The sequence below is a fragment of the Camellia sinensis genome, chromosome 10 (assembly GCF_055761805.1).
Source record: "Camellia sinensis isolate YWXY chromosome 10, ASM5576180v1, whole genome shotgun sequence".
Classification (NCBI taxonomy): domain Eukaryota; kingdom Viridiplantae; phylum Streptophyta; class Magnoliopsida; order Ericales; family Theaceae; genus Camellia; species Camellia sinensis.
In genome coordinates, this window is record NC_138970.1 from 42,263,408 (window position 1) to 42,407,586 (window position 144,179).

General features: G+C 39.3%; 1 protein-coding gene across 1 annotated transcript; it reads right to left on the minus strand.

The window, feature by feature from the left end:
* Positions 1-9,454: 9,454 nt before the first annotated feature.
* On the minus strand, positions 9,455-80,699 carry LOC145800320 (uncharacterized). Its single transcript, XM_082889976.1, has 5 exons — positions 79,951-80,699; positions 78,848-79,605; positions 10,366-10,476; positions 10,006-10,167; positions 9,455-9,919 (listed from the first exon to the last, which is right to left on the minus strand). Exons 1-5 carry the CDS (start codon positions 80,369-80,371, stop codon positions 9,455-9,457), a joined length of 1,917 nt encoding a protein of 638 aa, XP_082746102.1. The 5' UTR covers positions 80,372-80,699.
* Positions 80,700-144,179: the final 63,480 nt, after the last annotated feature.

Below are 144,179 nucleotides of genomic sequence, written 5' to 3' on the forward strand. Positions count from 1 at the left end.
TAAATCATACATGCAAACGTGTTTTTGTTGAGTTTCATGAGAATGAACACCATTTGCATCATCTAATTTGAGAATAAGAGTGATGCATCACATGCATGTACAAATTATAAGAATAGAAGCCTTGATTGCATGAATTTGCATGTTGGGAATGAGTTTGGTGTCAATTGGGACATGCATGTGTTTGATATATGAAATTGAGCTCCATATTGATGTAAATGGGTGTTTGTATCATGATAGCATAAATATATTTGAAGTTGGAGCCATAATATGCAAGAAATGTGGTTGAAATGTCGAAATTGAACTCAAGAAACCATTCTGGAAAACCCAAAATTTATGATGTTCGCTCGAGCGGGGGAATCGACGCTCGAGCGGGGAATTCATGCTCCTAGTATTTTTTTTTGCAGGCATGGGTCCGCTCGAGCGGGGAAGTCTACGCTCGAGCGGGGAGCCATGTAGACAGACCTTCCGCTCGAGTGCTCGAGTTCACGCTCGAGCGTGAATTTGATGCAACCAGTACTTTTGCAGACCTTTTGGGTCCGCTCGAGCGGGGACCCTGTTTTCTGAAATTTTGAAAATGCATTCTGTGTTCCTTTTTCGTTCTCTCTCACTTGTAAGCACTCTTAGGCATACGTTGAGCATTGTAATTGAGTTAAAGAGACGAGAATGAAACCTAAAGAGGAATATGTGAATTGATTGAGTCATTTGTGACCCATATGTGTTATGTGATGTATAGGGTCAAGCTCCAGGGCAAATCCACAAGCCGATCACTGTGAGTAATATCTTAACAGGATAATTGAAATATGTTGTTGTCCAATTGTTTACTCCTATGTAAGTTTTGTAAGTTCATTAATTTGAATGGTGGACAACGATTGACACGAATGATTGGGCCAAAAGGCCGTTTTGACACGAAAGTGTGAATGGGCCAAAGGCCAGTCCGACATGATATGAAAGTTTGAAAGGCCTAAAGGCCAGTCTGATATGAAAGTTTGAAAGGCCTAAAGGCCAGTCTGGTATGAAAGTTTGAAAAGGGCCAGAGGCCAGTTTGATATGCATGAAAAGGGCCAGAGGCTAGTTTGACATGCATGAATGGGCCAGAGGCTAGTTTGACATGAATGAGTGGGCCAGAGGCCAGTTTGACATGCATGAATGGGCCGGAGGCTAGTTTGACATGAATGAAAGTTGAATGGGCCAAAGGCCAGTTTGACAAATAGAAGATAAATGGGCCAAAGGCCAGTATGTTTGGAACCACAGTCACTTGACTTAAATTGTGTATATATATATGTTAAATAGAAATATGAATTGGGCCCAAGGCCGTTTGTCATGAATAATAGTTTGACACGAATAACAGGTTGACACAAATGACAGTTTGATACGAATAACAGTTTGATATGATACTAATGAATTGGGCCCGAGGCCGTATGATGTGTTTGGAACCGCAATTACTTAACTTACATATGTCTATGTATGTGTGTATTAGTTAGAAATATAAACTGGGCCCAAGGCCGTTTGGAGTATGTTGTTCCAATGTATATTCTTTATTTGATATTATTTACTAGGCTTTCGCTCACGCTTATTCATGTGTTTGTAGGTGAGCCAAGAGAGGTCCAGATCCAATCTCAGTGAAGTCTGTAGGGAACAACCCAAGTTTTGAAGAGTCAACCCTTGTGTCTCACGCACGAGACACGTCTTCGCCCGTTTGCCATTCTATGTATTTCGTTATGTTGGCGAGGACTTTGGTATACGTTTGTGTATAGTTTTGTTTGGCTAACTTAGATTTGAATGATCCTGTCTGTATAGAACCTTATGCTACTATACTTTCTGTTGTGAGTTATTAACATATGTAAATGTGGAATGTTATGATGAGCATATAAGCACGACTCTATGGACAAAGTTTTAAATTTGCTTCCATTTGGCCCCTTTCCTCTAATCAGTTTTGTCTTATTTGGTTTGAGGTCATAGGTAATCTCGTGATTACTGGCCGGTTATGTCCTTAACCCATAGGGGCAGGTTCGGGTCGTGACATGCGCATTGTTCAGAGGTGCAGAGTAGTGCAAACAGAGGCAGCATGAGTATGGCGATGGATTTCCGAGCGGAGCCGAGCATGCACGCATTCATCCCTCTTCCCGAGGCCTCTTTATTGCTTTCTTAGCGTAATTAATTAATTCATTTAATTAATTAAGTATTGTGTAATATTTAATTAGCTTGTTGGTTAATTAATTTGTATTATTCTTTCGGTCCCTCCCTCGAGAGGGCGAATTGTGTAATAAGCGTGCGTTTGTGTGATGCATGTCTTCCAACCCCCCACTTCTTTCTCCCTTTTACTTAACCACTTACGATGGTTAGTTCTAGGGCACGTTTCAATTAGCATCCTTATGCTATGCATGTTTGCATCATTTATCTGTATTGCATGCACCGGGCTCGGCGCATCATACTAACTGCATTGTATTTAAATTCCAAGTTGAATACATGTGTCAAATTGTCGTATCTCATATGCCGCTTTAGATTTGCCGAGCCTATTCTAGTTGCATTTTGCCTGCGATGCATTAGCCATCTTAACATGGACTTGGATCATACATTTGATTACTAACATGTTCCTTGTTTTGGCTCGGAGTACACTGTAAGTGTTTATGCTTTAGCATCTTGCATATGTGTAAGTGTTAACATGACAGCATGCTTACCATGAGGCTAATTGCTTATGTGATATAACTGCCTGAATGCCTGTGGGTGAAGGTTGGATTACTTGAATTGGGACAATTCATTGAAATCCGTGTTTTAGCCTACTTACGGGTAGCAAATTTCAAACCATTTCCAAACAAACGAATATGCGATGCTTTGTTCCGAATTAGGCGATCTAGTCTATACTTGTGTGTTGTGTGCATCACATAGTAATTCTAGCTAATAACCAGAATAAGAATGCATGTGTTTTCAAAAACTCGATATCATGCTTAGTACAGGCCAATCTTCGGATCGGGCGAGCGGGGGTGCTCATAGCTGACCTTCCCCAATCGTATCCAAGTTCCCGAGCCGAGGCAACTTTGGTGATGACGGACACGTGGCCTTAGGCAACGAGTCAGGGTTTCCTAAATTTGCCCAAAATAAAATATTTAGGTGGCGACTCTGTATTTGGCAAAGCAGTCCATGTTTGGCACTTTTTTACAAAAATCAGTCTTTCGAAAACAATTTGCCGGATTTGGACTCTTTGGTGATTTATCAATCTCACATCGCACATTGTGAAATCAGATTAAGAACCGAGACATTTGAGTCCGAACTGTGGTAGCATAAAGCCCGAGGGTGCGTCCACAGTTTCTGGCGACTCTGCTGGGGAGTTAGAGAACTTGACTCGAACTCATGATATCTTGTTTTGATTACACTATGTGTTTCTTTGCATTGCATGTGCATTGGTGCGCCTAGGACACCGTGTTTGCCGTGTGTTATTCCTGAACGGTTTGCCGGAGGCTCGCTTTGAGAAGTGTGCCATAAGGTTGACCGGTTGCGGGCTCTACCACGACGGGAACACAAACCCCGATTTTTACCGGGGCACCCTTTTCGACCATTTGACCTAGTGCATATTCGGAATCCATAGTGACCATTCCAAACTAGGGCAGGTTACTACCCGATTATAGGTTGTTTGAAACCGCTGTGTGCGTAGTGAAACCCTAGCTCCTGACAATAGGGCAGGGAAACCCTACCCCAACATAGGGGTGTTTTGGCTCTTACTTGCTTGTTATGTGCTTTTTGAGTTGACCTCTACAGGAATGCACATATCAGTTTGCAAGTCTGGGTATCAGGCCTGCGAGCATCAGTGTTTTGAGAATCAGTTATATCTGCGGGTATCAGATTCAGTTTTCGGATAAGTGATTTGGGAACTATGATCAGTGATCGAATACAGTTATTCAGTTATGCTTACGATTGTTTGGGTAAAACTGGGCTGAGATGCTGCCTGTTTTCTCTTTCAGGGGGGGAGATTCAAAGATTTGGTTCAGAATAGCCAGAGTTCTCCTTCGCCGAAGCAAGGCAGACATCTAATCTGTCAGTCACCGGTCACATCACCTCTGTTCAGTTCAGTGGATTTATGATGGCACAAAATTCAGAGGAAATTGTGGTTATGGTAGCCGCATTAAACCAAGGGATCATCTTATAGGGTGAGACCGATATTGAGATACCATACCCGCCCAGATCGCCTGCCGCCCGCCCGATCTGGGAACCCCAGTTGTTTCAAGCTCGTGAACCCACCACGTTTGAGTTAATGGGAATGATCGGCGACCTCCAGAGATCTGTGGCTGATCTAGCCTATGGAATGTCAGCCCCGCCACCAACTGCATCGTATACTGGGAACTTCATGCCGCAAGAGCACCCACGACTGGGGCGAATTGTAATTGAACTCAGCCAATCTGAAGCAGTCTTAAACTCCGGCAATGACACGTCGACGACAACGGGGCTTCGTACTGAAGTAGCAACCCAAATCACCCACCAAGCTGAGGCTAGTGGAAAGAGCAAGATGAAAGTGAATGCAAATCCCTATGAACAACTCCAGTAAGCTGTTGAGGCTCTGAAAGTCGGCGAGTTGAATAAGCAACAAGTACTTGTAGTTGTGGCTAAAACCGCGGATGACATTTTCCCCGTTCGGACCGAGAGCAGTTCAAGCCGAAGGGAAAATTGGGATAGGGACCGTCATATCCGAACAATTCCTTCCCATCCTAACCCTGCACCTGGGAAAGATCAGAGAGCCAAGGCAGCACCTGCTGATCCTTTTGCTAGTGCGTCCAGCAAAGATCCACAGACTTCGAAGTATCTACCCCGAGGGCGCAGGGTCTTTCATGCCCTCTACATGCCTTTGTCCAAGGCTCTTTGAATCCTCACTGAAAAAGGTCATCTCAAGCCTCTTGACCCTCGGCCTCTCCCGAGTAATCTCCCTTTCTCACATGATGCTACCCAGTACTGTGCGTACCATCAACAAGCTGGTCACACCACCGACAATTGCTTTCGTCTTCGCCACGAAGTGCAAGACTTGATCGATGATGAGGTCATCCTCCCACCTAGCTCAGCAAAGTCTGGCACTACTAAGTTTGTGGACTTCAAAGATAATACAAGTATGTGATCAGGGGTTGGCCTACCTGGGGGCGGCGCTCGGTTTATTTCAGATTTGGCGTTTGGCACGCACTATTTTGAGCATTTGCGAATGCTAATTTTTGTACTCTCTGACTTGGATATTGAGTCAGTTTTGTGGTTTTATTTCTAGTCTGTCTCATTGTTTTGAGTCAGTCTTTTGATTAAGGTCTGTCTTGTTGTATCGAGTCAGTCCTGTTTTGTTTGAGTCAGGTAATTTCGGGGGTGTTACCTCGGACATCACTTGCTCGTTTTGGCTTTTGTCTTTTACACTATTTTGAGTCTGTTTCTGCCGTGGAGCCAGTTACACCAAAAGATCGGAATGAAACAGCAGTGGTTTTCATGCTTTTGTGTTTGTTTCTGCCTTGAATTAGTTGTGCCAGAAGATTTGAATGAAACAGCAGTGCTTTTCACTTACTTCTCTGTGCCTTTTATATCATTGCATTGACCTAAGTTTTTCAAAACTTTTTGAACATTGTGTTGAAAACAAAGAGGAAGGAATTCCTCGGGATTTGCAAAAACTTGATCAATTGAGAGAAAGAAAGGCATGCTAAGCCCTTAATGAATGAGATCATGTTTGTTAACGTGAGTACTGAGAAGGATCCTGGCTTGATCCAGATTGGTTCTACACTATCTTCAACGCAAGCGATTAGTCGTTTTCTTAAAAGATTTTAAAAAATGTTTTGCGCGGTCCTGCAAAGACCTGTGTGGAATCGCTCTTGAGATTGTGCAGCTTAGGATCGCTCTCATCCTCGAGACTCGACCCCTTTGCTTTCAAACAATTGAACTTGCATTCAGATTCAACGGTCAACCACAATGTGGGGCTTGTATGGCCAGATCAGAAGCACCCCTCGAACAAGGGGCAATAGACGTCAGATAATGCACTCGAAGAGTCCAAGACGAAGATCGGCAAGAATGCCAAATCCCATAATGGAGGAAAGAAGAAAGTACTACCGGAGAACAACCAAGTTCCTATCCACAACACTTGTGGCAAATTCAGCCCCCATTGGATGGACTCCGACATCACCAGCAAACAACAACCACTCTCCTGGATTCAGATGGCTTCGAGATCTCAAAACCATTTGACATGGACAAAGCTACACTTTTACCCTTGAGAGGCTCGCTGGGCCGAAAACCCATAAGGGCGACCCAGGCAAAAGTTAGAGCAAGAAAAGAAGAAACGAATAGAAAAAAAAAAAGAAGAAATGAAAAGAAAAAAACAACAAAAAAAAGAAGAATTGAAAAGAAATGAAAAGAAAAGAAAAACAAAGCTCGCAAGGTTGAAAACCCAGGAGGGCGGCCTTGGCAAAAGTTAGAGCGCAAAAGGAGAGGTTAAATACCCGAGTGTACCTTAACCCAAACTACGTAAGGCTTGATTCCCATGTTTGGGATACGTAGGCAACTTCATCCTGAAGTCCAGCCATAAACACTTCTAAATCAACTATGTCCATGCAATGGTTTTGATCATCTTTGTCATTTCAGTATCCGAGAGTTCGGTTGTGATCATCGCTATGAGAACTGGTTATAGTGTGTTGCGGCGCTATTCAAACAAGGGGCAACTTCCCATTGCCATACAGTGTGCTGCGGCGCTATTCAAACAAGGGGCAACCTGCCGTTGCTGTGCAGTGTCCTTCAGACAAGGGGCAATTTTCCATTGCTTCTGATTCGAGGTTGCGCTTCTTGAGAGTAAGTTCCATGCTTGTTAAGCAGTGACCATTTGCAGAAATAGTTTTTGAGAATTTTTACCGAGGCTGACTAATTCTCTCGAAAATTATTCCTTTTTTCCAAAACTGGACCATTTTCTTGGACCCAAAAAGGAAAACTTTCAGTGCTCGCAATCTAACTTGCATGATTTTGAATCAGAAAAGTTGAACAAGCATGTTAATCAAACTTTTATATTGATCAAAATTGTTTTAGTAGAAAAGCCAAAACAAAAAATGGTCAAAATGATGAACTAGGGGCACAGTTAAGTCAGGTGTTCTGTCTTCTCCCCCATTGTCAACTTACTTGCCGGAAAGGGCACCATATTCGCCAGAAAAGGCATGACTCAGGTTAACAACAAAGGGCTGAAAGCTCTTATGCCCTCAAAGCTGTGAGGTATCAAGCCAAGTGTGAAGCACGAATTGGGATGGATCGAGACATTTCACTCCCTTATCCGTGACACCGACTAGACGTCACCGGAGGAAATAGCCGCGAGCTAATAATGTTGGGCATGAACCCATAACTTCTTGTTTATCCATCAACCACCCAGGAGAGGGATGAAAAATGAGAGATTGAAGAATAGAGAGATGTGTGATGGGAGAAAAAGTGAGAAACTGGCTTTTTCAGAAAAACAGAGCCTGATGGTCGAGTGATGTGAGAATCACAAATGAGAAAGGGTAGGAAACAATACCTGGAGAAATAGGCTCCCTATGCACGTCTGAGTGTCGTGTCTTTGTTCTATCTCGATTCTCGTTTTAAGTCGTTTCGAGTGTTACTCGATGTGTTTAGGTTGTTACCCTTTGTTTTTCGGTTTAGCCGTTTTCGCTGTGTTTAGTCATAGGCTCAATACCCGCTCAAAAACTCATTTCTTATTTCAAAATAAGTTGTTTTGTGCTCAGAGTGCTGTGCCATTCTTCACATTTGTGCAAAACAAAATTCTTTCTTTCATAAAACCGCAGGGTTTAACCCAGGTCATGTGAGAACAGTAGAACCAGGACCTATCTGAAGCTATGGGTTCCAGACTGTGATGCAAAAGAAAAGAGGAAGGATTCAGAGCATTTGAGTTTGTTTCGACTTCTGCAAATTCTGGCTTTGCATCCCGTGTGTTCAAAATGAATAGAATGTTGTGTTATGGGCTGTGAGTTCAGAATGAGTGATGCTCAGAATGGGCTGTGTGTTCAAAATTAGCAGTGTCCTGCATGAGCCGTATGTTCAAAATAAACAGAGTACTGTGTTACGAGCTGTGTGTTCAAAACGAGCAGTCTATGTGTTGAACAAGTTGGGAACTTGTGATTAGTTTCACTTCCAGTGCCTTTCGGTGTTGATTTTGCGAAGTCACACCTGTGTTACTTCAATTTTCTTATCGAGTTGTTGCTCATTTGCTTATCGAGTTATTACTCATTTGCATATCGAGTTGTTGCTCATTTGTCTATCGAGTTGTTGGTCATTTGATTACCCAGTTGTCGCAATTTTGTTTATCGAGTTGTTGCTCTTTGCTTATCGAGTTGTAAACTTGTCAAGGTCTTATTGTTGCTTATTGAGTTAATTTGTTACGTTAGTCTACCTGACCTGGTAATACATGCATGTTCAATTTCTATTCGATTACATTGCTATGTAATATGATGCGATGCGATGCGATGTACAAATGCAACACTTTTTCAACAAAAAGCTTGTTTCATTCCATCATCTTTTCAAATACATAGTTTTGAGAAAGTAAAACCTGCCTCAGGCAGTACAATGTGCCCAATCTACAAGCAAAAAAAAGAGAGGATAAAGCAAAAAAAAAGAAGAGAAAAGCAACGAAATGTCTGAACAGAGCAAAGAAGAAAGAGGCAGTAGAAAGTCTGGATCAAAATCAGTCGTCTCAAGTACGGGGGTCGGTCCTGGTCCTCTTCCTGGACAAAGGTCCAGGATCACCACCGCCACCTCCAAAATTAGAGTCTGAGCTATCTCCGGCCTCGCCCTGCGACGCCACCGCCTCCTCATCTGACTCATCGTCATCTGGAGTGGGCTCTCGGGAACTGCTCTCAGCATGAGTGCGCCTATGTCTACCTCGGCTATGGATAGTCATCCTCCACCTGACTGCCCCTCCTTCCCGAGCAGGAACAGACGGTCCAGCTGGCGCGCCTCCTGTGGCTGGAATCTAGAACGGGGCCTGAAAAGGACAAATGGCAAATGCATCAGTTGCAGATAAAACAGAATGCAGTGTTTGAATACAGTGTATGAATGTCGTGAGCAACGCTGTGAGTAGTATGTGAATTACAGTGTATCAGTGTCGTGAGTGCCGTGTATCAAGTGCCGTGTCAATAGTGTAATGAATCAAATTATGTATGAAACAGATTAGGCGGAGTTTGAAACTACAGTTGAAAGAACTTACCGGGATATTGTAGATGGTCAACAAGTCGAAGCACCGCTGCAGCATTCCTACCGCTAAGGCAGTCAACTCCAGGGACTGACAAGTGTACTCAATAGAAGCCTGCAAAAGTATTGAAGTCATTTGTATTCTGCGGGATATCAGAGGAATTGAAATGACTGTACAAAATGCAAAGTTTAGTAGTGCATACCGGGGTCGAGCCATAGACTCCGATGAGCTCAGAATCAGCGGAAGGAGGGGCGAAGGGAATCTGATATGTCTCTCACCCTGCCCTCAGCATGTGATCATCGTAGGCAGTGCTGGCCACTCAGCTCCCTGTCCCCTTCGGGAGCCACTCCTGCCACGGGCCCGAGCCGCCCTCAGTGTTCTTGCTCCAGCCGCTGGCGCCGCAGGCCTCTCCCTCTCAGCTCGACAAGCACTACTCAGAGGCGGCATCAGATAGGCCTGGATAAACTCGGTGTAGTCATCCTCATCTCTAAAGTGCTCCGCATCCCAACCTATAGTAAAATCAGCCATCTCCTGTGGGGTGTACATCTCTGTCTGCCTCATGGTCATAGGAGGAGGTGCTGGAACTACCTGCTCCGGTAAGCCGAGGGTCTGCCGCAAGAAGCGCTCACCCAAGTACCAAATGCGGCAGACTGGGCCCTCTAGCAGAACTCTGAACCGGGCAGTCTCTCCAGCATCGGCATACCGTTCCCGAACTACGTCAGGCAACGAGGCCCAAGGCTGCCAGGTGATCTGCAAATAAAACATAGCTTGTTATCTACTGATATTGAGAGTACAGTATAAAGCGAAGCTTAAATGAACTGAAATGTTTGACATACCTCGGCTGTGGTGATGGTATCAAAATAGCGGCAGAAGAACATGAAGGACTCCCATGGCCTCCGCTCGCACCTCACGTCTAAGCGGTGAGAGAATAGAACACCGAGAGGAATCTCCTGATCTGGCACTGGGGCAAGCCTAGGGAAGTAGGCATACACCCACAACTATATAATATGACAAAACAAATATGAGCATGCTTATCAAATAAAGCAGTATGCAGATAAAGCAGAAAGCGGTATGTGTAGTGTATTGTGCAGTGTGTGCAGTGTACAACCAGTGTAAAGCAGATTATATACGCACAGTGTGTGTGATGTATAGATAATGAAAAACAGAATTGAAAAGACAGAAAAGGGAACAAGTGCCTCCCAAGCTCGCCAATAGCCTCCAAACAACTGCCCGTTGAGGCGGGAAGATGAGTTCATGTACCCGTAAAGAGTGGCCAAGCCTGCGCCACCCCAGTCGTAGCGGCGGATCTGTGTCACATCCACAAGTGCGCTCAGCAGGTAGAGCGCAACGGTGTTCGCCCGGTCGGTGAAGAGCGTGGTCCCTAGCAAGAACATAATGAAGCCACGAGCGTACTGTTCCTCCTTCTCCTGGGTAGTAGGTGCCTAAATCCGGAAGTGATCCTCGAACCATGAGTACCGCACAAACCCTGCCCGAGCGAGAGGTGGCTGAGTGCCGAGCAAATATAGCTGAGCGGCGTCCCACTTGTGCATGTCTGTATCAAAGAGGATCGGATCACTCCCCACTCTGGTGCCTGTCAGCATGGAGAAGTTGAAGGGAGTCATTGTCATCTCCCTGGTGGCAAAAAGGTGAAAGGAGTCGGTGGTATCCCACAACCTCTCCACCAGAGCAGCAAGAAGGGGCCTGCTCGCAGTAAGGCATGAGAGTCCCATGCAGAAGGTCGCAAAGCTGGCTCGGTCGACAATATGACGAACCGCATCGGCAGCTCCATGTACCAACCTCGGGCGGCAGTGTTCCCATACCTCCAGAAGGCATGGGAATCTCCCTGTGGTCAAAACAAACAGTTGCGAAGCAGTGTTACAAATACAGTGTTGAATGCGCTCAAAATCAGTGAAAATACAGCGTGTGTACACGTGTTCAGATTCAAACAGATATCGGGTGCGGGTGTGCTCGCAGTGAACTACAGCATATGATGTATCAGTGTGTTTAAGTGGTTCAGTGGAAAATACAGCGTGTGTACACGTGTTCAGATTCAAACAGCTATCGGGTGCGAGTGTGCTCGCAGTGAACTACAGCATGTGATGTATCAGTGTGTTTGAGTGTATCAGTGTGTTTGAGTGGTTCAGTGGAAAATACAGCGTGCGTACACGTGTTCAGATTCAAACAGATATCGGGTATGGGTGTGCTCGCAGTGAACTACAATATGTGATGTATCAGTGTGTTTGAGTGGTTCAGTGGAAAATACAGCGTGTGTACACATGTTCAGATTCAACAGATATCGGGTGCTAGTGTGCTCACAGTGAACTACAGCGTGCAATGTACTAGTGTGTCTGAGTTAAGCAGTTAAGGAACAGAATCGACTATTGCAGTTATGTGTTCCACATTGCAGAAAATGAAACAGGGGAACAGTGTACCTCAGAAGCGTCGTAGGACAGATGAGACTCTGGCTCGCGCAACAAAAGCTCCAATGGCACGCCTCGTGCATAGCTCCGGAAGTGGAGGATGCCGTCGGGAGGCAACACATGTATCGTCGGCCTGTAAGCCGCCGGATCGAACGGCCGGATATGAAGAGGTAGGAGCTCGACCTCGGGATCCACGTCCATCTCCGGGGGAGCCCAACCCTATGGTATGTCGTCTGCCATCTCAGAAAGAGTGCAAAAATGGCCGAGAATGTGAAAAATAGGCGAAAATGCCAAAAGTCAACCCCAAGAGGATGAAAAATGGAAGGAAAGGTCGGGGTGCGGAAAAGGCACGAAGATCAAGGTATGACTCGGGGAAAACAAACCCCAAATGGAGGAAACCAAGAAAAATACACCGAAACCAAGATTTGTTCGGTTCAAAATGTGCAAAACGATGAAGATTTCGCGAATCGAACAACGAAAAAGTATCGAAAACACGAGAAAAACGAGGATCGAAGGTTGGAAAATCACCTAGAGAGAGAGGGGAGGGTTTTTCGAGCTTGGAGGAAGTGAAAATATAGGGTTTGAGGCCCTATATTTAAAGACCCGTGGCTAAATGTCGAAACTGCCCCGACTCTGTCATTTTTGGCCGGTCGGCCAAATTGTTAGCCGATCGGCTAAATAGTTGGCCGATGAACTCATTTTGTGGCCGATGGATGGCCGGTGGCCTCCCCTTGGGTCGGTGAGCCTCCCACACCCTTGGTTGGGTCAGTTATCTGGTTTGGAACCTTCATTACTCAAAATAGTGCAAGGAAGTGGACTTTTGAAGTTTAACCGGCTTCCGTGTTGACCTCAAACCAAGTCTTCTGTACGCGATGCTCGGTACGTGCAAGGTGTATCCTTTTTGTGTCCCTTAGTATCTTGTGAGATTCAATAACTGCTTTAAAAAAAAAATGCGTTGCATTACAATGTTTTGCCTTGTTTACGATAAACATACATAGGTTGCATCGTTATGCACGTCTACACGCGTTGTAATGCGCATTTGAGTTCATTTGCATTGTCATGCATTTCAAGAAACACACGTTGTAACGCGCATTTGAGTTCATTTGCATTGTCATGCATTTCAAGAAACACACGTTGTAACGCGCATTTGAGTTCATTTGCATTGTCATGCATTTCAAGAAACATCCGTTGTAACGTGTATTTGAGTTCATTTGCATTGTCATGCATTTCAAGAAACATGTGTTGTAACGCATATTTGAGTTCATTTGCATTGTCATGCATTTCAAGAAACGTGCGTTGTCACGCATTTTTCATTGTCATACATTTCAAAAGACGTACGTTGACGCGCATTTCAGTTCATTTGCATTGTCATGCATTTCAAGAGACGTGCGTTGTCGCGCATTTGAGTTCATTTGCATTGTCATGCATTTCAAAAGCAAAAACAAACATGTATTGTCATGCATTTCAATTACACGCATTGTCATGCATCTTTCATATGTATTTCAGTTCATGCATTGTCATGCGTGTCTCATTTGCATTGTCGTGCATCCCAATAGTTTGCATTGTCATGCATTTCAGTAAATCATGCATTGTCATGCATTTCAATTACACGCATTGTCATGCATCTTTCATCTACATTTCAGTTCATGCATTGTCATGCGTGTCTCATTTGCATTGTCGTGCATCCCAATAGTTTGCATTGTCATGCATTTCAATAAATCATGCATTGTCATGCATTTCAATTACACGCATTGTCATGCATCTTTCATCTACATTTCAGTTCATGCATTGTCATGCATTTCAGTTCATGCATTGTCATGCGTGTCTCATTTGCATTGTCATGCATTCCAATAGTTTGCATTGTCATGCATTTCAGTTCATGCATTATCATGTGTGTCTCATTTGCATTGTTATGCATTTCAATAATTCGCATTGTCATGCATTTCAATAACGTGCATTGTCATGCATCTCTTGTTTGCATTGTCATGCATTTCGAACAACTCGCATTGTCATGCATCTTCCATTTGCATTATCATGCATGTCAATCTCTCGCATTGTTGCATATTTCATGTGCATTGTCTTGCACCTATCTAACTTTTCTCCACTCGCGTGCCACGTGTGGACGTAACCCTCTAACTTTTCTCTACTCGCGTGCTGCGTGTGGACGTATCTAACTTTTCTCCACTCGCGTGCCGCGTGTGGACGTAACTCTAACTTTTCTCCACTCGCGTGCCGCGTGTGAACGTATCTAACTTTTCTCCACTCGCATGCCGCGTGTGGACGTATCTTTTTTTTCTCCACTCGCGTGCCGCGTGTGGACGTATCTAACTTTTCTCCACTTACGTGCCGCGTGTGGACGTATCTAACTTTTCTCCACTCACGTGCCGCATGTGGACGTATCTAACTTTTCTCCACTCACGTGCTACATGTGGACATATCTAATTTTTCTCCACTCGCGTGCCGCGTGTGGACGTATCTAACTTTTCTCCACTCGCGTGCCACGTGTGGACGTAACTAACCCTTACTAACCCCTTTCTCCCCTTTTCACATTGTTACACACATTGCATGCGTTTTCGCGTGTGCTTTACTTACATGTGTTTATGCACCCTTCTCGCATTGTTACATACATTGCATGCGTTTTCGCCTGTGCTTTACTTACATGTGTTTATGCACCCCTTTCTCCCCTTTTCGCATTGTTACACACATTGCATAGGTTTTCGCGTATGCTTTACTTACATGTGTTTATACACCTTTTTGCATTGTTACACACATTGCATACGTTTTCACGTTTGCTTTACTTACATGTGTTTATGCACCCTTCTCGCATTGTTACACACATTGCATACGTTTTCGCGCATGCTTTACTTACATGTGTTTATACACCATCCCACATTGTTACACACATTGTATGCGTTTTCGCGCATGCTTTACTTACATGTGTTTATACACTACTCGGTTTGCATTGTTATGCACCACTCGGCTCGCGTTGTCGCGCGTGCCCTCCTTGCATTGTTATGCTTGTTTCGAAACGCATTGTTATGCGTCACACTTAGGTTGCATTGTCTTGCACCCCCCTCACTTGCGTTGTCACGCACTTTTCACTTGCATTGGTATGCATGTTTCTAACAATGTTGTACCTGTTAAGTTTCTTTCTTTTGCAGGCACGATATTATATGTATGGTTCATTTGAGGCTGGCGCGACTAGACGAACCGGACAGGTATTGTATTCTCTGCGTGAGACATAGTGAGAATTACATAATTCTCTTACATCCTTTCGGCATTGTGATGTAGTTTGGTTTTTAGCTTGCTTAAAATTGTTGCATGTTATGCTTCGTTGCAGCTTTCTTTGCATGATCATAAGTTATGCTCGGCTTTGTGCATTGTTCTTGCATCTTGCCCCTGCCTTTGGGCACATATCTTGCTATCTTGCATGCTTGTCTAAGTCTTTGGCCTTGTCGAAAATGGGTCATCTCTGGGCTTTAACATTCACTCCCGTCATTCTTATGACTTTCGAGTTCTGTCAAAGAGGGGCAACTGTAGACACCCCATTTTTGACCGTCCTCAAGACTTGGACGTCATCGTTTGAACACTCGATGATCATCCATGCTCGTGTTCGTTTTGAGTTCTCGGAGGTCTCGGCTACGCACCTTGCCTCAAGATCTCTCAAATTATCTGTTTTGTGCTTGGTCATGGACCAAACACTTGTGTTTTTGCTTCTAAGGGAAGAGGGTGGCTTGTTTGCCATCCCTTCCACCCACCGGCCATGGCATGAGGCCATCGGCCCCTTTTTCTTGCCACCGGCCAAGAGTGTTGGCCGGTTGGCACTATATTTGGTCGACCGGCCATCATTATGTTGGTCGATCGGCCATTTTTGCTGGTCGAACCCTGTTCATCTGCTTTATGCAGATATTTTATTATTCACCCCCTTCATACACGTGTATGGATGGATTTGCTCCTTGCTTGGCTTCTCTTGGAAACCTTAGAATTTGAGCCTCTATAAAGAGGGAGCCCCTCCTCCCTCCTCCAAGGTTCAGAAAATTTGTTCTCGAGAGGATAGATATAGTGTTGTATCTATTTTTCTTGGTTTGGTCATGTTTGTGACCTAAAGTGAGTTTTGTCTTACTTTTGCACTTGAACACCTAGCATTACACCATCCTTGGGTTGTTGAGGCCTTAGAAGGTTGTTGTTAGGGTTCTTGGACTGGTTTTGACCAAAGAAAGGTGCTGGAGCTTGGTTCCTAAAGAAGGTCTACATGGGTGAGCATCCTTACTTTGGTTACCCCTTTCTTGCTTAGGCTTTTAGCCATTCTTGCTTATTGTTTTAAGCTTCGACTATAACTGATAAAAGTTCTGATTTTGTGTGCTTTAGAATTTTCTTTAAGATCACTTTGAGGTTTGGGGTTGTCTCCCCCTCCAAGGCCTTGTTAGGCCTTGTTTTAGGCCATACCTTTTGGCCATTGTTTTGGTCTTTGCATGAACTCTCTACCACTGAAATCCAAAGGATTTTCAGTAGTGGAGAGGTGGTTTTGAGGTCCTAAATAGGAGAGGAGAATGCTTGCATAAATGGCTTATGTTGTAGCATGTGTGTTTAGTTTATTTTAGCTCCATTTCAGTATGTATTAGGCTTTGTTTTGCCATGATACACCTCTGTTTTGAGTTGGTTTAGACATGCCATGTATGCTTCATACACATGTCTTGTAATCCCATGATTTTGCCTTAACATGCATCATGTTGTAACATGTGTTTTTAGCATGATTTTGGCTCAACTCCATGAAGCTTCTAGCTTTGTTTTAACATGCTAAAGCTATGTTTTTCATTGTTTTGGTTATGCTTGCATTGTTTTGTATAGCCACCATGCAATCTAGCTTGTAGGCTTTGAGTGTTAAATCCTCTAGCATGCTCTATTTGGATCATTTCAGTGGTTTGGCATCACTTGTAATGTTATTTCAGTCCATATTTCATGCTTATAAACTTACACTTATCACTCCTTTAATGTCTTAAAGAGTTTGTGTTTTATGCCTCATGAATGTGTCATTATGTATGCCACCATGCTTAGGTCATTGGGATGCCATCTAAGTGGGTTTTGGGGCTCATTTTGACGTGTCATAACTCTGTTTTGGGTTGCTTAAATCATGCCATGTTTGGTTGTATTAGGTGTAGTGTAACACCTCTTTGATGGCCTTACATGCCTCATGATTTCGCCCCTTTGTTTTAGCTTGTTTTGGCTTTGGTCATTGCATGTTTTAGGCTCACTTTATCATGATTTAGGACTATTTTGGGTCGTACTTGCCATATGCTCTTTGTTTTGTGTAGTTTTGGTTCAATTCCCTCGACTAGTCTTAGGCTTCAGTCTTGAGCATGCCATGCTTGACTTGTTTATGTGATTTGGCATCACTCCTAGCCTCATTTCAGGGCATGTAATGTTGTCACATTTGCATGCTTTCCATTCCTTTTAAATGTTCTTAAAGGTTTCCCTTTTATGCTTAAGTATTGGACCATTTAGCATGCATGTTTGTATGTGCATTTGCCCTCATGTCCTTAGCATTTTGGCCGCTGATTTGGGCTTATTTGAGAGCTACCCATTTTGGTTTAAGACCATTCCCGCATGTTGTTACATGCTTGCCTTGTATGTTGTTGCATACTTGGCCTATTAACATGTTGTTGCATGCTTGCCTTGTATGTTGTTGCATACTTGGCCTATTAACATGTTGTTGCATGTTTAAGTAGTATTGCATTTGGTATGCATCTCTCGTTAAGTTTCCTAACATGTTGTTACATGTTTGCCTCACATGTTGCTACATGCTTTCCTATCCTTACATGTTGTCACATGTTCGCCTTGCATGCTTGAACGTCCATGTTGCATCTTGCATGCTTGTCTAGGTTGCATTGCATTTGGCATGCTTGTTACCTTTAACATGAGCATGTTGCATTAGTTTTGCTTGCACATTTGCATCCCTTGCCTCTTGATCAATCATGATAGAGGTTAGGATCTATTGTGTGTTTGTGTGCATTTCATTTGATATCAAATTGCACACTCGACACCTTTGGCCATCATGCATTGAAATGCGTGATTGATGGCCCGAGAGTCGAAAGCCATACTCCCTTGAGCTCATGACATGATGGGGAGGGTGGTGGTGCAAACATTGCTTTGAAAATGCATTGCCATGCTCTGTCTGTCCTCTGCTGCAGCAAAACAACATTCTGCAGAAGAGATGGCCGGTCGGCCATCTTCAGTGCCGGCCGGCCACGAATTGTTGGCCGAGATTACCACAAATGGTCGATGACCAGTTTCCCATGGCCGGTGGCCTCACCTCTTGGTCGGTGACCTCCCACAACCCTCAGGGAGTAGTTCAGAAGTAACTTTAAGACTTATGCAGTGTTCAGAGGTGCAGAGCAGTGTAAACAGAGACAACATGAGTATGGCGATGGATTTTCGAGCGGTGCCGAGCGTGCACGCATTCATCCCTCTTCCCGAGGCCTCTTTACTGCTTTCTTAGCTTAATTACTTCATTTAATTAATTAAGTATTGTGTAATATTTAATTAGCTTGTTGGTTAATTAATTTGTATTATTCTTTCGGTCCCTCCCTCGAGAGGGCGAATTGTGTAATAAGCATGCGTGTGTGTGATGCATGTCTTCCAACCCCCACTTCTTTCTCCCTTTTACTTAACCGCTTACGATGGTTAGTTCTAGGGCACGTTTCAATTAGCATCCTTATGCTATGCATGTTTGCATCATTCATCTATATTGCATGCACCGGGCTAGGCGCATCATACTAACTGCATTGTATTTAAATTCCAAGTTGAATACATGTGTCGAATTGTCGCATCTCATATGCCACTTTAGATTAGCCGAGCCTATTCTAGTTGCATTTTGCCTGCGATGCATTAGCCATATTAACATGGACTTGGATCATACATTTGATTACTAACATGTTCCTTGTTTTGGCTCGGAGTACACTGTAAGTGTTTATGCTTTAGCATCTTACATGTGTGTAAGTTTTAACATGACAGCATGCTTACCATGAGGCTAATTGCTTATGTGATATAACTGCCTGAATGCCTGTGGGTGAAGGTTGGATTACTTGAATTGGGACAATTCATTGAAATCCGTGTTTTAGCCTACTTGCAGGTAGCAAATTTCAAACCATTTCCAAACAAACGGATATGCGATGGTTTGTTCCAAATTAGGCGATCTAGTCTATACTTGTGTGTTGTGCGCATCACATAGTAATTCTAGCTAATAACCGAAATAAGAATGCATGTGTTTTCAAAAACTCGATATCATGCTTAGTACAGGCCGATCTTCGGATCGGGCGAGCGGGGGTGCTCATAGCTGACCTTCCCCAATCATACCCAAGTTCCCGAGCCGAGGCAACCTTGGTGATGACGGACACGTGGCCTTAGGCAACGAGCCAGGGTTTCCTAAATTCCCCCAAAATAAAATATTTAGGTGGCGACTCTGTATCTGGCAAAGAAGTCCATGTTTGGCACTTTTTTACAAAAATCAGTTTTCCGAAAACGATTTGCAGAATTTGGACTCTTTGGTGATTTATCAATCTCACATCGCACATTACGAGATCAGATTAAGAACTGTGACATTTGAGTCCGAACTGTGGTAGCATAAAGCCCGAGGGCGTGTCCACACCTATCCTTACCCGTAGCCTTCCAGTACCCAGCCAGAGTCGCATTGCTCAATCGCTGCCCATTCTGACACTTGCAATCTTTAGGACAGAAAAAGAACCACTCTTCATCAGTCATCTTTATAATCAAGTATATATCAAGTATACTTAATAGATCAAAGCAAGTATCACCACTCTTAAAAATAGATCAAAGCAAACCCAAAATTAGGGCTTTTTAATCAAGTATATATCAATAATCAAAGCAAAAAACCCAAAATTTTAATTTTTTTTAATTTTTTATGTGGGTAGTTTTACCAGGGTTCACATTTGCAGACTTGCTTCTCATCGCCGTTGATCTTCAACTTCAGATAGTGATTGATGAGTTCTTCGTCAGTAGGGCGAAATCAGTACCCAACCGGAAGAGACTCCTCTGCCAAAATTTTAGAGAGAGACATCGCTAGAGAGAGAGGGAGAAAAGAAAGGGAAAGTGGGTATGGATCGAAATGAGGAATTAAAAACCTAGAGAGGTTGCATAGGGTATGGATAAACAAATCGAAAGAGAAGATGTATGAGATTCAAAGAAAATTCAGTGGGGTTTCAAAGACGTGGGGTTCGATATGGGAGGGAGAAAAGATGAAGAGTTGTTGTCGGTGGAGTTTGGAGGCGGCGCAACGGTGGAAGCGGAGCGGCAGTGGAAAGGAGGGAGAGGGAGAGGAAGAGAGAGAGATCTGAGAAGTTGGAGAGAGAGAGAGAGAGAAGTGCAAATAATGTTTGGGTTTGTCGTGGGTGGGACGCTGCAGAGAGAGCGAGAGAGGGATTGTTTTGGGCGGGAATGGGAAAATGTCACAAAGCATCTCAGCCTTTAAAGAATAAAAACAAATCATCTCAGCCGTCCAAATTAAATGTATCTCTGAGACATTTGTATACATTTGCAAAAATCATGTTCCCTTATTATATAGATATATAATATAATGTAACTGTCATAGGATTGGTGATAAGATTTGCTTTCATATTAATTATTTGATTTATTTATTTGGATATATCAAGCTTGTCAACTCGTGATATAAAGAGATTATTTCATTTATTTATCAATTTATTGGTTTATTTATTGCCAAAGTATAATATTTTCATTTATTCATTTAATGTGAGTTGTTTATTAATGTTTGGTTAGAGTACCCTATAGCCACATGAAAAAATTAAAATAAAATAAAATTTGTCGCGATCAAGGTCCTGTTGAGGGCAAATACCATATTTTAAGTATCCAAATTAGTTTATTGTTATTTTAGAAAATAAATAAATAATTTGTTTATAACTTTTACTAGAAGTTTTTGTTTTTAATGTAACTATAGCTTATGAACCCGTGCGATGCACCAATTAAATAAATAATTAAAAATAATTTTAAAATTAAATAATAACATAAAATTTATTTTAAAAGTACAGAAAAATAATTTAGAATGAATTAAATTTTAACCATTTTATTAGAATATATATATTGCAGTTATTATGTCATTAATTGTATATTTTAAATTCACGATAAGAAATAGATGTCATAAAATAAAAATAATTGGTAAAGATGAAAAAATAGAATAAATTACCAAAAAAAATTATATTAATGATAAAATAAAAATAAATTTCATTTTATAAATTTTTTAGTTTTAGTTTATTCTATATTAAAATTTGTCATAAAACTTAAACATACCTTTTAGAAATAAATAATATACACACACACATATATATATATATATATATATATATATATATATATTGATAAAATAGTTAAAATCGGTCAAAAGTCTAATCAACTTACACAAAAATTAATTTATTAAAACTTTTAAATTTTATTTTATTTTAACATTTAAATTATTTTCAACTGAAACATGCGTAACACAACAATACTAAATGGAAGCATATGTTTACTTTATATAACTGATGAAACAACTCACTTTTTCCTCTCTTTTTTTCCCAATGTGGGATCGTGTAAAATAAAATTTAGCAATTGTTCGGGCCAAAAATTTATTTCAAATCAAACAATATCAGTCATTTAATCTTTAATTCGAACAATCATTAGTTTATTTCGAATCAAACAAATCTAACAAATATAATTTAATAAAACTACTAAAACCGTGGTTAAACCAACGAATCAGTCAAATAAAAAATGATTTAGCATAGTCGGTTAGGTCAAAGGACCAACTAACTTACACAAATTAATTAATCAAAACTTTTAAATTTTAATTTAAAATTTAAACTATCTTAAATTGAAACATGCACAACACTACAATATTAAATGGGAATATGTGATGACCGAGTATGTAACCCATCTCATTTTTCTTTTATTTGTGATTAGCTCACTCGTGTTAGAAGTGTCGGAGATTAACTTGAGGTCTTGTTGACAGTTTGGGTTCACCGTTCTTGAAACCTTCTTCAGATTTTCGTCTTCATTTCATTCTGGAGTTGGGTTTCGTTTGTTTTGAAAGGTGTGAAATTGGATTAGAGGAGTCTCGAGTTCAACTAGTGAAATTCTTGGGTGGAAGGCAGGACTGCACGTGCTGTAACGCCCTCAAAATAATAACAATAAACCCATCAGATAAGACATGCATTTACATATAAACTAACCACATTCTTTCATTCATTAGAGTTCCATTACATAAGTATTACATGTTAACCTCATAACAAAATGCCCTACAGGCTTACAGCTTTCCAAGTTAACACTTGGTTACAACAAAGAGTTCTAACTCGTTTACACATTAAGCCCTTGGCTTGAAATTACATGTAATACATCAAAAGTAAAACGACAAAACTATGCCCGCCACTAGCCTCCCAGCTATGTCCTTGGAGGTGGCATGCTTCCTGTACCTGAAAATGATATTCCCATATAGGGTGAGCCACAGCCCAGTAGAAATACACTAAACCAACCATGGACAATGGCTAAAACATTAGCAATTGATAGTTGGTCAACACTGATACAATCACATAAATTACATATTTATGTCAACGACTTACAAGTCCCAATTACTTTTCATTTTCCTTTTTCAATAGATAAGCATGCTAGCTCTATTATCATTTCCACAGATATGTATAAAAACTATATCTCACATTCTCAACAGATATGTATATCAACAATATCCACAGATAAGCATACAAGCTGTATCCACATTCTACAACAGATATGTATATCAACAATATCCACAGATAAGCATACAAGCTGTATCCACATTCTACAACAGATATGTATATCAACAATATCCACAGATAAGCATACAAGCTGTATCCACACTTCACTTCACAAAGATAAGCATATGAGCTCTATCTTCACTTCTCTAGACAAGCATATGAGCTCTGTCTACGGAGTTCATCCCCTATCTCCTCCCAATACCTATCCGGTTTAGAGGTACATCCCCTACCTTCCCCTAAACCGCGGAGTACATCCCCTATCTCCTCCTCTACACATAACGTATATAAACACATTGGTTCTATATACAATCACACAATACATACAATTAATGTATTCTATCAACTGTCAAGTTCCATGACACATTCCATTGATTAGTTTCCGTTTACTTAATCATCATGCATTGTCTACAACAATCACGACTATCCTCCACCGATAGCCCAAAGCAGTTATTTCTAAAACAGAAAATAAATGCACAAATGGATGTTCAATCAACATTTCATTTCCTCATTTCTCACCAATTAATTATCCCAATTAATTAAACAATGTAATTAGGCCATTTTCCATAATTACCATTTTAACCCTTAGGTCCCATTTTCATCAATGATTCAACAATCATTCTATTTTTTTCATGCCTAACATGCATCTAGGTTTATTATGAATCAAACCCCAACTTTTGTATAATTGCACAAAAGCCCCAAACTTTCACAAAATTACCAAAACAAGCCCAACATCTCAAAATACCAAAATTTAAAGACAAAACCCATAGAGAGGAGTAGGATATCCCTACCTCGAAGTTTTAGCCCAAAAGGAGATGAAGACTCCAAGATCAACTTGCTCCAAATCCAAACTTTTTCAGATTAAGTCGAAGCTCTCAACACCCTCTATCTTTTTAACAAAGGCCCTAGGCTAGATTCACACCCTAGGGAGATCAAATCTTAGAGAGAGTGTAAGTTTAGGAAGAGTGAGTGTCGAATTTAGGTTTTGCTCAAGGAAAGGGACTGAAAAAGTGATGTTTAAGACGCTGCTGTCCGCTGATATAAAACACCCTCGCTCGAGCGAAGGATTGGTCGCTCGAGCGACCAGACACAGAAAACTCTCGCTCGAGCTAAGAAGTTCTCGATCGAGCGAAGAAAAACCCAGACCGCTCGAGCCACGAAAAGCTCGCTCGAGCCAGAAACTACAACTCTCAGGTCCAGAACCAGGTGCAACACTCGCTCGAGCGAAGCCACCCTGGCTCGACCCACCAGACACAACCTCACTCTCGCTCGAGCGACCAACTCCTCGCTCGAGCGAAGGTCCAAAAATCTGGGCAGCAACACTAGGCTCCCAAACACAACCAACCTGTAACAAACCTGCCCAACACATCCCATACTCAATATACAAAGTAAAAAGGATGCAAACAAGATAATAAACAACATCCAACATCCACGGACACATGTCCGGATCACTGTACAACAAGGGTAAACCCGGGATCGCTATAACCTCCCCCCCTTAAAGAATTTCGCCTCCGAAATTAAGCACAAGTTTTCAAAAACAGGTTTTCCTCCATTTTAAACAATGTTACAATTTAACATTCAACAATTCGACCCATTACCGGTCATCCCATCCCTTTAACAAGAGACATATCACAATATGTAAACAACATATGTACTTCCAACATGCATCAACATTATGCACTAACTTTCCAATGTCAACAATATAATCAACATATATAATGTTACATTCAACTTCCATATGAGGCAAGTTCCAAAACATACTTCCAATAACTAAAACATTTTCAATGTTTCACAACTTAAGACATATATAAAAGCTCTTAAGCTCAACAAAATGTAAAATGTAAATACAAAATTACATATCAATAAACAAGTCCGGATATTTCTCTCGGACTTCCAACTCACGTTCCCAAGTGGTTTCCTCCACTCCGTGATGTTTCCACAAGACTTTCACCAAAGGAATGGTCTTGCCACGCAGGACCTGATCCCGCCTATCCAAGACCCGAACCGGTCTCTCCTCATACGAGGCATCCTCATCTACCTCTAAATCAGTCCAATCCAGCACATGTGATGGATCTGGCTCATACTTCCGAAGCATACTCACATGAAACACGTCATGTACTCCGGACAACTGCGGCGGTAAGGCTAACCGATAAGCAACCTCACCTATCCTCTCAAGGATCTCAAAAGGACCAATAAACCGAGGGGATAACTTTCCACTCTTCCCAAACCTCATCAAGCCTCGCCTAGGTGATATCTTCAGAAAGACATGATCACCTACCTCAAACGCCAAAGGCCTCCTCCTACGGTCGGCATAACTCTTTTGTCGACTCTGGGCTGTAACAAGCCTCCTACGGATAAGCTCAACTTTCTCCGTCGTCTCCCTAACCAACTCCGGACCCAACAAAGGTGCATCACCCACCTCGGCCCAACAAACTGGAGACCTACACGGTCGGCCATACAAGGCCTCAAACGGTGCCATACCGATGCTAGACTGAAAACTGTTGTTGTAGGCAAACTCTACCAATGGCAAGTGCCTCTCCCACGTCCCACTGAAGTCCAGGACACAACCCCGAAGCATATCCTCAAGGATCTGAATAGTACGCTCGGACTGTCCGTCAGTCTGAGGATGATAAGCCGTACTAAAGGTCAACTTAGTGCCCAAGGCACTCTGCAAACTCTGCCACAACCTAGCAGTAAAACGAGGATCTCTATCTGAGACGATCGTCACTGGGACCCCGTGCAATCTCACTACGTCCCGAATATACAAGTCGGCAAGATGATCTACCGAATCTCTCACGCGCATAGGAATAAAGTGCGCCGACTTAGTCAACCGGTCTACAACCACCCAAATAGCATCACTACCCCGTTGAGTCCTCGGAAGACCTACAACGAAGTCCATAGTGACATGCTCCCATTTCCACTCGGCTATAGGCAAGGGTTGCAACAAACCCGCTGGCCTCTGATGCTCGGCCTTCACTTGCTGGCAAGTAAGGCATTTCGATACGAAAACAGCCACATCTCTCTTCATACCCCGCCACCAAAACTGGCGACCCAAATCCTGATACATCTTAGTACCTCCCGGATGCACCGCAAGGCGCGAATGGTGAAACTCTCGGAGTACTTCCTCTCGGCAAGCCTCTGGTACAAACAAACGGTCTCGGTATCTCACACTCGGGTCGGGATACACCGTCAAACCCTTCTCAACTTTCCCACTAGAGATCTTCTCTCGGAGGGATTCTACCTCAAGGTCACCTCTCTGTGCCTCTAACACTCTAGTCACAAGTGTAGGCTGCGCAACAACAGAAAACAAGGCCGCAGCCTCAACAGATTCGCCCAGTAGAAAATCAAACTCGCCAAGTGCTCCCAACATCTCCCATTCCCGGATGGCTATACAAGCTACATCACTAATGGTTTTCCTACTAAGGGCATCGGCCACAACATTGGCCTTTCCCGGATGATAATGTAACTCAAAATCATAATCCTCGATGAACTCCATCCATCTCCTCTGCCTCAAATTCAAGTCTCTCTGTGTAAACAGATACTTCAAACTCTTATGATCCGAGAATACCTCGAACCTCTCACCATAAAGGTAGTGCCTCCAGATTTTCAAGGCAAAGATCACAGCTGCTAACTCTAGGTCATGTGTGGGGTAATTCTTCTCGTGTATTTTCAACTGACGTGAGCCGTAAGCTACCACTTTCCCCTCTTGCATCAACACACAACCCAAACCCTCTCGTGAGGCATCACAATAAACCGCATAACCCAACCCTCTCTCCGGAATAATCAACACCGGAGCGGTGGTCAATCTAACTTTCAGTTCTTGAAACGACTTTTCACAAGTCTCACTCCACACAAACTTGACTCCTTTCCGAGTCAGTCTAGTCAACGGTGACGCTAACCTGGAGAAATCTTTCACAAACCGACGGTAATACCCAGCTAATCCCAGAAAACTGCGGATCTCAAACACACTCTTAGGCTGTGCCCAATCTTGCACTGCCTCAACCTTGGATGTATCAACAGACACCCCTTCCCCGGATACCACGTGGCCTAAGAATTTGACTTCCCCCAGCCAGAACTCACACTTCCCAAATTTGGCATACAGCCTATGGGCTCTAAGTAACTCAAGCACTACTCTCAAGTGTGCCTCGTGCTCCTCCTCAGAAGACGAATAGATAAGGATATCGTCCACGAAAACAACCACAAATCGGTCTAAGAACTCCCGGAAAATCCGGTTCATCAAGTCCATAAAGACTGCCGGTGCATTGGTAAGCCCAAATGGCATCACCAGAAACTCATAATGGCCATACCGCGTACGGAATGCCGTCTTAGGAATATCTTCCTCCCTGACCCTCAACTGATGGTAACCCGATCTCAAGTCCATCTTAGAGAAACAACGGGAACCCTTCAACTGGTCAAACAAATCATCTATACGGGGCATAGGATACTTATTCTTAACCGTAGCCCGATTCAACTTCCGGTAGTCTATACACAATCTCAAGGCACCATCTTTCTTTTTAACAAAGAGGGCCGGTGCTCCCCACGGTGAAACACTAGGGCGAACAAAACCCTTATCTAGCAATTCCTGGAGCTGAACTTTCAACTCAACCAACTCTGCTGGAGCAAAACGGTAAGGTGCCATAGAAATCGGCGCCGTACCAGGCACTAAATCAATAGAGAACTCTATCTCTCGGTGAGGTGGCAAACTAACAAGATCTTCGGGAAAGACATTCGAATACTCACAAACCACCCTCGGTAACACAACCTGGGTCTCACCACTCTCACCACTCTCAAAGCTGGCAAGTAGACTACTAAGCTCACTTCGCCCTCGCGAGTCATACCCCGGTGGCAAAACACTACCAACCCGGTCTCCCAAGAAATGGAACCACTCCCCGCTCAAGGTACATAATGTAACCCTCTGGCGGTAGCAACCAATAACAGCCCGGTATGACGATAACCAGTCCATACCCAAAATAACATCAAAACCCTTCATGGGCATGACAACAAACGGAAAAGGAAGCCTATAGTCGGCGACCTCTATATCACATCCTCTAACACCCTGTTTCAGAATCAACTCACCACCCAAAGGCGATACCACACAAATAGGAGATGCTAACTGTGCTAACTCCAATTCCAAAACAGATGCAAATGCAGCAGATACAAAAGAATGAGATGCACCCGTGTCTACCAACACATTAGCAACCGAGTTGCAAAACAGAAAAGTACCTCTCACTACTGATAGAGCTGGTACTAAATCCTGCGCGGTAACAGCATACACGCGCCCCGTAGGCCCCTGGTCTACCTGCTCACCTCTCGGAGCAAAAGACTGCTGCACAGACTGGGATGACGAAGCTCCCGGATTGGCCCTCGAGGCCTGCACAGACTGAGCTGGCTGAAAACCCTGCGTCTGCCTAGAACCAGACGCTCCCGAAGTGGCACCCAACTGTGGGCAAAACCTCTTCATGTGCCCAGGTTGTCCACACTGATAACAAGTCAAGAGCTGCCCCCTGCCCAAACTCTGACTCTACGGTCTAGCTGAAGAAGAAGCAGCTTTCTGACCCCCACCCTTCTGCGGGCAAACAGATACCTTGTGACCCAGCTGGCCACACTTGTAACAAGTGAATTCCCCCTGACTGCCTCTCCCCGAGCCTACACTCGGCACTGGAAAGGTCGATCTAGAGACAGCACCCTGAGACTGCTGAGGGTTATTACCCTTCTGCCTCCTGCCATCACCCTGACTATCTTGGCTCCTCTTGGAGCCTCTCTGCCCCTCATCCTCCTCCTGCATCATGAGCTCCATATGAGCTGCAGCATCTACCAGGTGTCTATACTCTCGGATATAAGACCCACCAACTCTCAACTTGAGGCCCCGCCTCAACTTCCGCTCAAACTCATAGCAACGGCGTTCCTCAGACGCCACCAGTTCAGGCGCAAACCTAGACAGACTGGTAAAAGTAGCCTCAAACTCGGCCACTGACAAGCCCTGCTGATTAAGCCGGCTAAACTGATCCCTCAGCTTCTCTCTAGCTACTGCAGACAAAAACCTCTCCTGAAAAGCATTCACAAACGCCTCCCAAGTGCCACCAACACGAGCCTTCTCGTATTTCCACCACTGACCCGCATCTCCCTTCAGCTGGAAGGATGCCAAGGTCACTTTCAGTGCTCCGTCCTCGATGCCAAGCATCTCGAACGTCTTACTCATTTGCTCTAGCCACTCATCAGCCTTCAGTGGCTCCTTCGGATCCCCGATAAACTCATCCGGATTACACCGAAAGAACTCCCTCTTCAAGAAGGAAGGCCCTGCCTCAGCTGCCTGATTCCCAGCTCTAAGAATACCTAAAGCTCCTGCTATCTCTCTGGCCAAGGCACCCATAGCCTGCTGACCCACTGGCTCGGCCACATTGGCCTGTCCAACTCCCTCCTGCATTGCCGGAATCTCACCCTGTAACGGTACTTCCTGCCTCGCAGGTCTACCACGCCTAGCACCTCTTCCTCGTCCTGACATCCTAATAAAGGTAACACAGAACGTTAGCACATTCATAGGTGTGCCGAAACTAAACACTCCGGTCCTAATGCATGGACAACTGTAATTCACTCCACATAAGCACATAAACACATAAGCACTTACGAATTTCATTTCCGGATAATGATAGTCCCAAGACGTTACTAGAGTTCCGGTTAGAAACAGCATTGATCAAGTGCTTTTCCAACAAGACTTCCAGAAACTCAAGGATCCAATCAACATCCAAGAAATTAAATCCCATACCCACATAGTCACATAAGCATGTTATCACTTAAGCACATAGCATATGATACCACATCTAAGTCTCTATCAAGCGAGACAAACCCATTGTGATCCTAATCACTTCCCACGTACCCAAAGTATTCGAACCCGGTACGCTCTGATACCAAGTTGTAACGCCCTCAAAATAATAACAATAAACCCATCAGATAAGACATGCATTTACATATAAACTAACCACATTCTTTCATTCATTAGAGTTCCATTACATAAGTATTACATGTTAACCTCATAACAAAATGCCCTACGGGCTTACAGCTTTCCAAGTTAACACTTGGTTACAACAAAGAGTTCTAACTCGTTTACACATTAAGCCCTTGGCTTGAAATTACATGTAATACATCAAAAGTAAAACGACAAAACTATGCCCGCCACTAGCCTCCCAGCTATGTCCTTGGAGGTGGCATGCTTCCTGTACCTGAAAATGATATTCCCATATAGGGTGAGCCACAGCCCAGTAGAAATACACTAAACCAACCATGGACAATGGCTAAAACATTAGCAATTGATAGTTGGTCAACACTGATACAATCACATAAATTACATATTTATGTCAACGACTTACAAGTCCCAATTACTTTTCATTTTCCTTTTTCAATAGATAAGCATGTTAGCTCTATTATCATTTCCACAGATATGTATAAAAACTATATCTCACATTCTCAACAGATATGTATATCAACAATATCCACAGATAAGCATACAAGCTGTATCCACATTCTACAACAGATATGTATATCAACAATATCCACAGATAAGCATACAAGCTGTATCCACATTCTACAACAGATATGTATATCAACAATATCCACAGATAAGCATACAAGCTGTATCCACACTTCACTTCACAAAGATAAGCATATGAGCTCTATCTTCACTTCTCTAGACAAGCATATGAGCTCTGTCTACGGAGTTCATCCCCTATCTCCTCCCAATACCTATCCAGTTTAGAGGTACATCCCCTATCTTCCCCTAAACCGCGGAGTACATCCCCTATCTCCTCCTCTACACATAACATATATAAACACATTGGTTCTATATACAATCACACAATACATACAATTAATGTATTCTATCAACTGTCAAGTTCCATGACACATTCCATTGATTAGTTTCCGTTTACTTAATCATCATGCATTGTCTACAACAATCACGACTATCCTCCACCGATAGCCCAAAGCAGTTATTTCTAAAACAGAAAATAAATGCACAAATAGATGTTCAATCAACATTTCATTTCCTCATTTCTCACCAATTAATTATCCCAATTAATTAAACAATGTAATTAGGCCATTTTCCATAATTACCATTTTAACCCTTAGGTCCCATTTTCATCAATGATTCAACAATCATTCTATTTTTTTCATGCCAAACATGCATCTAGGTTTATTATGAATCAAACCCCAACTTTTGTATAATTGCACAAAAGCCCCAAACTTTCACAAAATTACCAAAACAAGCCCAACATCTCAAAATACCAAAATTTAAAGACAAAACCCATAGAGAGGAGTAGGATATCCCTACCTCGAAGTTTTAGCCCAAAAGGAGATGAAGACTCCAAGATCAACTTGCTCCAAATCCAAACTTTTTCAGATTAAGTCGAAGCTCTCAACACCCTCTATCTTTTTAACAAAGGCCCTAGGCTAGATTCACACCCTAGGGAGATCAAATCTTAGAGAGAGTGTAAGTTTAGGAAGAGTGAGTGTCGAATTTAGGTTTTGCTCAAGGAAAGGGACTGAAAAAGTGATGTTTAAGACGCTGCTGTCCGCTGATATAAAACACCCTCGCTCGAGCGAAGGATTGGTCGCTCGAGCGACCAGACACAGAAAACTCTCGCTCGAGCTAAGAAGTTCTCGATCGAGCGAAGAAAAACCCAGACCGCTCGAGCCACGAAAAGCTCGCTCGAGCCAGAAACTACAACTCTCAGGTCCAGAACCAGGTGCAACACTCGCTCGAGCGAAGCCACCCTGGCTCGACCCACCAGACACAACCTCACTCTCGCTCGAGCGACCAACTCCTCGCTCGAGCGAAGGTCCAAAAATCTGGGCAGCAACACTAGGCTCCCAAACACAACCAACCTGTAACAAACCTGCCCAACACATCCCATACTCAATATACAAAGTAAAAAGGATGCAAACAAGATAATAAACAACATCCAACATCCACGGACACATGTCCGGATCACTGTACAACAAGGGTAAACCCGGGATCGCTATACGTGCAGGGACTTGGGCCGTACGTGCGGAAGTGGGGTCGCACGTGTAGTAAGGTTAGACCGTCAATGGTTCAGTATTGCTTTAATTGCATGAGTGAAAGATAGGTGCGGAGGAGTGACCGCACATGCGAGGAAGAATGCCGCACATGCGGAAGGACGTGCCACATGTGTGAAAATGGGTGCTGCATGTGCAGAAGCGCACTGAGTCTGAAAATTTCCTCTTTTTCTTTTCCTGGGCTGAACAGCCACCTCACTTTTCTCTCATCTCTATCTATCTCTAAAACATATTTCTCCCCATTCTCTCTACTTTTCCCTCACCAAACTACATTAAACCCTTGATTTCTCCAAATCCATTAAAGTTTTGACCCTAGTCCCTTCATCAAAGTTAGAGAATGTAACACCCCGAAAATTGGACAGGGTATATCTAATTATGCAACAAAACCCACCTGATAGACAAACACATATACATAGCTAACTATTCCATACATCCATTTCCATTAAATCCCAAATGCCAAATATATGCTATTCACATCTCAATGCCCCAGTTCCAATCCCAAGCATACATTTTATAACAAGTATGAAATGGAAGCCGAACAGATAATAAGTGCCCTACAAGCTTACAAATTTATCCAAGAACATTCTTGGTTACACAAAATGGAATTTCAACTCAACGCAAATACAGCCCTAGGCTTACATTCAACAAATAACAATAAAACAAAATGAAGCCTCAGCTCCGAGTCCTTCCAAGTCAATGCCTTGGCGGAGACATAGCACTTGTACTTGAAATGGTTTTCCTTATAGGGTGAGCCACAACCCAGTAGAGATATACTACACAATATATGAACCATGATAAGACTAAAGAGGAGTATGCTCATACCATGCTCATGATAAAACAATTTATCTCTCTTTTTATAAAGCATGCAATGCTGAGATGCAACAACATATATAAAACCATTTCCATTTTAAACCATATATGTTACATGAATACAGGCTCTGTGAATCTCTAGGTGAGTGTCTGCAAGTAGGCCCTAATGCACTACCACTGTCATTTTTACCAGTAAACTGAAAAGCTCGGCACCTAATCGCGCGGTTCCACACCTCTTACCCAAATTCACCAAGTATTCATCTTTTCGCAATTTCTAAAAAACAAATGCATTTCTAATGAAATGAATGCAATGCAATGTCCAATGCAACAAATGACAAATGTGGTTCGATTTACCTAAGTCTCATGCCTTTCTACAACAATCATGGCAATCCTCCACCAATAGCCCAAAAATATATTTCTAAACAGATATTTAAACAATTAAATTCTAAAAATTCTGATAAATACAATCTATTCCATAACTCATCACATATGAACAACTACACTAGTTTTCATATCACAATCATGTCCAGTAACCTCTCAAGGTCTAGTTCTAACAGTGTCGGTTTTATTCCAACAGATACATTAAGCAAAATAATACCGTTAATGCCCAAGAAAATATCATTTTCTTTCCAAACTCACTCTCCAAGCATTATTCAACTATGACATCCTATTTTGATCAAAAGCCCCAAAAGTTAAACATAATTCCTTTGTTTTCTTTAAAAATGATATTTTGGTCGCAAACCGGAAAAAATTTCAAAACCGATTGAATCGAAGTCTATTTTTGTTCAAATTTAAAACATAGCTCTTTCATAACCTTACAAACATATTCCAAGTTTACACTTTCGCAATTTGGGCGTCAACTCTTTATTTTTCTCAAAATTTCCCTTTTAAGCAAATAAATCACAAATTTTCCAAAAATTCTAATTAAATTATATACAACTCTAAGCTCCATATAATCAAGTAAAAGTGCATAAAGAAATATAGTAAAAATCCCTACCTCAAGCCAAGAAGCTTTCAAATTTTTTGGCAACAGAAATTAAATCTGATCGGAGCCAAACGACGCCTTTTCCGCCCTCTACGTTTTGACCCAAAGCAGTAGGGGTCAAAAATGACTTACACTAGATCAAACCCATGAAAAACCAACATTGGAAACCCTTTTTTTTTTTCTTTTCTTTCTCATGGCAAGAACCCAAAGGTTGAAAGAAAAATCCTATTTGGTCACTTATATATATTATAAACAAATATCTAACCATAAATATCTAACTATATATATACACTTATATATATATATATATATATAATTAAAAATACATTTCAACATCTTTATTGACAAAAGTAAATATAATATTTTCTCACCACAAAATATATTTCGTTTAATGGTACACATCATAAATATTCACAACTCTTTTATGGTAGTCAAATAATAATAATAATACCACAACACTATTACATGGTTACTAACGGGTCACAATTCAATCAATTGGGTCCAAAATGAATGAAGTTTAATAATTTAAAATAAATCCCCAACTGATTTATCTCAAATCATGGTCTGAACACCCAAAACTCAATTTCAAATTCTGCTATAAATTAAACTGAACACCAATCAGTCCGTGAATTTTCATAAACTAAATACTCATCATTAAATTCTGAAATTTTTGTCCAACGTGCTAGACTCATATGGGAACAACATATAAACATTTCATAATTTTCTGAGATCGGGAACTATTTTTAAAAAATACAAAACCGAATTGTTTTCGCACAGAATTTATACGGCAATCAAATTCAAAAATTTGCTCAATTAAATTATGCATTGGCTATTTAAAAAAAAAAAACAATTGGGTCATTACAACCTACCCTCCTTAAAGAAATTTCGTCATCGAAATTAAACTCAAGTACTGTAATACATTCCACAGTCATCCACAAACTCACTCAGGTACTTAATAATGCATCAACAAAATTTCTTTGACTACTACATGATCATTAACAAGTCACATCGGTAACAAACCAAATCATGACATTTGCACAACAATTGATTATAAAACCCTTACTAATATAAACTATTAAGTGATTCTTCTATCCACATCAATAACCCACAGCAACAAAATAGGATCTAATCCCTTAAGCATAACAAAATTTTGGCAAAACGACTCCCCAGAATACCAAGACACCATACCTTATTGGTGATAACCCAACTTCAACGAACTATCTCCATCACCTAATGCACAATGCATCCCAAGGCCAAAATAACTATCAATACTCTGAGACCTTAACAAAACGAAATAATAACTCTTCAAAAGCACTAACCACCAACTCTTATGAAACATAATGCAATCATGCCAAACACACTACTCGAAAATTCTCCGCCACAACTTCAATTGCCCAACCAAGCAATTTATGTATTATTTTTACCTATCCACTCTATTTCTTTCACTCGACGAATTGACTAACAGTTTACGTAAACTTGTCTACATCCACCCACACAATTTCACTCCAACATAGAATTCACCCAAACGCTCACACAATGCACTTCGAGTCCACATAGAATTCATCAAGACTAGATACACATTCTAACAATATTAAGGTACTCCCAACAAATACTCATAGTTGTAGTGACTTTGAAATCTCCTTTGAAGTCTCTAGTCAGCTCGCTTCTACCCAAATTCTAAAAGATATAACCACAAGCTATGATGCCACTCATTCACTCTAAAAAAATTTCAATGTCAACAATAGTCATTCCATAACAATTTCCAAGACTAACAAAATAACGAAAGTACTTCATACCAATTTATTCCCCGATGAAGGGTCTGCCAAATAACTTCTTCTAAAGTAATATCACCACAAAACATGATGAAACAAAATTAAAATAAGGAATCATCCCCTATTAGGCAAAACTAAATACATTTTAATTAAGAAAACACTTACCACTTAAGGTCAAATACACTCATCAAATTGAACTCAATGGTAATATTAGACCAACATACCAACAACACGAATTCTTACCACACTCATAGCAAAACGAAGGATCAATATAAGGGATTCACAACTCTTACTTCAAGGATACAAAACAATCTTGTAGCTAAAGGACAAAGGATACAAAATAATCTCCATTTCCATTACATGAACCACACCATCACGACACACACCAAATTTAACTCAAAAAACTCTCATATACCTTCCATCTTCACAATTTCTAACTCATATATAAAAGTAACTGTAAAAGTTAACATCAACCACTCTCGATGGGTCAAACATAAATTCCTATAGAAATACTCAAATTACCACCATACTAATTGTCCTAGAGCACCTACTTTAGAATTATAATATCCTCACAAAGTAATTTTAAAAATTTCCTCTAAAAACATTAGTTGCTAACACAACTCCACAACATCCATCACATCATATCCGTCAACACTCATTTATTGTACTCAAGAATATCAACAACTAACTCTAAGACAATGGACTCCACCAATCTCGAAGGCACTTAGAACTCGCCTACATGTTCTAAAATATCGACTCACGAGTCAATGTTGTTACTACTAATAATCCCATCAAATGGCGTAACCCAAATCAAATTTAATCTCATTCCAATCTATCTCAAAATTATTTATCTCATTTGCCCTCTTAGGATTTGCAGCAAAATTATGAATAAAACAAACTCTCTAAGAAACACATCTCTTACTTCACGATATAATTTCTATCATGCTAAGACTACGTTTATTTCCAAACACATACAAAATAATTGGCCTAGGGCGCATCACTAACCTCACAAGTAGTCCATCAAGCAAGTAAAACAATCCAACTATAACTAACTTCGTCTATCCCAAGAAAATTTAGAACTAGTTTTACGTGTTCTAATGGCAACAATCCAAAGCATATTATCTTAGATTACTTTAATCATTATTAAAGTCACAACCAAACCAAACTATTAGAATAAGGTTAATCTCTAACTCACTCTACTTCTAAGATTTTTTTTCATCTAGTCCACTTCTACAAACTTGATATAAAATTGAAAAATAATTAACTCCTCATAACAATAAACCAGTCGCTACACAACACAAACTCTACCATTTTAAGGTCACATTTACACCCACAATCATACAAATCGGTTAACCTACGCTTTAATACTAATTCCATAACATCTTGACCAATCATCCCGGCCATATTACTCTAGCTTACACCTTCTTCCTGGGGAAAAGGTATCCTCTTACATGAGAACATCTCGGGCACCCCAAGTGCCTCTACTACGGCCTCTCCCGCTTTATGAAATCTTATATAAGAGACAGAATTTAGCTCAGAAGTAAGTACTCTACACTAGTTCTAACACGCTGTATATGGCTTAAACGTAAACCTACACATGTAACTACATCACATAAGGCAAACCATATAAGCACATAGTCACATAGAGCACATACGAGTTACCCCTCCAAGATATTGACTCATTCCACAAACATTCAAAGACTTCCCAATAGAAATAGCATTGATCAGGTGCTTTTCAAAAAGGATCTCAAAGAATTTCATGGACGCAAATCATATCTCAGAAGTTTAACCCTATACCCACATAGTCACATAAACATGTTATCACATAGCACATAAGATATGCAACATTTCTCACTAACGAAATGAACCCACTGTGGTAAAAACCACTTCCCACGAGCCCCAAGTATTCAAACCCGGTAGCTCTGATAAAAAGTTGTCACTGATCATGGGTACACCATGTCACCCAACAACTGGACCTATCAGCATAGCAAGCCACCGACGCTAATGGTACACCGTCACTCTATGGGCGAAGAGTCTTGCTTCGGTGACACAGTCATAAGCAAGAGTTCCCAAGTGATACGCTTGCACTCAAGTGACAGGTCAACTAGCTTTGATACCATGTTGTCACACCCCGAAAATTGGGCAGGGTATATGTATTTATGCAACAAAACCCACCTGATATACAAACACATATATATAGCTAACTATTCCGTACATCCATTTCCACTAAATCCCAAATGCCAAATACATGCTATTCACATCTTAATGCCCCAGTTTCAGTCCCAAGCATACATTTTACAACAAGTATGAAATAGAAGCCAAACAGATAATAAGTGCCCTACAGGCTTACAAATTTATCCAAGAACATTCTTGGTTAAACAAAATGGAGTTTCAACTCAACGCAAATATAGCCCTGGGCTTACATTCAACAAATAACAATAAAACAAAAATGAAACCTCAGCTCCGAGTCCTCTCAAGTCAATGCCTTAGCGGAGACATAGCACCTGTACCTGAAATGGTTTTCCTTATAGGGTGAGCCACAGCCCAGTAGAGATACACTATACAATATATGAACCATGACAAGACTAAAGAGGAGTATGCTCATGATAAAACAATTTATTTCTCTTTTTATAAAGCATGCAATGCTGAGATGCAACAACAGATATAAAACCATTTCCATTTTAAACCATATATGTTACATGAATACAGGCTCTGTGAATCTCTAGGTGAGTGTCTGCAAGTAGGCCCTAATGCACTACCACTGTCATTTTTACCAGTAAACTAGAAGGCTCAACACCTAACCGCGCGGTTCCACACCCCCTACCCAGATTCACCAAGTATTCATCTTTTCGCAAATAGCTACATTTACAAACATTTCTCAAAAACAGATACATTGCCAATGAAATGCATGTAATGCAATGTCCAATGCAACAAATGAGAAATGTGGTTCGATAGTCTCATGCCTTTCTACAACAATCATGACTATCCTCCACTGATGGCCCAAACAGATATTTCTAAATAGATATTTAAACAATTAAATTCTAAAAATTCTGATAAATACAATCTATTCCATATCTCATCAAATATGAACAACTACACTAGTTTTCATATCACAATCACGTCCGGTAACCTCTCAAGGTCCATTTCTAATAATGTCGGTTTTATTCCAACAGATACATTAAGCAAAATAATACCATTAATGCCCAAGAAAATATTATTTTCTTTCCAAACTCATTCTCCAAGCATTATTCAACTATGACATCCTATTTTGATCAAAAGCCCCAAGCGTTAAGCATAATTCCTATATTTTCTTTAAAAATGCTCTTTTGGTCGCAAACTGGTAAAAATTTCAAAACTGATCGAATCGAAGTCCGTTTTTGTTCAAATTTAAAACATAGCTCTTTCGTAACCTTACAAACATATTCCAAGTTTACAGTTTCGCAATTTGGGCATCAACTCTTTATTTTTCTCAAAATTTCCCTTTTAAGCAAATAAATCACAAAAATTCCAAAAATTCTAATTAAATTATATACAACTCTAAGCTCCATATAATCAAGTAAAAGTGCATAAAGAAGTATAGGAAAAATCCCTACATCAAGCCAAGAAGCTTTCAAATTTTTCGGCAACATCAATTAAATCTGCTTGGAGCCAAACGACGCCTCTTCCGTCCTCTACGTTTTGATCCAAAGCACTAGGGGTCAAAAATGACTTACACTAGATCAAACCCATGAAAAACCAACATTGGAACTGTAATGCCCCGAAATAATTCAACATGAGCTACCCATAAATAATCAACATTTACCCAGCAACAACAATAATTTGCCCATCTTTACATCATTACTGATGAGTCTTTACAAAGATTTTACATGCGGGTATACATTCATCGATACAAACATATGAATCTATAGCATGTAAAGCATCAATTCTCAAAACAATACAATGCCCCTAAGGGCTTACATTTTCCAAGGCATAAGCCTGGTTACACAAAAAGATGGTTTTTGCAACCCATACACATTAACCCTTGGCTCAAAAAGAATTACACAAAATAAAAGAGCTATGTACTCTTCTCAAAACATCCACGCCCTCAGTTCGGTGGGTTCACCATATCTTTACCTGCAGCAAATCCCATAAGGGTGAGCACAAAGCCCAGTAGAGTATTCTCACAAAGTATATACAGTTATGATGTTTCCTCAACATAAAAAACAAATGTAATTGCAATGCCATGCCAAGATTATGGTATAAAGGAAAAATATTCATTTCAATGCACCATTTCAAAATCAACCTACTCTCAATACCATCAAGTGATCTCATCAATTTCAAACTTCCATTATTAATTCAATAGGGGCGATAAATACGACACTGGTAATCCCTAAGCCGATGTTTGCAAGTAGACTCTGCGAGTACTACCAAACTGTTATTTTTACAAGTATTAACCGGAAGGCTTGACACCTATCCGCGCGGTTTTTGGGTCTGTCACCCTGGACACTCAGGCCAACTTATCAAATTCATCTACACCTCCTATCCGGACTTACCAACGTATTTTCCCCTTACACATCTTTATAGTTCTTAACGCAACAACTATTTCTTCTCCTCATAATGGAAATCTCAATGATTTAGATTCACAATACACTATAATAAATGAAATAACATGCAATGCAAATGATTCATTTCCATAACTTAAGACATTTCTCCACTTTTGAGTATCTTTACTACAATGTCAACATTCACATTCTCATCTTCTCTTTTCAATGTTCATCCACATGATTAATATATTTCATCAACACATAGTCACAATTTTCATATCACAAGACATAACAAATTAGTTTCACCACAACCTTACTCATTTATGTATTGCCAACAATTTAACATTAACACCTTATTTTCATATAACAAGTAATTTTCCATTTTGTCAAACATTGATGCAACTCACTCTTTTCATCCTTTTAAAACAAGACAATAAGAATTTCATAGACATTTACCATATTACCAAAATCCCCAATTTCTAGGGCTTTTTCTCAAAACAATCACTTCCCATTTCATGGTGAAAACACTCATCCAAAACATTTCTTTTCTTAGGTCAACAAGATGAACCCTCAAGGATTGACCAAAAATTTAGAGTTAAAACAAAAACCCTCTTTTGAGGAAAAACCTTTACATTTTGAAATCACAAGGTTAATATCATCACAAACTAGAAGGAACTCTTAAATCATCATAAAAAGGGCAAAACTAGTATATATAACTCAAGAATATTCCTACCTCAAAGTAGAAGCCCAATGAGGAGGGTTAGACAAAGGTGAAGCTTCCAAAAATGGCAAAATCGACTTCTTCTTGGATGGAAATGAAGATCTTGAAGAGCTCAATCTTTTTGTTTAAGGGAGGGGGGTGAGAAGATCACTAGATCTAGGTCAAATATAGAGAGAGGGGGTATTTCTAGAGAGAGAGGCTCTCAACTTAGGGTTTGGATGAAAAAGAGATGAAAAAGTTATGTAAGAAATCGCTTTTACGATCTGATATACGCGAATCCCGCTCGAGCGTAGGGATTCACGCTCGAGCGTCAGACACAGCAACAACAACCCGCTCGAGCGCAAAGAGAACCGCTCGAGCGTGGATTTCACCCGCCCAGTATTTCACAGATTGCAGACAGCCGCTTGAGCACCAGAAGGGCGGCTCGAGCTCAGACACGCTCGAGCGTGAAAAACATTCTTGCAGCACTTTTGCAGAGACACTCGATACTGAAAGGTTGCAAACTCTGCTCAAGCGCAAGAAGTCCCACTCAAGCGGAAGGCTGAAAATTTGGGCAACAAGATTCTAGACCGAAAGGCAACCTACCTGTTCTAAACACGCTCAAGTCACTCCAAAACTCAAATTCAAGAGGTATAAGGAAGAAAGACATAACCAGCAGCATCAAACAATAAGATTTGGATCCAGAATACCATGACAGTCGGGTAGAGACCCAGGGTCGCTATAACTGGAACCCTTTTTTTTTTTTTTCTTTTCTTTCTCACGGCAAGAACCCAAAGGTTGAAAGAAAAATTATATTTGGTCACTTATATATATATATATTATAAACAAATATCTAACCGTAAATATCTAACTATTTATATACACCTATATATATATATATATATATATCAATCAAAAATACATTTCAACATCTTTAATGACAAGAGTAAATAAAATATTTTCTCACCACAAAATATATTTCGTTTAATGGTACACACCATAAATATTTACAACTCTTTTATGATAGTCAAATAATAATAAAAAAAACCACAATACTATTACATGGTTACTAACGGGTCACAATTCAATCAATTGGGTCCAAAATGAATGGAGTTTAGTAATTTAAAATAAATCCCCAACTGATTTATCTAAAATCATGGTCCGAACACCCAAAACTTAATTTTAAATTCTGCTATAAATTAAACTGAACGCCAATCAGTCCGTGAATTTTTATAAAATAAATACTCATCATTAAATTCTGAAATTTTTGTCCAACGTGCTAGACTCATATGGGAACAACATATACAAATTTCATAATTGTCTGAGATCGGGAACTATTTTTAAAAAATATAAAACCTAATTGTTTTCGCACAGAATTTACACGGCAATCAAATTCAAAAATTTGCTCAATTAAATTATGCGCTGGCTATTTTTAAAAAAACAAAATTGGGTCATTATAGAGAACTCTTTGAGGTTACATTTTGTGCGGTGGAGATCAGGTTTCAACACTGACAGATTTGGGGGTTTTCTTCTCTCTCATTCTCCAACGCTTGAGGTAGGGATTTCTTAGAATTATATATATATATATATATATATATGCAAGTCTATGCTTATTGGGAGCATTCCTTGTATTTGAACTTATGATTTTGGGTTTATGTACTCCAAATGATTTTTAAAGTGGGTTTTCTCTATATTCTCCAAATCTTTAAGAGTATGAGCAATGTTGTCTTGTGTGTGTTGCTTGGGCAAGGCCCTTTCAAAAAAAATGGAGAAAAAAAATCAAGTTTTGGTGAAACCCTAGAAATTGGAGATTTTGGAAAAATGTTGAGATATTATGAAATTCATAATTTATAAAGTATTATGGTGTATAAATTGTGGAGGACTGCCATGTTTGTATTTAAATGAGGAAATTCTTGGAAAGATAAGAAATGTTGAATTTGGAAGTTTGATATATAGTATATCATTGAATTGTTTTGAAGTTGTTAATTTGAAATGGTTGACTAACATGTGGAGGATGCATGTAAATGGTATTGTTATTTACCACTTGATGGATTTATTAGAAAATTATCGTGTGAAGCGGTATGGAAATTTTGATCACAATGGAAGATTGTGTGGTGGAAATTGAGATTGGAATTATTCAAGTACATTGTTGCATATCGCATTGCCATTCCATTTCATTTGTTACCATTGATGTCGAATTTCAATTGAAAACTATTTCTTTGAGAAAAGAATTGTTTTGTGAAACAAGATCATTTTGATTTGTTTTAGGTAAATAGTTGGTAAGTCCGGATAGGAGGTGTAGTTGGGTATTTGTTAAATTGGCTTGAGTGTCCATGGTGAAAGACCGAAAACACGCACAGAGGAGGTACACGTGCCTTTCAGTGAGAGACCAGTAAAGTGGAGATTGGTAGTGCTTGTTTTGCCTACTTGCGGACACCAACCTATAGATTACTTGAGTTGTATTTACCACCCCTTTGAAAATAATATTTAATTTTTTGGATCATTGTGTTATCAACTTGGTATCATGCACAAGATTTTCCAATAGACAAAAGTATGTATTTTGAGCATGACGTGGCGTTTGCATTCATATCATGAGATTATGTAAAAATGTATATACTTTGTTAAGGTGTTCCTACTGGGCTTGGTGCTCACCCTAATGGATTCTGTGCAGGAAAAGAAGTGGTGTTTCCTCCAAGTTGAAGGCGTGGAAATGTTTTGAGGGCATTTGTCTCTTTTCTTTTGTTGTTATTTTGACAAGCAAAGGGCTTAACATGTATGGGTTTCAATAACCATTTTTGTGTAACTGGGTATAAGCCTTGGAATTTGTAGCCCATAAGGGCATTACTTGTATTAAGTTATGGTGTCACATGCTATAGACTCATATTTTAAAAACGTTAAATGTATAATTACATGTGAAAATACTTTTGTAAACCCCCGGGATGAAACGAGCACGAGGCTTAGAGATTAAATGATGATGTTTGTAATGAGACTACATATATACGTCTAGAGCATATATTGTAATGGGAGTTATTACCTTTGGATTAAGATCTTGACGATAGATGATTTTGAACCCTTCTTATATAAATTATTTGGGGGCATTACAAGATTCACTTTATATAAGTGAAATAACTTACTTTTTCTTTCTTTTTCTAATGTGGGATTATAAAATAAATCATATCATAAGACTAATTAGAGTTTTTATTTTTAAATTTAAACCATATTGAACTGAACTGTACACAATACTATAATATTAAATTGAAGTATAAGATTTACTTTATATAAGTGAAACAACTCATTTTTTTTCTTTTTTTCCCGATGTGGGATTATAAAATAAATTATAAACTAATTGGATTTTTATTTTTATAAGATTAAATGAAAGTTAGCCAATGGAAAAAAAAAATTAATTGTTTAAAATTAAGAAAATCAGTATGAGAAATCGCAATTAAATCGGCTAATCAGTCAAACTAAAAATGATTCAGCCTAATCAATTAGGTCAAATGATCAACTACCTTATACAAAAATTAATTAATTAAAAATTTTAAATGATATTTTAATTTTAAAATTTAAACTGGCTTGAATTGAAACATGCACAACACTACAATATTAAGGTTCACTTTATATAAGTAAAAGCAACCCACTTTTTCCTTCTTTTTCGATGTGTGATTATAAAATAAAAGTTTACAGTTATTTGGATGGGAAATTTATTTCTAATCAAGCAATCTCAGTCGTTCAATCTTTAATCAGATCATTCTTTAGTTTATTTCAAATCAAACAAATTTAATCAATATATTTTAATAAAACTGCTACAATAAAATTGCTAAACTCGTGGTTAAACCAACTGAAAAATCTAGAAATTCGCTAGATATTGATTTGTGATTATGTATCAATTTTAAGCAATAAAATAATCCCAATCAAACAATCAAGACAGATCGACACAACGATTTTAACATGAAAAAATCACAATTGGAGCACCTCCAATTGTGATAAAAAAAAACCACGGCAACAGCCACAAAACAATCCACTAAGAAGATATAAAGGAATTACACAGGTATACTCTCAATTACCTAGCGAATCCACGCCCGAATTGAACCAACACCTATGTGCCTCTTCCAACCCTGTCTTCACCTCGGAATTGTCTTGACGATGAGCCACTCCAGAATCTACCACAGCTTCAGACTTGAATTCTTCATAATCCACCGAAGAAACAAACCTTTGATGTATAGAATGAACAAACAAACCTTTGATATATTCTTCTTAACCCATGAGTTGAATACTCAATTAAACATCAAAGAAAACTAGCAAAATATCCCCAGATATAAACCTTAACATCCAAAAAGAAGATCTGGAGGAGTAATCCTAAAATCTGACAGAAACACGTACTTACAGAAATCTGGGACTGCGAAGCTCGCTCGAGCGAAGACTCTCTCGCTTGAGCGAGGAACCAAAAACGCGTGTTTCCATAAGTGGCTTCCTTTGAGCCACATAACCTTTGCTCGAGCGTACATTCATCCTTCTTAGGTTTTTTTTACCAGACGCAGCCTTCGCTCGAGCGAGAACTTCTTCGCTCAAGCGAGCAAAGGCGGACATGCAATTTCGAATGCAATTTTGCATTTTGCTTCGGGGGCGCTGCCCCTCAACTCTGCCTAGGCGCTGCCCCGGACTAGCCAAGGGGCGCTGCCCCCTGGACCCCCGCGAGCTGACCGGGTAGCTCGATCCCCGTAATAATCAGCGAAGTGGCAATCTTGAAAGCATTAACATCACAAACTTCTCCTCAAAGCACAATTCGGGTTGGATTCGCATCTAAACACTCATAGCTCACTGAAATAAAAAGTGCGAAAATAAGTACAACTGAAAGGAGTTTTGTTCAAACGGGATTGCCAAGAATAAAAACCTAACACCAACGAATCAATCAAATCAAAAATGATTTAGCCCAATTGGTTAGGTTAAAAGACCAACTAACTTACACAAAAATTAATTAATTAAAACTTCTAAATTTTATTTTAAAATTTAAATTATATTAAATTGAAATATGCACAACATTATAATATTAAATGAGAGTATACAATTCACTTTATAAGAGTAAAACAAATTACTTTTTCCTTTTTCTCCCGATGTGGAATTATCAAATAAATCATAGGCTAATGAGCTAGCTTAATGGAGATTTTCTTAATTGTTTAAAATTAAGAAAATCAAGAAAATTTAGATATTGATACTCTCACAATACTCCTCATTGAAAACGGTTCAGTTCAATCGGTTAGATCAAATGACCAACCAACTTATATAAAGATTAATTAATTAAAACTTTTCAAATGATATTTAAATTTTAAAATATAAACTGGCTTGAATTAAAACATTCACAATATTACAATATTAAGGTTCACTTTATATATGTAAAACAACTCACTTTTTCCATCTTTTTTCGATGTGGGTTTATAAAATAAAAGTTTACAATTATTTGAACGAGAAGTTTACTTTTAATCAAGTAATCTTAGTCGTTCAATCTTTAATCAGATCAATATTTAGTTTATTTCGAATCAAACAAAACTAATCAATATATTTTGATAAAATTGCTAAAATTGTGGTTAAATCAACGAATCAGTCAAATAAAAAATGATTCAGCCTAATCGGCTAAGTCAAAAGACCAGCCAACTTACAGAAAAATTAATTAATTAAAACTTTAAAATTTTAATTATATTAAATTGAAACATGCACAACACTACAATATTAAATGGAAGTATAAGATTCACTTTATATGAGTAAAATAATTTACTTTTTCCTCTTTTATTTTAAAATTTAGATTATATTAAATTGAAACATGCACAACATTATAATATTAAATGGAAGTATAAGATTCACTTATAGGAGTAAAACAAATCATTTTTTTCATTCTTCTCCTGATGTGGGATTATCAAATAAATCATAGACTAATTATCTAGCTAATGGAGATTTTCTTAATTGTTTAAAATAAAAAAAAAATCAAGAAAATTAATATGAGATATTAGAGCTCTCACAATGCTCCTCACTAAAAACGGTTTAGCGTAATCGGTTAGGTCAAATGACCAACCAACTTATTCAAAATTAATTAATTTAAACTTTTAAATGTTATTTTAATTTCAAAATTTAAACTGGCTTGAATTGAAGGCACAATAGTGCAATATTAAGGTTCACTTTATTGAAGTAAAACAACTCCATTTTTTCTTCTTTTTCCGATATGGGATTATAAAATAAAATTAAGAATTATTTGGACGGAAAGTTTATTTTTAATTAAGCAATCTCAGTCATTCAATCTTTAATCAGATCAATCTTTAGTTTATTTCGAATCAAACAAATTTAATTAATATATTTTGATAAAACTGTTAAAGTCGCGGTTAAACCAACGAATCAGTCAAATCAAAAATGATTCAGCTTAATCAGCTAGGTGAAAAGACCAACCAACTTACACAAAAGTTAATTAATTAAACTTTTAAATTTTATTTTAAAATTTAAATTATATTAAATTGAAACATATACAACACTATAATATTAAATATGAGTATAAGATTAACTTTATATGAGTAAAATAATTTATTTTTTCTTTCTTCTCCCAATGTAGGATTATCAAAAAATCATGGACTAATTAGCTAGCTAATGGAGATTTTTTTAATTGTTTATAATCAAGAAAATCAAGAAAATTAGTATGATATATTGAAACTCTCACAATTCTCCTCACTAAAAATCTCATTTTCCTTATATAATATATAGATTTGATTTAGCATGTTTCTTTTTTTTCTTTCCAGTGTCTAATAAAATTTCTAATTCTTGTAAATTAGTGTCATAAGTCTTGTTAATTTTTTAGTGCTGGTTATAGAAAGTTGTTTCCAAATATTATTAGGGCTATTTTTATTATAAATAATGATGGTAAATTTTATAGCTCCTCAATTGGTGATTAATACTGGATTTCTTTAAGAATTTTCTCTTATTTTGCTCATATTTTTTGGACATTATTAGGAATCAACAAAATCATAAGAATCTTGTTGTTGCAGCAAGTTTCCGCATTCATCGACTAATTAATTACTTTCCTATGACAATTATATACAAAGTACTACTATTTAAGTTAAAAAATTATATTCACTTTTTAAATTTAATTATATGTCAATCTATTAGAATATATAAGGAAACTCGTCTTTTATATCTTCTCTAATAATTAGTCAGTTATATCTTTTACACATTATTAGATTAGAAAGTGGGCTTTTATATCATTTTTCTTACATACAACTTTCCTTGATTAGGGTATTTAATTTTGTAAGAAATGCAACTGTGGAAAATCAAACCTCTTTTTTTTTTTCATTTTTAAATGGATTTAAACCTCGTTTAATGGATTAAATTATGTGAGTCTATTTTTGTATGGGCTTGTACTACAATATGGCCCAAAAATATCGGGCTTGATTACTTCATCCATTTTGTTAATTCTCACTCAGAGGGCAGTCCAGTGGGCCCAAAAGATATGCACCTGTTTGGGATGATTCTATTTGCACTCAAAAAATCATGGGGCACTTATCAGTAAGTCCCATATACAAAATTCAAAATTCATTTAATCCCAAAATAAAATACTTGTACCAATTTAGTCCTATATTTTTTTAATTGTTACCAAAAAAATCTCTTTATATATATATATATATATAAATTTAAAAACGCGGTTACATCTCACCACTGCCGGACTTCCATCAGACGGTCACCGGAGACTTGCCGGAATGTTCAACATCACCGGGAAGTTCGTCGGAGTATCGCCGGAATATCCCCGGAGTGTTCTGAACGTCACTGGAAGTCGCCGAATTGTCCAAAATGTTCGCTGGACGTCAAAAAAATCATCGGATATTCACTAGATTGTTCAGAATATTGCCAAAAATAAAAAATAAATGGAGAAATTGTAGTGAAAAAAATATTACAAAATGTGCTAAATATTGATAACTTGAAAAAAAAAAAAAAAAAAAAAAAAAACAAACAAACAAACAAACAACAACAACAACAACAACAACAACAACAACAACGAGAAATATATATATATGTCACGACCCCAAACCGCCCCTAGTAGTTTGGTGCCGTGATGGCCAGTAATCCGTAATTACCGAAGGCCAACTTTTCAAAACTTAACACAATCAGAGTATGGATATAGGGGGCTCACAAATGCGGAAGCAATAGATCAAATACAAGTGGTCAATAAGAGCTGTGCGTAGATCAAAGCAATGCCAAACATTCCAATTAACTTTACAACTTGAATACAATAAGGTAAAATACATGTTACGTCTTGATCAAAAGGCTTCTCGAGCCGACATATACAAAGTACAGCTAATACAAGTCAAGAAGCATGATTTTCAAGATTTGCCGACATGCAAAGCAGGGCATCGCCGACGTAAATACAAAAGCAAAGCCGACATAAGTACGAATCCAAACAAGCATCCAAAACGATCTAGGCGTCGCCGCCGTCCTGCTCATCACCTACATATATATAGAGGGGTGAGTACAAATACTCAGTGAATGGTACTAATAATAAAGGTTTTACATGAATATAGCCGAGGTCCTTCAAACAAACTCATTAACTTCAGCAAGACGAGGGATGAACCGTATTCATCAATCAAATATTACAAGTATTGTCACGCCCCACTTTTTATTACTCGAAATATTACCAATTTCATTTACTTAATTCCATTTCAGAGATAACATGCGGAAATAAACTCGTATATTCAACTTGTAGAAGTGAATAACATTGCTCTCATTCGTATGCAAGTAAATACAACATGAGTACACTAAATAAATTGCCCTTGGGCTTACATCATTAAAAGTCAAGAAGAAGGGTATAACCCTTTTTACATAAATGGCATTCCGCCAACACAAAAGAGGCCCCGTGGCCAACAAATAAGAAGATCCAAAACCTTGTAGAACATCCTGGCTATCACCTGAAAAAGATTCAACAACGTGGGATGAACATATAGTCCAGTAGGGATCTCAACATGATCTCCAACAATAACAACTTACAGATAGCTATGATCATGAATGTTCATTCTCATACTAGAATAGTACTGTGGCAGTTTATACAAAATATACATAAGTACGAACGTTTTTCGAAAACAGCCATTTCATTTGACGCTATAAGCAGTTCATCTTTATTTCCTTTTCATTACCCATTTCCACAAACTTTCATGACAATAACAGTTCTAGAAAACAATTTCACCAAGCCCATTACTCTTCCCCCATTTTCCGTACTTACAACAAAATGACCTTTTTTGAAAACATGTTCACAAATACCCCATTTTCCTTCACACTTTCCAAAATCTCAAACTGGCATTTTGGTTTGTTTCCAATACATTCATATCAATACATGCATGCCTTAAATAAAAGGGAAATAACAAATCATCAACATGTATATAATCCACAAATGAGGCAGCTCGGCCTTTCAAAACTGTAACCATCGCAACCCATAACATACTTAGATACACTGACGATAACAATTAAAACTCTGCTCTACCGGCTATATGCACAGTAAGCTAAGGATACGCCAAGTGATAAGCGAGATAATAACTCATTTTAAACATTTCATACCTCATAATAGATACACATTTTAGTACTGTATCAATCTCAGATAAAAACACTTCCATACTTCACAAATGATACACATTTTAGTGTTGTATCAATAACATGTAAAAACACTTCCAATATCAATAAGCACACATATAGTGGTGCTAATGGAGTCCATCCCCTATCTCCTCCCAAACAAAATCCGGTTTAGAGGTCCATCCTCTATCTTCCCCTAAACCGTTGAGTAACCAAAACACTTCTATACTTCACAAATGATACACATTTTAGTGCTGTATCAATATCAAACAGTTTCCGGTTTAGAGGTCCATCCCCTATCTTCCCCTAAACCGTGGAGTACATCCCCTATCTCCTCCCACACAACACAATGTATATAAACAATTATCATATACAAATTCCTCAATACAACAAAGCATCAATAACAAGTGTAATACATACACATAAACTATTCAATAATGTTTAACCAACACAAGTGTAACGCATACATCACAATTCAACACACCAATGTCATCCTCCACCGATGACCAAGGACAAAACCTCTAGATGCATGTATTCAGTACACCTAATAAAAGAGACTCAACTCTCAAGCAATCCTTAAACCCAACAACGACACTAGTATGATAGGTAAAGATAAAACCCCCAAATGTGTGTATTCAACACTCATGATACAATAGTTCAATTCTCAAATTTATTTTCTGAGACTCACATAGAGTTAACATTTCATTTACCATTTTCAAGATCAACTTTCATAATTTTTCAAGTCAACATGTTCCATCACTTATTCCAAAAACACTTTTCCCTTTTTACAAAACCAATTACATTCTCTTCATTTTACAAAATCAATTCCATGGATAATAAGCCATAACCCAACTTGATTCAATACGTTCATTTCAAAATAACTCCAATACCATAATTAATCCTTTAACTGTTAACACCTTCTACACAACTCATATTAACAATAGAAATTTACCAACATTGTTCAACCATAAACCCTTTTTATTTTACCAAATCAAAATATAATTTAGGGATTTCTCTTCTTTCAACAATAACATGTTAATTTTATTCTCTAATTAGTACAAACCACAGTCAATGATAACAAAACCATTCTCAAACAACCAACCCTAGGTTCCCCTCATGATTTTAAAACAAATCCAACACGAATATGATTTTCATGCAATACAAAATTACCACATGTCTATCTATAGACGGAGTATTGAAAAAGAACAAAGAAATCCCTACCTCAAATGGAGAAGATAAAGGCCAAAAACCAAAGTGCTCCAAATTGCCAAACTTTCAGATTAAAATGAAGATCAAGGGAAGCTCCACACTCAATACAAAGGAACTAGGGTAGAAGATCACTAGAACTAGATGTATTTATAGAGAGAAGATGTAGTCTAGAGAGAGAAACTCTCAAGTTATTCATTCAATGAACTTCATTAAATTGATTAATGTATCTCATACATTCATGATACATAATGCATCTTCTATATTAATGAATTCATTAGATAGATTAATGTATCTTACATATTCATAATAGAAACATAATGCATCTCTAAGATTCATTCATAATAAATCCATCACATTCAATGTATTAGCATTAGTCTTCTATACATTGTATAAATAGGTATCAATGATTAGTCACCATCTAATTGATGTACATGTATCTTACTAATGAGATGAATCTAGTATAATCATGCAAAATCTTTGAAAAGTTGACATATATTACAATTAAACAATGAAGGTAAAATCGGGATCGCTATAACCTCCCCCCCTTAAAGAATTTCGTCCCCGAAATTAAGAATACACCAGAAACACAAGGCCAACTAATCACATAGCACTCAACACCCGAGCACTTAGAAAAGAAACTATTCTCACCACAAACCATACCCAATAACTAATAACACCACTAACTCATTTCACCCACACATAGTCACCAACCGATAACAAGTCACAGTACGAACACCACCCAAATACATAACTGATGGAATCACAACAAACTCATTACCTAGCAAAGCCCAAAACACTAATCAACACACCGGTACTATTCCCTCTAACCCAAGATACAAATCTCATGCTACCTCGTGTAGACATCCTATAAAGTCCAAAAACAAAACTACACTTAGTGCTCAACACAACAGCCTTTCCCGAGGCATACACTTACTAACCTAAACATACATTTCTATTGCATATAAACATTTAAACCCATAATCGAATCAAGTCCATAAAGATAGTCACTCATCCCGGAACTCTCAAGGAATTCCTATCAGAAACCACGTTGATCAAGCGTGTTTCCAAGAGGACCTCAAAGCAAGTTCACCGGCTACGAGTACTATCCAGAAAACTTAATCCCATGCTCATATAAATGCAGCAAACAAGTCCTAACATTCATGTTAACTATATGCAACGTCCTCACCACATGTAGCAAACCCACTGTAGTAAAGACTACTTCCCACGAGCCCAAAGTATTCAAACCCGGCTCGCTCTGATACCAAGTTGTCACGCCCCACTTTTTATTACTCGAAATATTACCAATTTCATTTACTTAATTCCATTTCAGAGATAACATGCGGAAATAAACTCGTATATTCAACTTGTAGAAGTGAATAACATTGCTCTCATTCGTATGCAAGTAAATACAACATGAGTACACTAAATAAATTGCCCTTGGGCTTACATCATTAAAAGTCAAGAAGAAGGGTATAACCCTTTTTACATAAATGGCATTCCGCCAACACAAAAGAGGCCCCGTGGCCAACAAATAAGAAGATCCAAAACCTTGTAGAACATCCTGGCTATCACCTGAAAAAGATTCAACAACGTGGGATGAACATATAGTCCAGTAGGGATCTCAACATGATCTCCAACAATAACAACTTACAGATAGCTATGATCATGAATGTTCATTCTCATACTAGAATAGTACTGTGGCAGTTTATACAAAATATACATAAGTATGAACTTTTTTCGAAAACAACCATTTCATTTGACGCTATAAGCGGTTCATCTTTATTTCCTTTTCATTACCCATTTCCACAAACTTTCATGACAATAACAGTTCTAGAAAACAATTTCACCAAGCCCATTACTCTTCCCCCATTTTCCGTACTTACAACAAAATGACCTTTTTTGAAAACATGTTCACAAATACCCCATTTTCCTTCACACTTTCCAAAATCTCAAACTGGCATTTTGGTTTGTTTCCAATACATTCATATCAATACATGCATGCCTTAAATAAAAGGGAAATAACAAATCATCAACATGTATATAATCCACAAATGAGGCAGCTCGGCCTTTCAAAACTGTAACCATCGCAACCCATAACATACTTAGATACACTGACGATAACAATTAAAACTCTGCTCTACCGGCTATATGCACAGTAAGCTAAGGATACGCCAAGTGATAAGCGAGATAATAACTCATTTTAAACATTTCATACCTCATAATAGATACACATTTTAGTACTGTATCAATCTCAGATAAAAACACTTCCATACTTCACAAATGATACACATTTTAGTGTTGTATCAATAACATGTAAAAACACTTCCAATATCAATAAGCACACATATAGTGGTGCTAATGGAGTCCATCCCCTATCTCCTCCCAAACAAAATCCGGTTTAGAGGTCCATCCCCTATCTTCCCCTAAACCGTTGAGTAACCAAAACACTTCTATACTTCACAAATGATACACATTTTAGTGCTGTATCAATATCAAACAGTTTCCGGTTTAGAGGTCCATCCCCTATCTTCCCCTAAACCGTGGAGTACATCCCCTATCTCCTCCCACACAACACAATGTATATAAACAATTATCATATACAAATTCCTCAATACAACAAAGCATCAATAACAAGTGTAATACATACACATAAACTATTCAATAATGTTTAACCAACACAAGTGTAACGCATACATCACAATTCAACACACTAATGTCATCCTCCACCGATGACCAAGGACAAAACCTCTAGATGCATGTATTCAGTACACCTAATAAAAGAGACTCAACTCTCAAGCAATCCTTAAACCCAACAACGACACTAGTATGATAGGTAAAGATAAAACCCCCAAATGTGTGTATTCAACACTCATGATACAATAGTTCAATTCTCAAATTTATTTTCTGAGACTCACATAGAGTTAACATTTCATTTACCATTTTCAAGATCAACTTTCATAATTTTTCAAGTCAACATGTTCCATCACTTATTCCAAAAACACTTTTCCCTTTTTACAAAACCAATTACATTCTCTTCATTTTACAAAATCAATTCCATGGATAATAAGCCATAACCCAACTTGATTCAATACGTTCATTTCAAAATAACTCCAATACCATAATTAATCCTTTAACTGTTAACACTTTCTACACAACTCATATTAACAATAGAAATTTACCAACATTGTTCAACCATAAACCCTTTTTATTTTACCAAATCAAAATATAATTTAGGGCTTTCTCTTCTTTCAACAATAACATGTTAATTTTATTCTCTAATTAGTACAAACCACAGTCAATGATAACAAAACCATTCTCAAACAACCAACCCTAGGTTCCCCTCATGATTTTAAAACAAATCCAACACGAATATGATTTTCATGCAATACAAAATTACCACATGTCTATCTATAGACGGAGTATTGAAAAAGAACAAAGAAATCCCTACCTCAAATGGAGAAGATGAAGGCCAAAAACCAAAGTGCTCCAAATTGCCAAACTTTCAGATTAAAATGAAGATCAAGGGAAGCTCCACACTCAATACAAAGGAACTAGGGTAGAAGATCACTAGAACTAGATGTATTTATAGAGAGAAGATGTAGTCTAGAGAGAGAAACTCTCAAGTTATTCATTCAATGAACTTCATTAAATTGATTAATGTATCTCATACATTCATGATACATAATGCATCTTCTATATTAATGAATTCATTAGATAGATTAATGTATCTTACATATTCATAATAGAAACATAATGCATCTCTAAGATTCATTCATAATAAATCCATCACATTCAATGTATTAGCATTAGTCTTCTATACATTGTATAAATAGGTATCAATGATTAGTCACCATCTAATTGATGTACATGTATCTTACTAATGAGATGAATCTAGTATAATCATGCAAAATCTTTGAAAAGTTGACATATATTACAATTAAACAATGAAGGTAAAATCGGGATCGCTATAAGTATCATAACATCGGCGAAGCAAGGGATGAACCGTATTCATCATTCAAGTATCATAACATCGGCGAAGCAAGGGATGAACTGTATTCATCATTCAAGTATCATAACATCGGCGAAGCAAGGGATGAACCGTATTCATCAGTCAAGTATGAAGGGCTGTACGATCCGTAATCGTTTGGTCAAAAGTACTGCGAAAGTTTAGAGTCCTCCAATACAAGGGACTTGTGCACTTGGTACCGCGAAAGTTTAGAGTCCTCCAGTACAAGGGACTTGTGTTACTTAGGCCCGTAGCCCGATTTAACAAGGACCGTATCCTTTTATACTTAGTACTGCGAAAGTTTAGAGTCCTCCAGCACAAGGGACTTGTGTTACTTAGGCCCGTAGCCCGATTTAACAAGGACCGTATCCTTTTCAAAGATGGCATCAACAAGGAGTATACTTGACACATCAAAACAAGAGCTATTTATTCATGCTAACAAAATACTTTTGTCAAAACAAGGCAAGCAAGATTTATCCAAAACAAGTATAACATAGCTTTATCAATAATACCACTCACCTAGTTCTTCAGGTGTAGACTCAAGCAAATATCAAGGACCTACAATCACATGGCAAGTCACATTCTCAAAGCAAGCTCTATATACATGAAAATGATCTCGGCATTCTTGCCAGATCCAAGTCAAAGACAAAACAAAACAAGCTGGAAGCTTAACCACTGCTCCCGTTTCATGAAAACACACTGGGTACTGTCCAGGACTAAGCCGAGGTCCCGCTAAACAAAGTCAGGAAAAACCTGGGTTTTCCTTTGAAGAATATGAAGAACATGATCATTTGAAAGATGGATGCAAGCTCACAACTTGTTACAAAAATCTGAGTTTTCATGCCAAAAGTTCAAAATAGGGACCTGGGTACCCGTTCAAGAAAGTCATGCAAGAACAAACACAAAAACATGGTTTCCGTTCCAACTTTCGGATCAAAACGAGATTTTCTTCAAGAACACATGAAAAACCATTTTCTCTTTCCAAAACCAACTTCAAAACAATGCATGACATGCAAAACAGATCCGATCATGCAATGCAGCAAGATATTCAGCAAGAACAACCAAAGGAGATCAAGATTCTAACCTCAAAACTCGGATCCAACGGTTCAAACCACGAAGATCAAGCTCGGAAGACTACTCTTACTCAAGAACTCTTCTTCCTCCTCTCTAGAGCTTCTCTCTCTAAAACAAAGATTTGAGACAAGAAAATGATTTGTTTCAAGGTCTGCCGGCTGCCTTAACAATCAGCTCGGACACGTGGCGTTATCGGGTTGGTTCAACTAAAAAAGGTTGTTGATAGACAAGACAAGTCTCTGACAAAGCGTATCCAGCAAGCTCGGGTAAGACACATCGGCAATAAGATGACATCTGCTCAAATCAAGGATCCAGCAACAGGATAACAAAACGTCGGCTAGGGAGGACGACACTTGACTAAGCTGTGCCACACCTTGGCCGGGGTGTGCCACATCTCGGCCTAGGCCATACCTTCCTGCGGACAAGGTTCAAGTGCAAAACATCTCGGCAATGAATGCCCGAGGTGAAGATGGGGTTGAACAAGATCTCAAGATAGTTCTAAGTACAAGGGTCAAAGGCGGACTAAGCTCAAGATGACCTCGGCTACGCACATACATACACTAAGCAAAGAACAAAATCATGCAAGCAACTTTAAGCAAATCAAGGCAAGACAAAACCTTCGAATTATCATAACAAGCAAGACCATGCAAGAATGTATGCAAGTATGACAAGAGTAAGGTGAGGGTTGTTACAATATATATATATATATATATATATTTTAATTTTGTAGGGTTTAAGCAAATAATCTCTAATATTGATCAAACTGAAAAGCAAACTTTGAAATTGTAAAATGCTACAGTTTCAAAGTATGATTCTATTAAGCATTTATCCTTATTAATCAAACTGAAAAACATATAATGAAACTGTAAAATTTTACAGTTCTAAAGAATGTTATGAAACTAAAAATTTTTGCAGTTTTAAAGCAAGATTCATTTCAGCATCAGAAAAATTGAAACTGTAAAATTTTACAGCTTTCACTACCTATAACTAAAATTCGATAACAATTTGTTCAGAATTTGAAAATTTTCTCCATTAAAACAAGAAAATAAAAGTGTGTAGTAGAGAAAAGGTAGAAAAATTGAGAGATCGAAAGAGAAACAAATATATAGAAAAGATTGTACTCCGACAACTATTTTTAGTTTAGATATAATCTTTTCTCATGTAGATCTACTCAGATCTGATATAGATCTGAGTAGATCTATATAAGATTTAAATAGATCTACTCATTTTCTTCGTCGAAAACATGTCTCATTCATCGTCGGTGAGGGTGAAATAAGGAATCAGTGATTAGTGGTTACCGATGAACTCCAATCAATGGTGGTCGTCGGTTGCCATATGTTAGAAAGAGAAAGAGAAAGAGAAAGAAAAGAAGTAATGCGTGATTGTCAGTCGCCCGAAAGGAAGAGAAAGAGACAGAAAATAACAAATACACAAAGAAAAATGAAAAAGAAAAATATGCAGTAGACTTTTGAGAGTATCTAAAAAGTTGTGGGACTAAATAGACTTCTCTTTTTTTAAATAAGACTTCTAGGGAATTTGCCCAAAAATCATTAAGTACGTCCAATTTCTTAGTATACCCTATTAAATTATTTAGAATTATAATTTGGAAAATTTACCCATAAGTCCTAGTTTCTGAAAAGTTGAACCATTTAGTCCTAAAAGTTTTCTTATGCTCCATTTAGTCCCATTTGCACATCAATCTAATGTTTGAAACATTAATCTGATGTTCGAAATCTAATGTTCGAAACATTAATATGATGTTTGAAACATTGTAATGGGACCTTTCAGTCTATAAGAAAACTTTTAGGACTAAACAGTGTATAAGTTATTAATTTGGGATTTATTGGTGCATCCCCCTTATAATTTACTTTCAATACTTCTCATGTTTTTTCATAAATTATCTTTCAAAATAAAATTATAATTTGTGATACACCTAAATAATAAATAATAATGAATCCCAACATGCTAACCATAAGATCCAGAACCTACATCACCACAATCCATGTCAATCAGTACATAAGCAGGTTAAATGGGAAAGTACGATGAGAATGAGAATTGGTGAAGCAGTGGGGAGGGAAATATTAATATTACATGCATCTTCTGTGATTATAACATTAATGTAGAGAATACTAGAGAAACTAGAATAAGATGGATTGATTCACCCCCAAATTAGAGAGGTGCTATCACTTCATAGTATTATAGAAATTGATTTAATTAATATTGTCCTGTAAACAAAATGTAGCTAGTCCGGCCCCTCCCAAAATCCCGAATTATAAAGGCCAACACAGGATAATGGTCCCTTTTTTTTGTGGCCAATATTTATTTATAAAAAAACAATAATGTTGATAATAATTGTGAATTTTAGTGAGATGGATTGAGATTTTAGAGTAAAGGACTCGGTCTATAAATCTAATTATTAATTTTGTTTGGCCAAAAGTCTAGACTATAAAATACTTTGTCCAAAAGTACAAAATTTTGACAAAATACCTTATTACATATACATGACAAACCCCCCCCCCTCTCTTTTTTTCTCTCCTCTGCCGTTCTCCCTCATCTTCGTCTTCCTCCTCCGCCGTCACGTCGTTGTCATCCTCGCTGACCTCCTCTCCAACCTCGCCACTTACCGCCTTGCTTCGCCTCTAACTTTGCCCGTTTCCACCTGATCTGCGGTAGTCTACCACCTCTGTCCCAAATCGTTTCTCTTCATCGCTGATCGTCATCGATCTCCATCTCGCCTCTTGCACTCCGCCGCTGCAGCAAGGGGTGGCTCCACCTCTACCTTCTTGGAGTCACGACCGCTCAATTAAAGTAAACCCCTCGGCGCAGATTGTGAATAATTAAGAAGATGAACTATGGATTTGCATATATTAGAATCATGAAACCCTATTTTTCACAGTAACACAATTTTCTGTCTATTTATTTTTCTTTCTTTTTGATTTTTTTGATGCATTTTTTTTTTTATTTCAAAAACTCTACTTTCTTGTCTTTTCGTCCCAACTTCTACCATATGGACATATATATATATATATATATATATATTGTATTATATAACTCTAATGTGTTTATCACGTAAGACAAAGTGTATTGGTGGGAAACGTGAATGATTTTTTTCTCTTATCCTCATTTCCTAGTTATATTCTCGTCACATGACTGAATTTTATTAAAGATTTAAAAATGAAGTAAAAGAAGAGGGACATTGACACTTGTGCAGGGATCAAAATGAGATTTGAGTAAAAGTGCAGGGAGTTGGCTGTCGCGATTTGACTAGAAATACAAAGAGTTGACTATCCTGATTTCATGTATAGAGGCCAAAGTGAGATTTGATACAAAGTGTAAAGGTGCAAAGTGTAATTTATCCAAAGTTGATACATAACACCCATTCTTTTAATAGGGGGTGACACTTGAAACATTTTGAGGCGTTAATTTGTTGGACAATCTTCACTGTATTTAAATAGATTAAATTCTGTTGTGTACAAAACAACAATAAGAATAAAAGAAATAGGGAAAAGGAGAGAATTTGTTTGATTACAAAAATCAAACTCGAAATAAAAATAAATAAATAAAAAACAGATTTTATTTTGTTACAAAAACAAAATTAAAATCTGAATAAATAAACAAATAAAAACAACACTGAAAGTAAATTAAATAACTTACTTGATTTAATTTCTTCGAATTATTTTTCTGATCAAGTCCAGTGTTTAACACTGTGTCCTTAAGACAGATTCGTCCTCTCCACGGTGCTTTCAGAATTCGGACGTCTATCTCCCAGGCTGAAATGATCTACCACAAACAATAGCAGCACTACTAATTGTTTGCCTTACGAACACACTAAGTGTTTACACTCTTTCTTTCGGAAATAAAATGCAGCAAGATGAAGAATAGAATTGACAGAGGTGAAATACGAAATTTCTGAATGCAAAATATCAAATGAGGGTGGTCCTATTTATAGATGTGAAGGTGGCTGTTGGTTTTGAATTGAACAGGTATGTGGCTCTTGGTTTTGAATTGAACAGGTATGATACCTGTTGGGTTTTGAATTCAAACAGATTCAACAATTCAAACAGATAGCAATTACGGGAAGGGCCCTGTTTGGGTGTGCATTAATTCCAAAACAGTTTATTTCTGTTTGAAACCGGGAAGGGCCCTATTTGGATGAACAAAAAATCCAAACCAATTTAATTTGAATTCTGGATTTTATTTTTAATAAAAAATAAAATTAAATTCAAATGTTTTTGGCCCAAAAAGATTAGAAGCCCAACCCAACCACACACCCGCGCCCAAGCCCAGGCCCAGCCCAGCCCGACCGACCGACCGGACGGACGGCGGCGGCGCGCGCGTGTGGTGATTTTTGGGTCCAATGGGTCTAGCCCATTTTGCCCATAACCTCTCCCTCTAAAACACTTGGGTACCCCTTGGGGCACACCCCAAGTATCTCACCCTAAGCCTTATAAACCCTTTCAAAACTTCCCACCAAATCAATGTGGGACAAGCCAATTTACAACCTTAAGGAATTTCCACCAAAACTCCATTTCCATGGAGCACACTTTGGCTTCAATTTCCCATTCACTCGGTAATGGTTTTGAGCAACCAAATATACCACGTGAATCACAACGCGGCATAGAACGCGTTACCACTTTGACCCGAGTAAATCGACACTCGGGGCCCACCTAAAAAATAGACCAAATTTAGGAAAAAATTAACCATTTCCAACAATCCCCCACATGAATGGAATTTGATGACAACGGAAATGCAACAATATGCAGACTTAACGAAAGAGTATAAGTCGAAAATATCTTGCATCAGGATAGGTAGTTTTCGGCCTTGAACCTTCCCTAGCGATAACCTATCGGACTTATTGGCTAACTGTAACAGCGCCCGTGTGGGCCTCGTGCTACAGTTCGGACTCGATTTGTGTCACGGTTCTTAATCTGAACCAAAGAGTCCAAATCTGGCAAATCGTTTTGAGAAACAGATTTTTGAAAAAGTAGTGCCAAACATGGACTGCTTTGCCAGATACAGAGTCGCCACCTAAATATTTTTTATGGGAGAATTTAGGAAACCCTGACTCGGTGCCGAAGGCCACATGTCCGTCATCACCAGAGTTGTCTCGGCTCGGGAGCTTGGGTACGATCGGGGAAGGTCAGCTATGAGCACCCCCTTTCGCCCGGTCCGAAGACCGGCCTCTACTAACCGTGATATCTGTTTTTGAAAACTTTATGTGTTCCTATACCAATTGTTAGCCTAGAATTACTATGTTATGCGCGCGGCAAACAAGTATAGGCCGAATCGCCCAAATTGGAAATAAAACATTTTATGTTCGTTTTGAAAATGGTTTGCTACTCGTAAGTAGGCTAAAATGCAGGTTTTGCCACCTTCAAGTGGGCTTTTGGAAAAGATGGTTTTGCCACTATCTAGTGGGCTTAAAAATCGCAGTTTTAACGCATTATCCCAATTTAAGCAATTTGACCTCCACCCACAGGCATTCAAGCAGTTATATCACATAAGCAGCTAGCCTCATGGTAATCATACTGTCATGGCAACACTCACACGCATACGATATGCTAAAGCATAAAAGCTTACCTCGTACTCCGTGCCAAAACAGTAAACTAGTTAGCAAACATGCATGTCCTAGTTCATGTTAAAAGTGGCTAATGCATCACATGCAAAATGCGATCTAGGCAGGCTCGGCTAGCCCTAAACATGGCATATGAAATGCGATCAACTATCACATAGTCAATTTTTGAATTGAAGTACGAATGCAGTTAGCGTGATGTACCGAGCCTAATGCATGTCAACAAATGCATGAATGCACGCATGCATAGCATAAGGTATGCTAAAATAAATATGCCCTAATCTACCATCATAAGCAGGTAAATAAAAGGGAGAAAGAAGTGGGGGTTGGAAGACATACACACACGCACCCACACTTATTACAGACTTGCCCTCGCTCGGAGGGACCGAATAAATATTACAAATTAATTAACTACGCAAGCTAATTAATATTACAAATTAACTAATTTAATTAACAAATTAAATAAATTAATTGAAACAGGAAAACACCTCGGGAAGCGCGCCGCCATGCACAAGCTGCCTCTGTTTTCCTTCTTTCACTCATCTGGAGACTGTCAAAACCTCAGGGTTGCATCCCTAGGCACTGGGGAGTACCACCGGCTGAGTGGAATCACCACCGGCACTGGTATATGTCCATCGGCACAAAATTGAATCTGTCGGCAGAGAAAAGGTTGCCGGCCGGCACCTTACACTGCCGGTCGGCAAAGAAAGTCTGCTGGACCTGCAATTCACAGCAACAGAGGGCAAAACGAGGCATGGCAGCGCAATTCAAGGCATGTATGCATCGACCATATCCCTTATCATTGTAACGACTCAAAGGGACATGTGCCTCGGTTCTCGGACCACCAATCACGCATTTCCATGCATGATGGCCCAAAGAACCAAGTATGCAACTTTGATTTCAAATGTATGCAAACCAATCAAACAAAACTCCGAATCCCTATCACCCAAGTCAAGGGACAAGGAATGCATGCAAGATGCAATGCAACCTAGGCATACAAGCTAAGAATGCAACATGGCATGGCAAGGCACTTATGCAAGCATACAAGCATACATATGGCAATGCAAATAGATGGAAAGATGGACTTTATACATGAATTAGGCAGCTCTAGTTAGGCCCAAAACAGTGGCCAATGGAAGAAAATGAAGTGCCTCGAAATGCGTGCGCACGGGCACGCAAACCGAGGCAAAGGCATATGCAATGCAATGGCTAAAATGGCATATAGAATGCAACATGGACTTATACTAACATGAGAGAGCCTCAGCCACACTCACATAAGAGGCCGATGAATGAAAATGAAGTGCCTCGAAATGCGTGCGCACGGGCACGCAAACCGAGGCAATGGCATGGAAAATGACATGCAAATATGCTAATGGGATTTCAGCACTGAAATATGGGGGAAAACAGCCCCGGAATGAAGCGAAAACACACCCGATGCATGGAATAGTCCCGAAACATGGACTTTGGCACCCGAAATGGCCTATAGCTATATCAAACATGCACAACATGGATATTCAATGAATAGACAGTAGCAAGGCAGCCCCAAAATTAGCATTTTACTAGTACAACTCATGGCCAAAAAGCAAACAAAGATAGGGCAACAATGGCATGCAAAAATGGCCCTAAACATGAGATTATGAAGCAACTCACAGCTTCTGTCTCCAAACATGTTAGGGCCCTTCAACAACATTGAAGAGGGGCCCAAAATATGCACATTCACAGTTCATGGTAGCCCCGAAATCAGTATACAAACATGCTAGAAATACAATGCAAAACGAGGCTCAAAAGTGGCTATAACATGAGGTATACAAAACATTCACCAAACAGCCAAAGACCCTTAATAAAACATGTTAAGAAGGTCAAAATAAAGCCACTTTTAGTTCGGACCAAGGTCCAAAAACAGCAACATCAGGGGCTTCCAAGACATACAAAAATGGGACCAAAAAGAGGATATAAAGGGAAGTACAATATGGAAGTCCCAAACAGTGTTTAGACCTTCCTCAATGTTGAAGAGGGGCTCAAAATAAGCCTATCTACAGTTTACTACATCCCCAAAAACAGATTACACATAGGCCAAAAACAACATGCAAGATTAGGGCCTAAAGGAAAGATAAAGAAGGAAGTGCTAGCTACTATCCTCAAACTGCAAGAGGTCCTCAATCAAACATGAAGAGGACCTCAAAATATGATGATTTGAAGTTTGGGTCGGAGCCCAAAGATGTAAGCAACTATGGCTTAGATATTAAGCAAGAAAAGGCTAGAAAAGGGAAGATGAGGACTCACCCTTGAAGACCAGCAAATCAGCGCCTCTTGGACCAAGTTTAGGTGCTCCTAAGCTTTGGAGAACAGCCTCAAGCTACTGGAATGGGCGTTGGATGCCTTGTGCTATGAGTTGATGAAGAAATGGCCCAAGAACAAGGGTATTTGATGGTTGAATGAGAGAGATATGGAGAGAGATGGAGGGTTGCATGTATGTATATCAGATATATGTCTATATATCTCTGGTTTTTTGTCCTCAAAATCCAACCTAAACAAAGGAGGAGGAGAGGTGCTTATATAAGCAATGCTAAGCTTCTAAGACAAGCTTCAAAGGGGCCAAGGGGTTCAAGGGGGGGTGCAAGGCTTCTAGAGGAAGCTAAAACAGCTGGCCAAGCTTCCCCAAGAAGCTTGGCCAAAAGGATCAAGCTTCTAGAAGGTTAAGGGGTTCAAAGGCTCACAAGGTGCAAAACAAACACACATGCACGTGGGGGATCAATTCTGTGCATTCCAGCTGGCACAGCTGGAATTCACTCAATCTGCAGAATGCTCCGGAAGGTCGTCGGCTAGCAAAAACTGCCGGTCAGCAAAATAAAGTGCCGGTCGGCACAATAAATTGCCGGTTGGCACAAATATAGTGCCGGTGGGTGGCCGGTGAGGTCAAAAAAGTGCCGGTTGGTGTCCAAATTGAAGCCCCGGAAGTTAGCTTTCCAATGGCGCAAACGTTGCATCAAAATTCCTCCTGTGCAAAAAGTTATGCCCTTTTCCGTGAAGCCGCGCAGATTCGATCCAACCGGGATGATGCCCGACTTCAACTGATCATATCTCCCCCACCCGGACTTGGCTCTAGGAGATTCTTGAGTGCAAAATGAAGCCGCGGAAGTAAGCTTTCCGATGGTAGCGGCCTCATAGCTAAACTCCAAGTGTTCAGATAGATAAGCCCGATTCAGCGAGGGCTGCTCAACTCGCTTCTACCCGGATTCATCCTGAACTTCTCCCAAACTAGTTTTCTCCTCTCCTTTCTTCTTTTCTTCAACTCCAAACCCCTAAACAAAGTGTTTTGAAGGATTTACCTCTCTTCTTGCCGAAGAAACTGATTCTTTGCCCTGCACATCTCTCAACACCGAGCAAACCATCAGTAGTGCCCAAGTCTTAAGGGCGGTCAAAAATGGGGTGTCTACAGTTGCCCCTCTTTGGCAGAACTCGAAAGTCATAACAATGACGGGAGTGAATGTCAAAGCCCAGAGACGACCCATTTTTGACAAGGCCGAAGACTTGCACAAACAAACAAAATACCGATAAATAAATGGTTTTGCCCACAGGCTGCCTACGTATCCCTTTGCAAGGAATCAAACCAGCGTAGTTCAGGGGCAGGATGCAAATGATATGCAGGAAGACTTTGATAATTGGACTTATACGCCACGCGAAGCCAGTTTTGAAAGTTGGACTTATACGCTACGCGAAGCCGGTTTTGAAAGTTGGACTTATACGCTACGCGAAGCCGATTTTGAAAGTTGGACTTATACGCTACGCGAAGCCGGTTTGTATTCAAAACAATGCAATGTACTAACAAGTACAAGTGAGGTGCGCAAGATAGTGCGATAGAATGCAAGCAAGATGCAAGTGAGGTGCACAAAACAGTGCGATGCGCAGAACAGCGCGAACAACTTTGAAATGCACAAAACAGTGCGATTGAGATGCGCAAAATAGCGCGAATGGATGCATGCAAAATGCAAGTAAGGTGCACAAAACAGTGTCATGCGCAAGAAAGCGCGAATGTAAACTGCACAAAACAGTGCAATGCGCAAAATAGCGCGAATGATAAACTGCACAAAATAGTGCGATTGAGGTGCGCAAAATAGCGCGAATGTAAACTGCACAAAACAGTGCAACGCGCAAAATAGCGCGAACACATGCAATGCACAAACAAGTGCAATTGAGGTGCGCAAGATAGCGCGAACAAATGCAATGCACAAAATAGTGCGATGCGCAAAATAGCGCGAAGGAAATGTGATGCACAAAACAGTGCGATGCGCAAAATAGCGAGAAGAAAATACAATGCACTAACAAGTGCAAGTAAGGTGCGCAAGATAGCGCGAACAAATGCAATGCACAAAATAGTACGATGCGCAAAATAGCGCGAAGGAAATGTAATGCACAAAACAGTGCGATGCGCAAAATAGCGCGAAGAAAATACAATGCACTAACAAGTGCAAGTAAGGTGCGCAAGATAGCGCGAACAAATGCAATGCACAAAATAGTGCGATGCGCAAAATAGCGCGAAGGAAATGTAATGCACAAAACAGTGCGATGCGCAAAATAGCGCGAACAAAATGTAATGCACTAACAAGTGCGATGCGCAAAATAGCGCGAACAAAATACAATGCACTAACAAGTGCAAGTAAGGTGCGCATGATAGCGCGAGCAAATGCAATGCACAAAATAGTGCGATGCGCAAAATAGCGCGAAGGAAATGTAATGCAAAAAACAGTGCGATGCGCAAAATAGCGCGAACAAAATGCAATGCACTAACAAGTGCAAGTAAGGTGCGCAAGATAGCGCGAACAAATGCAATGCACAAAATAGTGCGATGCGCAAAATAGCGCGAAGGAAATGTAATGCACAAAACAGTGCGATGCGCAAAATAGCGCGAACAAAATGTAATGCACTAACAAGTGCGATGCGCAAAATAGCGCAAACAAAATACAATGCACTAACAAGTGCGATGCGCAAAATAGCGCGAACAAAATACAATGCACTAACAAGTGCAAGTAAGGTGCGCATGATAGCGCGAGTGAATGCATGTTCTATGCAAATGAGGTGCATTTTCTATGCAAATATGGAAGAGTGCATTTTCTATGCAAAAGATACGAACATTTTCTATGCAAGAGATACGAGCATTTTCTATGCAAGAAACAGGAGCATTTTCTATGCAAGAAACAGGAGCATATTCTATGCAATATTGAAAGCATATTCTATGCAGAATTGAAAGAAAACATATTCTATGCAATGGAAGGGCATCAAACATGTACTCTGGTGCCTCCGATTTACCTTTCGGAGGACTTTGTAACACACTCAGCTCAAAAAGGGCACACCCTGTTTATGTTGGCAAGAGATAACATCTGTTGCTGCTTTAATTGCCATTCTGACTTGAAGCAGGCTTACACTTGGGGTCGAGATACACTCATACTCCAGAGAAATGGCGAGGTCTGGGAAGGTGCACCTGAAATGCAGTCTTGGATCTTGCCAAAGCTGGAACACCCTAAGATGCTCCAAATTTTCTTTTTCTTTTGCTTTGCAGTCTGGAACCTACATAGCTTCAGATAGGCCCTTGTTTTACTGTTCACACTTATCGGGGGTGGACCCTGCAGTTTTATGGAAAAAAGAATCTTGTTTTGCACAAACGTGAAGGATGGCACAGCACTCTGAGCACAAAACGATTTATTTTTGAAATTGAGAGATGAGTTCTTAACCGGGTATTGAGCCGACGACTGGCCACAGCCAAAACGACTCGACAAGGGAAAAACAAAGGTAAACAACCTAAACACATCGAGTAACACTTGAGGCGACTCAAAACAAGAATCGAGACAAACAAAACAAAAGACACGACACACAGACGTGCACAGGGAGCCTGTTTCACCGGGTATTATTCCCACCCTTTCTTATTTGTGATTCTCACATCACTCGGCTCTCAAGCTCGATTTTTCTCTCAAAACCCTTTTCTCGCTTTTTTCTCTCAGCGCACATCTCTCTATTCTTTAATCTCTCATTTTTCATCCCTCCCCTGGGTGGTTGATGGATAAGCTGGAAATTGTGGGCTCTTGCCCCTGGTATTTCGCTAGACTCTTGTTCACAACAGTAAGTTTCTCCCATAGAGGGGTTGTGCTACAATTGGGTGTGTAGCAAATCTGCAGCTAACATCGGTTGATGATGCCCTGCTGGGGAGTTTGGACGTGGTTAGATCTGTCCAAACAAAGGAGTGGAATATCTTGATCCGTTCCCATTCGTGCTTCGCACTTGGCTTGATACCTCGTTGTGTGGAGGATGTGAGAGCCTTCTGCCCTTTTGCGGTCAGCTTCAGTGGTGCCCTTTTCTGGCAGGTAGAGTGCCCTTCTTGGCAAGTATGTTGAAAATGGGGAAAAGACAGGAAGCCTGACTCAATTGTGCCCCTAGTTCATCATTTTGACCATTTTTTATTTTGTTTTTCTACTAAAACAATTTTGACCAATATGAGAGTTAGATTAACACACTTGTTCGATTTTTGATTTGAAAATCATGCAAGTCAGGCTATGAGCACTGAAAATTTTCCTTTTTTGGGTCCAAGAAATGGTCCAGTTTTTGGAAAAGATGGAACAGTAGTCAACTTCAGTAAAAATTCTCAAAAACTATTTTTGCAAACGGCCAATGCTTAACAAGCATGGAACCCACTCTTGAGACGCACAACCTCGGATTTGGACAAAAATTGCCCTCTTGCTCGAAGAGGGCTGTATGGCAACGGAAAGTTGCCCCTTGTTTGGACGGCACCGCAGCGCATTGAATGGCAACGGAAAGTTGCCCCTTGTCTGAATGGCACCGTAGTGTATTGTAATCAGTCCTCAGAGCGACGATTGCAACCGAACTCCCGGATACAGAAAAGACAAAGATGACTAGAACCATCACATGGACACAGTTGAATTTGAAGTATTTTACGGCTGGACTTCAGGATGAAGTTGCCTACGTATCCCAAACATGGGAATCAAGCCTTACGTAGTTCGGGGTTAAGGTACACTCGGGTATTTAACCTCTCCTTTTTAGGCTCTAACTTTTGCCAAGGCGCCCGATGCGGGTTTTCGACCTTGCGAGCTTTGTTTTTCTTTTCTTTTCAATTCTTTTCATTTCTTTTCTTTTCATTGATTTTCTTTTTTTGTTCTTTTCTTTCTCTCTTTTTTTTTTCTTTTTCTTCTTTTTTCTTTTTTTGTTCTTTTTCTTCTTTTTCTTGCTCTAACTTTTGCCTGGGTCGCCCTTCCGGGTTTTCGGCCCAGCGAGCCTCTCAAGGGTAAAAGTGTAGCTTGGTCCATGCCAAATGGTTATAGGGTTTCGAAGCCATCCGTATCCAGGAGAGTGGCTGTTGATTTGCAAGAGGACTCATCTTCAGCTCTTCGAGCATATCTGACATTTTTGCCCCTAGTTTGAGGGGGGCTTCTGATCTAGCTTTACAAGCTTCCTTTGATCTGATCTTCTTGATCTGACTTTGGGTGCCTCTTGTCCAAGGGCTGCTTCGAATCTGGCCACACAGGCCTCACATTGTGGTTGATCGCTGAACCTTCTGAACTCAGGTTCAAGGTTTGAAAGTGAGGGGTCGAATCTCGAGGCTGAGAGCGATCCTAAGCTGCACAATCTCAAGAGCGATTCCACACAGGTCTTTGCAGGACTGCGCAAAACATTTTGTTTTTGAAAGTTTTTAAGAAAGCGACAGATCGCTCGTGCTGAAGACAGTGTGGGACCAATCTGGATCAAGCCAGGATCCTTCTCAGTACTCACATTAACAAGCATGATCTCATTCATTAAGGGCTTAGCACGCCTCTCTTTCCCTCAGTTTGATCAAATTTTGCAAAATCTGAAGAATTCCTTCCTCTTCATTTTCACCGCAATGTTCAAAAAAAGTTTTGAAAAAAAACTTAGGTCGATACAATGATTTCAAGGCACAGAAAAGGCAGGCGAAGAGCACTGTCATTCCATTCAATACTTCTGGCACAACTGGCACACGGCAGAAGCAAACACAAGAGTGTGAAAATCACTGCTGTTCATTCAAATCTGTTGGCACAACTGGCTCCCTGGCAGAAACAGACTCAAAAGGACAAACACAAAGCAAAATAGTGATATCCGAAGTAACACCCCCGGAATCACCCGACTTCTGTACAATAGGACTGACTCGATACAACAAGATAGACCCGACTGACTCAGTATGAAAAGACTGACTCAATGCAAATTGAGAAGACTGACCCAATACCCAAGTCAGAAAACACAAAAACTAGCATTCGTAAAATGCTCGAAACAGTGCGTGCCAAACGCCACATCTGGAGTAAACTGAGTGCCGCCCACAGGTGGTTCATCCCCTGATCACATCACATTATCCCCCAGGTTCACTGATCCAATGACGATAGACTTCGCTGAGTTGGTGCGGCGATGACCTTGTTGTCAAACAAATCCTGTACATCATGGCGCAGACGAAAGCAGCTATCGGTCTCATGACCGGTTTGTTGGTGGTACGCACAGTACTTAGTCTGGTCATGCTTTGCAGGGATAGGATCGGGTAGGGGCCGTTGTTCCAATGGTTTCAGATGTCCTTTCCGGAGTAAGACCTCTAGAGCCTTTGACAAAGGCATATGAAGTGGAGTGAAGACCCTCTTGGCTCGAGGTGGATATTTTGTGGTTTGTGGAGTTTTGCTGGATGCACCAGCAAAGGGATTGGCAGGCGTTGACTGGGTTTTCTGATCGTTTCTGAGCACGGGATTAGGGCTGAAAGGAACATTCCTCGTACAAAGGCCCTTCTCCTGGCTTGCCCCTTGATTCAGACTGCTTTCATTCTGAGTGGCGAAAGTGTCATCCACAGTTTTTGTAACAACTGCGAGGACTTGCTCTTTGTTCAGTCCCTCAGCTTTCAAAGCCTCAATATCCCAGCGAAGGTGTTCATGGTGACCATTTCCTGCTCCTACCTTGCTCTTACCCGTCGCTTCCACTTTGTCAAGAGGTTGGCCTTCTTCCAATGCAACCCGTCCCAAAGTTGGGGAGCCTTTAGACATGAACTCCCTGGTACGTGATGTGGTTGATGATGGAGCCAAAACCCCAAAGGCCAGATCTGCCACAGTTCTCTGAAGATCTTCGATCATCCTCATCATTTCAAATGTAGTAGGCTCGCGAGCCTGGTATAGCTGGGAGGCCCAGACCGGGTGCGCAACAGGCAACCTGGGCGAATGTGGTGCACCACCATCGATCTCGCCCTGCAAACTGATTCCTTGACCTAATGTGGCTGTCATAACCACAGTCTCTTCTGAATTCTGCGCCATCATAAGTCCTGCCTCAGCAAAGGGGGAACACTAGCTATTCTGTATCACCTGTTCGACTCTCTGAACCTTCAAAGGAAAAACAGACAGCATTTCAGCCCAAACTGATCAAACACGGGCGTAGCCGACCAACTGTACTTTATTACTGATCACTGTTCCTCAGAATCACTGTTCCCGAAAGTTGAACCAATACCCGCGGATAACTGATTCTTACAACTGATACTGATACTGGTGTCCCCAGATTTGATACTCAAACTTGCAAACTGACATGTGCGTTCCTGTAGAGCAACACTCTAAAAGCACATAGCAAGTAAAGAGAACAAAACACCCCTATGTTGGGGTAGGGTTTCCCTGTCCTATTTTGTCAGGAGCTAGGGTTTCACTACGCACACAGCGGTTTCAAACAACCTAACATCGGGTGAGCAACCTGTCCTAGTTTGGAATGGTCACTATGGATTCCGAATATGCACTAGGTCGAATGGTCAAAAGGGTACCCCGGTAAACTGGGGTTTGTGTTCCCATACTGTCAGAGCCCATAGCCGGTCAGCCTTATGGACATGTCTTGACAAGACAAGCCTCCGGCAAACCGTTCAGGAATGGCAGATGGCAAACACTGTGTTCCTAGGCGCACCAATGCACATGCAATGCAAAGAAACACATAAGCGAAATCAAAACAGGATATCACGAGTTCGAGTCAAGCTCTCTAAACTCCCCAGCAGAGTCGCCAGAAACTGTAACAGCGCCCGTGTGGGCCTCGTGCTACAGTTCGGACTCGATTTGTGTCACGGTTCTTAATCTGAACCAAAGAGTCCAAATCTGGCAAATCGTTTTGAGAAACAGATTTTTGAAAAAGTAGTGCCAAACATGGACTGCTTTGCCAGATACAGAGTTGCCACCTAAATATTTTTTATGGGAGAATTTAGGAAACCCTGACTCGGTGCCGAAGGCCACATGTCCATCATCACCGGAGTTGTCTCGGCTCGGGAGCTTGGGTACGATCGGGGAAGGTCAGCTATGAGCACCCCCTTTCGCCCGGTCCGAAGACCGGCCTCTACTAACCGTGATATCTGTTTTTGAAAACTTTATGTGTTCCTATACCAATTGTTAGCCTAGAATTACTATGTTATGCGCGCGGCAAACAAGTATAGACCGAATCGCCCAAATTGGAAATAAAACATTTTATGTTCGTTTTGAAAATGGTTTGCTACTCGTAAGTAGGCTAAAATGCAGGTTTTGCCACCTTCAAGTGGGCTTTTGGAAAAGATGGTTTTGCCACTATCTAGTGGGCTTAAAAATCGCAGTTTTAACGCATTATCCCAATTTAAGCAATTTGACCTCCATCCACAGGCATTCAAGCAGTTATATCACATAAGCAGCTAGCCTCATGGTAATCATACTGTCATGGCAACACTCACACGCATGCGATATGCTAAAGCATAAAAGCTTACCTCGTACTCCGTGCCAAAACAGTAAACTAGTTAGCAAACATGCATGTCCTAGTTCATGTTAAAAGTGGCTAATGCATCACATGCAAAATGCGATCTAGGCAGGCTCGGCTAGCCCTAAACATGGCATATGAAATGCGATCAACTATCACATAGTCAATTTTTGAATTGAAGTACGAATGCAGTTAGCGTGATGTACCGAGCCTAATGCATGTCAACAAATGCATGAATGCACGCATGCATAGCATAAGGTATGCTAAAATAAATATGCCCTAATCTACCATCATAAGCAGGTAAATAAAAGGGAGAAAGAAGTGGGGGTTGGAAGACATACACACACGCACCCACACTTATTACAGACTTGCCCTCGCTCGGAGGGACCGAATAAATATTACAAATTAATTAACTACGCAAGCTAATTAACATTACAAATTAACTAATTTAATTAACAAATTAAATAAATTAATTGAAACAGGAAAACGCCTCGGGAAGCGCGTCGCCATGCGCAAGCTGCCTCTGTTTTCCTTCTTTCACTCATCTGGAGACTGTCAAAACCTCAGGGTTGCATCCCTAGGCACTGGGGAGTACCACCGGCTGAGTGGAATCACCACCGGCACTGGTATATGTCCATCGGCACAAAATTGAATCTGTCGGCAGAGAAAAGGTTGCCGGCCGGCACCTTACACTGCCGGTCGGCAAAGAAAGTCTGCTGGACCTGCAATTCACAGCAACAGAGGGCAAAACGAGGCATGGCAGCGCAATTCAAGGCATGTATGCATCGACCATATCCCTTATCATTGTAACGACTCAAAGGGACATGTGCCTCGGTTCCCGGACCACCAATCACGCATTTCCATGCATGATGGCCCAAAGAACCAAGTATGCAACTTTGATTTCAAATGTATGCAAACCAATCAAACAAAACTCCGAATCCCTATCACCCAAGTCAAGGGACAAGGAATGCATGCAAGATGCAATGCAACCTAGGCATACAAGCTAAGAATGCAACATGGCATGGCAAGGCACTTATGCAAGCATACAAGCATACATATGGCAATGCAAATAGATGGAAAGATGGACTTTATACATGAATTAGGCAGCTCTAGTTAGGCCCAAAACAGTGGCCAATGGAAGAAAATGAAGTGCCTCGAAATGCGTGCGCACGGGCACGCAAACCGAGGCAAAGGCATATGCAATGCAATGGCTAAAATGGCATATAGAATGCAACATGGACTTATACTAACATGAGAGAGCCTCAGCCACACTCACATAAGAGGCCGATGAATGAAAATGAAGTGCCTCGAAATGCGTGCGCACGGGCACGCAAACCGAGGCAATGGCATATGCAATGCAATGGCATGGAAAATGACATGCAAATATGCTAATGGGATTTCAGCACTGAAATATGGGGGAAAACAGCCCCGGAATGAGGCGAAAACACACCCGATGCATGGAATAGTCCCAAAACATGGACTTTGGCACCCGAAATGGCCTATAGCTATATCAAACATGCACAACATGGATATGAAATGAATAGACAGTAGCAAGGCAGCCCCAAAATTAGCATTTTACTAGTACAACTCATGGCCAAAAAGCAAACAAAGATAGGGCAACAATGGCATGCAAAAATGGCCCTAAACATGAGATTATGAAGCAACTCACAGCTGCTCTCTCCAAACATGTTAGGGCCCTTCAACAACATTTAAGAGGGGCCCAAAATATGCACATTCACAGTTCATGGTAGCCCCGAAATCAGTATACAAACATGCTAGAAATACAATGCAAAACGAGGCTCAAAAGTGGCTATAACATGAGGTATACAAAAAATTCACCAAACAGCCAAAGACCCTTAATAAAACATGTTAATAAGGTCAAAATAAAGCCACTTTTAGTTCGGACCAAGGTCCAAAAACAGCAACATCAGGGGCTGCCAAGACATACAAAAATGGGACCAAAAAGAGGATATAAAGGGAAGTACAATATGGAAGTCCCAAACCGTGTTGAGCCCTTCCTCAATGTTGAAGAGGCGCTCAAAATAAGCCTATCTACAGTTTACTACATCCCCAAAAACAGATTACACATAGGCCAAAAATAACATGCAAGATTAGGGCCTAAAGGAGAGATAAAGAAGGAAGTGCTAGCTACTATCCTCAAATAGCAAGAGGTCCTCAATCAAACATGAAGAGGACCTCAAAATATGATGATTTGAAGTTTGGGTCGGAGCCCAAAGATGTAAGAAACTATGGCTTAGATATTAAGCAAGAAAAGGCTAGAAAAAGGAAGATGAGGACTCACCCTTGAAGACCAGCAAATCAGCGCCTCTTGGACCAAGTTTAGGTGCTCCTAAGCTTTGGAGAACAGCCTCAAGCTACTGGAATGGGCGTTGGATGCCTTGTGCTATGAGTTGATGAAGAAATGGCCCAAGAACAAGGGTATTTGATGGTTGAATGAGAGAGATATGGAGAGAGATGGAGGGTTGCATGTATGTATATCAGATATATGTCTATATATCTCTGGTTTTTTGTCCTCAAAATCCAACCTAAACAAAGGAGGAGGAGAGGTGCTTATATAAGCAATGCTAAGCTTCTAAGACAAGCTTCAAAGGGGCCAAGGGGTTCAAGGGGGGGTGCAAGGCTTCTAGAGGAAGCTAAAACAGCTGGCCAAGCTTCTCCAAGAAGCTTGGCCAAAAGGTTCAAGCTTCTAGAAGGTTAAGGGGTTCAAAGGCTCACAAGGTGCAAAACAAACACACATGCACGTGGGGGATCAATTCTGTGCATTCCAGCTGGCACAGCTGGAATCCACTCAATCTGCAGAATGCTCCGGAAGGTCGTCGGCTAGCAAAAACTGCCGGTCAGCAAAATAAAGTGCCGGTCGGCACAATAAATTGCCGGTCGGCACAAATATAGTGCCGGTGGGTGGCCGGTGAGGTCAAAAAAGTGCCGGTTGGTGTCCAAATTGAAGCCCCGGAAGTTAGCTTTCCAATGGCGCAAACCTTGCATCAAAATTCCTCCTGTGCAAAAAGTTATGCCCTTTTCCGTGAAGCCGCGCAGATTCGATCCAACCGGGATGATGCCCGACTTCAACTGATCATATCTCCCCCACCCGGACTTGGCTCTAGGAGATTCTTGAGTGCAAAATAAAGCCGCGGAAGTAAGCTTTCCGATGGTAGCGGCCTCATAGCTAAACTCCAAGTGTTCAGATAGATAAGCCTGATTCAGCGAGGGCTGCTCAACTCGCTTCTACCCGGATTCATGCTGAACTTCTCCCAAACTAGTTTTCTCCTCTCCTTTCTTCTTTTCTTCAACTCCAAACCCCTAAACAAAGTGTTTTGAAGGATTTGCCTCTCTTCTTGCCGAAGAAACTGATTCTTTGCCCTGCACATCTCTCAACACCGAGCAAACCATCAGTAGTGCCCAAGTCTTAAGGGCGGTCAAAAATGGGGTGTCTACACTAACCAATGGACGCGATGCCTTAAATTGTTCAGCCATTTGTGTAAGCCCAGACAATAGATTTCACCCAAAATATCTTCTAACACATCGTGGTTCTCACTGTTGTGTTCATTTTAGCCTTGAACGCACCTGGTTTTCATAAGTGTTTCTAGAGAATTTAGCCTCTTCATTCTCGTAGAACCGGCCCCAGTTCAACACTCATATAGGTGATTCTTATTGTGAGTATCTCTTTATACTCGTCTTGATTTTATGCCTTAATCAAGATATAAGTAATCAGTAAAAGCAAAGCTTATCCTTACACCCCTGCAGACAACATATGTTGCAGATATCACTCTCACCATAGGAATGGGTAGGAATTTTAATCCCTTGGTGATTTCTGGCGAGCCATACATAACTTAGTTGTCCCTTTGAACTTAGTTCTTGGGATCTCCAGTCATATAAGTAGGGTTACCATTATGACGACTCTTATGTAATAGGCTTTAATCCCATCCCCTTCGATGAACTATACACTAGCTCTTTTGTCAAACCTTTTGTTAACGGATCCGCAATATTCTCTTTAGATTTTATATAATCTATTGAGATTATTCCGTTTGACAACAATTGCCTTACGGTATTATGTCGACGACGTATATGTCGTGACTTACCGTTATACATGTGATTCTGTGCCCTGCCTATTGCAGATTGACTATCACAATGAATGCAAATAGCTGGCACAGGTTTTGGCCACATTGGAATGTCTTCTAAGAAGTGACGAAGCCATTCTGCTTCTTCACCTGCTTTGTCTAAAGCAATGAACTCAGATTCCATTGTGGATCGTGCGATGCACGTTTGTTTCGTGGACTTCCAAGAAACAACAGCGCCTCCTAGAGTAAAGACATATCCACTAGTGGATTTTGAATCTTTAGTATCCGATATCCAATTGGCATCACAATAACCTTCGAGTACTGCTGGATATCGAGTAAAGTTCAAACCATGATCATGAGTAAATCTTAGATATCTAAGAACTCGAATGATCGCTTTCCAATGGTCTTCTCCAGGGTTACTAGTGTACCTACTCAATTTACTGATAGCATAAGCTATATCAGGACGAGTACTATTCATTAGGTACATTAGGCTTCCAATGATTTGGGAGTATTTTAACTGAGACACTGCATCACCTTTATTTTTTGATAAATAAAGACTGATGTCTACAGGTGTTCTAGCTAAATTCAAATCATCTTTGATAAATTTATCAAGAATTTTCTCAATATAATGAGATTGAGATAATGCATATCCGTCAGATGTTTTAGTAATTTTCATTCCTAATATAACATCTGCGACCCCCATATCCTTCATATCAAATCTTTTGTTAAGCATCTGCTTAGTTGATTTGATCATATTTTGACTGCTTCCAATGATAAGCATGTCATCCACATAAAGACAAACTATGACATATCCTTGGTCAGTGTTTTTAACATAGACGCATTTGTCACATTCGTTTATCTTAAACCCATTAGTAAGCATTGCATGATCAAATTTTTCATGCCATTGCTTAGGTGCTTGTTTTAATCCATAAAGGGATTTTACAAGTCGACAAACTTTCTTTTCTTGCCCTGATACTACAAACCCTTCGGGTTGTTCCATATAGATCTCTTCATTTAGATCACCGTTTAAGAAAGCTGTCTTAACATCCATTTGATGTATTTCTAAATTAAACAACGCTGCTATAGAAATAAGCATGCGAATGGATGTTATTCTTGTCACAGGGGAATATGTGTCAAAATAGTCCAGACCTTCCTTTTGTCTGTAACCTTTAACAACAAGTCTTGCTTTATACTTATCAATTGAACCATCTGCTTTCATTTTTCTCTTGAATATCCATTTATATCCAAGAGGTTTAGAACCTGGTGGAAGATCCACCAATTCCCAAGTATGATTCTGCATAATGGATTCAATTTCATTATTAACAACCTCTTTCCACAAAGGTGCTTCAGGACCTGTCATTGCTGTCTTAAAGCTTTGAGGTTCATTTTCTAACAAGTATGTCAGAAAATCTGGACCAAAGGATTTTGATGTTCTTGCTCTCTTACTTCGCCTAGGTTCATCATTAGTTAAATCCTGTTGGTCGAGACTATTACTAGTCTCTTGTGTTTGATTGTCATTAGTCTCTTGACTTTGTGTACAATCATAAGTTCTTTTCTGTGAACTTAATTCCTGTCCTTTCTTGTAAGGAAAGACATGTTCAAAAAATACAGCATTCCTTGACTCTATAATAGTGTTCACATTTATATTAGGTATATTTGATTTATAAGTCAGAAACCGATATGCACTACTATTCTGAGCATAACCAATAAACACACAATCTACTGTTTTTGGTCCAATCTTAGTCTTTTTAGGAACAGGTACTTCAACTTTTGCCAAACACCCCCACACTTTTAAGTATTTGTAGGAAGGTGGTCGACCTTTCCACAATTCATAAGGAATGCTTTTGGTTTTCTTGTGGGGTATTCTATTAAGAACATAATTAGCAGACAATATTGCTTCCCCCCACAAGTTCTGTGGTAAGCCTGAACTTAGTAACATGGCATTCATCATTTCTTTTAGGGTTCTATTCTTCCTTTCAGCAATTCCATTTTGCTGTGGAGAATAAGGGGCTGTAGTTTGGTGAATAATGCCATGTTGTGCACAATATTCATTTAATGGTGCATCATATTCACCACCCCTATCACTTCTAACCATTTTAATGGTTTTACCAAGTTGATTTTCAACTTCTGTTTTGTAGAGTTTAAACATTTCTAAGGCTTCATCTTTACTTCTAAGTAAATAAACATAACAATATCTTGTGCAATCATCGATAAATGTTATGAAATATTTTTTGCCACCTCTAGTTTGAATAAATTTTAAATCACATACATCAGTATGAATTAATTCTAGAGGTTCGGTTTTTCTTTCAACCGATTTAAATGGAGCCTTAGTTAGTTTCGCTTCTACACAAATTTCACATTTATGATTAGGATTAATTTCAAACTTTGGTATATAATCTAAACCAATTAATCTACGCAAAGCATCAAAATTCACATGTCCTAATCTACCATGCCATAAATTTGACTCAAGAATATAAACAAAAGATGTGTTATTCTTATTCATAGCAACTTTCGGTACAACTGTCATTACATTTAACTTAAAGAGACTATCACTCATGTATCCCTTACCAACATACATACCACTCTTTGTTAATACAAATTTATCAGACTCAAATACAAGCCTAAAACCATTTTTACTTAACAAAGACCCAGAAACTAAATTCTTCCGGATGTCAGGTACATGCAGTACGTTGTTGAGGGTCAGTTCTTTCCCTGATGTCATCTTCAAGATTACTTTCCCTTGTCCTGCTACAGTAGAAGTAGAAGAATTTCCCATGAAAAGTTGTTCACCATTTGCAGCCTCATTGTAGGTAGTGAACATCTTCTTGTCCGCACAAATATGACGAGTTGCTCCAGTGTCAACCCACCACTCTTTGGGATTTCCAACCAAGTTAGCCTCAGACACCACAGCAGAGAGGTTAATGTCATTCACTCCGTCAGAGATGTAATCCAATTCTGTTACATTGGCCTGATTGGTGGTCTTCTTACTTGTACTTCCATGATTCTTTTTAGGGCGGCGGCAGTCAGAAGCTCGATGTCCAGTTTTGCCACAGTTATAGCATTTTCCTTTGAACTTCTTGCTACTATCGCCTTGTTTAGGACCATCTCCAGTAAACTTCCTCTTTTTGTTATGTGGTTTATGAACTTGTTCAACCACATTTGCCTTGGACTCAATGGGATTTTTCCCATTCCTCTTTTCAGCCTTTCGGTTATCTTCTTCAATTCTTAATCTTACAATCAATTCATCCATAGTCATCTCTTTGCGTTTATGTTTTAAATAATTTTTGAAATCTTTCCAAGCCTGTGGTAACTTTTCCACTAAAGCAACAACTTGGAATGACTCGCTAAGAGACATACCTTCTGAATGAATATCATGCAAAATTATTTGAAAACTTTGAACTTGAGATATTACCGTTTGGGAGTCTACCATAACAAAGTCCAGAAATTTACCGATGACAAATTTCTTCGTGCCGGCATCTTCTGTCTTGTATTTCTTCTCCAAAGAATCCCACAATTCTTTTGCTGTTTTCAGAGGACTGTATACATTATACAGCATATTGTCAAGGCCATTTAGGATGTAGTTTCTGCACAGGAAATCTGAATGTTTCCAAGCATCTACAGCGGCAACAACTTGCCGATCACTTTCACCCTCTTTAAGTGCTGGAACCTCTTCATGGAGAAACCGGGCCAAATTAAGAGTTGTAAGATAGAACAGCATCTTCTGCTGCCATCTCTTAAACTCGGTACCATTAAATTTTTCCGGTTTTTCTCCATGATTGATTGGTACATGAACATGGTTCTGGATAGGGACCGATGTAGGTGTAACAATAGGAGTACCACTGCCATATGCAGTTTCAGTTGTAGTAGCCATAATCTCTGATTACAAAAATCAAAAAATATTAAAACACAAATTAATTTTCTAGTTACTAAAACCAGAAAATAATTATAATAACAAAATAATTTTATTTTCCTTGTTACTAAAACTAGAAAAATAAAATATCACAAGAATTTTCTGTAATACCAAATAATATTCTGAATTGTTAATGACACCAGTATCGTACTACTAGTAGTTGTCAAAGAAAAGAGACAGTATATTACTACTATCTGTCAAATAGCATAAATCACTATTTGTTTTTCCAACCAGAATATTAATTTGAAAACACAGAAAATTAAATACAATGAAGATACCCAAAAAGGAGTCTGTCTTAAGATTGTTGGACAATCTTCACTGTATTTAAATAGATTAAATTCTGTTGTGTACAAAACAACAATAAGAATAAAAGAAATAGGGAAAATGAGAGAATTTGTTTGATTACAAAATTCAAACTCGAAATAAAAATAAATAAATAAAAAACAGATTTTATTTTGTTACAAAAACAAAATTAAAATCTGAATAAATAAACAAATAAAAACAACACTGAAAGTAAATTAAATAACTTACTTGATTTAATTTCTTCGAATTATTTTTCTGATCAAGTCCAGTGTTTAACACTGTGTCCTTAAGACAGATTCGTCCTCTCCACGGTGCTTTCAGAATTCGGACGTCTATCTCCCAGGCTGAAATGATCTACCACAAACAATAGCAGCACTACTAATTGTTTGCCTTACGAACACACTAAGTGTTTACACTCTTTCTTTCGGAAATAAAATGAAGCAAGATGAAGAATAGAATTGACAGAGGTGAAATACGAAATTTCTGAATGCAAAATATCAAATGAGGGTGGTCCTATTTATAGATGTGAAGGTGGTTGTTGGTTTTGAATTGAACAGGTATGTGGCTCTTGGTTTTGAATTGAACAGGTATGATACCTGTTGGGTTTTGAATTCAAACAGATTCAACAATTCAAACAGATAGCAATTACGGAAAGGGCCCTGTTTGGGTGTGCATTAATTCTAAAACAGTTTATTTCTGTTTGAAACCGGGAAGGGCCCTGTTTGGATGAACAAAAAATCCAAACCAATTTAATTTGAATTCTGGATTTTATTTTTAATAAAAAATAAAATTAAATTCAAATGTTTTTGGCCCAAAAAGATTAGAACCCCAACCGGACGGACGGCGGCGACGCGCGTGTGGTGATGTTTGGGTCCAATGGGTCTAGCCCATTTTGCCCATAACCTCTCCCTCTAAAACACTTGGGTACCCCTTGGGGCACACCCCAAGTATCTCACCCTAAGCCTTATAAACCCTTTCAAAACTTCCCACCAAATCAATGTGGGACAAGCCAATTTACAACCTTAAGGAATTTCCACCAAAACTCCATTTCCATGGAGCACACTTTGGCTTCAATTTCCCATTCACTCGGTAATGGTTTTGAGCAACCAAATATACCACGTGAATCACAACGCGGCATAGAACGCGTTACCACTTTGACCCGAGTAAATCGACACTCGGGGCCCACCTAAAAAATAGACCGAATTTAGGAAAAAATTAACCATTTCCAACAAATTTCAGACTATACTTCGTCCTTTTTTTTTCTTTTTTTTTTAATGCAAAAAAAAGAAAAGAAAAAAAAATGCCTTGAGATCTCATTACTGTATCTATGGGCTCAGATTCCGAGGTAGTTGGTTGCCGGTCTAATTTAATCCAATCCAAATGAAATGACCCACCAATTAAAACTGAACCGAACCAACCCAAAAACTGAACCTATATATATTTTAAAATTTTATTGACATTGATATGTTTTCACCTAATTAGGCGATTACAATGGACTTGATTATACCTAATAATTTTTACATATACAAATTATTAGGAGAATGAATGCAGAACTAGAAGCTTGAGTTAGATTTCGTAATTCATTTAATTTATGTTGATTGTATTAATAAATTCAATTTGTATTGATTATGTTGAAGTTTGAATTGGATTTAATTTATATTAGTTTGCATTAATTTGTTTGTGTTATATTTAGATGTTAAAGACTTGTTTATTTTAATTATTTATTATTAATTGATTTATTTATATTTGTATATAGTGGAATCGTGGTTCCAATCCGAACCAACCTAAGCTACACTGGGTTGGATTAAGTTAGTTCTAGTGTATGATTGATTTGATTCTGATTTTAGAAAATAAGAATCGATCAGGATTGAGTTGATTTTAAATGTAATATCAAATCCAACCAAACATATATATAACCACCCCTAATTGACAATGCACATAAAAGTAAGGGGTGGTTTGGGATGATCTAAATAAGTGCACTTTTTAACTTTTTATGAAATATTGGTTGGGTATGGGTTGGGTTTGAAGTGATGCGGTAGAGAGGTGATATGACTTAAATAAAATGATGTAACTTAAATAGGATAGTGACTTTTTGATTTTTTAACTTTTTAAAGTGATGGCAAATAAGGCTTAAGGACTTTCTGTTGGCCTATTTTAGGGTGAGAGGACCCCAAAAACATAAACATATGTGTGTTTAGTGTGGAAGTCTAGTCCTTTCGTTCAACAACCACAATTTTGTCACAACATAATAACTTGGCTAAAATTTATACAATGACTTTACTTATATTGAAAAGATCTTCATGGGATTTATTTTTTTATTTTATCTACTAGTCAAAAAAAAAAAAAAAAAAAAGAAAGAAAAAAAAAAAAAAGAGAAGAAAAAGTACTAGAGATGTATTCCACGTTTGTGATAGGTAGATATGATAAAATTATGGATTAATTACACTTAATATTTTTATTTATCAAAATCTCAATTTAATTTTTTCACTTTCTTTTGTAATAGTCAATTCCTATACCTTAAGTTAAAATGCAATGTCACATCTTTGTCCATTTGCAGTTAACATGATTGACAAAAAAAATTATTTGAAGCATATACATGATATTTTTCTGGTTTCAATTAGTACTTACATTTTTATTAAAATTTCACATTAATTCTTACACTTTCATTAAAATATTACTTTAGTGTATTCACTTTTAATTTTAGTTAATCTTATTAACAATAGATGGACATAAGGTATAAGAGCTCTGGTCAAAAAACTACCCCAATTAACTACGTAAGAAATGTTTTTCCAATTTATAGCGATAGTAATACCAATATATAGTGTATGTTATGGATATATTATGAATAATATGATATAAATATTATGAATTATTTGTGGTAAGAAATGTTACACAGTTTTGGTGACAAAAATTATAACATAATTGTGTTTTTTTTAAGGAAAAAGTCTTATTAGTGAAAGAGAAACACAATTGAAGTTTGTGTTGTTAAACGTTGTGGTAAGGCGTATATAGTGCGCGCCTTTTTAATATTATAAAATATAAATTATTTTTGTTGAATACCAACTTATGTAAAGAGGGCACAGTCTAAATACGAAGGTTCAGTAAAAAAATAAGAGAGTTCGGTTAAAAAATCAAGGATTCATTCTACGAGTATTTTTTTTTTCCCCAATATTTCAAGAAATAAAATTATTTACAAAAATAACATACTTTTTAAATTATTTAGCAAATTAATTAATTTTTTAAATTGCGTCTTCAAAATGTAAATTCATCACAAAATTGCATGTTTAAAATGTACTTTTATAGTGATATGACCACCTAAGGTGCTAACGTAGCCATGTTGAAATCGCATTTTGAAAATGCAAGTATACCCTAAAGTTACATTTTCAAAACACAATTTTAACTTTGACATGAAATTGTATTTTCAAAATGTGATTTCAACTAGGGGTGAGCAGCGGATATACCGATCCGTCAAAACCGACCAAACCGAACCGATCCGCTGCATTTTAGACGGATGTGTGATGACGAGCGGACGGTTGCGGATTGATTTTCTCTAATCCGCCAATCTGGCGGATGGATGACGGATTTGAGATTCCTTTGGCCGCAACCGAACCGCCAAACCACGAGTACCCCTAATAATTTATAAGACTCTGTTTTTTCAGTTTGTTTAAATATTCTATTTGTGTTTTCAATTAAAAAGAGTTTAAATATTCTATTGAAAAAAAATTTCAACTTGAATATCTTTTTAAATTGAAAAAAAATAAACGTATTATTTATCTATATTTTTTGGTTTTTAAATCTATCTCTAAAAATAATAAATAGAAAGTATGATATATGCTGGTTGGTTTTTGTTTTCAAAAACATATATAGATGTAACAATGCAGAGACATACAATCTCTACTACTGCTCTGTTCATGGTTTTGGTGGTTTGAATTATTTCTATATTTTAAGAACCACTGATTGTAATACTTTATGCAGATTAGGCATGCTATGATTGTAGTATATGGATGAGGCATGCAGTGATTGCGATATTCTAAAGTTTCAAACTTTTTTGCTTTGGATGAGGCATGCAGTAATTGTAATATTTTTTTAAGTCATCAACTGTAATACTTTCTTCTTTTTTTTTTTTTTTTTTTTTTTTGAGGCAGTGCACAAGTTGAATTATATTGAAAATTTATAAAATTTTAAACCGCCAAACCGATTCGCATCCATCCGCCAATCCGCTCAATGCACATCCGCCGGATTGGCAGACGGATGCAGATTGATTTTCTCCAATCCGCCAATCTAGCAGATGAATGGCGGATTGGAGGTTCCGTGGCCGCAACCGACCCGTGCCCACCCCTAATTTCAACGTGGCCTATGCATTTTGAAAATGATATTTCAATACAAAATCTCATTTTGAAGAGTGATTTCAATATAAGGTTGGTTATTGCAATTTAAAAATGAGATTTCAATTAAATTATTTTAAGTACATTTGCAAGAAATTATAATTGAGGAAATACGATTTTTGGAATCAAAATTTCAAAATACTAAATAAAAATGATTAGTTTAATTTTCAAAATATGTTTTTATTTTTTTTTATTTTCGAATAAATAGAAACTAGTTTGACAAAAACAATGCAAAAAATATTTTTTGATTTTTTTAAAAATTATTTTCGCTCCTAAAAAAGATAAAACCATGTGAAAACAATTTTTTTATTATTATTTTTTTTACTAAATTAATTTCTAATTTTTTGAAAAAAATTTAGAAATTTTTTATTACATAATTTAGATTCATAAAATTTCATTAAGATTTCATTAAATAGTTAAGATAATAAACTTTTTTTTTTGTGTAATGAAATCAAAATCGTATGAATTTGGATTATGTGTTAATAAAAATTTGTTATATTAACTATTTTTCAACATGGAATTGCCTTTCGAAATTACAATTTCATTATTTCGAGTATCCAAATTGTGATTATGTAAAATCATGTTTCCTAAAATAGGATTTCTTGAAAACCGATTTAACTGAAATCTTATTTTCAAAATGTGATACTTATTTTTTCATTTTCAAAATGACATACCTAATCTTACGTTGAAATCATTGCTCAAAATGAGTATTGAAATATCATTTTCGCCTAAATTGTGTTTTGAAAACGCAATTTCATAGCAGTGTTGAGGTTGCGTTTTGAGAATGTAACTTTAAGATAAACTTGCATTTCAAAATACAATTAATATGGCCATGTCGACCATTTCATGTGGCCATGTCATTATGATGTCATTGTGAAAGTTATTTTGAAGATGCGATTTTGTCACAAGAGAGAGAGGCCTCTCTCTAGTTAGAGGGTGTTGTTAGTTAGAGGGTGTTGTTGAGCCTCTATGTGTCTATCACAGAATCGATCATCTGAACCGTTCATAAGTAGAGCTTATCGAATACTTCATCCATACAAAAAAATATGTTTCTTGGATATTAATAGCAACTTGATTAAATCATATTACCATTGACACAAATGTGATTTAATCAAGTGACTATTAATATTCGATCAACTTGATTTTTATAAGGATGAAGTATTCAATGAGCCCTACATATTGAATGATTTGGATCATCAATGTGGACTTTATGGTGAGCCCATAAAGGCCCAACAGTACATTTCAATCCAATATGAACTAGAGAGAAACCCCCCGCTTGTCATAAAATTGCATTTTGAAGATGTAATTTTAAAAAGTAAATTAGTTTTCTAAATAATTTGAAAAGTGTGTTATTTTTGTAAATAGTTTAATTTCGAGTTAATTGGTGATAAATCCAATCTAAGAAGAGTATAAGGCATTGGGTCCAAGAGATATTTTTTATTGATGAAAAGTCCACGTTTTGTGAAATAGTTTGGTGAGAAGTCCTGAAGAACATTTTATTTCCAATTTACCCTTTGACCTTTTTTTATCTGTTTAACTTTTTGACTATCTATTCAAATTTATATCTATATGTTTAATTTTTTTTTTCTATTTGTTCAAAATTATATCTATCTATTCAAATTTTTTGTCTATCTGTTCAATTTTTTCTCCTAAAGTATATCTATCTATTCAATTCTTTCCCTAAATTCTATTTATCTATTCAATTTCTTTTTTATCCGTTCAATCTTTCCCCTTAAATTATATCTATCAGTTCAATTTTTTCCCTAAATCGTATTTATCTATTCAATTTTTTTTTCAATTCTATTTGTTATTTTTTTTTATCTATTCAAATCTTTGATATTGAAATACACCAGGCCACTATATGTTCAAATTTTGAATATATCATTATTTTAGGAGGACAGATAGATCTATCCTATATGTTCAAAATTTTCAAGTAGCGATCTGATCTGTGTTTGTTATCTATGCAAATTAGAGCCCTAAATATGTTTGTTATTTGTGCAAATTATAGATTTGTTTAACAACAAATCTGTATAGATCTGTTACATTATCATCAACATATCAACAACTACCAAAAAAAAAAAAAATCTGTAAATAAAAATAAAGAGAGAGAGAGAGAGAGTGTGTGTGTGTGTGTGAGACACATAAATATACATATACATGTACACATACAAATCACAAAAAAAAAATCCATAAATAAAGAAAGAGATAGAGACATACACATATATACGTATACATACACATATACATATATTCAAAGGACCTATATATTAGAAGCTAAATACTTGTATGATGGCCCAGCTCTTGCCATTGCACTGCCGTAAACGGCGGCTGAAACACTAGTCTAGATCGCGAAGCCCACGCCGGCGTGGCTTGGTTTACAGATTTTCCGATCGACCAGATCCAAGTATGTGTTCTGATACTTGGTCAGAAGTCAGTAATTTGGCGTCGGATTTGACGGAACAAAGTATGCCTAGGGTTTTGGAGAGCGATTGTTGATGCAGATCCACCAGATTTGCATCTCCAACCGGTATGATGGGTGAGTCAGTAGTTTGTGAATCTAGAGAGTGGGGGTTATGAAAACCCTAGATATAAAGATAGAGAGAAGGAACAGATAAGAGGACAGCGGCGGCGGTGAGAGCAATAAGTCGCGGTAGTGGCGGCTAAGTCGGCCTCACCGGATCCACCAGATCTGTATCTCCAACCGGCATGATGAGTTGGTATGGTTGTTCGAGTCTGTGAATCTAGAGAGAGGGTTATGAAAACCCTAGATACAAAGAGACACTACAGGAAAAGGGGCCTACTGCAACGTTATGGCGTTTAGGGAAACGCCATTAGAGATTAATTGAACACAACATTTTGAAAATGTGTTGCCTTTGATCACAGTGAAACAGCGTCGTATTGGGTGTAACTATTGACACCGTCCAACCTCCGTAAGGGTGTAATTTTGGCCTGTGGCCTGCTGGCGGCCCGAAGCCCGCGGACGGCCCAAGCCTAAGCCCAGCTCGAGGCCTTGGGCCAGGACCTAAGCCATTGTTTTGAAGCTCGGCCCGACCCATGGGCCCGACCCGCTCAAGGCTCGTCCAAAAGCCCGGCCCGAGGCCTGGCCCGCCCAATGCCTAATGTTATTTTGAATGGAAAATAATAAAATTTTGGTGAAAAAAATTTTAAAAAATTGTTTAGGCCCGCCCAAGCCCACCCAAAGCCCGAATACCCCTGGGCCTGGGCTTGGGCCTGGGCCTAGTTTTCTTGCCCGTGGCCTGGCCCGACCCAATTTTTTGACGGGAGCTTGCAAGGCTCGACATAGGCCCGACCCGAGCCTGGATGGACTAGGCCAGGTCGGGCCAAAATTAAACCCCTAAACCTCCGTCTCTCTCACTTTCTCTGTCTCTTCCACAGCTTAGTCTCTCCCTCTCCCCTCCCCCAAAACCCGCGATTTGAAGCTCTAGGTCGCTCGATTGCAGATTTTACATTGTATATTCATCGAACTCTCTAGCTGTTCTTCATCGATCTGTCGCTGGAGGGCTTTGATCAGTCTCTTCATCGAACTCGAACTGAAGCTCGATCTGTTCTTCATCAAATCGCAGATCCAAAATCGATATCATTCTTGAACCAGATCAATCTCTGTTACTCTTATCTTAGGTACATTTTTCATTCTCTTAATCGATGTTCGAGTTTCAACCAGATCGATTTCTATTGCTCTACTTTCTCATTGTCAAATCTGCTGATTAACTCTCTAATTTTTTCATTCTCAGATTAGATCAAATCAGATCGTTGAACCAGATCGATCTCTCTTGCTCTGCATCTCAGGCACCTGAGAAGCTTCCAAAGAAACAAAGTTGTTCTTTTCTCATGCTGCAGAGAACGAGGATGCTGAATTCTATGCCAAAGTCAATGACAATATTTATGTAAATATTGATTCGTGATCGATCGATGCATTTCGGTGATACTTTTGTTATTAAGGATTGAAACTTGAGTGTAATGGATTGTTAAGTTATGATTTATTTTTTTCGTGCAGATGCCCTGGGAAATTCACTTGCAGCTCATTTAGACTAGTCTCGTGTATATATTGGGTGTATGAAATCAGGCGAAGTTTCCTCTGAATAGTAAGCTTGGTTAACAAATTTAACTCAATTATGAATGGCTTACAAAGTGATAGTTTGCATGTAGAATTTGAATTTCATTTTTTTCTACATTATTTACAAACTTGGTTTTTTGTTTTTTTTTTTTTGGAATTTGGCAGGAGCCACAAATGGTATGAACCAGATTGATGGAAATTTGGGGATGGGAAAGTGTAAGTATTACTTTATCTTATTAAGGCTCTTAATTCAGTTCTGAAGAGGAAATTTCACATTTCATAGGGAAAACAATTCTGTGAGTTAAAATCTCTGAATAAAATTCTATTTTCCTATATATTGGCCTAATATGCCCAGCCAAGAAAAAAAAATGTATACGTAAATTTTGGAGAAGTTGCGTTTAGTTGGTTAGCTTACTCATAGGTGTACATTAATTTAAGCATTTTGAATGATCAACGATAATGATAGATCAAATTCCCACGTGAGTTTAATTCTTAGATCACTCTACAATTCTCCATTGCACAGTTTCATGTTAATTTATATCAAATTCTTGATTCATTAAACTCAACTTTTAGTCTTACTAATTTGTGAATTACAATATATTTATGAAATTCTATTTTCCTGTGTATTGATCGAATATATTACCAGCTGATTCTGCCCAACCAAGAGGAAAAAATATGTATATATACATTTTGAAATTGTTGAATTCAGTTGGCTAGCTTACACATAGGTCATAGGTGTACGTTAATTTGAACATTTTGAATGATCAATGATATATCAAATCTCTCGTGTGAGTTTGGTTCTTAAATTTCTCTAAGTTTCATGTTAATTTATGTCAATTCTTGATTCATTAAACTCAATTTCTGCCAATATTTTTGGTCTTACAGCATGATTTATCCAACAGGTACTTCTGTCATGCTTCAGGTGAGATGGTTGTCATATCCCAAGCGTTGGCTAAATTTATTTCGATAAACAGGTCAATTCATTTTCTGTTAAGTGCAGCGGTTTTCTCACCCACTATTTTATGGAGCAATTATTCAATCCTGGTTCAATTGAGTTGGTAGATCTATTCTTCAAACTTGTGTGTATGCTGTTGCTGCTGTGTGTATGCAATAGTCACAAAGTTGCCAATTATTTGCAGGTCAATACAAATGTTGACGAGTCAATGAAGAAATTTGTTTTGGCATCTGTTGGAAAAAAATGGAGAGAGTGGAAGGCTAGAGTTAAACAAATGGGGTATACGCCATTCGACAATGATGCTGATAGGTTAACTCATCGACCCGAAAGAGTACATGAGCATCAATGGCGGAGCTTAGTCTATTATTGGGGCACTCGGAAGGCACATGTATCATTTAAATTTAATGTTAAATTGTACTTTTACATGGGATTAGTGTTAAATTGTTTACTGAACTCTATTGTAATCTCATAAGATGAGTCTGTTAATTAATAAATTATCTTGTGCTTGTGTTCATATGTAATAGAAAAAAAAGTACAAAAAACAAAGAAATTCAAAAGAAGAATACATTAAATCACATGACCGGCAGAAAACCAGTCTCAGTTGTTCGAGTAGAGGTATATAGTTTCTTTATATTTCAAATTGAAATTGTAGGAAACAAATAAGAAGAATGGAGTTCCTGCAACTCGCTTAGAGGTGTGGATGGCTGGGTACTCAAAGGATAACAAACCAAGTACTAATAAAGTTGCTGGGGTCATGGTATGTAGCTTCGTCCGAGGAAGTGAGTAAATAGTTAATTATGAAATTTTCAATTTGACATTTTATTCATGGTATTTGTTCTTATCAAATGCAGGTTCACATATCAAATAAAGAAGAAGAAGAAGAAGAAGAAGAAGAAGAAGAAGTAGATATGACAAACTCAGGTTAATTCTAAACCATTCTAGTTGGATTGCTTTCTCCCTCTCACTTATTTGGATTGCTTTCTCCTTCTCACTTATTTGTTGATTGGTTGATGTGTGTAAAAAACTTTTGTTTGTAAGCTTTATGATACTTTGTGAACTCTGATTTTAATAACAAATTATTACTGGTAAAAACTTTTCCAAATGATGCAGGTTGTACCCCCTGATCAAGCACGTAAAATTTACCATGCATTGAAGGAAAAGGGTTTGCCTGTTGCTCTTATTGAATTTGAAGGAGAACAGCATGGTTTCCGCAAGGTATATGACATTCTACAATTTTAATTACTAAAATTTTTGCCTACTTGATAAATAATGGCATTAATTAGGTTATATAATCCACAGGCTGAAACCATTAAGGTCACCCTGGAACAGCAAATGATGTTCTTTGCACGTTTAGTGGGACACTCGAAGGTTGCAGATGAGATTACTCCAATCAAAGTCGATAACTTTGATTGAGGTTTTGGTATTTTCTTAGACATTTAAATCCGACTATTGAGAGTTTGGTACAACCTCATGATAATGATGTTAATATTATGCCCGGCCTGTGTTCAGGTTATGTCCTTGTCACTTTACCATAATACAATTTTCTTTTGCCATTGTATGGGACTGTAGTATTATTGTCCATCACATTGAAATCCCTTTTGTTTTAATAGTGAATGCACATCGGCTTTGATTAACACATTAGAGTTGATAAATATTAGGTTGCTCAATTGTAACTTATTTGGATTGGATTTTAGCCCACGTAGATGACCAGAAAAAAGGCAAAGAAATGGAAAATTTGGGGTCCTAGTTGCTTATAAATCTAGCAATTTGGTTGCATAGAGCAAACATAAAACATGAGATCCCAAATTGTCAATCCAGGTTCCAGCAGCAGCAGCACAGAGACAAACAAAAAATGGTATTTTATTTCATATTCTTGCATCAGCAACAGGGGACCAAAAAAAAAAAAGAAAAAAGAAAAAGTGGCATTTTTAGGAAAAAAAAAAACGCCACTAAATGACGTCATTGTGACATCACCCGTTAGTTTCTTGCAGTAGCAGGACAAATTAAAAAAAAAAAAAAAAGTGACGTCTTTTCAAAAAACGCCACTAAATGACGTCATTGCACTACAAGAAATGTCACTTTTGGCTACCAAAATATTGGTCTCCAAAAGTCCAAATTTTGGTCGATGAAATGATTTTGCGACAAAAACATTTTGTCACCAAGGTCGTCGCCTATACTCTGTCGGCGATAGTATTGCCGACTAAACCTTATTTGGTCGCGGAATGTGTCACATTTGCCTACTACATTTCTTTTAGTTGGCAAATGTTAGCTTTGGGCCACTAAAACCATTAGTTGCCCAATGTCACTTTTGGCTACTACCATGCGTGTGGTCAGGGAAGGTGTCACTTTTTGCTACGAAATATTAGTCACCGAAACTTAACATTTGGCTATGAATTCGTAGTTAGTCGGCAAACGTGAGATTTGGCCACTAATTTTTTAGTCACTAAAAGTTCTAAATGAAAATTTTATTTAACTATATATAGAAGACTAAATAATATGGTCACCAATACAATACATATTTGTAGCGACCATGTCATTTCGTCGTGGTTACTTTTGCTGACTAAAGTTGGTCGTAGCTAAAAACTGTGAAGACTCACTTAATTACTTTTTGCCACCAAATGATTTAGTTGCCAAATGATACCCGTTTGTTTCGTGACTAAAAAGTTTAGTGGCCAATAGTTTCTTTCTCTCATTCCCAATTGTTTTAGCTACAAACCATTTTGTCGGAAATAGTTGAGATGGTTATCTTTTTGCTACTAAATTATTAGTCACCAAAAAATTCCGACTACGTATTTAACTACCAAAATATTTGGTGGCCAAATATTTTCTGTTTTTTTTTTTTTTTTTTTTTCAAAAAAATTCTACACAACCTATATCCATGTTTAATAGAACCTGTATCCTGTATAACCAATATAATCCATCAATATATAAGTAAATTATCAACCATTCAAGCATTCAACAACGTGCACACATTCTAGTTCCAACCATCCAAAACATTAAAAATAAACGTCCAATTCTATATATAATACAAATTCCATACGAACCAAGTCTAATCCAACATCAACAATTTCGTTTCATACATAATATAGGACTAACCAAATTAATTTCCAAAATGGACATATGTACCACAACATAAATTAGCATATATGCAAATTTCAACCATGCCAAATTAGCTGATATGTACCACACCAAAATAGTTATTTGTACAAACCACTATATATACGGACAGACATACAAAAACAATGCCCTTCCGTACTTGTCAACAAAAATCATATCCACATTTTTATCTCCAAAACCATCTGCAAATAAAAAAAAATGTGATTAGTTTGGTGCCTATAAAGGAAATTCTATTCGAATATAGCAACTGTATTAATTTCAAACCTAAAAACACAAAGAGAGTAATAGCTATTAAGTAATGAAAGACACCTAAACATGGAATGGTCGACGAACATCGATTCTATGAAAGAATGCCAAATGACAGGTTAATGGCAATTAAAGGGGCCACAGTCAACAAAAGCAGTAAACAATTTCAGATAAATATAACCGTACACAAACTAATATATGAGAACAGTTAAACAAACTATAGTGTAAGATGGTATTACCAAAATAGTTACCCACGACATGGCCATTTCATGTTTTACCACATAAACACATTGTCGCGACCCAAACACTTTTTTCGACTATTTGTTATGACATTTTCAACTCTGACTTCCAACATAGGTGTCCTATTTACGTAATGTCTGTCCCTACATGTCACATTTCCCACCAGGAAGCTTACCGTTACGTTAAAACAAAGGTTCGGGGGCTGTTTTCCAATTTCGTTTCCCGAACGCCCTTTTCCGATTACATTTATGACATTTTCAATTCTTAACTCCCAACGTAGGTGTCCTATTTACGTACCATCTATCCCTACATGTCACCTTTGTTACCGAGAAGCTTCCCTCTATGTGAAAACAGTGCATCGGGGGCTGTTTTGCATTTTCGGCCCCCCAACCCCTTTTTCGTCGACTAAATTTATGACATTTTCAACTCTAACTCCCAATGTAGGTGTCCTATTTGCATACCGTCTATCCCTACATGTCAAATTTGTCACCGGAAAGCTTCCCGTTATGAAAAAATAGTGGCTCGGGGGCTGTTTTGCATTTTCGCCCCCCCAAACCCCTTTTTGTCGACTAAATTAATGACAGTTTGAACTCTAACTCCCAACGTAGATGTCCTATTTATGTACCGTCTATCCCTACATGTCACATTTGGCACCAGAAAGCTCCCCGTTCTGTTAAAACAGAGGTTTGGGGGTTGTTTTCCATTTTCGCCCCTCGAACCCCTTTTCTCGACTAAATTTATGACATTTTCAACTCTAACTCCCAACGTATGTGTCCTATTTGCGTGCCGTCTGTCCCTACAAGTCACATTTGTCACCGGGAAGCTTCCTGTTATGAAAAAACAATGGATCGGGGGCTGTTTTACATTTTTGCCCCTCTGGACCCCTTTTTGTCGACTAAATTCATGACATTTTCAACTCTAACTCCCAACATAGGTGTCCTATTTACGTACCGTCTGTCCCTACATGTCACATTTGGCACCGGGAAGTTTTCCGTTACGTTAAAACAGAGGTTCGAGGGCTGTTTTCCATTTTTTCCCCCCGAACCCCTTTTCTCAACTAAATTTAAAACATTTTCAACTATAACTCCCAACGTATGTGTCCTATTTGCGTGCCGTCTATCCTTACAAGTCACATTTGTCACCGGGAAGCTTCCTATTATGAAAAATCAATGGCTCGGGGGCTGTTTTGCATTTTTGCCCCCTGGACCCCTTTTTGTCAACTAAATTCATGACATTTTCAACTCTAACTCCCAACGTAGGTGTCCTATTTATGTACCGTCTGTCCGTACATGTCACATTTGGAACCGGGAAGCTTCCTGTTATGTTAAAACAGATGTTCGGGGGCTGTTTTCCATTTTCGCCCCCTGAACCCCTTTTCTCGACTAAATTTATGACATTTTCAACTCTAACCCCCAACGTGTGTGTCCTATTTGCATGTCGTCTGTCCCTACAAGTCACATTTGTCACTGGGAAGCTTCCCGTTATGAAAAATCCATGGCTCAGGGGCTGTTTTGCATTTTTGCCCCCCGAACCCCTTTTTGTCAACTAAATTCATGACATTTTCAACTCTAACTCCCACTGTGATCTCCAACTAAATCAAGCCCAAGTGTTCCACTTAGACGGGGTGGACCACATTAGTCTTTTTTTTTCTATTCTAAGATTCATTTTAGGATTATTTTTCATAAAGAATCTAATGGGGATTTTTACGTTTTGGTTGTTGGGCTAACCCTCCTATTACGGTTTTAGTTATTTGAATTTTATTGTGAACGGAGATTACAGTATAGTTCTCAGTACAAGGACGACATGGTGGAGAGTTTTCAAGTCTCATCTATCCGTTATGAGCATTTCCTCTCTTTGGGTGGTTCTTCTAGTTAGATTCCATCTGCAGTTTTGTTTCCTAGGAAAGGATGTCTTGTCTTTTCAATTTTCCCTTGAACATATGCTTCCACTAGTAACTGTACACATACTGTCATGCTGGCAGACTCATATACATTCCTATTCCTTATGCTATCTCTTCTAGTTATTATTGTCTTAATTCTTTCTAATGTGTACAGCTATATTTCAGTGTTTTCGTTGGATTCTCCATGAAGGAGAAATTGACAAAAGAGTTCCATTTCTGATTGAAGGTTTATTTGCAATAAGAAAAGCCAAGTTTCAGGTGCGGTCTTATTTGTTTTTGTAGATTATTAGTAGATTAGTTTCTGTGAGTATTTAGCAGTGAAGAATGGTCTTAACCTAAACTGCTTCATGTCTATGTGCATATGTAGGGATATCCAACTGTTCGTCCAGAGTTGGATCTTGTTGAGCAAGAAAATCAGCTAACTCATGAAATCTCTCTTCAGCAAAAGGAAATAGACTCAGAGATTGCTTTACGTATATGTATATCCTTCTGATGTTTTAACTTTGGTTATATATCATTCTAATGCTTGTTATTGCCCACACCCAGGTATTTTGGTTCCGGCTCCACAGTTCTTGGAGAATGAGAAGCGATATGAAGAAGTGAAAAATACCATACTCGGTGAGGAGTCTGAGGATGATGCAGATGCATATTCAGATGCAGGCTCAGATGATGAGGATGATGAAGAATCTGATGAAGAGGATGAAAAGTTGTATGTAAAGTAGGTGTATAAATTGGCCTTAGCTTATCTTCATATGCAGTAGTCTATTGTATTGATTAATCAAGATGAGATGCCAAAAAATGTATACAGTATCAAAATGTGATATTTCATTGACTTGGCTAATAGATATTTCATTTGGCTGCTCCCTATATAAGTACAGATTTAAGGAACAGTTGATTAGTACAAAGCCTTATATATGTGTTCACTTCATATACTGTGAACCATTCGCATTTTTATACATCAAGATTTCAGTGACCCCTAATGATACGTCTTATTTGTTTCGAACATAATCTACCTTAACTAACAGCAGTTCTCATAGTGTCTATTTCGTATTCATTTACAGTGGCCTCTAACAAGACTAAACTTTGCACCAATTAAGGAGGCAACATTCTACAAAGTACGAATGTTGTTAGCCAATAGAAATCTAGGAATGAGCACCACATAATCAGGTCAGAAACTTAAAAACATAAGTTAATGCGAACATATTAAACAATTCCCATTGAATTAATGAGGCAGACTAACTGCCACATTGATGACATTTTCAACTCTTAATGCGAACATATTTAAACAAAGTAAGTGTGACATTAATGATATTGTTCTTACCAAAAAGCAAACGTCTGATGCCCAACTTAGATTTCCAAGAGTTGTGACAGTTTGGCGACTACGTTATTAAGATGCTCGACCTTTGTATTTGTCTCTTCCCTTGCTTTTTGTCCCTTCTCCTGCTCTTTCAACATCTCATTGGCTAATTGAATGCGCTCCTCTCACTCTTTTAACATCTCATTGTAACATTTCTCGCGCTCCTCTCGCTCTTTCATTAACTCGTCATGATCTTTTTGTCGCTCCTCACGAAGTGCCTCCACCTCAGCGCGTATTGCCTCCATGTCCTTATCGCGTGCTCGTGATGCAGTTATGGTAGAGGGTTGTGGGCCACTCCCAAATCCAAGCAAGTGCCTTTTCTTCTGTCCAAGCACTTGCCTTGAAAGCTCCTCGTGTGTCAATGGCGTCTCTGACTCAATGGTAGCCGCTTGTACATTGACCATCTCTTGATATCATTGCAAATACATAAGAGCAAGAAAGGTAACTAATATATATGTATTACTGGTCACTAAGTAAAGTGATATTGAATACAATTATTTCATTGTTACATACTTACATGCAGCTCACCGCATTTCGGATGGATCCAGTCATTCATTTTCTTGGAAGTGTGGCTGTTCTCGAAGAACTTAGGAAAATCTAACTCTCTATTTTTTGCTACCTGTTAACACATTAACGTATAACAGAATAACACTTTATGCACCAAATTTGAGCCATAAGATTTTTTGCAGACACTATGTCAATACAGGAAGAGTTATTGTAGATAGATTTGTAGTTTATACAGAGTTCGAATTCAAAGAGATTATCATTAACAGATTTATATTTTTCAGACAGATCTTTTGCAGATTTTTTCAAATATATTATCATTAACAGATATTTTCAAACACAATTGTACCAGAATTCAAATAGATTTTAAATTAAGATTCTTGCAAATTTGTTCCAACAGATTTCAGAATTCAAACAGATTCTGTCAGATTTCAGAATTCCAACAGATTCAAATAAATTTCAGAATTCCAACAGATTTTAAATTGAGATTCAAACAGATTTCAGATTTTGTCAAACAGATTTTGTCTAACAGATTTTTGCAAACAGATTTTCGCAGATTTTTCCAAACAGATTTTGTGAAACTGATTTTTGCAGACTTTTTCACACAGAATTCAAACATATTTTTTCCGACAGATTTTTGCAAACAGTTTTCAAATTCAAACAGAGTATTATTAACAGATTTGTAGTTTAGACAGGTTTCAAATGCAAACATGTGGCAAGGGTATCATTAACAGATTTTATAACTGGCCCAAATCATAAAAATGTGATAATGATCTATAGAGTTGGTTAGAGAGAGTTAATTGGTAGTAGAGTTACATTGTAATCATCTTATATACAAGAATTGAAGTGTGATAGATGCAAAATCTGTCAGAAAAATTAAATTTTAGAATCGAAAAATAAAAATTGAAGTGTGAATTGAAGTGTGTTCTAACATGTGTGTGTACAGGAATATCTGTTTTTTTTTTAATGTATTAACTTAAATCTAAAACAAATAGAGTTAAAAGACTAATACATACATATACAACCAACATCCCTTATTTGGTGTGGATACCAAGATGACTAGCACCATAAGTATCTGCGTACTGTGCCTGTATTGGATTAAATCTAAAACAAATAGAGCTAAAAGACTAATACATGCATATACAAGCTATATATGTATTATTTGGTGTGGATACCAAGATGAGTAGCAACTGAAATGAATACCCAGGCCATCATACAGAAAAGAATTTAAATGCAAGGAATCTTGCCTCATTCACCTATCATAGAAATGCAAGGAAACTAAATGTGAGGTTACAACTTCATCATCACCACAATCAAAATCATGTGGGAAATCCACAGCCATAGAAATCTAGGAATGGGCCATTTTTTGTTTCTACTCTGGTCCAACTATAAATATCATTTGTTCACATTTGATAATCCTATTAACAACAGGGCAGTCCATGCCAAGCATTAGGTTCAAGGCAGCAAAACAAGTACCTAAACCAATACCAATACAGATAAATCATCATAACAAACAGTCCATGCCAAGCATTTCACTCTAACATAACATCTGTGTCCTAGTCTCTGTTTGATCTCTGTGTGCTTAGCAGTACTGTAAAAATAATACATATAAGTCACATATTGCTTCCGACTAAAATGTAGACATCATCGGTTAAGATTTAGAAATTTTCAATCAGAGTATCACTAACATAATTTTTCAAAGACAATTGAAACAGAATTCAAACAGATTTTTACAAACAGAGTTTTGCAGATTTGTTCAAACAGATTTTTGCAAACAGATTGTAGATCAGATTTTTTCAAACAGATTTTGTCAAACAGATTTTTGCAGATTTTTTCAAATAGAATTGACACAGATTTTCCCAGACAGATTTTTCGAGACAGATTTCGAATGCAAACATGTGGCAAGGGTATCATTAACAGATTTTTTCTTGACAGATTTTTTGCAGACAGTAGATGTTTACTAACAGAGTTTAACATATATATATATATATATATATGTATCACAACATAACATTTTCATATCCAAACAACATATAATGGATTCAAGTTTTAAAAAAATCAAACTCACCATAGCAGCCATTGCGATAGGAAATGAACGAGACCCATTGGTATGATTGTACGACAATTGACTCATATTACTCTTGCCAGCTTTTGACCGTTTCTAAAAACAAGACAAGCAGATAAACAATTTTTTGGTAAATATTAAGGCATATCACATTATCGCATAGATGTATGTACTCTATCTAGTCTATTATTTTACCTGGTGAGATGCATCTTGCCATGCCACATCGATCAAATGCTTCCAATCATCTAAACTCACCCCTACGGGCGGATGAGCATAGATCTCATCACGTGGAAGTCCCTCTAACAATTTGAATGATTGCTTCAAGGTGTACCTCCAATCTTTGTACAACCCATAGGCCTTCTTATTCACAATCTCTTGTGCTTGTAAGTCATTGTGGAAATCGTCTCCAATTTGAAACTTGTCCTACAAACATAACAAATGGAAATTGTAATCATTAAATAATAGTCTTTCTTATAAGCATACATAATATAATTACATCTTGTGGACAAGTAATATCAGTTACAAGAACAGCTTAGATGACGGCAGCTTTTGTAGTCTTATCAAGATCCAGCCATGACTTGACATCTTTCATAGGGCACAAGGTTCTAATTTGAATTCCTAACTCATTAGTTGCTGGAGTGGCATACTTGCCAGTGATTGCATTCAACTCACGATCGATGTGAACATAACATTTTTTCCCTTTCTTGGTTCTAATTATTTTTTGTATGCCTTTGCCAAGTGTCGGTCCGTGTACACGTGGGGGCTTCGAAGTCCTTGTTAACAAAATAACAATACGAAAATTGGCTACAAAAAAACAATGGCAATGCAAGTGATAATTGACAAATTTGATACACTTTAATCTTACCTACGCCACTCGGCTGCATTTCGGATAGGGCTTGTGTCTCATCAGAATCAACCATTGGTTGGCTAGTGGTATGATGAGATGGTCTCACATTTGATCGGACAGGGAGAACACGAGATGGAGGAACGGGTGATCCTAAAGGAATAGCAGCCGGTGAGTTTGTTTCTGGCTGCGTGAGTGTCTTTTTCCGAAGCCGACCAGTCTTTAAGCTAGGAACCATTTTCCAATCTGCAATAACACAAGTAACACTATAAAGCATGATATGCCTACTGTAAAATACATTATAACGCATGAACTACATGAAATAAATTGGACAAAAATAAATTAGAAAGCATGAACTAACTCAACTAATACATGCTTAATTACATTATAAAGCATGATATACATGAACTAAATTACACAAAAACAATAAAAATAAATAAAACTTCATCACAGAAAAAAAGTACACCCAAATAATGCTTGATTATTGCACTTTCAAGCTAAAAGAATAAGGAATGGATCACATCAGGGAATCTAACTCTTATGTGAATATGGAATAGAAAGAATAAGTTAACCGACCTTGAACTGTTTGCTGATCTGTTTAAGCTGATATGTTTGGTGCTGTTGATGAGTATTTTCTGCTGCTATTGTTGACTTTTGATGTTTTGTTGTCTGCTGCTATTTGTGGAATGGTGTGTCACAGGAGAGCTTTGATCTGCCTGATGCTGGATCTATTTTAGTGGGCTGGATCTATTTTAGTGATCTGCCTGATGCTTGATTCTGGATCTGTTTTTAGTTATGGATCTATTTTGTGTCACATGAATTAACTGATAAATATACATATTCACCCATAAATATTAGCAAACCAAAACTAAAAACTCTGAATGAAAATTGCAACATGATCAACTATTACAAAGACAAGATCAAATTCTGCATCAAACAACATAGTATACAAGGTTATTAACACCTATTTTACTTGTCAACTTACATAATATTCCTGGAAGCTCCAACAAAAGCAAGAACTAAATTGAGAAGGGCTACTGAAAACTGTTCTAATAAAAGAAAATAAGGTGGCAGTAGGAGAATGGTATTTTTGACTTGTGGCTTTTAATTATCAGCTCTCAGAAGCTGTACCAAACCGACCTAGAGTTGTTGTGGATGTGAAGCACTAGACAAGGAGAATGGCAAAAAAAGGGCTCTCACATTTGGGCAAAAAAGGGCACAAGACAAGGAGAAGGGCAGAAAATAAGGTGGCAACAGAAGAAGGGCTCTCACATTTGGATTCTCATCTCTAGGCATGATCACAACAATCTTTGGCTCCATTTCTGGCTGTAAGAAAGAGAAGGCCAAAAAAATAGAGCACTCGCCAAAATAGATGCCTGCAAAATTCGCATTAAGCTAGGCATATATCACTCTCATCAGCCAGCAAAAAGTTGGCAGCCCATTCATCTCAAGTCATGCAAATTCTCTAGGAAATACAGCTAGTAAATAATGCTGTTTAAAAAGGAAAAGAAGCTCTTTGTGATTCTGCTCTTAACAAAGCAAAAATTCTGCTCTTTGTGGTTTACATGCAAATTCTGCTCTTAACAAAGCAAAGCAAAAATTCTGCTCTTTCTGCTCTTAACAAAGCAACAATATAGTACAGGGATGATATGCCCAGTTATGTACTTGCAAATTTCAAGTCATCAACACTTAGCAACAAAGACAGCAAAGAAAGAAAGAAAAATAGAAGTCCAACATGCTCTAACCTAGAAGCTAAGCAATAATCACAATTGCACAAAAACCAAATTATTTTCATGTGTGATTACAATAGTCAATGACATATGCAGCGTTCTTATTATAACTATAGAATTTTCACAATAATAGAAGTTTGACGAGCACCAATTGTTCAAAAATAAGAATAAAAACATAACAACATTAAATCATAACTAAATCCCCCCCATCGCCAGAGAAATGACATGCCAACCCTAGTAATATGAACTGTCTTCCCTACTCCAGGGTTAATTCATAACATGCAACAGGAAAACAGGTGCAAATAACTTCAAGCTAAGAAGCCAACCCAGCCTTCCAAGCAATTATAGGCCAAAATAAAGCAGAACACAAAATCCAACTGCAGTCACCCTAGTCTACTGCAACTAAATAAGATCACACATACCCAATAATGATTCAAAAATATGGGGAGTGAGGAGAGAGAAGGCAAAGGATGGAGATGACAGTTTTATTATTCGGTGTTCTAAAGTATGCCATGTGACATATGGTATTATGAATCAATAATTTGCATTTTCAGGAGTAGAACTTACGATAACAGTTGTCACAATGGCTTTCACTTCTCCCCTATGTGCCATAGGCAATTCTATAAATCTCTTTGCAATAGCTTCTAAGTGCCTCAGCCTCTCGTTCTCAGCCAAAATTACAAGTACCAAACAAGATATAAAGATAGTTACAAGAGGTTAACATAAACTACTAGGAAGGAACTCCAAGCACATAAATACAAGAATTCAGACACTGAAATGAATAATTACTATAGTAATATGAAGCCCAAGTAGTAAACCAGGTACCTCAACATGTAATCAATGTCTACATTCCTATATCTTTACATGGTAATTAACCCCAATATGTTCTAAGTAATAACAAGTAAAATTAGTAGAGATTTATTCCGGTTCAACTATATACAAACACAAGAAAGTTGATAAATTTCTTCCAGAAGATGGTTCCCTTTGAGGTATTACACACTTGTGAAATCACCAATGATGAAAAACAGACTAGAATGTCTTGTAACTATTATCTGTATGAGATAATGAGATATATTACCATTTTAGGTTATTGTGAGAGCGAGTAATCATGAGATACCAACAAAATGCCACTAGTCATTGAAAACCCTCCAATCCCCGATAAATTCTAGTTTGAGTCAAGAAACATCTTCTAAAAAAATAAACAAACATGCTACTGCTACAAGGTTGTAAAGAAATTGTTTTCTTATAATTTTCTTATCAAAAAATTACTCTTGTAAAGTTTTCTTTCTGACAATTTTTAAGTTTCATCTTTGGAAGGTAATATGATTGGTAAATTTAGGCATTTATTATGTTCATTAACAGGATTACTCTCAAGAGTTGAACCTCCTTCAAGGAGTAAAATGTACATGCAATTTCTTAGTGATATCAAAATCTAGAAAACTAGGGATAGTAGGGCACAGAAGTATAGATCCAAAAATACAACTAGTAGCAACCTCATATGCGAAATTCATGTTGTCAGCATTGAAATATTCAGGAAATACCATCTATACACACCTCCAGTAGTGCAACTTGAATTACTATACTGACATCATCTAGAAACAACCTTAGAAAGAAGAACACTTCTAATAAGGTGCCGTATCCGTGTCAAACACATTAGACAGTTCATGTCAAGATTCTACATCAACATCTGTATCAAAATCACTTTGTAGGTCATATTCCTCGTCAGTGTCGTCACCCTCCCTCATTAATCCATCTTCATCATCACAGATGAAGGCATCATCTATAACACCCTTGGCTTCTACACCTCTGACAGATTGCAAAACTTCTATTAGAATAATTTCAGATTCAATATCATGTCGACGCAAAACCACATCATCATTAATGGCCATAGCAGGTACGACCCCGGTGGTTTCTTCTTGTTGGAACACATCATCAAGTTGTACGACATCCATCTCTGGCACATCCCAAATTCCTCGATGTTGGAACTTTTCTACGACTCTCCAATTGGTACCTAATTTGGTGTCATTAACATAGAATACTTGTTCAACTTGACTTGGTAATACAAGTCAGTCATCTTTGTACCATCGACTTGTTACATCAACTATTGTCAAATGTGGTTCTACACGCATAGTTCTACTACTACCGATGTTAAACCATTCACATTGGAACAATACAATCCGACGTCTGAACAAATAGTTCAGTTCCCACACTCTGCACAAGTGTCCATAGAAGTGTATCAATTGGCCTTCATGCTCCCCTTCCACGACTAATCCATTATTCTGAGTTTTTCGACGGTTGTCACGGTCGATAGTATGATAACGGACACCATTACAAATACATCCTGAATATGTGTTCACTAAGCCACTAGGACCATTGGCTAATGACCACATATCATCAGTTGCTTCAGGGGAAACTTGGCTCCGCAATTCATTCATCTACATGAAGAACATGTGTCATGTTACAAGCACGCGTGACATTTACGTAATGTACGATTTATGGTAGGATATGAGAATACTAGCTTACATGATCTTTGAACCATTTAGGGAATTCTTTCCGATGTCTGTTTTTGATGTCGAGCGCACCGACTTTTTGGTGTAACAAGTTCTTCTGCTCCCTAGTTACAAGAAATGCGATTCAAAAATATTTACTAAGATAAAGACTAATCAATTTACAACAAACACATTATAAATACGTTTGAAGGATTCATACTCTACGTGCTTATCCACTTCTGTGCTATTGTGTAGGACAAACCAATGAGCCATCCCGCGTTCAGCTACGGACACATCGGACACCCTTGTCATTAGACCAAAGGGACGTACAGTTTGAGTGAATGCCGCCAACCCTGGGCCACGGTCACTCATGTCATAATTCCTTTCTGGGCAGTTAAACAATGTTTCAACTCCATCCAAATACATTGAACAAAATGTCGTACATTCTTTGGAAATGTAAGCCTTGGCAATAGAACCTTCAGGATGAGCTTTGTTGGCCACAAACCCTTTTAGACGGCCAAGCAACCTAACGAGCAAGCCGATGACAATGTTATACTGCAATCTTTATATCAGCAGTAAAGGGTTAATTAAAATTTGACAGTAATACGAGGGCTGAGTTAATACCTCTCAATTGGGTACATCCATCGATATTGCACTGGGCCTCCAAGCATAGCCTCTCGAGGCAAGTGAATTGCCAAGTGGACCATGACATCGAAAAAAGCCGGCGGGAAAATCATCTCAAGCTTACAAAGTATGAGTACGATTTGCTCATCTAATTTCTACAAATCTGAACGCCTCAATGTCTTTGAACACAATTGTTTGAAGAAATTCCCCAACTCAAAAAATGTCATTTCGATTTCCTTATTAAGGTAGCCACGCATCCCAATTGGAAGAAGTCGTTGTATAAGGACATGATTGTCATGACTTTTGAGGCCAGATAATTTTCCAGCTTGAGTGGTCACGCAATTGGAGATATTTGCTGCATAGCCATCAGGGTACTTCATTGATTTCAAGAAATCACAAAAGCCTTCTCTCTCTATCACAGACAATGTGTACAATGCGGGAGGCTTCTCAAAGGACCCATTAGAACGCCTCCTCAAGTGTAACTCTTTTCGTATTTTCATGTCCTCCAAACCTAAGCGTGTTTTGTCTGTGTCCTTGTTCTGTCCATCTACGCTCAAAAGTGTCCCAACGACATTGTCACATATATTCTTTTCAATATGCATGACATCAAGGTTGTGTCGAAGCTTCAACGTTTTCCACTAAAGCAAGTCAAACATAATGCTTCTCTTGCTCCAATTCAAATTTTGATGTTCATTCCTTTGTCGTTTTCGATTTTGTGGGTGCTTTCCATATGGCTTGTAAGTCCCAGAATCAATTGGCTCTAGTATTTGGTCCCCTGATAAGTACAAAGGTTTGGACCTATGCTCCGTTTGACCATTGAAGAGCTTACTTGTTCGCCAAGTGTGGTTCTCAAGAAAGTGACGACGAGCACCCATATACCGTATTTTACTTCGTCATCCCTGGGACGATGCATTATTGTTACAATTAGGGCAAGCCAAGTAACCCTTTGTACTCCACCCTGACATGTTACCGTACGCAGGGAAGTCATTTATGGTCCATATTACCGCCGCATGCATTCTAAAAATTTGCCCGTTCGATGAATCATATGTTTGCACACCATGCTCCCATAAATTCTTCAATTCTTCTATTAATGGTTGCAAGTAAACATCAATGTCTCTTCCAGGTGCCGAACGTTCGGGAATAAGCAATGACATCATGCAATATGGCTCTTTCATGCACTTCCACAGTGGGAGATTGTAAGGCATTAATATTACGGGCCACATGCTATATGATGTGCTCATATTTCCAAATGGATTGAAACCATCTGTTGGCAGCCCTAGCCTTACATTTCGAGAGTCATCAGAAAACGTCGGATGTTGCTTATCAAAGTCCTTCCGTGCTTGACCATCGACCGGGTGCCTTAATATGTCATCATCCACACGCTTCTCATTGTGCCATCTCATATCTGCGGCTGGTTTTTTGGACATATACAGTCTTTTCAACCTCGGTGTCAAAGGAAAGTACCGCAATACCTTGTGTGGAATCTTTTTACCTCCATCATTGTTCAACTTGTATCTACACGCGTCACATGTAGGGCATTTTTCCAAATTAGCACTCTCCTTCCAAAATAGTGCGCAATCATTCTTGCACGAATGAATTGTTTCATATCCCAAACCCAAGTCACATAAAAACTTCTTACCATCATAGAGTGTCCATGGAACTGTTTGATCACATTCTGGTAGAATGTCCTTGAATACCTGCATAACCATATCGAATGACTTGTTGCTCCATTTGTTGTACACCTTCACATGAAGCATCTTAGTGACAAATGATAACACAGAAAACTTTTCACATGTCGGGTAAACTTTGTGTTGTGCATCTTCGAATAACCTAGTGAACTTATGCAAATCCTCCCTCTCCAAACCATTAGGTTCCTCGTCGATATGATCATCCGTAAGACCACTCACGTAAATTTCTTCCAACATAATAGGCAATTCATCCATGAGCGGATCATCGATATCTGTCATACATTCGCCACTACCTCGACATTGGTCATTTGATACACTAGGACAAGAGACGAGGACATGTTCCCGTGGTGCACCCAAGTTATATACGAAGATGCCATTCTTCTTCGGATGAAGTGCATCCACACAACTTGTCTGCTATATTTTGTGCCATTAATGCAATTGACACACGGACACCTAATTTCATCATATACGCTTACATTTGCTGTAGCAAAATCAAGGAATGACTTCACCCCTTGTTGATACTCTTTACTTGTCAACTTATTATTTATCGTCATCCAACTCTTGTCCATTTTGTCACCTACAACTCACACAAATATTAACCGAGGAACAAAGAGAACATGCATTTCAAGTTGAGATAGATTATGTTGTTTTTCATTCACTGTTTGGCTTGTCACATAAATCTCTTTTAGGGTGGGACCTTATGACATGATTTGTTCTAAAACAATGCGTAATTGTGGAAGTTAATTTCATAAATGACCCGTAATTTTGGACCACTAGATAGCATAACTAGTAGAGCACTAGTACAAGTGAAACCATATGGTCAATAATAGAATGATATATCAAAAGAATCAAAACCACTTTCATGCTGTCAACAGTGTGTGTGCATGACATGATAAGCATTTTATGGTCACTGTCTCAACTATTTTGAGTTGCATAGTTAGAAGGCCAAGGAGAAGAGGTATTCAGGGATTCTTCATTCTTGCTAAGTTGAATAATTGGTCCGAGTCTTATTTGTAGTTAGCAAATAATATAATATTTTTATCTATAAATGTAAGTAATGGAAACTTTGGGAACTTAACTCATATTCAAGGGCCTATTGAGATGCATCAATTTGCTCAAGGTAACCAAGGGAAACACTTCATATATGACACTGACATACCTACTGAAAGAAAAATTATAATGCAAGAAACTACGCCTCTGTTCTGTAGGCTCACTGACCTCCAATACACTTGGGGGGCCTTCCTTTAGGAAACAACACTTTGCCTAAATTTGATTATCAAAGTTAGGGAAACAATCTTCCCATCAGCAATACAATAATGGCTTGCCTGTCCAGCCCAAGAATCTATAATTCTGTAAAATCTAAATGGATGCCTATAGCAATCTAAATAGCCATGTACAATACTTTGTCGAGCAAATGACAAACAAGAAAAAGGTAACACTGGTGCGTCCCTGCTTTAACAAATTTAACCTATTTAGTAAAATCAATGTTGATAGAGCAAAATGGGCTTGAATAAAGTGGCTATGAAACCTTAGAAAGAATGCATGTGCTTCATCTTTATGTAACCTATCTAGTTCTCTTTATTTGTTTTTGTTTGTCTATTGTAGTGCTTCATCTTAAATATAGTTTTTATTCAACTTTGTACTTAAAGTAAAGTAGAAATTTGAATAAAGTTTGAAGATGTTTTAAGTATATATAGAAGTTTACATCATATTATTGGTTGAAGTTCAATCAAATGAACACAAACTAATTAAAGTGGTAAAATATAGCTGACTATAAATAACATTCTTCTACATCAAAATCTTTAGAATATATGCAGTATTTGTAGATCTCCAAGCTTGTCGTAGACTTGGCTACATGATACTTTGTTTTCAATGTCTCAAATTATTCTCTCTCTCTCTCCGTCTCTCTCTCTGTCTCTCTCTCTCTCTCTCTACACTCCAAATTGCTTGATTCATAGATTGGTATACATATTACACTACTACAAGACATTGCCCTAGTAGTTGTAGTAAATTGCTTGATTCACCCCAAGCATTGCCCTAAGTTTTAATTTCAATCACATTTCAATAACAATGCTCCACGTAGAAATATTTCAATCACATTTCAATAACAATGCCCTAATTTTCAACATTTCCAAACAGATTTATATGTGTGTGTGTGTAAACAGAGACAGAGGAAAAGAGAGTGAAATCGAGAGGGAGATACAGAGAGAGGGAGAGACAGATGCGAAATGGAGGACATACCTAGAAGGGAGTTTGGGGGATGATCCAGCAAGCCTTGCGATGATGGGGATGGAGACAAAGCTGTAGAGAAGAGAGCAGAGGCATGAGTGAGACCCAGTGACAGAGACGTGAGTGTACCAGTGATTAATCGAGTATATATGTAATCAAGGTTGTGTATATATGATTTGTATGTGTGTGTGTGTGTGTGTGCGTAAACAGCGAGAGAGAGAAAGAGGGAAACCGAGAGGCCTCTATAAGAAGGAGACTATCTTCGAGAGGGAGATACAGAGAGAGAGAGAGAGAGAGAGAGAGAGAGAGAGAGAGAGAGAGGCAACATGGAGGACATACCTGGGAAGGAGTTCGGGGGATGATCCAGATATTTGCAGTGATGGTGATGGAGACAGAGCAGAATCAGACGCGGGAGACAGAGCAGAATCAGACGCGGGAGTGCGAGAGGGAGGGAAATGGACTGCTTTGGCAATAAAAATAAAACAAACAAATAATTATTCTCGACCAAAATAATTTTTCGTCGCTAATAAATTTAAGACAAAACTAATATTCCCTTCAAAATTTTGTGGCACGTTTGGCTACCGAATTATAGTCGGTATATAATTAATCATTAGCGACCAAAGTTGAAATAGTCGCCCAAACCCAATCATTTCCACGACTAACACACAATTAGTAGCCGAATGCCAAATAAATACGAATTAAACAAATTATATAGTTATTTTTCATGACGAACATCATATTTAGTCGCCAAAAATTATATTTTTAACGACTAAAATGTAGTTAGTCGCCATAAGTGAAGACAATTCCGACTACAGATTATTTTGGTAGCGAAAGAGGGGACTTTCACCGACCAAAACACCTTAGTAGCTAATAAGTGAACATTTGGCGACCAAATATTGTTTGGTAGCTAATGTGTGAACCATTGGCGACCAACTAATTTTTAGTAGCTAATACGTAACCCTTTGGCGACTGAATTTAGTTTAGTCGGCAAAATTAGTCGCCGAATCTGGTTTTTGTTGTAGTGTTGTGCAATCACACGTTAATTTGGGACGGAAGGTGAGACGAACGTCAAAGATGTTGCGGCGCTTTAAAAAACACCGTCTAATATTTTTAGCGACGTTTTTCAAACGTTGGAAAGCTATTGTGGTGGCCGTATCAACGACGAAAATATTACACGTCGCTATAAGCTATTATAGCGTTTTTCAGGCTTTTCTCGGCATTTTAAAAACACTGCTAAAAAGTGAATTTCCTGTAGTGAGAGAGAAGTGGAAGAGACGGCGGCGGTGAGTACGCTAAGATCGGTAGAAGTGGAGAGCCGCGGCAGTGGCGGAGGATGGTGCACCTAGGGTTTAGATCGTGGAGGGAGAGAGAGAGAGACAGAGATGGTTTGATGTGAGAGATGTAGGGTTTGATTGTTATATATATATAGGTATTTTGGTCATTTTATTTCAGTTTGTCCTTATAGACAAACTATTTCTGCGCTTGGATGTTTAACCAAAAGAAAATGTAATTTTGGACTTTTGGTCCAAGCACCCTTTAATTTCTTACAATATTCTCAAAAAAAAAAAAAAAAATCTCTACTTATTACTAATTTGAACAATCAAAATTTCACATGTGAGAAAATTTCATGCAGATGTAGCATCGTTCCTTGGTTGGCCCTCAAGTCCTCCATTAGTACTAATCCAACATTATTATGGTCTATTTCACAATTTAAGATTATTTATTAAATGATAATACTATTAAATCTAAGGAGAAATATTATAATTTTAAAAATAATAATTATAAATTAATAAAAAGCTTTATAAATATTAATAATTATAATTACAAATTTTTTCATACATATATATATATATATATTGACCACCATTGGGGTGTGATTACCCCATCTAATATTTTGTCGCCTGGTCTCCATGCATGAGTACGTACATGACAAGGTATTTAATGATAAATTGTCATGAAGGAAAATCATGGTTATGTTATTATAGATAAGATTATTGCAACATCTCTTAATTTTTTCCTGTCATACTCCCTCTTAATGATGTGGTAAACAAACTAATGTGGTAAATAACATCAAGCAATCAACTCTTTTTAGAGAGAGTTTGAAAGAGAAAACTTAAGAGTTAAAGCATTTTTTTTTTTTTTTTATGGATAAACTTGTCAGATGTCGACGTGCTTGAATTCTGGAACCATAGGTTCTTGTTTTTTTTTTTTTTTATGGATAAACTTGTCAGATGTCGACTTGCTTGAATTCTGGAGCCATAGGTTCTTTTTAGAATCTTTCTACGACTAAAACCTTTTGTCGATAGACATTGTAATTTGGGAAAATTACTATTCAAGACGAGTTTTGAAAAATTATTATTAAATAGTGAAAAAATTAATGATTTTAATTATTAATATTTAAAACTTTTATCATTTTTTTTTGTGTGTATATATATATATTTTTTTATAACTCAAGATGTCCGGTCCAGCTTGCGCGCATCTCGACTAATCCCTGGGGGACCAATCCCACCGTTTACTAGTGGGGGGTCCATTTAAAGCTAGGGCAAAGCTCTGTATGGACTGGCCCGACACAAGGATTGATAGCATCTAAGTATGTGTATATACATTTTGACACCCCACTGGTGTATAATTCCCCCTTATATATAACAAAGTTATGAAACATTGAACTCTATTTAAATTTTGTATTAATTACACTTCTAATTTTTATACCTTGATTCAAATTTTATTTTGATCATTATAGTTTTAAATTAAGCAAATTGATTTATACACTTTAAATTTAATTTTAATTTGGTCCTTCCATTAATTTTTTTTCCCTAAGTGTCCCAAAATCATTAACTTTAACCTCCAATTTGAATGAAATGACCAAACTGAAACTAGATAGTGTATGAATCAAATTGTTCAATTTCTAATAATAAAAAAAAAATTGTTCAATTATCAAAGTGAAATTTGAGTCAAATTATAATGATTGAAAGTGCAATTTAGCCTTAAATTTTTGAACTTATATTTGTGCTATTCTCCTAAAAGTTATATTTTGATAAATTATTTCTTATATTTGAGCTTTTTTTTTAATTATTTTTTTTAAAAGTTGTATTCGGATAAGCTGATATAATTATTTCTTATATCAGTTTTTCATCGATTGAGTTGCATTTCTATATATTTTTTCATATTTGTACACTTGCAATGCCAGTAAAATTAATAATTTTTATTTTTATTTAATACTATTATTATTTTATTTTTCATGGAAGAACCATAGAGGTGTGAGTTTAATGTGAAGTCTAGTCCTTTTCGCTCAACCACCACAATTTTGTTATTACCTTGATAAACGTAAGTCCTCCACAGACGTAGCTACAGGGCGTCGAAATTTGTTCGTAAGAACATCCACACTAAATTCTTTAATTTTTTAATTAAATTAAAGCTATTTCATTATCTTAGCTACTTAACTTTTATCACCTACTGCATCAAATTCTTTATTTTAACTTATTCTTATTAAATATTATTTTCTTATTGTGTTTGTTAGTCTTTCTTTTTTTATTAAATTGATAAGTTACCAGCAAAAAAAAATAATAATAATTTGCCGTTGACCGATTGACCAGCCAGACGACCGGCCGGACATCTGGTAACACACAAATAGTGATGAACAGTGCCTCGGTTGTTGTAACGAGTTACTGTAGCCATCGTAAATTTTGACGAGCTGTAAGCAAGTTTGATGGAGTTAATTTTTGGAAATTTTTAGCTAAAAAATGATTTTGAAGAGCTTGATACAGATGCTCTAATAATAATACACATTAATTCATTGGTTGAACTAATGAGATAGTGAAAAAATCTTGTATCTATTTGGTTTATTTTTTAAAAATTATTTTTAGACGAGTTTTCATTTATTTTTAATAAATTTTCATTATATTTTAATAATTCTTTATACTTTTTAGATGTATCTAATCAAGATGTGTTTAAAAATAAAATAAATTGACTAAAATATTAAAAACAAAATCACTAAAAATAAATGAAAAATTGAACAAAAATCTGTGTGCATATTTGTTCGGGTTTCGCTTGTTTTTAGTGAATTGTTTTTTTTCATATTTTAATTAAAAATTTTTATTTTTTAGATGTATCTATATGTTTCTCAAAACTGTATATTTTAGTTAAAAAGTATACACATATAACTGTATGTTTCTCAAAACATTCCTCTTGACACATTCCAGCATGAAGACCGATAATTCTCTTTCACATTCCCATCATTTTTTCTAAAAGAAAAATATTTTCAAACATCATTCTTTCTTTGATAAAACTTCCCACTTTAATAGAAAAAGAATCTCACTTAAACAACCGTTCTGAAAATATAGTTCCACATGCAATTCATGGTTCTCAACCCATCTCTCAATACTCCATAACCATTCACCTCCCTTTATATCCCAATACATATGTCTACAACCTTCCCTGACCATAGGCCCAAGGATAAAAGACCAGTAAGAAACCGTTAACACATATACACCTTCAGATTAAATAATCAGAGTAAGACATACTCCCAATTTCATCTTCTTGATGTGAATAACCGACAATACATAAATATATAAACAAAACGAGATAATAAGAACAACACATGCTACCACTTCCATCTCCACCGGCCTACAGCACGGATGGCAGATCCACAACATTAGAACCATATATATATATACAAAACGAGGTAACAGAAATAATACATGCTACCACTTCCATCTCCACCGGCCTACAGCATGGTTGACAGATTCAACAATACAAATAACACATTACACTTTACCGGCCTCACTCGGAAGGAGGTGCTCCTCAAGTCATACTTTACTGGGAGCGAACTGGAAGGGAATGAAGAACCTATCATAACGCGCCACGCTTTGCCGGCTATGATACGGCGGGAAACGGACCCCCTTTTCACACTTTATCGGGTGCAAACCGGAAGGGACGAGGAAACCTCTGTCAGGGCACCACGCTTTTCCGGCTATGATACGGCGAGTAACGGACCCCCAAACATCATCACAATCAAAAGCATAACAAACAAATCAACATAATACTACACAGGTGTAATACATACACCTAGTTCAATCATCATCATAATAGTCACAATCTATTAATTATATTAATGCCATTTCTTTTTCAAAATATACACCGCAAACCACAATTTCACACGGGTTTTCCTTTAATTTCAAACCTTCCCAAAATACCTCATTGGGTACTAAAACATAACTAGTCAATAATCGTTTCTCAATTGTAACAACATTTACAAGCGTTCCAGTTGCCCCTTTTTCTTAACAACATAATTCACAACTTAACAATAGAATCGTCCATTCACAATGTTCATTCATCAATGACAATACAACGTGTTACATCGCATAACCCATTCTACCATAATACTCATAGACCATCCCTAGCAACAAGCAATGCCATCCTTCACCAATGGCCAAGGACAAAACTCTAGATGTCAATCACACATTCCGAAATAATAAACACGCCCATAAGAAATCTCATCATCCTGTTCATCGTAAACCCTTCAAGGTTTATAAAAAGTAACTTGTTCATTTTATTTTGAAAATCAAACGTTACTTCCCCAAATCCCAACAAACACCACAATGGCCACATCCACCAACATTAACCCAACACCTCAACCATTCATAAACTACCATATCACAACCCCATTTCTATTCAACATTAAACTTCTCTTTGACATTCCAAGTTAATAAACGATATACCAAACCTTCCCAATTTGCATTCTAAACATGATTTGTAACCCACAACCAATTATACACAAACCCACAACCAAGAACACACAAACCCAAAAGCCCACCATTTTAAACCCAAATCCACCCATATGCTTTTTAACAAAATCAACCACCGACTATGCTTTTGGATGTAATGAAAATACCACAAGTCTATCTATAAAGAAGTATTTATGAGAAGTTCAAGAATCCCTACCTCTTGAAGCGAATAGGAGAAAAGTCAAAAATTTGCCGGCGACAAAGACACGACTCACTCAGATCAAAATGAAGCCCTCTCGACGCTCTACGTTTTGATCTATAGGACTAGGGGTAGAAAATGGGTGTAACTAGATGAAACCCAAGCTTTTAGGTCCAAGAAACCCTAACAATGGCGGAAAGGAAGAGAGAGAAGAGAAGGGAAAGCAAAAGTGACTTTTTCGGTGTGATGCGACCTTATAAAGACGCACGGTCCACTCGTGGAAACTGACGCTCGAACGCTAGACACAAAGGTCCGCTCGAGCGTGAAAAGTTACGCTCGAGCGTGGAATACTCACTTCCAGAAGTTTTGCAGACGAAGGCTCTGCTCTAGTGTAAGAATGGACGCTCGAGAGGAGGAGCAAAATTAGTGAAGCCGACTCGAGCACAAGAAAGCTCGCTCTAGCGGAGAAGCCAAAATCTGGGCAACAAGTGTTTGGGAAAACAAACAACCAACCTGTTCCAAACGCACAGCAATAACCCGATAACCACAATAAGGGAAAGACAAAGGAAACAAGATATGAATGACCATTCAAAACCATACCAACCCGAGTCTGGAATACAATAAGTGACGGGTCAAAACCAGAATCGCTATAACCTCCCCCTCTTAAAGAATTTCATTCCCGAAATTGAGAGGATGACAAAACACAAGGCACCCAATGGTGAAAACAAAACACCCACCAAAACCAAAGTTAGATCCATAGACAGGATACCTTCCCCGAATCTCGGTCCAACGCCTCGGTGCCCCCAAGACCCCCGAGCAACACCCAATAAGAAAGAGGTCATAACTGACTCTCTGACCCACATACCTGTAGACACTCCATTTTGACCGGCACTAAGACTTTGGCACGTTCTTTTGATTACTCGATGATGAAAATAAGAATATGCTATCTCACAAATTTCTTAGCGAAAAGATGGAATGTAAACTTTAATCCCAGCCTTACACTTGTTTTTGTCAAATTATTTTAGATCCATTCTCCATTTTCTTTTCCTTTATTATGTATTATATATATATATATATATATATATTATGTTATATTATTATATAATATTTTATTAAAATTATTCAGTGTCGTGGTTTCACCAACGCACCATACTTTTGTATATATATATAAATATTTTATATATTATTGTATTATATAAGGGTATATCCCCCCTTTGAAAAATTCACAACACTCCCACGTTTGGTTTTGCTTTAGATCCGTTTTAGTCAAATTATGTTACATATTTGACCTGCTAAAACATATTTTATTAGTCCATGTATTTTGTTATTTTATAATTTTATATATTTGTGTGTTTTTATATACTTTTTTGGGTATTTGTACATATATTTATGCTAATAATACATTTTATATATTATTATATTGTAAAGTGTATAGTAATTTTCTTGTGTAGTGCACAGTAAAATCACTGTCCACCTTTTGAAATCAGCTCCTTTCACCGTTTGTTATTTTGTCGTTTTATTGATTTTATTTTTTATAAAAAGGGGAGAAGAATTAAAGGAAAAAAGGATGAAAGGAGAGATCAGAAAAGTTTGAGAAAATTGAGAAAGAGAATCAGAGAGAGAAAGAATTGGTGTGAGGAGAATTGAGGGAAAGAATCAGAAAGAGAGGATTGAGAGGAAAAAAAAAGAATTAGAGAGAAAAGAAAAGAAGGAAAATTAGTTTTTGCGAGAGGGAGAAAGAAAAATATTTTCTTAGATATTTTATTTTTCCGAACCAAAATTTTATTTCCATTTCATCAATACATCATTCAAAAAGCCAACCACTAAAGCTAAAATTTCAAATTTTGGACAAAGAATTGAGAATACATTCCACAACCTTGAGGGCAATCAAAAGAAAGTTTGTGAATCAGAAAGTTCATCATTTTCCCGAAAGGTGAATTTTCGTAGACTTTTATTTAATTTAAAATGTGATATAACTTGTTTAAATACTTCATTTATATCTTTTTATAACTGTTTTATCACTTGAACGGGAAGGCTGCACCACCCACATATCTGCTATAATTTACTGTTGTATATAAACTGTTTGTAATTTATTACTTTAAATAAAATGTTGTAGTTCATTACTTATAAATTGTTGTAATTGTACCACTTTAAATGGTCGGTCAAACCACCTAATTTGTTAAAAAAGTGACCCACCTGATGAATAGTGATCGACGGTGAATAGTAACCTCCGGAGGTAAATAGTAACCCGACAATAAATAGTACCTCCGACGATGAATAGTAATTACAGACGAAAAATGCCCAGTAAGATGAATAACGACCAAGAAGGGTGAATAGTAATTGTCGTGGTGAATAGTATTGTCGGCGGTAAATAGTGCCCCGAGATGAATAGTGCTCCCGCAAAATAAGTTTACCCAGACAGAACAGAGCAGTCTTCTTGCTTCAAGAGGAACAATTTCCTGTGATTTTCAAGGCATATAAAGATTTTTCTTTTGTTTATTTTATTTTGAGTGTTTTGTGAGGTTTTTTATTTTGTTGTAATATTGCCCTCATCCCTCTCTAATTTGGTTTGTAATTATTTTTTCAAATGTTGTAATAATTCCCCACCCAGCTTCTTTTTATCCCCTTCTTTTACTTGCTTTCTTTATTTGTAAATATGAATCATGTTTATTTTATTTTTATATTTTTATTTTTTATTTTTTTGTCATTATATCCATGGTTTGCATCTATGTTTCATGCATCTTGATTCGGCTAAGTTTGCATTTGTGGATTTAATCAATTCCTATGTGATTATGTGCGCTACCTCATGTTCTTGAGATGATTCACATGTCATATCTTAGAAGCTGAATTTTTAGTTGCATCTCATGAGTGAATTGCATTAGGATTTTGTATATAAGATCATACATGTTGTGATAACCCTGATCCGTATTATGCTAAATGGTCCTTATTATAAATGTGATTATGTGTTTAATATAATTTTGTGTGCCATCATGTGAAAATATGTGGTTTTGAATTTCTATTTGTTCACCGTAGGAATATCTGTTTGATTATCTGCTTTGGAAAATTAATTGAAGGCCTTATCGGCCACAGAACTCGAAATTGATTGCGCCATTATGATTAGCGTAATTTTTAGAGCCTACGGTGAAATTTAATTGGAAATTGATTCGGATCAGATTAAATTGATGAATTAGTGCCCAATTACTTTATTATTATTATTATATTGGCATTAGTGAGATTTGTTGTAATGAGGCACTACACCCTCAAATTCCCTCTTTGGCTTCATTTTGGGTGATTTTTGAACCCAAGGAAGAGAGAGGACCGGCTATAGAGAGAGAGATGGAGAGAATTGTGTAATCTTGACTCAAGGTTGGGGAATTTGAAGATTGAACTCAAGAATTTGCTATAGTTTGGAAGATTGAGCTCCTAGGTAAGGGAATTCATGAGTTTAATGTTGTAAATTGTGAATTCAAGTTTGATTAATGGTCAAGAACATGAATTAGTTTGATTATGAGGAAATTGAGTTGTATTTGTTGAATTTAAAGTCAATAGATGCATGCATGTAGGAAATTACTATGAATTTCTATATTTGAGCACAATGTGTATGATCCATGTTGAGTTTTGATTAATGGCCATGTATTTGATCACCTCTTCACCAATTAAGTTGAGAATATTGTGTATATTTCACATGCAAGTGCAAATCATGGGAGTTTGAGTCTTGCATGTTTGAATCTAGTGTGTTGGTGATGAGTTTGAGTTAATTTGAGACATGCATGTGATTAAATTGTGAAATTGAGCTTCATTGTGTTGTAACTTGGTGTTTATACCATGTTAGAATATGTATATGTGAAATTTGAGCCAAAATCATGCATTTGGAACCTTTGAACATCGAATTGAAGCTCAAGAACATGTTCTGGAAAACCCATAAAATTTGATGTCCGCTCGAGCGGGGAAACCGCCGCTCGAGCGTGAATTTCGTGCTCCCAGTATTTTTCTACAGACATGGTGTCCACTCGAGCGGGGGAGTTCACGCTCGAGCGGGGAGCTATGTAGACAGGCCTTCAACTCGAGCGCCAGACTTCACACTGGAGCGTAATTTCGATGTATCCAGTACTTTTGTAGGCCTCAAGGGTCCGCTCGAGCGGGGAAGTCCACGCTCGAGCGGGGACCCTGTTTTCAGAAATTTTGAAAAGACATTCTGAGTTTCGTTTTCCGTTCTCTTTCACTTCTAAGTACTCTTAGGCATGCATTGAGTATTGTAATTGAGTTAGAAGGATAAGAATAAAGCCTAGAGAGGAATATGTGAATTAAAGAACGGATTGAATTGGTTGTGACCCATATGTGTTATGTGATGTGTAGGGTCAAGCTCTAGGCGAAATCAACTAGCCGATCATTGTGAGTAGTATCTTAACAAAGATATCTGAAATGTGTTGTTGTCCAATTGCTTACTTCTATGTAAGTTTTATAAGTTCGTTGATTCGATGGATATGTTGCTGTCCAATTGCTTACCTCTATATAAGTTTTATAAGTTCGTTGATTCGATTGGTGGACAATGTTTGCTATACCAAATGAGTGGGCCAGAGGCCAGTTTGATCTGAATAATAGAGTAAATGGGCCAGAGGCTGTTTTGACAAGAATGAATGAATGGGCTGGAGGCTGTTTTGACATGAATGAATGGGCCGGAGGCCGTTTTGACATGAAGGAATGGGTCAGAGACTGTTTTGACATGAAAGAATGGGCCGGAGGCCAGTTTGACATGAATGAATGGGCCAGAGGCCAGTTTGACATGAATGAATAGGCCTGTAGACACCCCATTTTTGACCGACCTTAAGACTCAGACATCACCGATTGAGCGTTCGGTGACGTTGCATATCGTGCTCGTTCAGAAGTTTCAGAGTCTTGGCTGCGAGCCCCGCCTCCGGATTTCCGAACCCTCTTCTGTGCCTTGTCTCGGTTTGCGAACCAGACTCGGTTTTCTTTGTTTCTTTTCCCGAGGGGAGGGAGAGGTCCCGTAGACCATCTCTCAGTGGCCGTGGGCTACATTTGGTGGCCGTAGGCCATTTTGCCCATTTCGGAGCCCAGTTTCCAGTTTTTCGGGACCGTTGGCCGTGTGCCTCGGTTCGGGACCGCCTAACCATCTCCGTTTGCTCTAATTTTTGGTATACATCTTATTTTCTCCCTTTCAAGGGACACTGGGGTCTGAGAAACCCACTTCGTGGTCGAACGCCACTTTCGGTGCTTAGCAGCTCATTTTCGGGATCCCGAACTGTGTGTTTTGGCCCCCGAGCATTCGTTTTGCATCGGTTTTCGTTCATTTTTGGCAGGTGCCTCTGTTTTATCACTAGGAAGGCCGTAGAAGGGTGGGAGGCCAGCAATTGTTTCAGAAACCAATTTTTTACTCCTCCGGCGCCCTCCGACGCCCGTTTTTCGCACTTCCGGGCCAATGTTGAACACCTTGGAGCCATTCTCTTCAAACCCAGACCACATATTTGTGATGTACACACATGGGAGGACCCTAAAAAGTGGTGGTCGGCCATTAATGTTACTTGACCCTTTTGACCCCCTCCTTCCGGGCTAATGTTGAACCCCTTGGACCCACATTCTTGAACTTTGAACCACATATTTGTGATGTACACACATGAGAGGACCCTAAAAGTTGGTGGCTGGCCAGTAATTCCACCTGACCCTTTTGAACCCCTCTTTCCGAGCTAATGTTGAACCCCTTGGACCCACTTTCTTGGACTTTTAACCACAGGGTTGTGTTGTACACACATAGGAGGACACCATCAATTGGTGGCCGGCCAGAAAATCTGCTTGACCCTTTTGACCCCTAGCCGGCCGGCTAGGGGGTGTGGCCGGCCGGCCACCTGGAGCAAAAGTAACAGGTCGGCCGAGCTCTTTGCACTGTTCACTTTACAGCTGTGTAGCCCTTTCCCCCAGAAAATATCCCAATCCGGGGGATATTTTGTGGGGGAAAGCTTGCCTCCTTTTCCCCCACCTTTACACCCTCCTTTTGGTCCTTCTAACCAGCTGCCATTGTTTGTTATGAGGGTTAGAAAAATTGTTCTTCAAGCTTCCATACACAAAGCCATCTTTATCCCTCTCATTTCCTTGAAAATTCCTAAGTCCCTAAGCACCATTTCTTCTACACCACCAAGCTCTACCATCACCACTTCATTTCCAGCAACAAGGAAGGCTTCTCAAAGGCCAAAGAAGCTGCAAATTGGTCCAAAAAGCAACAAAAGCCTTAGTCTTCAAGGGTGAGTAACACTTCTCCTCTTTTGACCCTTTTTCTTGATCCATTTGTAAGCCCCCTATGCTTTTTGTTTCAAGCTCCGGCCCTAACTGAAAGGGACCCTCTTTTGAGCTCATTTTCACTTTTCATTAAGGGCTCAACCCTGTTTGAGCCCTCCATGATGCACTTGCTTCATTAATCCTCTTATATGTCATAATCTTGCATGCTATTTTTGGCCCATGATTAATCTGTTTTTGAGCATGTTGTAAACTGATATTAGGCTTATTTTGAGCCCCTCTTCAACATTGAAGAAGGGCTCAACACCATTTGGGACTTCCATGTTGTACTTACCTTTATACTCCTCTTTTATTCCCCATTCTTGCATGCAATGGCAGCCTACCATGCTTTTGTTTTTGGCCATTTTATAGTTCTGAAAAGGTGCTTATTTTGGTCCATTCTTCATGTTTCATTTAGGTCCTTTCATGGTTTGGGACCTCCATAGGTCACTTCATGTTATATCTCTCTTTTATTCCCCATTCTTGCATGTTTAGTTAGCCTATCATGCTTTTGTTTTTGGCCATTTTACAGTTCTGGAAATAGTCCTATTTTGGCCCATTCTACATGTTTCATTAAGGGTCTCTGGCTGTTTGGTGATTATTTTGTATACCTCATGTTATAGCCACTTTTGAGCCTTATTTTGCATCGCATTTCTATCATGTTTGTATACTGATTTTGAGGCTTCCATATACTGTAAATATTCATATTTTTGGTCCCTCTTCAGTGTTGTAGAAGGAAATTTTTCAGTTTGGATTTTGCTTATATCACTTGCTTCATTACCCCTCTTTTGGCCCCTATTCTTGCATGCTATTTTTGCCATACCTATGCTTGCTGTTTGGCCATGTTTATAACTGTGAAAGTGCCTTTTTTGGGACTGCCTAGCTTCTGTCTTTGCATTTCATGTCCATATTGTGCATGTTTGGCATAGCTATAGGCCATTTCGGGTGCCTAAATTCGCATTTCGGGACTATTTCATGCATTTCGTGTCATTTTGCCTCATTTCGGGACTGCTTTCCCCCATATTTTAGTGCTGAAATTCCATTAGAATGATTGCTATTCATTTCATGTCATTTCATCGCATTATGTCATCGCCTCGGTTTGCGTGCCCGTAAGCACGCATTTCGAGGCAATTCATTTTTTATCCGCCGGCATCCTATGTGAGTGTGGCTGAGGCTCACTCATGTTGGTATAAGCCCATATCATGTTTTCATGTCATTACATCGCATTCCGCCATCGCCTCGGTTTGCGTGCCCGTGTGCACGCATTTCGAGACACTTCATTTTTCATCCATCGGCATCCTATGTGAGTGTGGCTGAGGCTCACTCATGTTGGTATAAGTCCATATCATGTTTCCACGTCATTACATCGCATTCTATCATTGCCTCGGTTTGCGTGCCCGTGTGCACGCATTTCGAGGCACTTCATTTTTTATCCGCCGGCATCCTATGTGAGTGTGGCTGAGGTTCACTCATGTTGGTATAAGCCCATATCATGTTTCCATGTCATTACATCGCATTCTATCATTGCCTCGGTTTGCGTGCCCGTGTGCACCCATTTCGAGGCATCTCATTTTCATAGCATAGTGCATACTAGGTTGTATCTTAGATCACATTCTGCCATTTTCTCGGTTTGCGTGCCTGTGTGCACGCATTTCGAGGCATGTCATTCCATAGCATTGTGTATGTTAGGATTGTATCTTAGTTGCATTTCATGCGTATCATGCATATTGCATCGTGTCCGGAATAGGAGTTAGCCCGGGCACGGGAAACGAGGTACATTTCGTACTCCGAGTGACGGAATGTGTCTCAATTCCCCAGTCACCGACACTCCGGATTATCCATGATGGAGTTAGGTTTTAGCTGTAATTTCATGTGCATTCATTCAATATTGAGTTGTGCATTTCGACTCCTCGGCCATCATGCCTCGATATGCATGATTGGTGGCACGAGGATCGAGACATGCATATATCTGTGCAAATACATTGCTATGCCCCTTTCCTGCTCTCTGTTGCAGCAAAACGAAGAATCAGCAACCTTTTGGGGCTTGGCACGCATTTCAAGAACAGGTGTAAACAGAGGCTAATTGGGGCATTCCGGTGGATTTCTGCACAAGGCAACCCGGACATGCATCATCCATCAGAAGCAAGGCAGTCCCTGGCTTGCACGCCAGTTTTATTTGCTTTCTTAGTTAATTCATTAATTAATTAGGATTTTGTAATATTTTGGACTGTAATATTCTTTCATTCGGGACTGTAATATTTGGACTGTATTATTTATTTGGACCCTCTGCGCGAGGGCACAACTGTAATAAGTGTGCGTGTGTGTGTTGTATGTCTTCCAACCCCACGTCTTTCTCCCTTTTATTTATCCGCTTATGATGGTTAGATTAGGGCATATTTCAATTAACATACAGTATGACAGCATGTTTTCATCATTCATATGTTTTGCATACACCGGGCTCGGCGCATCATACTAACTGCATTGTATTTTCAATTCCAAGTTGAGTACTTGTTAGCTGTTGCATCTCATATGCCATATTTAGAATAGCCGAGCCTGCTATAGTTGCATTTTGCATGTGTTGCATTAGGCATTTCTACATATTTAGGATCATGCATGATTTCTAACCTAGCTTCTGTTTTGGCTTGGAGTACTTGGTGAGTTTTATGCTTTAGCATCCTTGCATGCGTGTGAGTGACTGCCATGAATAGCATGCTTACTATGAGGCTATATGCTTATGTGATATAACTGCCTGAATGCCTGTGGGTGAAGGTTAGGTTATCTGGATTGGAATAAATCATCAAATGTGTGTTTTAAGCCCACTACATAGTGGCAAAACCATCTTTTCTAAGCCCACCCGAGGGTGGCAAAATCTGTATTTTAAGCCTACCTGCGGGTAGCACCATCAAACCATTTTCAAATAAACAAACATGAAATGTTTTGTTTCAATTCGGGCGACCCAGTCTATACTTATATGCTGTGTGCATCACATAGTAACCTAGGCTAATAACCGGAATAAGAACTCACAATGTTTTCAAAAATAGATATCATGGTTAGTAGAGGCCGATCTTTGATCGGGCGAGCGGGGGTGCTCACGAAGTGACCTTCCCCAATCGTACCCAAGTTCCCGAGCCGAGGTAACTTTGGTGATGACGGACACGTGGCCTTTGGCACCGAGTCAGGGTTTCCTAAATTTCCCATTAAAAAAAACATTTAGGTGGCGACTCTGTATCTGGCAAAGCAGCCCATGTTTGGCACTTCTTTCCAAAATCTGTTTTCTTAAAACGATTTGCCGGATTTAGACTCTTTGGTTCAGATTTAGAACCGTGACTGACAAAAGTCGAGTCCGAGCTGTAGCGAGGTCCCCCCCGCGGGCTTGTTACAAGGCCAAATGCCAATTTGACATGAAAATCTGAATGGGCCAAAGGCCAGTTTGACAAATGGAACATAAATGAGCCAAAGGCCAGTATGTTTGGAACCCCAGTCACTTCACTTAAATTGTATATATATATATATGTTAAATAGAAATATGAATTGGGCCCAAGGCCGTTTGAAGCATGTTGTTCTACGTACCGTTTGTATAACTCCTTTATTTGATATTATTCACTGGGCTATCGCTCACGCTCATTCATGTGTTTGTAGGTGAGCCAAGAGAAGTCGAAACCCAGCCCCAGTGAAGTATGTGTGGAACAACAAAGGTTTTGAAGAGTCAGCCCTTGCGTCTCACGCACGAGACTCGTCTTCACCTTTTTGTCATTTTGTTTTATGTTGTCATGTTAGTGAAGTCTTTGAACATGTCTGTGTATAATTTTCATAGGTTGACTTAGTTTTGGATGATCCTGTCAGTATAGAACTTTATGGTACTGTACTTCTGTTGTGAGTTATTAATGTACATATGTATGGTTTGTTATGACATGCCATGTAAACACAGCTCTATGGACAAAGTTTTAAATTGCTTCCGTTTGGCCCCCGTTAACTCTATTAAAATACGTTTGGTTTGGTTTGAGGCCGTAGGTAATCTCATGATTACTGGCCGGTTATGTCCTTAACCCACGGGGGCGGGTTCGGATCATGACAGAGTGGTATCAGAGCACGAGTTAATTACTCACACACTTGTCCAAAAGAGCAATAGGCGTCTAGATAAGATCTAGGATGCATTCATGTGATAAGTGTGAATTTGAAAGCATCAAGAATACGCTTAAATGTTCAATATGAACGATTATGTATTATAAGTTTGTGATTCGCTTGCATTGTAAAATATTTGAATACGTATGCTCTTTTGTATATGCATACCTGTGAATCTTTTGTATAAAGTATAATGCAAGTTTAATCAGATGGTGAGAACATGTGATTATATGAGATATGAATTGTTACACTAATGTGTACAACAAGTTTGTTTTGTTATAATGCACAGATATGGACATTTGAATCATGAAAAGTTGCTTATGTGCATTTGAATCCTGCAAATGGGTGCCTATGTGAAATATAAATATGATTTGAGTATATAATTACTTAGTAAATGTTCAGCATGCGATATCTGATAAGTATGCAATCATCTGTTACGTATGTGATTAATTGTGCCTTAATGATACGTGAAATGAGAATATAACGACATGCCTATGTGCGAATGCACCTATGTGTATCTGTGTTTATTTTTGTATTGGGCATTCCTTATTTGGCATGGCTTAATAAGAATTTGTGTAGATCATGGGGAAGGTAAGGGCATACGAGTTGGCAGACTCTTCCATAGCCCGACTTGATAGACTGGAAAGAGCAGTACAAGAAATGGCAAAGATCTTAAGACAACAGTATCAGTTGCCGCTACGGCAAGAACCTTTGCCACCACCTGTGCAAGAGCACCAAGTGAATGAGTTGGAAGTCACAAAATACATTGAGGTGCTAGACTGAACACTGATGATTGAAGCTAATGTGAACCGATCTTCTGAATGGAAAAGCAAGAGACAAGGCTTTTTCTCAAAGAAGAGGTTATTTAAAAAGCAAAATACGGGATTATCGCGCACTTCAAACTCTACAAGGAATACAGCACTGACATGTAGTGAATGTGGTAAGAAACACCGAGGAGTTTGTTATCGAATTTCTGGGGCTTGTTATGGGTGTGGTAAAATGGACCACATGGTAAGGAACTGTCCCCAGACTGAGCAAAACGTGAATAGACCCGTGGTCTCAGCTGGATCCGTACCAGCGGCGGGAACTGCTAATCAGGATAGAGTAATTGCACTTGTCCCAGAAAGCACTCAGAATACTGCGACCATTATCCCAGGTAATTATACTGTTATAAACGAATGCCTACATGTTGACTGGTTCTGGACTAGTGCATGTGTGTAACACGTCCGCGAGGGACCCCGCTACAGTTAGGACTCAATTTGTGTCACGGTCCTTAATCTGAATCAAAGAGTCCAAATCCGGCAAATCGTTTTGAGAAAACAGATTTTTAGAAGTGCCAAACATGGACTGCTTTGCCAGATACAGAGTCGCCACCTAAATATTTTTTATGGGAGAATTTAGAAAACCCTGACTCGGTGCCAAAGGCCACGTGTCCGTCATCACCAAGGTTGCCTCGGCTCGAGAGCTTGGGTACGATTGGGGAACGTCAGCTATGAGCACCCCCTCTCGCCCGATCCGAAGATCGGCCTCTACTAACCGTGATATCCGCTTTTGAAAACGTTATGTGTTCTTATTCTGGTTATTAGCCTAGAATTACTATGTTGTGCACACAGCAAACAAGTATAGACCAAATCGCCTAAATTGGAACGAAACATTGCATATCCGTTTGTTCGGAAAACAATTTGAAATTTGCTACTCATAAGTAGGCTAAAAAAAATGGATTTCAATGAGTTGCTCCAACTCAAACAATCCAACCTTCACCCACAGGCATTCAAGCAGTAATATCATGTAAACATATAGCCGCATGGCAAGCATACTGTCATGTTAACATTCACACTCATGCGAGATGCTAAAGCATAAATACTTACATCGTACTCCGTGCCAAAACAAAGAACTCGTTGGCAATCAATGCATGATCCAAGTCCATGTTTAAATGCCAAATGCAACGTATACGGAATGTCACTAGAGTAGGCTCGGCTAGTCTATGAATGACATGTGAAAATGCACAGGTAGCATGTATTCAAGTTAGATTTGAAATACTAATGCTGTTGGCATGATGCGCCAAGCCCGGTGCATGCAATACTGAGGAATGATGCACGCATGCATAGCATAAGGTATGCTAAATTAAACATGACCTATTACTAACCATCAAAACAAGTAAGTAAAAGGGAGAAAGAAGTGGGGGTTGGAAGACATGCACACACTCACCCACACTTATTACAAATTCGCCCTCGCCCGGAGGGACCGAAAGAATAATACAAATTAACTAACTCGCAAACTATTTAATTATTACAAATCACCTAATTAATTAACAAATTAACTAAGCTAAGAAAAGCAATAAAAAAAGGGGCCTCGGGAAGAGGGTCCAATGCACGCATGCTCGGGTCTTGCTCGGAAGTCCAGTGCCATGCACAAGCCGCCTCTGTTTTCCTTGCTCTGCTTCTCTAAGGACTGCCAAAGTCTCAGGATGTGCTCACTGGATGTTGGGGAATGCCACAGGCTGGAGGGAATCATCATCGGTTGTGACTTGGTGTCGATCGGCCAAAAATGAATCCATCGGCCACAGATGGATTGCCGGTCGGCACTCTGTGCAGTCGATCGGCAAAAAGTTCCTGCAGAATCTGTTTGACAGCAGCAGAGGACAAAGTTTTGCATGGCAATGCAATTCAAGCAATGTATGCACCAACCATATCCCTTATCATGTTTATGACTCAAAGGGACATGGTCCTTGGTTCTCGAACCATCAATCGCGCATTTCAATGTGTGATAGCCCAAGAGACCAAATTATGCATGTTGATTTCAAATGCAATGCGAACCAACAAACAAAGGCCCAACTCCCATCACTAAATCAAGGAACAAGGCATGCATGCTAGATGGAGTGCAACCTAGGCATGTGAACAAGCATGCAACATGGGCATACAATGCATTTATGCAAGTATGCAAGCAAACATGTAAGGTAAGCATGCAAACAAGCAAAGGATAAACTTAAGCTCGTTTGGGCAGCCCTTAAGGAAGCCCAAAACAGTGGCCATCAACCAAGGGAATGAGGCCAAATGCACATGCAAGCTTGCATGACAACATGGACCAACATTTAAGCACATAAAGGCAACTTTTAAGCGCACTTTAAAAGAGGCATAGCACGGACAATTAATCATGCAAATGAAGCTCTGAAAATCATGCTATAGGAGGTGCCAAACCAACTAAACAAAGCAAGCAAAACATGCCACAATGGCCCAAGTGCTTAAGACAAGCCAAGGAGGCTTAAACCAAGGTCAAGTCCACCAAACCTCACAAGGCTAAGGGGACTTAAAACAAGTCAAATGCAGACTTAAACAAAGCCAAGGGTGCACTTAGATGGCATCTAAGTGGTCTAAAAGTGCAAGCATACTCCGAGGCCTAAACAAGGGGCATAAGGTAACAACCTTTAAACACATTGAAGGAGGATTAAATGCAAGCATATAAGTATTTCATAAGGACTGAGATAACATGTTAAGCGGTTCCAAACCATTGAAATGATACAAACGAGGCATGCTACACACTTATATACTTAAGGCCAACAAGCCCAAAATGCAAAGGGGGCATGCAATGCAAGCTATGGTCGACCAAAATAGCCAAGGACAGACCTTAAACATGGAAAAATAAACATGAAAGCTTCATAAAGCTAGGCCTAAAGCATGCTTGAACAAGGGTTAAAACCTAGATGCATGTTAACACAACAAAAGGGCATTACAAGGCATGTATGCTAAGCAAGCATGGTGTACCAAAACTAACATACAGCACTGCTATATTATGACATAATAAGCATAAAAAACAGCCAAGGCATGGTCAACATGAGCCTAAGCTAGGTGCTCCCTCAAGAGGCAAAAAGTGCCCTTTTCAAGGACAACAAGGAGAGGGGCCCCCTCTCCTTCTTGGGAGCCCAAGGCACCATCCTCACCTCTGAAATCCCTCAAGATTTCAGTGGTGAGGAGGCCCAAACACCAAGGTCTTGGAGCTCACCCAAAATGGCACAAAATGGAGCCTTACAAGGCTTAAGAGGGGTCAAACAACCCCAAAGCTGAAAGCAACCTGAAACAGCTATTTAGAGGCCTTAAAAACAGAACTTTTACGTATTATATGCAAAGCCAAAAAATAGTTGCAAGATAGGTAAAAGTAGTGTGCAAACATCGGGGGATAAAAAGGAAAAGTGATTACCCTTGTAGACCTTCTTCAACAATGGAGCTCCAACAGCTTCTTGAGGTTGAAATCAACTTCAAAACTCTAAAAACAACCCTCAAGGGCCTCAGCTCCAAGGAAAGGTGTGGTAGTGTGTGTTTGTGTACAAAACTAAGGTTTAAACACACACAATACAAGAGAATGAGAGATATAGATATAGGATAGATATAAAACCCTAAACCTAAAACCAGAGCTCCTCTAACAATTTTTTCTAACCCTAATGCCAAGAGAGGAAGCCTCTTCTTATAGGCAACTCCCTCTTGTAAGGCTTCCAAAACAAGCCATCCAAGAGGGAAATCCCTCCATACACGTGTATGGAGGGGACCAGAGTGGGTGCCAGCTATCACAGCTGGGACAAAATATCTACTAAAAGTAGATGAACAGTGATCGGCCATCCAAAATTGCCATTTTGACAAAATAAATGGCTGATCGGAAACAAAGAATGCCGACCGGCAACATATATTGCCGATGGCATAAAATCACTGGCCGGTGGCCTCGAGCCATGGCCGGTGATGTGTGGGGATGCCTCACAAGGCATTCCCTGCCCCTTCAAGGCAAAACACAAGTGTTTGGTGCAAAACCAGACACAAAACAGTTGAGTCAAGAGATCCTGAGGCAAGGCGCGCAACCGAGACCTCCGGGAACTCAAGACGAACACAAACATGGATGATCACCGAGTGTTCAAGCGGTGACGTCCAAGTCTTGAGGACGGTCAAAAATGGGGTGTCTACAGTTGCCCCTCTTTGACAGAACTCGAAAGTCATAACAATGACGGGAGTGAATGTCAAAGCCCAGTGACGACCCATTTTTGACAAGGCCGAAGACTTAGACAAACATACAAAACGCGAGTGGTTGAACCCGCAGGCTGCCTACGTATCCCTTAGGAATCAAACCAGCGTAGTTCAGGCACAGGCATACAAGCCGCAGATAAGATATGCGCCCGAAAGCGGGGGCAAGATGCAAGACAATGCACAAAGTCGAACATAACTTATGATCATGCAAAGAAAACTGTAACGAAGCATAATAATGCAACAGTTTTAAGCTAGCATACACCAAACTACACTACAATGCAGAAAGGATGTAAAAGAATTATGCAATTCTCAATACGTCTTACGCGGAGAGTACAATACCTGTCCGGTTCGTCTGGTTGCACCAGCCTCAAATGAACCGTACATACAATATCGTGCCTGAAAGAGAAAGAAAACTTAACAGGTATGATATTGTTAGTAACGTGCATAACATGCAAAATGAATGCAAAATGATATGCAATATATACAAAACTATGTATAAACAATGCAAATGAAAATGCAATGCAATTGAAACAATGCAAACGATATGTAATGCAATTGAATCATGATCCAATCATGGGCGGTTCAAAACCACACAAATGTCAAATAGATTGATGGAGGTAACAAGTCCGTTTACCATAGCAAAGGTCACACAAAACTATGAGTGATGTAGACGGACACAAGAACAAGTAATTGGGTGGAATGACATAAGTGGGGAATGATCCGCTAACGAAAGAACATGATCCTAATGCAGGATGCAAAAAATTACACTACAATGCAATACGTATGACGGATATGGCACGCGGGCCAAACCAAATCTTACCTAGGAAGGGCATGGACACACACAAACCACGTCTAATATAGAACAGTCATACAGAACTATGAGTGTATAGACGTAAAAGGTATGCGCACATACCAGACCAAACTCAACATGGAAAGGCGCAAGCCCTAAACGGAGGTGATGCAGTCGATGCATGTAAACTACAATGCACTATTTACAAATATGCAATGGAATGGATACAGTGGAATAAGGCCTACGGCCAAGCCGTATCTTGCCTAGGAAAGGCATGGAGACGAACAAATCACGTCTAACATAGAACGGTCATACAGAACTATGAGTGTATAGACGTGAAAAGTATGAGCACATACCAGACCAAGCTCAACAAGAAAAGGCGCACACCCTAGATGGAAGTGATGCAATGAATGCATGCAAGCTATAATGCAATATCTACAATATGCAATGGATGGGCGTAAATGTAATATTTGCAGTAAGATGCATGACATATGCATTATTTACAATGATGCATGACATATGTACTATTTACAATGATGCATGACATATGCACTATTTACAATGATGCATGACATATGCATCTTTTTTTTTTTTTTGTTTCTGTTTTTGAAATGCAAATGCATGATGATGCATGATTTTGAAGTGCCCGACAATGCACGGCTTTTGAGATGCACGTGAACTTGAATATGCGACGACGCGAGTCGCTTGAAATACATGTATAATGCAACTTATCAAAAGTCATTCGGGCACGACAAACACCGAAGGACTTGCACCTTCAGAGGATTTAGGGTCTCCTAGACCGTCGTATGTACAGGACAGTGTGATGCGCAAAATAGCGCGATTGAATGCATGCAAAATGCAATGAGATGCGTAAAATAGCGCGATTGAATGCATGCAAAATGCAATAAGATGCGCAAAATAGCGCGATCGAATGCATGCAAAATGCAATGAGATGCGCAAAACAGTGCGATGCGTTAGACAACGCGAGTGCACAAGACAGTGCGATGGAATGCATGCAAAATGCCATGAGATGCGCAAAACAGCGCGATGCGTTAGACAACGCGAGTGCACAAGATAGTGCGATGGATTTGAAATGCACAAGACAGTGCGATTGATTTGAAATGCACAAGACAGTGCGATTGATTTGAAATGCACCAGACAGTGCGATTGACATGCGATGCACATGGGGCAACTTTTGAGTTTTGTAAAAGCCAAAAGGATACGGAAAGGATACACCTTGCACGAATTCGAGTGTCACGCACAGAAGACACGATCCGAGGTCAAAACGAAGGCCGGTTGAGCGTCGGAGATGCACGTTTCTTGCACCGTCTTGAGCAATGAAGGCCCTGAACCACACATATAACCCAAAAAAGGATGTAGGAGGCTCCAAAACCACTGTAAGAGACCACCGGATACCCACCAGCCATCAAAATGCATCACCGGCCGTCCATCGGCCATCACAAAATTCCATCGGCACAATATTTTGCCGACCGGCCAACAGTGTGGCCGACCGGCAAAATGTTCCTGTATCGGGGCAGTTCAGTCATTTGGCTACGGGTCTTTAAAATAGGGCTTCCAGCCCTATTTTCTTCACTTCCTCTTGCTCGAAATTTCTCCCTCTCTCTCTCTAGATCATTTTCCTCCTTTGATTTCCTCGTTTTCTTGCGTTCTAGCCTCTATTTCGTCGTCCGATTCGCGAATACCTTCGCGTTTCAAACGTTTTGAACCGAACGAAACTTCGTTTCGGTGTCTCATTTTTTATTTCTGTCACTCGGGGCTTGTTTCCTGCGAGTTTTTCTCGATATCTGTGCCTTTTCCGCACTTCAGCTTTTTCGGCCTTTTCCGGCCCTCTCGGGGTTGACTTTTTGTTGACTCTTCACATTCTCGCCCGGTTTTTCGTCTTCCGGCCATTTTCACATTCTCTTCGAGATGGCGGACGATCTTCCACAGGGCGGGACCCCTCCAGAGCACGAGATGGATCCCGAGGCCGAGCCATTGCCACTTCACATCTGGCCGTTCGATCTGGAGACTTACAGGCCAGTGGTTCATATGATGCTCCCCGACGGACTGCGCCAGTTCAGGGGCTTTAAGAGGGCCGTGGCACCCGAGCTATTACTACGTGAGCCTACTTCTCATCTGTCCTTCGGTGCTTCCGAGGTAACATTCTTTCCTCTGCTTTACTTTCCGCAATGTAGAATATAAAACTGCCGTAGCTGGTCATATTCTGTAACTGCTTAATTCTGATACACTGATGCACTGTACACTGTAGTTGATCGCAAACAAACTTACAACCGGTATCTGTTTGAAACTTACACGTGCACACACACTGCACTGACCCTGAATCACCCAAACGCACGGCGCACACTGTATTTCACTTCATACACACTGGTACCCGGTATCTGCTTGAATCTGAAAACATGCACACATGCTGCATATCTGTATGCTTCTAAAAAAAACTGCATTTTGAATATTGCCTCACAATTGTTGTTTTTGATTACAGGGGGATTCCCATACCATCCGCGGGTATGGGAACGTCATTGCTCGAGACTGGTACATAGAGCTGCCAGACGCGGTTCGCCATATTGTCGACGAGGCCGGTTTCTGCATCTTCTGCAGAGGGCTCTCCCGGCTTACGACCTGCAGGCCCTTGCTTGCAGCTTTAGTGGAGAGGTGGTGGGATACCACCAACTCCTTCCACTTCTCTGCTGCGGGGGACATGACGATGACTCCCTACGATTTCTCGATGCTCACCGGCATCGGGGTAGGGAATGATCCGATCCCCTTCGATACCGATATGGATGAGTGGGATGCTGCCCAGCTATACCTGCTCGGCACTCAGCCACCCCTTGCCTGGGCAGGGTTTGTCAAGTACTTGTGGTTCGAGAGCCACTTCCGGATTCAACCAGCCTTAGCGGAGGAGGCGCAGATGACCCCAGAGGAGGTGGATCAGTACGCATGGGGTTTCATCATGTTTCTGCTCGGGACGACCCTTTTCGCTGATCGGGTGAACACCGTGCCTCTATGTCTGTTGAGCGCACTGGTGGATGTCAGGCGCATCCGCCGTTATGACTGGGGTGGCGCAGACTTGGCCACATTGTATGGTTACAAGAGCTCTTCTTCCCGTCTCAGCGGACAGCTTCTTGGCGGCTACTGGCGAGCTTGGGAGGTACATCTTCTTCCCCTTTTACATTTCTGCTTCACATTTTCTGTATTCTGTATACTACACATACCACGGTCTGCCTCTCACTGACTATATACTGCACACGCGGCACACATATACTCTGCTTTACTTTGACTGTATACTGCACACACTGTATACTCTGTACAATACACTGCACAACACACGGCTCTGCCATTTCTGCTTTATTCTTTATTTTGCTTTATCTGATAGTCATACTTATATTTGTTCTGCAGTTGTGGGTGTATGCCTACTTTCCCAGGCTTGCCCTAATACCTGATGTGGAGACCCCACTCGGCGTCCCCTTTTCTCATCGGTTTGATGTGCGATGCGTGCGAAGACCACGGGAGTCTTTTATTTTCTTCCGCCGCTACTTCGACACCATTACCGCCGCGGAGGTATGTTCAACTTTAGAATTTGCTTAGGCTTCGGTTAGCACTGTATGTTTTCAATAACAGTAGATAACAAACTGCATTTCATTTTCAGATCACCTAGCAGCCTTGGGCTCCATTGCCAGCCGTGACCCGGGATCGGTTTGCTGGGGCAGAGGAGACTGCACGCTTCCGGATCTTGCTGGAGGGCCCGGTCTGTCGGGCTTGGTACCTGGGCGAGCGTTTCCTACGCCAGACCCTGGGGTTACCAGAGCAGATAGTCCCGGGTCCACCTCCTGCCCATATGAGAGATACTGAGAGGTTCACCGCCCAGGAGATGGCCGATTACACGATCGGCTGGGACGCGGGGGACTTCAGGGGCGAGGGAAACTTCAGAGAGTACATCCAGACCTACATTATGCGGCCTCTGAGCGGTGGCCGTCGAGCTGAGAGAGGGGGACCTGCGGCGCCAGTAGATGGAGCAAGAGCTGGGGCAGGGACGTCGAGGGCGGCTCGTGTCCGTGGCAGGAGCGGAGCTCGGAGGGGTCAGGGGGTTAGCTGGCCAGCGCTGCCCACGATGATGACATGCTGAGGGCAGGGTGGGGCGACGTACCAAATTCCCTTTACTCCTCCTCCGGCTGACCATGAGTTGGTCGGGTTCTATGACTTACCTCCGGTATGTACTACTTCATCTTGCATCTTGCATTGTCATTTTATTTTAGTTTATTTCGATATTCCGCAGAATAGTGATGCCTTTGATACTTTTGCAGGCGTCCTCCGAGTACACCCGGCAATCCCTGGAGTTGAATGCCTCCATGATGGGGATGCTACAGCGGACCTTCGACCTCCTGGCCCTCTATAGTATTCCGGTATGTTCTTCTAATCACGGCCTCAAACCATACTCATAAGCTGCTTCACATAATCTGGTGCACAACACAACACTTTATAAGCTGCTCACGTCATTCATACACTGTACTTATATACTGTATTCTGCACTGATAAACTGCTCACGGCATTTGCACACTGTACTCATACACTGCATTCTGCACTGATAAACTACTCACGGCATTCGCACGTTGCATTGCATTTTGTACTGATAAACTGCTCACGGCATTTGCACGTTGCATTGCATTCTGCACTGATAAACTGCTCACGACATTCGCACGTTGCATTGCATTCTACACTGATAAACTGCTCACGGCATACTGATGCGTTTGCCTCTTATACTTTTCAGCCTCCTTTCCAGATTCCCACTGTGGGAGGTGTTCTAGCTGGACCTTCTATTCCAACCAGAGGAGATGGCAGAGCATACCCCCGCACCAAGGCGGGGCGTGCTCACATTGGGAGTAGCTCACGGGCACCCGTCCCTGATGATGATGATGAGGAGTCGGAGGCGGAGGCGGAGGCGGAGGCAGAGTCGTCGTCGGAGGAGACCGGAGACAGCTCGGACTTGGACTCAGATGACAGCGCTGATGATGTTCCTGGACCTTCGTCCAAGAAGAGGACGAGGACGGACCCCTAGACCCACGGCCTTTTGTCATTGATCCAGACTTTTGCTGGTTTTTCTTTTTTTCTTTTTTTTTTTTTTGCACTTTTTGCTGGTAGTTAGAGTACCTTGTACTGCCGCAGGCAAATTTTTATTTCCAAAACTATGTACTTGAAAAAGATGATTAAATGAAACAAACCTTTTGTCTGAAAAAAAAGTGTTGTATTTGTACATTCCATATATTGTATCGCATTGCATCATGTTGCACCTCAAACAAAATGAAATTGATCTGTTGTCTGAAAATTGAACACTTGCATTGTAATAATCAGATAACGAACCAGTTAATAGCAAAAACAAACCATACCAACCACTGCACATTCTGAACATTCGGCTGATACTCTACTGGGGATTAATATGCATACAGCTCATAACACAGCGCTTGGCTCATTTTGCACACAGCGGATCCTGAACAAACAGCCCACATCTGACAAGACGGACCATGGAGGTTGAATCCACTGAAGTTGAAGCACACTCAGATGCGATCTGAAACCAGAAGCTTCAAGGAGGCCCAGATTTTCCTGTTCACACTTATCGGGGGTGGACCCTGCAGTTTGCATGAAAGAACCAAATCATGTTTTTGCACAAATGTGGAGAATGGCACAGCATTCTGAGCACAAAACGATTAATCTTTAAAAATGAGAAAAGGGTTCTCAACCGGGTATTGAGCCTACAACTGAACACAGCATACTATGACTCAACAGAAGGTACACGACCTAAACACATCGAGTAACACTTGAAAAAGACTCAAAACAAAAGTTGAGGTAAACAAAACAAAACAAAAGACACGACACACAGAGGTGTTACGAAGACAAGAGACCTCTCAGTTCGCGAGGGGCCAGTTTCTCCGAGTAGTATCTCCCACCCTTTCTCATTTGTGATTCTCACATCACTCGCCCCTCAGGCTCGGTTTTTTTTTTTCAAAACCCTTTGGCTTGCTTTTTCTCTCAACTTACACCTCTCTATTCTTTATTCTCTCATTTTTTATCCCTCCCCAGGGTGTTTAATGGGCGAATAGAAAGTTGTGGGTTCATGCCCAACGCCGTTAGCTCATAGCTATTTCTTCTGGCGGGTAGAGTGCCCTCCTGGCAAGTATGTTGACGACGGGGGAAAAACAGAACGCCTGACTCAACTGTGCCCCTAGTTCATCATTTTGACCATTTTTTTTGTTTTGGTTTTCTACTAAAACAATTTTGACCAAAATGAGAGTCGGATTAACACACTTGTTCGATTTTTGATTTGAAAACCATGCAAGTCAGACTATAAGCACTGAAAATTTTCATTTTTGGGTCCAAGAAAATGGTCCAGTTTTGGAAAATGAAATAATTTTCGAGAAAATGGTCAACCTCAGTAAAAATTCTCAAAAACTATTTTTGTAAACGGCCGCCGCCCAACGAGCGCGGAACTCATTCTCGAGATGCACAACCTTGGATCGGAGGCAATGGAAAATTGCCCCTGGCTTGGAAGGGGTGGATGGCAACAGAAAGTTGCCCCTGGGTTGAACGGTGACTCATGGCAATGGAAAGTTGCCCCTTGTCTGGATGATGCCGCAGCATATTGTAAACAGTCTTCGTCAATGATGATTACAAACGAACTCTCGGATGTTGAGAAGACGGAGATGGTCAAAACCAATATATGGACACAGTCACTTTGAAGGTGTTGAGGGCTGGACTTCAGGACGAAGTTGCCTATGTATCCGGTTGTCACAACCGAACTATCGGATTCGGGGAGGGCAAGAATAATCAAAACCATTACATGGACCGAGGCGCTATGAAAGCGTTGAGGGCTGGACTTCAGGATGAAGTTGCCTACGTATCCCAAACATGGGAATCAAGCCTTACGTAGTTCGGGTTAAGGTACACTCGGGTATTTTAACCTTCACTTTTTAGGCTCTAACTTTTGCCAAGGCGCCCGTTGCGGGTTTTCGACCTTGCGAGCTTTTCTTTCCTTTTTCTTTCTTCCCTTTCTTTTTTCTCTCTTTTGTATATTATTTTTTCTTTTTTCTTCTTTTTTTTTTCTTTTTTTCTTTTGTATTTTTTTTGTATATATTTTCTTTTGCTCTAACGTTTGCCTGGGTTTCCCTTCCGGGTTTTCGGCCCAGCGAGCCGCTCAAAGGGTAAAAGTGTAACAAGTCCATGCCAAATGGTTTTGAGATCCCGAAATCATCTGAATCCAGGAGAATGGCTATTGCGTTGATTTGCAGAAAGATCCACCACGGTTGCTTCACACGCTTCTTCCGGTGAGATCTAATCTTCTTGATCTGATTTTGGTGCATCTTGTTCGAGGGCTGCTTCTAATCTGGCCGCACAGACCTTACATGGCGGTTGACCGTTGAGCGTTCTGAACGGGTTCAAGGTTTGAAAACGAACGGGTTGAATCTTGAGGCTGAGAGCGATACTAGGCTGCACAATCTCAAGAGCGATTCCACACAGGTCTTCACAGGGCTGCGCAAAACATTTGTTTTTGAAAGTTTTTAAGAAAGCGACAAATCGCTCGCGCCGAAGATAGTGTGGAACCAATCTAGATCAAGCCAGGGTCCTTCCCAGTACTCACGCTAACAAGCATGGTTTCATTCATTAAAGGCTTAGCATGCCTGTCCTTTTCTCAAATTGATCAAAGTTTTGCAAAACTCAAGGAATTCCTTCCTCTTTGTTTTCACCGCAGTGTTAAAGAGGTTTTGAAAAACATGGGTCAATGCAATGATTTTCAGGGCACAAGAGAACAGGTGGAATGCACGGCCATTCGATTCAATTCCTTTGGCACAACTAGCTCAAAATTAGCAATAAGCATGGAAACATGGTAGCCGCAGCTACTCCATTCAAATTCCCTGATTGTAACTGGCTCCACAACAGAGACAGACTCAAAACAAAAGGGTATTTACAAAACCAAAACGGTGTTCAAGGCAACAAACCTAGAATCACCTGACACCCTATACAACGGGACTGACTTGGTACCACAAGACAGACCCAAAAACAAAAAGACAGACTCAAAGCAAAGAGGTAGACTCAAAAACAAAACAGAGAACTGACTCAAAACCTAAGCCAGAAGCTACAAAACTGCATTTACAAATGCTCAAAAGTGCGTGCCAGACGCCACATCTGAAATACACCGAGCGCCGCCCGCAGGTGGTCTAACCTCTGATCACATACTCGTAGTATCCTCAAAGTCCAACAGCTCAGTGGTAACAGACTTCGCTGAGGTAGGTGGAAGAATGACCTCATTATCGATCAGATCCTGCACTTCATGGCAAAGGCGGAAACAGTTGTCAGTGGCGTGACCGGTCTGTTGGTGGTACGCGCAGTACAAAGCAGCATCATGTGTGAGAGGGAGATTCTTCAGGAGAGGCCGAGGTTCAAGGGGTTTGAGGTGCCCCCTTTCGGCAAGAATCTGAAGTGCCTTAGACAGAGGCATGTAGAGAGCATGAAAGATCCTGCGCCCTCAGGGCAGGTACTTTGAAGTCTGAGTATTCTTACTAGACGCACTAGCAAAAGGGTCGGCAGGCACTGCCTTGGTTTTCTGATCTTTCCCAGGTGCAGGGTTGGGAATAGGAGGAACTGTTCTAGCATGACGGGGCCTATCCCGATTTTCTGACTGACTTGAACTACCCTCAAGTGGAGTGGGGAAAGCATCCTCCAAAGTTTTTTCCACAACTGCGGATATCTATTGCTTGTTCATCCCCCCGGCTTTCAAAGCCTCGACTGCCCGCAACAGTTGTTCAATGGGATCGGCATCTGCTTTTATTTTGTTCTTGCCTCTGGCCTCAGCCTGATCGGGGGTTTGGGTTACTACATCAGAGCAAAGCCCAATTTTTGCTGACATGTCGTTGCTGTAGCTGGAGGCAACCTCTGGTTGGCTGAGCTCTATCACAATCCGCCCCAATAGGGGGGGCTCCTGTGGTATGAAATTCCTGGCATACGGTGCCACTGGCGGCGAAGCCGACATTCCATAGGCCAGATCGGCCACGGATCTCTGGAGGTCGCCTATCATTCCCATCAATTCAAATGGGGTGGGCTCACGAGCCTGATACAACTGGCGGTCCAGAGTGGGTGCGCGACAGGCGACCTAGGTGGATGCGATACATCAACATTGGTTTCATCCCGCAGGGTGATCCCTTGATCTAGCGTAGCTGTCATAACCACAATCTCTTCTGAATTCTGCGTCATCATAAGTCCTGCCTCAGCAAGGGGGAACACTAGCTATTCTGTATCAATTCTCTGGACACTCTGAACTGAAAGGAAAAACAAATAGCGTTTCAGCCCAAACAGATCAAACACAGGTGTAGCCGAACAACTGCACTCTACTACTGATCACTGTTCCCCAGAATCACTGTTCCCAAAACTGAACTTGATACCCGCAGATAACTGATTTCTCAACAATACTGATATTGGTGCCCTCGGGCCTGATACTCAAACTTGCAAACTGATATGTACGTTCCTGTAGAGATACACTCTAAAAGCACATAGCAAGTAAGAGAGAGCCAAAACACCCCCATGTTGGGGTAGGGTTTCCCTGTCCTATTTTGTCAGGAACTAGGGTTTCACTACGCACACAGCGGTTTCAAACAACCTAACATCGGGTGAGCAACCTGTCCTAGTTTGGAATGGTCACTATGGATTTTAATATGCACTAGGTCGAATGGTCAAAAAGGGTGCCCCGGTAAAACCCGGGTTTGTGTTCCCATACTGTCAGAGCCCACAACCGGTCAGCCTTATGGTCATGCCTTGACAAGACAAGCCTCCGGCAAACCGTTCAGGAATGGCAGATGGCAAACACGATGTCCTAGGCGCACCAATGTACATGCAATGCAAAGAGACACATAAGTCTAATCAAAACAGGATATCACGAGTTCGAGTCAAGCTCTCTAAAATCCCCAGCAGAGTTGCCACAAACTGTAACACGTCCGCGAGGGACCCCGCTACAATTCGGACTCAATTTGTGTCACGGTCCTTAATCTGAACCAAAGAGTCCAAATCCGGCAAATCGTTTTGAGAAAATAAATTTTTAGAAAAAGAAGTGCCAAACATGGACTGCTTTGCCAGATACAGAGTCGCCACCTAAATATTTTTTATGGGGGAATTTAGGAAACCCTGACTCGGTGCCAAAGGCCACGTGTCCGTCATCACCAAGGTTGCCTCGGCTCGGGAGCTTGGGTACGATTGGGGAAGGTCAACTATGAGCACCCCCTCTCGTCCGATCCGAAGATCGGCCTCTACTAACCGTGATATCCGCTTTTGAAAACGTTATGTGTTCTTATTCCGGTTATTAGCCTAGAATTACTATGTTGTGCGCACAGTAAACAAGTATAGACCAAATCGCCTAAATTGGAACGAAACATTGCATATCCGTTTGTTCGGAAAACAATTTGAAATTTGCTACTCGTAAGTAGGCTAGAAAAAACGGATTTCAATGAGTTGTTCCAACTCAAACAATCCAACCTTCACCCATAGGCATTCAAGCAGTAATATCATGTAAACATATAGCCGCATGGCAGGCATACTATCATGTTAACATTCACACTCATGCGAGATGCTAAAGCATAAATACTTACATCGTACTCCGTGCCAAAACAAAGAACTCGTTAGCAATCAATGCATGATCCAAGTCCATGTTTAAATGCCTAATGCAACGCATACGGAATGTCACTAGTGTAGGCTTGGCTAGTCTGTGAATGACACGTGAAAATGCACAGGTAGCATGTATTCAAGTTAGATTTGAAATACTAATGTTGTTAGCATGATGCGCCGAGCCCGGTGCATGCAATACTGATGAATGATGCACGCATGCATAGCATAAGGTATGCTAAATTAAACATGACCTATTACTAACCATCAAAACAAGTAAGTAAAAGGGAGAAAGAAGTGGGGGTTGGAAGACATGCACACACTCACCCACACTTATTACAAATTCGCCCTCGCTCGGAGGGACCGAAAGAATAATACAAATTAACTAACTCGCAAGCTATTTAATTATTACAAATCACCTAATTAATTAACAAATTAACTAAGCTAAGAAAAGCAATAAAAAAAGGGGCCTCGTGAAGAGGGTCCAATGCACGCATGCTCGAGTCTTGCTCGGAAGTCTAGTGCTATGCACAAACCGCCTCTGTTTTCCCTGCTCTGCTTCTCTGAAGACTGCCAAAGTCTCAGGATGTGCTCACTGGATGTTGGGGAATGCCACAGGCTGGAGGGAATCATCATCGGTTGTGATTTGGTGTCGATCGGCCAAAAATGAATCCATCGGCCACAGATGGATTGCCGGTCGGCACTCTGTGCAGTCGATCGGCAAAAAGTTCCTGCAGAATCTGTTTGACAGCAGCAGAGGACAGAGCTTTGCATGGCAATGCAATTCAAGCAATGTATGCACCAACCATATCCCTTATCATGTTTATGACTCAAAGGGACATGGTCCTTGGTTCTCGAACCATCAATCGCGTATTTCAATGCGTGATAGCCCAAGAGACCAAATTATGCATGTTGATTTCAAATGCAATGCAAACCAACAAACAAAGGCCCAACTCCCATCACTAAATCAAGGAACAAGGCATGCATGCTAGATGAAGTGCAACCTAGGCATGTGAACTAGCAAAGGATAAACTTAAGCTTAAGCTCGTTTGATACAATGCATTTATGCAAGTATGCAAGCAAACATGTAAGGTAAGCATGCAAACAAGCAAAGGATAAACTTAAGCTCGTTTGGGCAGCCCTTAAGGAAGCCCAAAACAGTGGCCATCAACCAAGGGAATGAGGCCAAATGCACATGCAAGCTTGCATGACAACATGGACCAACATTTAAGCACATAAAGGCAACTTTTAAGCGCACTTTAAAAGAGGCATAGCACGGACAATTAATCATGCAAATGAAGCTCTGAAAATCATGCTATAGGAGGTGCCAAACCAACTAAACAAAGCAAGCAAAACATGCCACAATGGCCCAAGTGCTTAAGACAAGCCAAGGAGGCTTAAACCAAGGTCAAGTCCACCAAACCTCACAAGGCTAAGGGGACTTAAAACAAGTCAAATGCAGACTTAAACAAAGCCAAGGGTGCACTTAGATGGCATCTAAGTGGTCTAAAAGTGCAAGCATACTCCGAGGCCTAAACAAGGGGCATAAGGTAACAACCTTTAAACACATTGAAGGAGGATTAAATGCAAGCATATAAGTATGTCATAAGGACTGAGATAACATGTTAAGCGGTTCCAAACTATTGAAATGATACAAACGAGGCATGCTACACACTTATATACTTAAGGCCAACAAGCCCAAAATACAATGGGGGCATGCAATGCAAGCTATGGTCGACCAAAATAGCCAAGGAAAGACCTTAAACATGGCAAAATAAACATGAAAGCTTCACAAAGCTAGGCCTAAAGCATGCTTGAACAAGGGTTAAAACCTAGATGTATGTTAAGGCAACAAAATGGCATTACAAGGCATGTATGCTAAGCAAGCATGGTGTACCAAAACCAACATACAACAATGCTATATTATGACATAATAAGCATAAAAAACAGCCAAGGCATGGTCAACATGAGCCTAAGCTAGGTGCTCCCTCAAGAGGCAAAAAGTGCCCTTTTCAAGGAAAACAAGGAGAGGGGGTGGCCCTCTCCTTCTTGGGACCTCAAGGCACCATCCTCACCTCTGAAATCCCTCAAGATTTCAGTGGTGAGGAGGCCCAAACACCAAGGTCTCGGAGCTCACCCAAAATGACACAAAATGGAGCCTTACAAGGCTTAAGAGGCGTCAAACAACCCCAAAGCTTGAAGTAACCTTAAACAACTATTTAGAGACCTTAAAAACA

Excerpts from the sequence above, each read along its gene's own strand:
- LOC145800320 (XM_082889976.1), bottom strand. The coding sequence starts at position 80,371 with ATGGCTACTACAACTGAAACTGCATATGGCAGTGGTACTCCTATTGTT. Across the intron at positions 79,606-79,950 it reads CACGAAGAAATTTGTCATCG|ATGGTCCTAAACAAGGCGAT; the intron begins GTAAATTTCTGG and ends AGTTTACTGGAG. Across the intron at positions 9,920-10,005 it reads ATACCATCACCACAGCCGAG|ATCACCTGGCAGCCTTGGGC; the intron begins GTATGTCAAACA and ends TTTTATTTGCAG.